This window comes from Sminthopsis crassicaudata, chromosome 4 (genome assembly GCF_048593235.1).
Source record: "Sminthopsis crassicaudata isolate SCR6 chromosome 4, ASM4859323v1, whole genome shotgun sequence".
In the NCBI taxonomy this organism is placed as follows: domain Eukaryota; kingdom Metazoa; phylum Chordata; class Mammalia; order Dasyuromorphia; family Dasyuridae; genus Sminthopsis; species Sminthopsis crassicaudata.
In genome coordinates this window covers 290,318,320-290,461,288 of record NC_133620.1, presented here as the reverse complement: position 1 = coordinate 290,461,288, position 142,969 = coordinate 290,318,320, and the positions used below count along the sequence as shown (strand labels likewise).

Genomic DNA, 142,969 nt, shown 5'->3' with positions numbered 1-142,969 from the left:
TTCTTCTTCTCATCAATGGCCTCCTTGGGCTATAAGCCTAGAAATGGAATCTTTGGGTCAAAAATTGTGAAAATTTTAGTCACTTAATTTGCATAATTCCAAATTACTTTCCAAATCGGTTGTACTAAGTCACAGTACATGTCCTAGTGGGCCTTTCTTCTCATAATCCTCCAGTATTAACTAATTCCATCTTTTGGTATCTTTCAAGCCATTCATTTTATAAGTGAGGAAACAGAATCAAAGGGATTAAGTAATTTGCTCAAAGTAACCCAGGCTCAGAATCAGATGAGACCAGATGTATCTTAGAGGACACCCAAACCAGAGGGTATCATCCAGCATCCTGGAATCCTTTCTCAGAATTTAATGCCTATTGACATTTTATTATTCTGAGAATCAAGATGCTAGCACAGACAGAGAGAGCAGATAAACAGATCAGATTGTGTTCTAAAACATCCAGATGGGTGAAATGGAATGTCCACCATCAGGTCATGGTTGTGGCTGAAAACTACTCTCTTTCCCAGAGACTCTGGGAAAAAAACCCAGAGGGCCAGCCTCTCCAGACGAAGAACCCAGATCTTAAACCACCCCAAGGCCCAAGGCAGAGACCCAAAGGTCTTTAATCTCTAATCCTGCTCTTGTTTTCTAATATCTCGGTGGGACCTCCAAAATGTAATGTTGGAGAAACTGAGGTAAGATAGATATTAGAGAGTTTTTAATATTTCACTTGAAAGGGAGAGATTTACTGGGACCAAATGGATCTATGGTTTGATCTCAGGACTGAATGAGACTACCATCTCCAATAATCCAGCAATGAATGTTGGATACAAAGACAGGGTAATAAGAATGATGACATAATGGGGAAGGCACCTGGGATGGGGATGACCTAATGGGGCACCGGAGACGGAAATATACCTGATATTTTAATTAATTGGGATAGGGAGGGGCACCTGATATTCTAATGTTTGTCTAAGGTATCAAACATTCTGATGACTAAGAGGAAAAGGTAGTGTTGCAGGATTACAATTTAGAACTGAGGCAGAGCAATTTAGGGAAACTGGGTGAGAAAAATTAGGGAAATTAAATCAGTACAATAAAAGGGAACTGTGGCACAACATTATGAAATGCAAAAAGGATAACTTTGACTATATTAAATTAAAAAGTGTCTACACAAACAAAACCAAAACAGCCAAAATTAGAAGGGAAGCAGAAATTGGGAAACAGTTTTTATAGTTAGTACTTCTGATAAAGGCCTCATTTCTAAAATGTATAGACAACTGAGTCAAATTTATTAGAATACAATTTATTCCCCAAGTGTTATGGTCAAAGGACATGAACAATTTTCAGATGAAGAAATGAAAGCTATCAATAGTCATGCAAAAATTCAAATTAATTTAAATTAGAGAAATTCAAATTAAAACAACCCTGAGATACCACCTCACATATATCAGATTGGCTTTAAAAAAAAAAAGAAAAGAAAAGAAAATGGCCCAGGGTCGAGGCTCCTGATTGTCCAAAGGCAAGGTACAGAAGAAAGGAATCCCTAAAATAGAGCCAATGAGATGCAAGTGAGGACTCCCTGGCATTTGTTGTTGCCCACTGCTTTCCCAGTTGTAAGCTAGTCCAGGAGTAGTGGATGCTCTTTTAGAGTGATCAAAGAATCCTTTCTTCTACAATTCTTGTGTGAAGCAATTATGGTCATGAGTGTGATATACACTAAATACAGAATGGAGAACAAGCTTTATTTTTTTAGTTTGGTTTCTTATCTCTTTAAGGTTCAGATTGGTCAGATTTACAATCAGTTAACTATAACTGGTCAAATTTATCATCTGAATTATAATTGGTTAGATTTGAAACCGGATTCTCCTTATTAACCATGTCAGAAAATGATGGCTATCTTCTCCCATGGGGTATGTCAGTTAATATGTATGAGGTACTTGCAAAAAGATTGTGCTCTGTTATTGACCCTAGCTGGTTTGGGCCAGTTTAGAAGCCTGGGACCCTTTATCAGGATCCTTGTTTGTTAGGGTCAAAGAAAGGTCAGGCAAGCAAAATTAGGATATAACATAGGCCTAAGTGGCCTGGAGATCCCCAGACATGATTGGCTACTAGTAAACAGGGACCACCTTTGTGGGCAGTAACTCCTGGCACTTCAGGAATCTTGAACACTCTGAAGTGGAGCCAGGAATGGGAAGTGTCTCTGATTAGCTGTGCCTGTGACCTCATGGACCCAATATAAGATCAGTGGGGGAGGGACTCTACCCTTTTCACCTGGAGCTCTGCCAAAGACAAGGAACTAAGGGACTGTAGGAGGTCTTAGAGTAGGATGTAACCCACATGAATAAAGTTCCTGAGTTTGCCTGCAAATACTCTCAGGTGCTCTGTTGTATTTTAATTGTGTCCCTATGAGGCAGCAGACAGAGAATCCTCTGATGACCTCAGAAAGAGGTAAGCTTGATATTAATATTTACCAGAGATTTCTCTGAAGCCCTGGGAATTAGGAGAGACTGGCAATAGCAAATGCAGTGATAGCATGTTGCACTTGTTCTTTCAACAATTTCTTGTCTCACAAGGTGATTGGCAATATCTTAAGTTATTTCACTTTCCTTCTTTCTGTTTTGATAATATGTGGAAAAGTAATTTTTCATACTCCTCACATTTGCCACTATAAAAGAATGTATGCAATTGTATAACTCTTTAGGATAATTGCCAATTGTTCTCCAAAATGTTGGCTCAGGGGCAGCTAGTTGGGACAGAGCACCAGCCTTGAAGTCAGGAGGACATGAGTTCAAATCTGGCCTCAGACACTTAACACTTCCTGGCTGTGTGACCCTGGGCAAGTCACTTAACCCTAATTGCCCCAGCACCCCCCCAAAAAAAATTGGTTGGATCAGTTCACAATTCTACCAACAATGTATCCCAATTTTTCCATATCTCATCCAAACTTTATCATGTTCCCTTCTATCATTCCCATTCTATCTGACAGGTAAGATGATATTTCTTTTTTCTTTTTCTTTTTTATTAAAGGTTTTTATTTTCAAAATGTATGCATGGATAATTTTTCAACATTGACCCTTGCAAAACTTTGTGTTCCTAATTTTCCCTTCCTTCCCTCCACCTCCTTTCCTAGATGGCAAGTAATCCAATATATGTTAAACGTTGAAATATATGTTAAATTCAATATATGTGTACATACTTATACAATTATCTTGCTGAACAAGAAAAATCAGATGAAAAAGGAAAAAAGTGAGAAAAAAACAAAATGCAATCAAACAACAACAAAAAGAGTGAAAATGCTATGTTGTAATCCACACTCATTTCCACAGTCCTCTCTCTGGGTGCAGATGGCTCTCTTTATCACAAGATCATTGGAACTGGCCTCAATTGTCAGTGAGATGATATTTTAAAGTTATTTTAAGTTGTATTTTTTTAATCACTAAGGACTTAGGAGAATTTTTTTTATATGAATATATATGTGGTTTTGATTTCTTCATAGAAAAACTGCCTATTCAAATTCTTTGGCCAGTTATGAATTGGGGAATGACTCATTCTTATAAGTTTGATATAGTTCTCTATACATTTGAGATATGACTTTTATCTGAGAAACTGTTTATAAAAGTTTCCCCCAATTTTCTGCTTTCCTTCTAATCTTGTTTATATTGGTTTTATTTGTATAAAATCTACTCCCACTCCCTTAGTTTTGGAGACAATAGGGTTAAGTGACTTGGCCACGGTCATATAGCTATTGTGTATCTTGAGTATCTGAGGATAGATTTGAATTCAGGTCCTCCTAACTCAAAGACTGTTGCATCCACTGCATGTATCATCACCTAGCTGCCCCTGTATAAAACTGTTTAAATTTAACATAATCAAAATTATGCATTTTGCTGTCTCTCTCTTGTTTATTCATAAATTATTCTATCCATGAGTCTGACAAGTAATCTATTCTGTGTTCTTCCAATATTCTTATGACATCTTTCTTTATATCTATGCCTTGTATCTATTTTGATCATATTTTGTTAAATGGTGTAAAATATTGGTTTGTATCTAATTTATGCCTGACTGCTTGCCAACTTTCCCAACAATTTTTACCAAATAGTATATTTTTATCCCCCAAACTTAAATTTTTAAATCTGTCAAATACAAAGTCATTATAATAATTTATTACTATGTATTATGTCTACTCTATTCCACTGATCCACCTTTCTTTTTTTTTTAATTAGTACCTGAAAGTTCTTATAATTACTGTTCTACAGTACTTTTCCCCCCATTAACTCCTTTGATAATTTTGGACGTTTGTTCTTCCAAATGAATTTTGTTATTTTTTTCTAGATCAATAAAATAATTTTGAGGTAATTTAATTGGTATGACATTGATTTAAGTAGATTAGATAGAACTGTCATTTTTATTATATTGGTCTGCCAATTCGTGAACAATGAACATTTCTCCAATTATTTAAATTTGACTTTATTTATTTAAAAAAAGTGTCATAATTATTTTCATATTGCTCCTGGGTTCCTGTTTTGGCAGCTTTATTCCCATTTATTTTTATTGTCTGCAGTTATTTTAAATAAGGTATCTCTTATTATTCCTTCTTGCAGGGTTTTGTTGGTGATAGAGAGAAATGCTGATTTATTTGGATTTATTTTATACACTGCTATTCTGCTAAAATTATTTCAACTTATTTTTTACTTGGATTTTCCAAGTATATCATCATATCCTTTGCAAAAAAGTTTTATTACCTCATGCCTGTGAGAATTGAACAGTGGTTTAGTTTCCACAGTTATGAAAATTGAATTAGAGAAATATAGAAAGATGAAATTTAAATTAGAAAAATAAAATTAAACAAGAAAATAAAAGAATAAAAAGAATGTAATCTAGGGTGGAATATAGAAAAAGAACAGAAGTAGAGATTTAGAATAAGAAACTGTTGTGAGATGTAATTACAGGTGCAGAACCACTTGCACTTGGCAGGGTGGAAGGCAAATGTAATGATGTGATCCGAGGAGTAGAGTTAGATTTAGACTCAAGTGGAACAGTTATATTCTTTAGATAGGCTAGTACTCAGCCAATAGAGAATCAGGGGAAGGATTGAACTATGTCCAAATAAGGTGCTTGCCAAGGGAGGAGTAGTGATGTAATCAAGGCTGGAGATTCACACTCATGTGAGGGGATTACCACTCCTGATAGTTTGTCAATGGAGCATTAGGGGAGGGACTTGAATTTCAGGTATACAAAAAGACAAGTATTGATTTCAAGGATTTCTATTTGACAGGATGCCCATCTCTGCAGTCGTGTAATTAAAGATTTTTAACTTCATTCCTCCCAAATCTAATAGAATTATTTCTTACAAGCCCATTCTCATCCTTTCAATTTCTTTTATTTTTTTTAATCTTCTTGCATTTCTTATACAATATGAATAATATTGCTCTTAATGGACATCCTTGTTTCACTTCTGACATTATTGCTTATTGTTGTTCGTTTTAGGGAGGCACTGTGGATTAATTTGTCGGAGGTCATATTTAAATATTTATAACTGTGCTTTTATGCATTTTTAATAATAATGAGTTGGCTTTTTCATAAGTTTTTTTGTAACTTGATATAGTCTTATGTTTTTGTTACTTTTGCTATTGATATAATCAATTATGTTACTAGTTTTCCTTAAACCATCCCTACATTACTGCTATAAATCCTACTTGCTCACCGTGTATAATCTATTAATACTCCTGGTTAGTATTTTATTTAGGACTTTTTCATCCATTTTCATGATTGAAATTGGTCTAATAATTTTCTTTTTCTGTTTTTACTTTCCTGGTTTAATTATCAACACCATATTTGTTTTATAAAATGATTTTGGTAGGATTTCTTTGCCTATTATTCCAAATGATTTATTTAATATTGGAATTATTAATTATTCAATTATTAATAATTGGAATTAGTTGATCTTTAAATGTTTGGTAGAATTCACTTATAAATCCATGTAGTCCTAATGCATTTTTCTTAGAATATTCATTTGTGGCCTTTTCAATTTCTTTAAAAAAAAAAAAAATAGGCTTATCGGGGAACAGTGGATAGAGCACCAGTCATGAAATCAGGAGGATCTGAGTTTAAATCTGGCCTCAGACATTTAACTCTTCAAAGCTGTGTGATCCTGGGCAAGTCACTTAACCCCAATTACCTCACCCAAAAAAAAAATCCAAAAATAGGTTTATTTAGATGTTCTATTTCCTCTTCTATTAATCTAAGCAGTTTATATTTTTATAAATATTCTTCCTTTTCATTTCAATTGTTGTAGAGGGCTGAAATTCTGTTTGATTGAACAAGGTGCTAACTCAGTAGAATTGATAAGACAATGGTTATCTAGTTTAACATGGTGATTAATAGTTCTCTAGTTCAGTACATGTACTTAGTACAGTACAGTACAAGATTTACACCTAGGATGATGTAGTTATAATAGAGTATATAAGCTGGGACAAACTCAGCCAGAGACATTCATTCCATCTCCCATCACTGTGGGGGATCAGAACAGACAGGGAAGACAGAGGACTGGAGGCTGGAGCATAAGCTCTCAGACTGAGACAGACTTCAAGATGGAGACTGTCATGGTGGTTGGTCCTCCTGCCTCACCCATACAATCTGCCAAGACACATTTTGAAGGACCTCCAGAAAGCTAGTCAAGCCCCAGGTAAGGAAATAGACTATGAAGGAGACAATAAAGAATAATTGACTTTATCTCTGGCTATTCTTGTGGTGATTACTCTGCTAAAACAAAGGCTAGTCTAGAGACTTCCAGAAAACCAACCTGAACACTACAAATTGGTTACTATATTGTCATTTAATTAGGCAAAAATAATTCTTACGAATTTCTTTAATCTCATCTTTATTAGTGACATAGTCACCCTTTTCATTTTTGAAACTAGTAATTTGGTTTTCTTCCCTCTTTTTGGAAACCTCTTACTCAATAGTTTATTTATTTTATTGTTTTTTCTCCCAATAAAACCAACTTCTAACTTTATTTATTAATTCAATGGTTTTCTTACACTCAGTTTTATAATTGTCATCTTTTATTTTACATTTTTCAATTTGGCATTTAATTGGGATTTTTTTGTTTGTGCTTGTTTTTTTGCTACGGCAATTGGGGTGAATGAAATAATTTGCCTAGGGCCACACAGCTAGAAAGTGTTAAGTATCTGAGGTCACTTTTGAATTCAAGTCTTCCTGATTTCAGGGCTGATACTCTATCCTTTGTGACATCTAGCTGCCCCCAATTGGGATTTTTAAATAATCACATACCCAATTTACTGGTCTGCTCATTTTCTATATTGTTGATGTGAGCATATAGACATATAAGTTTTCCTTTGATTATTGCTTTTGCTGCATCTCATAGATTTCGGTTTGTTGTCACATTCTTATCATATTTAAAATAAAATTATATATTGTTCTATGATTTTTTAAAAACCCATCATTTTAAAAACCCATTCAAGATGGGAGTTGAGTAGAGATTTGGAAGAGAATCTGAACTCAAAAGGTTTTTTTAAGGTAAAAATGTATTAAATGTAATTGGGGAAAATATTAAAGAATTAAAGAAATAAAAAAAGATTTTAAAGGTTAGGTTTTTTCACATAATTTTATTTATTGCATTATGATCTGAAAAGGATTCAGTTAATATTTCTGCTTATATTCCCATTCAATTCTCTCCAGATAGTAAGCCAGATATCTAAGATTCATTTCCATTTGTAATTCATTTAGTTTTAACCTTTAAAATTTTAGATGCTATATTGGGTGCATATGAATTTAATATTGATATTATCTTATCTCTGGTGTCTTTTATCATAATGTATAATATACAATATAATAATAATAATAATAATAATCCCTATATGCATTTCTCTTGTAATTAAATTGATTTTAGCTTTACCTTTGTCTGAAAGCATGATTGCTACCCCCTGCTTTTTTTTTTTTGTCATCAGCTGAAACATAATAAATTCTACTCTAACTCTTTCTTTTTACTCTTATGTGTATCTCTATTTTAAAATTGTTGTAAACAACACATTATTAGATTCTGATTTTTAATTAATTCTGTTATCCATAGCCTTTTTATGGGTGAGTTCATCTCTTTCACATTCAAAGGTATAATTACTGGTTGTGTATTTCTCTGCATTCTATTTTCCTCACTGTCTATTCTTTCTTTATTTTTTTTTACCCTATTCCTCTTCAAATTTCTAATTTATTTCTAACTAACTTTCATCCTAATCCTCATTCTTTATGGTTATTCCACTCCCTTTTCCTGTTCCCATTGCCCTCCTATTTCTTTGTAAATTAAAAAGACTCCTTGTCTCTGTCTCTGTGTCTCTTTATATAAATAAATATATCTCTGTCTCTCTCAATATATATAAATATATGTTTATATATATAAAGAAAGACAGAAACGTAGATATATAGAGACAGAGATAGAGAGCCTCTGTGTGTGTGTGTGTGAGATTTTCTCTAGAACCCAGTTCTGATAAGAATAAAGTTTTAGTGTTACCAGTTCTTCATCCTTCTTTGCCTACACTATAATTATATAAAATAACACCTTATTTTTATGAAATAATTGCTCTATTTTATCTTTCACTACTCAATTTTACTTTTTAGGATCATCCATCATATTCAATTCAACCCTAAGCCTTCTACCTATGTTTACTCTTTCAAATATTCAAGTAATTATACCATTCTTAAGAGTTATAGTAACTTTTTTCCATAAGAAGTAAACATTTTCCTTATTGAACCCCTTATAATTGATCTTTAATGTTTACTGTCTTTATCTTTCTCCTTTGTCTTGTAAGTCAAATTTTCAGTTTGGTTCTGGGTTTTTTTCATAAACACCTGAAATTTACTACCTTTAACTTATTAAATATCTACTTTTTTTCAATGCAAGATTATTCTTAGCTTTGCTGGATAAGTTATTTTTGGTTGCAAACTCAATTTATTTGCTCTTCAGAATATTATGTTTCATGCCCTTCACTCTTGTAATGTAGAAGATATTGAATCTTGTGTTATCTTGACTATAGCTCCTTCAGCATTTGAATTTTTTCCTTAGGTTTTTGCACTATTTTCTCTTTAATCTGAGAGCTTAAAAACCAATCAACATCACCCAAAGAGATCTAGAACTGATAAGTTGATTTTTTTTTTCAATTTCTATTTTGCTCTCTAGTTTCTAAAACTTCAGGGCAATTTTCCTTAATTTCTCCAATATCACCACCCACCATTGGATTTGAAGACTTTTGATCTTTAGAAGTTAAAGCGAAGGTACTAGGAACTTCCAAATTTAATCAGATAAAGGTTAGAAACAAATTTTGTCTTTGGTGAGTCAAGAAGAAGAAAAAAAACCAAAACAGATTAAATACATGTGAGCTTTACTTAATGGTTAAGATGCTCTTACTTCTAAAGTGTATCAAGGCCTATAGAGATAGAAATTAAGGGTAGGAAATATATGTATATATGTATGTTAATTATATGGGAAAAATTTTAGTGGTATTTTATTTTTCGAAATAAATGCAGAAATATTCTTCCACATTCATTTTTGCAAAATTTTGTGTTCCAATTTTTTCTCCCTCTCTTCTGTCCTTATCTCTCCCCAGATAGCAAGCAATCTGATACAGTGATACAAGTTAAACTGTACAATTCCATATTTATCATGCTGTGTAAAAAAAAATCAGATCAAAAGCAAAAACAAAACAAACAAAAAATCCAAGCCAAAAACAACAACAAAAGGTGAAAATACTATGTTTTGATCACAGGAAAAAACCTTTTGTTTTTTAAAAACATTGAGTTCTTGAGTGTGGATGACAGCATAGCATTTTCACTTTTGTTTGCTTGAATATTATTTTCTTTCTCATTTTTTTCCTTTTTGACCTTTATTTATTTATTTTACTATAGTTAACATGTATTGGATTACTTGCCTTAAATTAAGGGGAAAGGGTGGCAGGGAGGGGGCAGAAATTGGAACACAAGGTTTTGCAAGGATCAATGGTAAAAAATTATTCTTGCATATTTTTTGAAAATAAAAAGCTTCAATAAAAAGACAAAAACAAACATTGAGTTCTAAATTTTCTCCTTCCCTCTTTCCTCTCCCCTCCTTGAAAAGGCAAGTGATTTGACATATGTGTAGTCAGTGCAAAAATTTTCATGTTAGTCATGTTGGAAAAAAAAATGCAGACAAAGAAGGAAGTAAGGCATAGTTCTTTCTCTGGATGTGGCTGGAATTTTCCATCACAGGGCTTTTGGAATTATCTTGGATCACTGTATTGCTAATTGTGATTGTCTATCACAATTGATCATTATATAATGTTGTTACTGTGTACAATGTTCTCCTGGTTCTAATGTGGACTTTGTTCCCTTATCAGGCAGAAGCCTATCTGGCTATTATCAAGACTATCCCATTTGTGTAGAATACTGGAAGGATGGAACCCTTTGTCAGACTCTAGTACCTATCCCTCCAACTTCTAACCATCTTTAAACAACCTTTGAGATATTGATTAGCATATCTTTATCTTTAGAAGGGTCTGGGACTGGTCAGTCAGGTGGATTCCATCTGGCTCTTCCTTAATCTCTCCTTTTGAACTATCAAATTCTTCCCTGGTACTTCCCCTAAGAAACCCCCAAGATAATATTTCTCCTATAAAAGATGTGCTCATGATGAAGATCTTTGTTAAGTTCTTTGTGAGAAATGTCACTGCCCCTCTCCCCCAATTCAATTAACCAATCAGAGACTTGTCTTAGAAGAGGCAAAAAGGAATTTATTGCTTCCTCATGAGAAAGAACACTCACCCCAACTATTGACCAAAATGGGATCAGAAAGGGCGAACCGTTCTTAGCAGGTTTTTCAATGGTGCTCAAACTTTTTAAATAGGGGGCCAGTTCATTGTCCCTCAGACTGCCGGACTATACAGAACAAACATCCTATGTTGAGCTATAACTTAACTTCTTATTGAAAGTCTGATTCCACAGAAAATAGTCTACTTCTCAGACCTGTGGAGGAGGAAGGAATTTATGACCACAAAATTTATGATTTAGGATCACAAAATAGAAGATTTTGATTACATCAAACTAAAAAGTTTCTGTACAAACAATACTAATGCAAACAAGATTAGAAGGGAAGTAACAAATTGGGAAAATATTTTTAAAGTTAAAGGTTCTGATAAAGGTCTCATTTCGAAAATATATAGAGAACTGACCCTAATTTATAAGAAATCAAACCATTCTCCAATTGTTAAATGGTCAAAGGATATGAACAGACAATTCTCAGATGATGAAATTGAAACTATATCCACTCATATGAGTGTTCCAAATCACTACTGATCAGAGAAATGCAAATTAAGACAACTCTGAGATACCATTACACACCTGTCAGATTGGCTAAGGTGAGAGGAACAAATAATGATGAATGTTGGAGGGGATGTGGGAAAACTGGGACACTGATACATTGCTGGTGGAGTTGTGAAAGAATCCAGCCATTCTGGAGAGCAATTTGGAACTATGCTCAAAAAGTTATCAAACTGTGCATACCCTTTGATCCAGCATTGCTGCTATTGGGCTTATATCCCAAAGAAATACTGAGGAGGGGAAAGGGACCTGTATGTGCCAAAATGTTTGTGGCAGCCCTTTTTGTAGTGGCCAGAAACTGGAAGATGAATGCATGTCCATCAATTGGAGAATGGTTGGGTAAATTATGGTATATGAAGGTTATGGAATATTATTGCTCTGTTAGAAATGACCAGCAGGAGGAATACAGAGAGGCTTGGAGAGACTTACATGAACTGATGCTGAGTGAAATGAACAGAATCAGAACATCGCTGTACACTTCAATGCTGTATGAAGAGGTATTCTTATGGAAGTGGATATCTTCAACATAAAGAAGATCCAACTCACTTCCAGTTGATCAATGATGGACAGAAATAACTACACCCAGAGAAGGAACACTGGGAAGTGAATGTAAATTGTTAGCACTACTGTCTATCTACCCAGGTTACTTATACCTTCGGAATCTAATACTTAATGTGCAACAAGAAAATGGTATTTACACACATATATTGTATCTGGGTTATATTGTAACATATGTAAAATGTATGGGATTGCCTGTCATCTAGGGGAGGGAATAGAGGTAGGGAGGGGATAATTTGGAAAAATGAATACAAGGGATAATATTATTAAAAAATTACTCATGCATATATACTGTCAAAAAAATTATAAATAAATAAAATTTAAAAAAAAAGTCTGATTCCATGGAATTGTGAATACATCCAGCCATTCTGGAAAGCAATTTGGAACTATGCTCAAAAAGTTATCAAACTGTACATCCCCTTTGACCCAGCAGTGTTACAAAGAAATCTTAAAGAAGGAAAAGGACCTGTATGTGCAAGAATGTTTGTGGCAGCTCTCTTTGTAGTGGCCAGAAACTGGAAACTGAGTGGATGCCCATCAATTGGAGAATGGCTGAATAAATTGTGGTATATGAATGTTATGGAATATTAGTGTTCTGTAAGAAATCCAGCAGGATGATTTCAGAAAGGCCTGGAGAGACGTATATCAACTGATGCTGAGTGAAATGAGCAGGACCAGGAGATTGTTTTATATTTCAACAACAATACTATATAATGATCAATTCTGATGGATGTGGCCATTTTCAACAATGAGATGAACCAAATCAGTTCCAATAGAGCAGTAATGAACTGAACCAGCTACACCCAGGGAAAGAACTCAGGGAGTTGACTATGAACCACTACATAGAATTCCCAATCCATCTATTTTTGTCCACCTACATTTTTTATTTCTTTCACAGGTTGATTATGTGCTATTTCAAAGTCCGATTCTTTTTGTACATCAAAATAACTGTTGGACATGTATACCTATCTTGTATTTAACTTATACTTTAACATATTTGACATGTATTGGTCCTGCCATCTTGGGTAAGGGGTGGGGAGAAGAAGGGGAAAAGTTGGAACAAAAGGTTTTGCAATTGTCAATACTGAAAAATTACCTATACATATATCTTTTTTAAAAATTTCATAATTTTAACTTTTTTTAAATAGTACACATGCATGGGTCATTTTTTAACAACATTATCCCTTGCACTCACTTCTGTTGCGATTTTTCCCTTCCTTCCTTCCACCCCTTCCCCTAAATGGCAGATCTTATAGTATATCCTAAATACAGTATATGTGTGCAGAACAGAATTTTTTGTTGGACAGAAAAAATTGGATTCAGAAGGTAAAAATAACCTGGGAAGAAAAACAAAAATGCAAATAATTTACACTCATTTCCATGAGTTCCTTCTCTGGGTATAGCTAATTCTATCTACCATTGATCAACTGGAACTGAATTAGATCTTCTCTTTGTTGAAGATAGCCACTTCCATCAGAATACATCCTTATACGGTATTGTTATTGAAGTGTATAATGATCTCCTGGTTTTGCTTATTTCACTCAGCATCAGTTCATGTAAATCTCTCCAATACTCTCTGTGTTCATCCTGCTGGTCATTTCTTACAGAGCAATAATATTCCATAACCTTCACATACCATAATTTACCCAACCATTCTCCAATTGATGGGTATCCATTCATTTTCCAGTTTCTTCACATACAGGTTCCTTTCCCTTCTTTAGTATTTCTTTGGGATATAAGCCCAGTAGTAGCACTGCTGGATCAAAGGGTATGCACAGTTTGATAACTTTTTGAGCATAATTGCAGATTGCTTTCCAGAATGGTCAGATTCTTTCACAACTCCACCAACAATGCATCAGTGTCCCAGTTTTCCCACATCCCCTCCAACATTCATCATTATTTTTTCCTGTCATCTTAGTCAATCTGACAGGTGTGTAGTGGTATCTCAGAGTTGTCTTAATTTGCATTTCCCTGATCAGTAGTGATTTGGAACATTCTTTCATATGAGTGGAAATAATTTCAATTTCATCATCTGAAAATTGTTCATATCCTTTGACCATTTATCAATTGGAGAATCACTTGAGTTCTTATAAATTAGAGTCATTGCCTCATTTTGGATGAGGCCTTTATCAGAACCTTTAACTGTAAAAATGTTTTTCCAGTTTTTTTGCTTCCATTCTAATCTTGTTTGCATTAGTTTTGTTTGTACAAAGGCTTTTTAATTTGATATAATCAAAATTTTCTATTTTTTGATCAATAATGATCTCTAGTTCTTTTTTGGTCAGAAATTCCTTCTTCCTCTACAAGTCTGAGAGGTAAACTATGTTCCTCCAATTTATTTATGATCTCATTCTTTATGCCTAAATCATAGACCCATTTGATCTTATCTTGGTATATGGTATTAAGTGTGGGTCCATGCCTAATTTCTGCCATACTAATGTCCAGTTTTCCCAGCAGTTTTTGTCAAATAACCCATGCATATATCTTGTAAATAAAAAGCTATAATTAAAAAAAAAAAAGTCTGACTCCACTTAAAGCTATCATCAAAAACCAAAGAACCTGTTTCCACCAGCTGCCTCCAGAACAGAACTAAAGAGGTATTAAATGGTGAGGACCATGGAATGGGGCATAAGCCAATGTTCTAATATTTTTGGCAAATACCTTCAGTATCTATCCATTATCATCAATTTTCACACAGCAAATGGATAGATTTAATTTCCCACCAACTCCACCTTCTTCAGCCAAGTAGTCCATTAGCATTAATCCATGCTGTATTCGTTAGCCTTAGTGGCCTGGTCTGCTAACAAATCCAATGCTTTTGTCATCTGCTTGGTAATTATTTCCACCATGGCTTGGTGTCTATTCAGCATATAAATTGGGGTTCTGTAACCCCTGCTCCTATATGGAGCCATCTATCACCCAAATACTTGTGTCCCCAGTAATTAGAGTAATTTTTTTTAGAGTAAATCTTTCCTTTTCACAAGGAAAGATGCCTATCAGGAAAGTCAGCAACAACAGAAATTCTAAAATAAACAGATAGACTTATGCATTTAGTAACAGATAAATGAGCAGTCCAAAGACTCATTTACCTACTTATTTAGATTATTTATAAATAAAAGATATTTAGGATATCTTTTCAGATAGGAACCTGCAAGATCTTACATACTTGAATTGTGCTCATATTTTTTTTTTTTTTTTTTTTTTTTTTTGCTGAGGCAATTGGGATTAAGTGACTTGTCCAGGGTCACATAGCTAGAAAGTATTGTGTCTGAGACAAGATTTGAACTCAGGTCCTCTTGACTCCAGGACTGGTGCTCTATCCATTGGGCTACCTAGCTGTCCCCTGCACTACCTAGCTGCCCCCTCATATTTTCTACTGTCCATTTGTACTAATTGTAGAAATTTGATATAAGAAGAAAAAGCAGGGACATGATTACAATCATAACTGGTCCTTCAACCTGAATGCAAATACATGACAGGATAAAGCAATCTTATTTCAATTTGATTTTAGGTAATTGCATGCAATAACAATTCCACTTTATAGCCAGACTCAGGAATAATCAAGTGGATTCCTATTCGAAGGAACACCACTAGGAAACTGAGTCAGAAGAATCCCACTTTAAGTGGAGGCCAAGGTTGTTGTCTTAACTCTTGTCCAGATATAAATCTCCACCTGTAACAGTTCAGGATCACATTCCTCTGAGTAGCTTGTGGCATATTCTTTTCAGATGGTGGATTACTGACTTGAGACAATCATACCTGAATTTAAAATTCCAAATAATATCAGCTACAGTCCCAAGAAATTTTATCTCAAATAGCAAGTCTCATTAATCAAAGCTTCAAGTGAATTTAGGCTCTCAAGGATCATGTATCCTAAATAAGTATTGACTATAGTCCTATACTGATAACAGTAAGAGATTCATCCTAGAAAGTTCACAGCTTATCTTCATGTAGTAGATATCAACATTACACAAATTATTTTACAATAGATTAACTCAAGATAGCTACTAGACAGTGCCAAGCAACTTAATGACTAGTCTCAAAATCCCCAGAATCTGCTAACAGGTTTTAGCGGTTCTATAATTTTATCTATTTCTGCAGACTCTAATTGGCCAGTTCTAGGTTCAAGAAATATATCAGTTTTTTTTCTTTTTGATGTAGCAGTTAAAAACTTTCCCTATCTCAAAACTATTCCTTCCTCTTTCTAGCTAAAAGCTATTTTCAGAAATCCAATTATATGCAAAATAATCGATTTTAAATCCCAAATAGCCAGATCTTTTCCTTTATAATTCACCTGAGAGAAATGTAAAAGACAAAAACACAGTGCAAACACACACACACACACAAACACAAATTGCTTTTCTAAATCAATCAAGCTCCTATTCTGGACCTCTCCTTAGGGTGGAGCAAGGAGGGGAGTTCTGGAGCTGAAGCCACAGGAGCCTGGTAGGTTGCATATTAAAGGCTCCTTTTAATTTATACCCAGCTCTCAGGGGATAGACAGTTCCTCTGAGTGGGGCAGCTGTCCCCTGTCCCCCCCCCAAAAAAAAAAAACAACAAAAAAAAACACTTCAGTATTTAATCCCTATATATTTTGGTACTTCATCCCAATCCTAACTAATGGGCTATCTTTCTGAGACACTAGATAGGTTTTTAGAGCCAGCTATGTTAGATTGCTCCTTTCCCATGGTTCACAGTATCTTGTCCTCTTTGGTGAAAGACTAACCCAATTTTCCTAAAGGGAAATGGGAACATCCTTAAGGATTAAAGTTGGTTAGAGTTTCCCAATGTCACAGGGAAATTGGAGCCTTTTAAGGATTCTAACCACTTAAAGTTTTTCAATCCCAATCACAGTCGTCCAGGTGTCTCAACAGGCTTTGTCAAAGGGAAAGTATTCGTATGGACTCTGACTGCTTAAAGCCTCTCTCGTCCCTTCTCCCTCCAATTGCTTACCTACCTGGGCTGAACACAACTTATCTAACTGATGTCAAACTTTTCTCAGCTGGTTTATCTCCTGAGTCAAATTCTCTATCCTCCCTAGCCCACTTCTGTTTTTGCTTTCTCCAAGTGTCTGTCTTCAGGAATTTACTCAATTGGATAGGGACTTCCCGTGCAGAGTCAAGGGACTGGAGAACTCTCTGGAGGGTGCCTGCCAAGGATTCAGTATGGGAGAACAGGAAATATCCCAGAACGAACCTCTAAAAGTGGGTGGGACTGTGACTGCCCATGATGTCATTCACTACTCTTGGGAATACCCTTGTTAATGCCCACTCTGCATCCACTACTGCCAGTGTCTCCTAATTCCCAGATCACTGTCTTTTGTGGTGCTTAAACCAGTTTTACCAAGCTCACTTCTGTCTGAGGTCTTCAGAGATCTCTGGCCATCACTTCATAGAATGATGGTTTTAAAAGTATGGTAGAGCGCTTGAGAACAGCCATGTGCAAGCTCAAGATCTTTTATTCATGTGTTCCCATCCTGCCCTCAGCTCCTAGGGAACTCCTGATGAAAGAGAGCTATTTCCTCATAGCTTAAATAGGGTCTATGAGATAATAGCACAGCCAATCAGAGAAGGAGCCGCCTCCCGTTAACAATGCGATCTCAATGCGACCAGAGTTCCCACCCATGAGGTGGTCCCCGTTTATTCACAGAAATCCACCTCCAGGAATCTCAGGCTATATTGCCTGTTTACTTCTTTATTGCGGAGTGCCTGACTCCTCGACCCTTACATGGGACAGTGACCATTACCCAAAATAAAATCAGAGACTCTCAAGGCAAAAAAAAAAAAAAAAAAAAAAGGATTTTTTTCGATCCCTTGTGAAAAAGCAATTCCCAACAGACAAGGTGTCAATAGAGGAATACAAAATACAAGATCATATAAACCTTAAAGTATAAGCCTGAGTAAGGGTCAAGAGAGGAACTTCACACAGTGTAAGAGGAAGTAAAGAGGCTTTAATGTCTGAGGCACCCGGATGTGATCTCTGGAGCCAGCACTGACCGCCTCGTGGGAAGAAGCTCTGGTTGCATTGTCTCCTTCCCTTCTGGGCGGTGTGTGTGAGCTCACAGGCCCTAGATAAGCAGTGGGGCCGGGAAGTAGGTGGAGTTTAATGGGAGTTCAATAGGCATCAGTAAGGGTGCAGGATGTGATCGTGTTAAATAAAGACCTGAGCTCGCCAGCCACTGTGTCTGGGCGCTCTGTTGGACATGAGGACCACTGCTCAGAGAGGTGGTGGCCAGAAATCTCTGTGATTGGGTAAGATTTCTGAAGGCCTGGGACTAGGCAAGACTGGCAATCAATAACTGGCTTAGGGGTTACAAGACTGCACCCCACCTTCTTAACTTTTTCTCTCATTGGCTGGGGAGTTCTAATTTACCCAGAGCCCAGAAACAAAGAATACTAGTCAGTAACACACTCTTTATCATATTAGGTACTTAAATGCTAATGAGAAGGTATGAGGGAGAGGGAGACAGGAGGGGAATGCAGGTTTATCTAAGATAATCAAACACCTGCAGCTTTTAGTTATATCTCTACTTGTTATTGCAAAGTCTCAAGTCACAATTAGGGCATAGGTGGAGGTCACATTCTCATGAGAGATCATTTTAACCCATTGAGTCTCATCATTTGGTGCCAAAATCTGTTGTCGTCTTTTTTTTTTTTTTTTTTTTTGGTCAAAATGTAAGAGGTTCCCACATTTTTAGTCCGATCTCTCCTTTTAGTGAGAGCCCTTAATGAAAACCCAGGTTTTTGTTTTTTTTTAATTTGGTTTTTGTTGATCATCTAGCATAACTGGATACTATCTGTTTGAACTTATTCAGGAGCCACCTTGATTAAGTTGCTTTGCTATTTCTGGTGTCCCACTTTAATGGGACACTAGATCTGTGGGAGTTGGCTATGAGGATTGGGACAGGGATCTTAATGTCTCTCTCTCACTACATTTTTTTTGTCTTGTCCCCTTTCTTCCAAATAGCTGACTTGATTTGCCTTATTGTGTTTTTTTAAATAGGCCTATTAGTATAATTAAAAGAAGCCTACAATTGTCAAAACCTGAGGCAGAAAAGCCTTATCAGATTTTGAGAAATCTCTTCAAAAACATCTGGATATATTTTGGGGTATCACCTCTCTGTGGGATTTGTCATGCTTCTCTCCCTTTAATTGGCTTGTGGAATCAGACATGACCAAATCAATGTCCTTAGACTTAGTCTGATGTGGTCTGATGGGCATCCTATATTTCTGGTGCACTAGTGATATCTCAGCTTCATATGCAAGCCTCCTAAAAGGGGTCCCTATCTTACAATCATCCTCTCTGGATCTCTGATGGCATAAAATGTATAAGAATTAAGAAGCCCCTTGGCAATTGGTCCAATAACTTCCTGGCAAATAGGAAGAAGAAATGAAAACAGTGTCAGATTTTATACTCTTGGGATGATGCCATAAAATAAAAAAAATGCTTGCTCCTTGGAAGAAAAGCTATGGCAAATCTGAACAGCATACTAAAAAGTACAGACAATACCTTGCTGATATAGCTGTGTATAGTTAAAGTTATGGCTTCTCCAAAACAATGTATGGCTGTGAGGGTTGGATTCTAAGGAAAGCTGAATTCCACAAAAATCAAGGTTTTTGAATTGAGATGCTAGAGAAGCCTTCTGAGAGTCTCTTGGACAGCCAGGAAGTCAGATCACTTAACACTTAAAGACATTTATTCACTGGAAATCCTAAAGCTGAAGTTAGGTTGGGAAAGACTGAAGGCAAAAGGAGAAGGGACAGGAGAATATGAAATGATAGTGTAATGGAAATAATGAAGATAAACTTTGGAAGAAAGAACTGTCTGCCATGCTAAAGTTCTGCTATCATGAAGAGTCTGACAACTGAATGAATCAACTACAAGAGATGAGCCCCATAGGTGGGCCCTTTATGGTGAAAAACTTGCAGAATTTGTTTTATAATACTGTCCTCCTCTGAATGTCTAAAACTTTAGGAAGAGCAGGAAAGGTAGAAAGGCAAGGCAAGATTCTACTGGTTTATATATATATATGGAACCTGAATTCCAGAAAGGAGAAGTAGATAATATCATCTAGAACTCAGGTCTTTGACTCCCAAATTTGAAGTAATATAAAATGACAAATATCTGTTATAGTAGCACAACTGCCTAATTAAAGTTCATAAGTTCATAGGGTCCTAGATATAGAAGCAGAATGGACTTCAGAATCCATCCAGCCCAAACCTTTCATTTTATGGTTGAGGAAACTAAGACTTGAGGAACTTAGATGACTTGCCAAAGATCACCTAGTAACTTATGCTAATAACTTAATATCTTCCAGGGGCATATGCTTCTTATACAAGGAAGATAAGATCTTAAGAGGTAGACAGCACTTATCCCACTGTCAGTGACTGGTAGAGAAAAAAAATTCAAGATCATGTCATAGGTCTCAGTGTTATAAAGACTTTAAGAAGACATGCAATCCAACTCTGAATCTTGAACAAATATTCATCTTATTTCTTGTGAAAACCTCCAATGATGGGAATTTTATTACCTACAAAAGCTTCCCTTTTTGTTTTTGTTAAAAAATGGGATTGGGGCAACTGCCAGGCAGCTGGTCAGAAAGAGATTAAAGATGACTCTGTTAGCACTGAGTACAGATGGTTTGGATTGGAAACTTTATTGTTCATAGGAAGTTAGGTTTCCAGAACAGAGAGTAGCATTTATTATAAATCAAAAGGCATTAGAGGTCCTGGTCACAATTCCAAGATAAAGACATGTACTAGCATTTGTGGCTGCAGAGGAGCATAGGCCCTTTCTGGTTAAAGATCAGAATGAAGACCAACAGAACAGTGACCACAGTTCACGCCACCTTGGAAGCCCTCAAAACTTGTAATGACATGTTTTAAATTACTCTGAAAATAACTCAAAAAAGACTGAAGCCTGAGGCAGTGCCTCCTCACTCCTAAGTAAGCCTGGCCCAACTTTAACAGAAAGTTCAAAATCAAAAATAGACTGGGAAAATGAGCAAACAACAGAAAAAGTAATGTGACTATAAAAAGTTACTATGATGGCAAGAAAGAGTAAAATAAAAACTCAGGTAAGATAAGATAATTTTTTTTTTTTTTGCTGAGGCAATTGGGGTTAAGTGACTTACTCATGGTCAATTAGTTAGGAAGTGTTAAGTATCTGAGACCAGATTTGAACTCAGGTCCTTCTGACTTCAGGGCTGGTACTCTATCCACTGTGCCACCTAGCTGCCCCAAGATAATAAATTCTTAAAATGAAAACTAGGCCAAATGGAAAAGAGGTACAAAAATGTATGAACAAAAAGAATTCCCTAAAAATGAGAGACAAATGGAAGCTTCATGAGACACCCCAAAAAACCCATAAAACAAAATCAAAAGAATGAAAAAGAAGAAAATGTGAAGTAAACTATCACATTGAAAAAATAACTGATGTAGAAAATCAAGGAGAAATAATTTAAGAATTATGGGACTATTTGAAAGCCATGATCTAGCATAATCTTTTAAGAAATTATGAAGGAAAACTTCCCCAGTATTCAGATGACAAAATAAAAATTGAACAGATCTACCAATAACTTTCCAAAAGAGATCCAAAAACAAATATTCCTAGGAATATTATAGCCAAATCCTAGAGCTTCCAGGTCAAGGAGAAAATATTGCAGTCAGCCAGAAAGAAACAGTTCAAATATCAGGAAAGCACAGTCAGGATCAGACAAAGTTTAGCAGCTATTACATTAAAGGAGCTTAGGGGCTCTGAAAATGTCTGAAAACACCAGTTACAAAAAAAAATCTGAAATTGGGAAACTATGCTCTCTACCCTGGAAGCATAGCCCAAATTTTAGCATAGAGTTAAAAGTAAAGAAATAGACTAGAATGTCTAGGGGAGGTGGGAGGGAGAAGGAAGGGAGAAAAATTTGGAACACAAGGTTTTGCAAGGATGAACATTCAAAACTGTCTTTTCATGTATTTTGAAAAATAAAAAGCTATCATTATAAAAAGAAAAAGAAAAAAACACTAGAAAACAGAAAAACAACAGAAAAAGATCCTGATCATAGGAAGTTACTAGGATGACAAAGATAAAAACACAAACTCAGAAGAGAACAAAATCAAAATTCCTACATCCAAAGCCTCAAATAAGAAAAAAATACAAATTGGCTTCAAGCCAGAGAAGAACTCAAAAAGGATTTTTTAAATCAAGTAAAGGAGGTAGAAAAATTGAAAAGGGAAATGAGAGTCATGCAAGAAAATCATGAAAAAAGAATCAATACCTTGGTAAAGGAGGCACCAAAAAATACTGAAGAAAATAATAGGTTAAAAAAAACAAACAGAATAGGTTAAATGATAAATGAGTCCAACAATCCAATGAAGAAAAGAATGCCTTGAAAAGTAGAATTGACTAAATGGAAAAAAATATATACAAAAATTTGCTGAAGAGAACTCTTTAAAAATAGTATTGGTGAAGTGGGAAAAGGAGGATAAATGCTTGCTAAAGAAAATAATTGCTCAAAAGATAGAATTAGACAAGTGGGAGCTAATGACTATGAGAAATCAAGAAACAATAAAACAAAAAGGATAAAATTAAAATAGAGGAAAATGTGAAATATCACATTGAAAAAACAAATTAGACTTCTTTTCTTAATTGGTTAACTTTCTTTTCATAATGTTTTTCTTAGATGGTAACTTTTTTTTTTTTTTTTTTTCCCTCAATTAAGGATGTATTCTGATGGAAGTGGATATCTTCAACACAGAGAAGAGCTAATCCAATTCCAATTGATCAATGATGGACAGAATCAGCTACACCCAGAGAAGGAACACTGGGAAATGAGTGTAAACTGTTTGCATTTTTTGTTTTTCTTCCCAGGTTATTTTTACCTTCAGAATTCAATTCTTCCTTTGCAATAACAACAACAACAAAATTCAGTTCTGCACATATAGATTGTATCTAGGTTATACTATAAGATATTTAATATGTATGGGAAAGCCTGCTATCCAGGGGAGGGGGTGGAGGGAAGGAGGGGAAAATTCGGAACAGAAGGGAGTACAAGGGATAATGTTGTAAAAAGTTACCTATGCATATGTACTGTCAAAAAAAATGTTATAATTATAAAAATTAATTTAAAAATTATATACTTTTTCCCCAATTACTCTCATTTGATTTTTGAAGTCTTTTTTGACTTCTATAAATTCTTTCCCAGCAGATAGCCATTTAAAGTTACTCTTTAAAGAAGCCTTTTTTTTTTTTTTTTTTTTTTTTTTTTTTTTTAACTTCACTCTCCTCCTCTGAAGATGAACCCTGGTCTTCCCTTTTCCCACAGAAAAATTTCTATGTTTGGATTCTTTCTTTCTTTGTCTGTTCATTTTTTAAACAATGAGAACTATTAGGGTAAGTACCTCTAATCCTAGGGTAAGGCTGTGAGGAGTTTCACTTCAGCTTTCCCTTCTGACCTGCAACCCCAAACCAAAAGTTCTACCATTCTGCAAGTGCTAGCAGCCAGCAGCGTTTCTGCCTCACTGCTTCTGCACTCAAGAGATGTGAGAATGGGTCCTCCTTAGTACAGGTTGGGTGTTGCACCTCTGAACTAGTGTTCCTAATCAGCCGAGGTTCCTTAAGATTTCCCAGATTCAGAACCCAGACTATCCAAGTCCTGGAAGCAAAAGTTCCTGTGGTTTGGGCTGAGGCTCCTTGAACCCAGTTAGTTCACAGGGTTTTTCTGCTTTCTGTTTCCAAGGACCTAGACTGGAGGTGTTTATACATTACACCAGATAATCTTGGTGCTGGTGGTGATTTTCTTCCCCTTTCCAACTGGTATTCCAGGAGGACCTCTGTTCTGCCTCAAGTCTTACCTGTTCTTCACCAAGTCTTACTTGATCTTCACCAGCCTGATGTGAATTTTGTTTTGTTTTTTGAGGAAATATGGAGAGCTTGGAATTGTCTAATAATCTTTTTAGAATCTTCCTTGTCCAATAATTCTTAAATTCTTTCTTCTGGACGTATTTTCTAAGTCATTTGTTTTTCCAATGAGATATTTCACATTTTCCTCTATTTTATTTTTATTCTTTTGATTGTATTTTATTGTTTCTTGATTTCCCATTGTCATCAGCTTCCACTTGTCTAACTCTATCTTTTGAACAATTATTTTCTCTCTTTGTCAATTATATTTGTACATTGTATTTTTTATCTATTTCTTTATGATTCATGTTGGGAGAGAAAAATCAGAACAAAAGGGAAAAACCACAAGAGGGAAAAAAAAATGGAAGAGAAAAAAGTGAACAAAGCATGTGTTGATTTAGAACATAAGGGGAAAGTAGAAATAGACCTCAAAAAGATCCTACAAGGAAAATACATAGTAATATTATTTCTAAATTTTGAAACCTTCAGATCAAAGAGAAAAGAAACAAACAATATAAAACATCCCTAACAGATTCAAATATGCTAGTACTACAATTAGAATTGTACAGGATTTATCAACAGCCACAATAAAGGATCAGGTCTTGAGAGAGAGAGAGAATTAAAAGAATTAAGCCTGTGGCCAAAAATATTATATCCAGCAAAACTAAGGATATTGAATAATTTGAATTTTTAAAAGGACATTTAACCTAGTCATATTGGGAATGGGTTAAATATATACATATATATACACACACACACATACACACACATAAATTAGGAAGGGTATAGCACCTTCCAAAACCTACAAAGAAAATGGGGAAGGAATAGGATAAAGTGGGGTATAGAAGGGGATGTAGAATTATGGCAGTGGGAAAAGATGGGTTAATAAATGAAAAAGAGATAAAGAGGGAGGGAAAGATTGCCATAAAACAAGATTGGGCACAAAAAGTTGTTTAGATTAATATTTATATTTAGAGAGTAGAGTAAGGTCCGTAAATTAATGGGACTAGCATAAAGAGGGAGGAAAAAGATGGGGAAAGAAGATAAGGAAAGGATCCATGGGTGGGGGAAGGTGAAGGCAAGGTTAGCAAGGCAAATTAAGGAGTAAAATTAAAGTAGAAGTTAGCAATGATAGGAAATAAGAAATATATACCAATAGTATAACAAGGATCAGAAATAGAATTCATTAGGAAAAACAAGTAGGAATAGTAATCATTGATCTCAAAGTCAAACTTAAAGATTCAGTCAAGAGGCAGCTAGGTGGCGCAGTGGATAGAGCACCAGCCTTGAATTCAGGAGGACCCGAGGTCAAATATGGTCTCAGACACTTAACACTTCCTAGCTGTGTGACCCTGGGCAAAGTCACTTAACCCGAGCCTCAGGGGAAAAAAAAAGATTCAGTCAAGAGAGAAATCTACATTATATATAAGCTATATCAATATTACTTCAAATGCATGTCTACATATGTGTAAAAGCACATGTATGTATACATGTGTGTGTTTGTACACTTGTGGCTAAATGTAGCCTGCTTCGGGGTCAGGAGGAGGAGATGAAAGGGGAAAATATATATAAAAATAAAACAGAATTATTGCTCAATCTGAAAGCCATGATCAAAAAAAGTCTAGATATCATCTTTCAAGAATTTGTCAAAGAAAATCTGCCCTGACATTCTAGAAACAGAGGGTAAAATAGAAAAAATAGAGGGTAAAATAGAAAGCAGAGATTACCTTCTGAATGAGATCATTAAATGAAAAATTCCCAGAAATAGTATACCCAAATTCCTGAGCTCCCAGGTCAAAAGAAAACATTGCAAGCAGCCTGAAAGAAGCAACTCAAATATTGTGGAGTCATAGTCAGGATAACACAGAAAATAGTAATTTCTAATTTATTAGATCAGAAAGTCTTAAGAATATGACATTTGGGGGAGGGGAGGGAACTAGAGGGGGGGAAGAATTTAAGATTCAATCAAGATTATCTATGCAGCATAATAAAATTTAATCCTTCAAAGGAAAAAAAAATGTATATTCTGTGAAATTGAGGACTTAAGCATTTCTGATGAAAATACCCAGGCTGAATAGACAAATACAAGACTCAAAAGAAGCATAAAAAGACAAACTGGAAAGAGAAGTCATAAGGGATTCAATAGGATGAAAGTGTTTACATTCTTACATGGGAAAATAATACTTCTAACTTCTAAAAATTTTCTAATTTTAGGGCAGTTAGAAGGAATATACATAAACAAAGGGCACAGGTGTGAGTTGAATATAATGGGATGATGATCTAAAAATAAATAAGGGTAAGAAAGAAGACTCTTGGAGGAGAAAGGGAGATGTAGAACAGGCTAAATTATCTAATATAAAAGATTGCCAAAGACATTTGATAGTGAAGAGGAAGATGGGGGAAGGAGAGAAGGGGAAGCAGATGAAGCTGTCATTAGAATAAGTTCAAAAGGGAATAACACTCAGTTGAGTGTAGAAATCTATCTTACCATATATAGAAAAGTAGGAAGACAAGGCAAGAAAATTGGGGTAGGGGCTGATAGAAGGGAGGACAGGTTGGGGGAGGTTAAACTCAGAAGCAAAATAGTTGAGAATGAACAGGGTGAAAGGAGAGAATAAAATAAATGGGGGAAATTGGATTGCGGGAAATACATTATAATCATTACTGGGAAAAGTCATTTTTATAGCAAGTTTCTCTGATAAAGATCTCATTTCTCAAATTTATAGAAAACTGAGTTAAATTTATAGAAATAAGAACCATTGCTCAACTGATCGTCAAAGGATATGAACAGGCAGTTTTCAGACAAGGTAATCAAAACTATCTATAATTATTTGAAAAAAATTCTCTAAATCAGTATTGATTAAAAAATGCTACAATCACATTGGCTAATATGATTGTAAAGAAAAATGATAAATGTTAGTGGAGATTTAGGAAAATTAAAACACTAATACAGTCTTGGTGAAGTTGTATACTGATTTAATCATTCTGGTGAGATAATTATGTTGAGATGATCCAAAAATAATGAAGAAGTAAGAAAAAGGGATGCACTGGGAGAAGGGTAAAGAGAGAAGTAGAATAGAGACATTTTTTCTCATATAAAAAAGACAAGGAAGAGTTTTTATAGTGAGTAAGACAATGGTAGGGGTGAGTGGCCACCAGTTCTTGAATTTTGCTCCATTATAAATTGTTCAAAGAGGGAAGAATTTTTACACTATTTATACTCAGTTGTATAGAAATCTATCTGACCCAATAGGGAAATAGGAGGGAAAGTAGTTAAGAGATATATGGTGGGGGAATAATGAAAATCTGGAAGTTGGATTAAAGGAAGCAGTGATAAGAAGCAAAACATTCTTTTGAGGGACAAGATTATTCAGATCTGATAGGGACCCCCAAAATTCTGGGGTTCCAGACCAGCATTGTAAGATCTCTCAAAAGAATTTGCAGTCTAGGGGCAGCTAGGTGGTGCAGTGGATAGAGCACTAGCCTTGAATTCATGAGGATCTGAGTTCAAATCTGGTCTCAGACACTTAACACTTCCTAGCTGTGTGACCCTGGGCAAGTCACTTAACCCCAGCCTCAAAAAAAAAAAAAAAAAAAAGAATTTGCAGTCTCAGACGCATCTCCAAGTAAAGGGGCAAAGTTTATTTTAATTGTAACATAAATTAAAGCAGGCTAAGTTCCAAAAGAAGTTAGCAAAAATCCAGGAGCAAGAAGACACATTTGTAGGAAAAAGTTTTAGAAACCAAGTGCTTCATGTCATTGATATGCTAATTTTATGGCTTAGAGGTGGAGTTCAGGAGTGATCTTTTTCTGACTTTGACCACAGATGCAATACCCATAATTTTCTGGGCAGATCTCAAGTAAGGAATCTTCTAAAGGTATGTTTTTAGGATTGAGAAATCATTAGATCAAGTTATAGACACCTAATTTTATTCTGCACCTATGTCAGTTTTAAGCACCCCATTATTATTGTTCATTAGTCTCAGAAACTCTGTTATCACTAACAGGCTGTTTTCTGTCATCCAGTAATAATACTTGTAGTCCTAGCATCCTGGTCATATAAAATATACCTGGGGAAAAATATCATTTCCAACTACATCACTCCTAAGCCAGGAGTACAACAGATCAAGATAAAAAGACAAAGAAGGATTAACTGAAAAAAGGGTAGTGGGAAACACATAGTAACAATAACTGGAATGGGGTGTGCTCAATTACACAATAAAATTGGATATAGATTGGAATAGATTGGCAACCAGAATCTAATAATATATTATGTATATTGAAACAGAAAGAGAAACACAGTAAAAATAAAGTGCTGAAGCTAATTCTATTATGCTTCAGTTAAAGTAATAAAGGCAAATGTAGAAATCATGATCTTTGATATAACAAAAGCAAAAATAGACCTAATTATAAAACATAAAAGGAAAACTACAATTTGCTAAAATGTACCATAGACAATGTAGTAATATAAAATTTAAAATTTTCACAGCAAGTTTCTCTGAAAAAGGCCTAATTTCTCAGATATATAAGACAAATGAACAAAATGTGTAAAAAATAAGTCATTTCCCAAGTAATACATAGTCAAAATATATGAAGTTTTCAGAAGAAATCAAACTATCAACCATAATATGAAAGAAATGCTCTAAACCACCACTATTCGGAACAATGTAAATTAAAACATTTCTGAGATACATCACACAAATTAGAAATGACAAATGGGGGCAGCTAGGTGGCGAAGTGGATAGAGCAGCAGCTTTGAATTCAGGAGGACCCAAGTTCAAATTTGGTCTCAGACATCTAACACTTCCTAGCTGTGTGACCCTGGGCAAGTCACTTAACCCCAGCCTCAGAAAAAAAAAAAAAAAAGAAATGACAAATGATGGAGATGAGGGGAAATCACTAAATAAGTGAATCATTCTGGAGAACAGTTTGGAAATATACCCCAAGGACTATAAAACTGTGCATTCCCTTTAATCCAGAAATGCCATGACTAAATCTATACCCCAAAGAGATTAAAGGAAAAAGAAAAGTTACTTTACAAATATTACATATTTGTAGTAACTCTTTTTGTGTTGGGCAAGAACTGGCATTTGAGGAGATGGTCCTCAATTGGGAAATGGCTGAGCAAATTTTGTCCTATGACTGTGATGAAGTACTTACATAAGTACTTAAATGAAAAGGAGATAGTTTCAGATAAAAATGTGGCAAGACCTATATGAAATTAGTAAGAAGTGAAGTGAGAAGAGCTAGCATATCATTGTAGTAAGAGCAATGTTGTAATAATCATCAACTCAGATTTGGCTACTCTGATCAATACAAGACAATTCCAAAGGAATAATGATGAAAAAAATATTCTGTCTACCTCAAGAGAAAGAATTTATAGACTCTGAGTGCAAATTGAAGTATCATTTTCTCACTATTTTTCTTGCTTAAAAAAACATAAATCATGGCTAATACGGAAATATGTTTTACATGATTTCACAAGTATGATTGATATTATGCTTGCCTTCTCAGTGGGTGGAAAAGTGGTGGGAGGGAAGAAGAGAATTTGAAACTCAATTTTAAAATAAAAACTGTTTAAAATTTTTAAAAATCTTTCTTTTTCCCCTCAAAAAAATAAATTGAAGGTCATTAATTTCATAAGGTATATGTATGGTAGTTTGTGTGGCAAACAGACAGGATCCTGGAGAGAGATGGCTATCAAATTGTCCAACAGTCAACCCATATTATTTACTCTATCTCAGATCCTTTTAACACCAAAGTATAAATCATTCAATTAACAGTTTATCCCACCATCTAACTTACAACTTTCCTTGTTATTGTTCTTCAGTGTGTCTGACTGTGACCCCATTTGGGTTTTTCATGGCAAAGATACTGGAGTGTTTTGTTTTCTTCTCTAGCTCGTTTTATAGATGAAGAAACCAAGCCAATAGGGTTAAATGATCTGCTAGTATGTGTCTGAGGTCACATTAGAACTCAGGTCTTGCTGATTCCAGGTCTGGCTCTCTATCTGCTGCACCACCCTCCTGTCCCCTGCTTTCATTCCTTTCCAACTTATTATATCAATCAAAACCACTTTGCAAAGATCTTATTATCAGTAAGCAGTTTAACAAGGAATGAAGGTGTAGTAAAATGTAAGTAACACAGATACATCACAAAAGCTAAAAGCATCATAACTTCCATGACTTGCTAGTTCTCTGAACATTTTACTCATCAGAGTAACTGCATACAACCTTGCTCTCCCTATTTTGAACACCATACATTGATGCTTCCATCTCCCCTAAGCTCATTGACATTCCCCTTGAAAGGCTGAGGACCAAATGAATATCTTTTCATCCCCCTAAATAGATTTCTGGGAAGTCAGTTTCAGTACTTATATACTCTATCCCAAGTTCATCTGGGATAAATAATCCTTGAAGAAAAGTATGCAGACAGGTCTATGGCAATTTGGTGAAGATGGGAAGTTATATTTCACTAAATTTATAGTAAAAAGTAAGATTAAATAGGCAGGTATCAATGATTACTAATAAATTCCACCTTTCCAGTCCTTATGAATGTGATGGGGGGAGGGGAGGGAAGGGGCATGTGAACCCTGAAACTGTCCAAACTCTTCTCTGAAAGATGCCCACCCTTCAGGGCAGTTAACTCTCATTCAGTTATGGTTGTACCCTCTATTGAGATGTCCAGAACAACTCCCAGTAGCTCAAACTCCTAAGATAAAATGATCTCTTTTCAATTAAGAGATCTAAGCCCCAGTCATTGACAACGTTGAAGGAATCTCATTCAATTTTGCATTGAAGCCCCAGTCTCAGATGGCTAATAAAAGACAATTCTGGCTCCTGAATCTTTGTATAAGTCTGAAACAGGATTATGCTTGCCAAGGAAACTGGGTTGGCAAGCTGCCCTGCCAGGACTTTTGCCCACTGGTGAAGATTTCTCTTCTCAGTGCCAATAAATCCCTTTTGCCACACAGATTTCGGGTTTGTGAATTTTTTTGAATAGGATCTGCAGCTCCTACTAGAGGGGACTTCCCACCCCAATTCTCACATAATCACAACTACCACTGACCTCATCAAATGCATTGTGTGTGTTTTATTATAGTTGTAACTCTTCTTAAGTCCCGATACTTTTTCATTTTACAATATTTCATATAGATCTTTCAAAATATTTAATATTACTTGCACTTGTCACTCTAAAGGTAATCTGGTCATGCAGTAGAAAGAGTTTAAGTCACTTAACTTCTGTTTACTTCATTTTTTTCATTTGCAAAATGAGGTTAGTGATAGCATCTTCCTCCTAGGGTAGTTGTGAGGATAAAATATATAATATGTAATATATAAAATAATATTTAAAACTTGTATTGCAAACCTTAAGTCACTTTATAAATGTTATGCTATTTTTATTTATTTATTTATTTGTGTTTGTTTGTTTATTTATTTATTTATTTGTTGCTATTTTTATAACCATAGAGTACTCCATTATATTGACATAGCACAATCACTTTAACCAATTTTTATTGTTATATTGGGCACTTTAACTATTTCTAGTGTTTGTTTTTACTGTCTAAATAGCAACAACAGAAACACTTTGTACTGCCTGTATTTTCATCTTTTATATTAATTCCTGAATATATATTTTCCCCAGTTGGGAGATTGAGGTCAAAGGATATGACCAGTTTTATGACCTCCATTGGATATTGCCAGATAGTTTTTTGGGAAAATTGCACTTTAAATTTCAGTAACCACTAGCAGTATTTGACTCTGCCTCCTAAAATCTCCAGCCATTTACCATTTCTATTTATTTTTGTCAATTGATGAGTAGGCAGTATGGGGCCACTTTAATGTGTACTTCTTTATTAGTAAGGCTGAACCATTCACTGCTTTGTCTTTTATTCACTTTTTCTTCATATCTTTTTATTTGTCTATAGGGACTAGGTAGTAATAGATTTGTAGATTTGTAACAGCTCCTTAAAGTTCTGGCAATCATGTTTTCTTCTGATGAAATGACAGAAACTTCTATCATTTTTCTCATTTCCCTTTTCATCATTTAAATAATTTTCTTACTAAAAAGATTGAGAAAAACACTGGCAAGGACTAGTTTCTCTGCTCTCTTAGTGTAGTACACTATCTAAGCAAAAACTAAATCTCCAAACTTTTCTGCATTATGTTAGAGTTAGATCTATTTGGAATTAAAGTTTCATTGCATATATAAGGCAGTTTGCAGGAGAGTAGTCTCCAAAATTGGATATAGTAACACCATGTAGTCAGAGATTGTTCTGAGGGACATGAATTGGTAGTTTTTATATATTCTTCAGTGTATTCTAGGCAGATATTTCTCCTTTATCATTTATGTAAAATATTACAGATTAGGATAAAACTATTTCAAGAAAGCATTTTCTTCCCCACTGAAATAATTTATTGAAAAGAGGAAAACAAAGCTTCCAGAATAAATGGATGTATATTGACTTGGGATTAAAAAGGAGATATAGTTAATAGCAGATTATATAATATGAGACTTGTGTTATTTTGAAAAATATACTTTGAAAGATATAAACCAAACAATTATATATAAAGTATAACAAATATGCTATATGCTTATGGTATTCTAAACTAGATTCAGAATAATAGTAATTTATATACTACATTACCTGAAGCATAAAGAATATTAGAAAATAATATGACAGAAATTAGGCATGGACCCACACTTAACACCACATACCAAGGATAAGATCAAAATGGGTCCATGATTTAGGCATAAAAAACGAGATCATAAATAAATTAGAGGAACATAGGATACTTTATCTCTCAGACTTGTGGAGAAGGAAGGAATTTGTGACCAAAAGAGAACTAGAGATCATTATTGATCACAAAATAGAAAATTTTGATTACATCAAATGAAAACGCTTTTGTACAAATGAAACTAATGTAAACAAGAAGGGAAGTAACAACTGGGAAAACATTTTTACAGTTAAAGGTTCTGATAAAGGCCTCATCTCCAAAATATATAGAGAACTGACTCTAATTTATAAGAAATCAAGCCATTCTTCAATTGATAAATGGTCAAGGGATATAAACAGACAATTCTCAGATGATGAAATTGAAACTATTTCCACTCATAAGAGTGTTCCAAGTCAGTATTGATCAGAGAAATGCAAATTAAGACAACTCTGAGATACCACTACTATCTGTCAGATTGCTAAGATGACAGGAAAAAATAATGATGAATGTTGGAGGGGATGTGGGAAAAGTGGGACACTGATACATTGTTGGTGAGTTGTGAAAGAATCCGGCCATTCTGGAGAGCAATCTGGAATTATGCCCAAAAAGTTATCAAACTATGCATACCCTTTGATCCAGCAGTGTTTCTACTGGGCTTATATCCCAAAGAGATTTTAAACAAGAGAAAGGGACCTGTATGTGCCAAAATGTTTGTGGCAGCCCTTTTTGTAGTAGCTAGAAAATGGAAAATGAATGGATGCCCATCAATTGGAGAATGGTGGGTAAATTATGGTATATGAATGTTATGAAATGTTATTGTTCTGTAAGAAATGACCAGCAGGATGAATCAACTGATGCTGAGTGAAATTATTCTGATGGAAGTGGATATTTTCAACAAAGAGAAGATCTAATTTAGAACTAGTTGATCAATAATGCACAGAATCAGCTACACCCAGAGAAGGAACACTGGTAAATGAGTGTAAACTGTTTGCATTTTTGTTTTTCTTCCCAGGTTATTTTTACCTTCTGAATCCAATTCTTCCTGTGCAACAAAAAAATTCGATTCTATGCACATATATTCTATCTAGGATATACTATAACATTTAACATGGATGGGAATGCCTGCCATCTGGGGGAGGGGGTGGAGGGAAGGAGGGGAAAATTTGGAACAGAAGGGAGTGCAAGGGATAATGTAAAAAATTACCCATGCAAATGTACTGTCAAAAAAAAATGTTATAATTATAAAATTAATTTAAAAATAAATAAAAAAAAGAATATTAGAAACTTATATGTAACGTGATCTGTAGCATTCTAAACAGCAACTTATAAATCACATGCAGAATAATAGGAACTTGTATATAATACCCTTTCTAAAATGTTCCTATTTCTTCCATAATATTTTCCTGTGTATTTCCACAAGTACATAATTGTTAATCCTTTTTCAGGATTGTCTCAGATATGTTAAAGTCTTCACATTTAAATCTCTTATTATATTAATTGTGGTAAGGGTGTAATGCTGGAGAAACTGAGCAAGATAGAGATTAGAGAGTCTTCAATACAGAATTTATTAAATGGAGAGATTTACTGGGACCAATGGATCCATGATTGATCCCAGGGATGAAGAAGACTATAGTCTCAAAGGATCCAGCCCTGAATATTGGATACAGCATTCTTTTATGGGGTAACAAGAACAATGACATAATGGGCAGTACTGCAGAGGCTCCTGATATTCTAATGATGTCTAAAATGGATAAAGACCTTTATTCCATCAAATATTAAGAGGGAATGACTATAGCCTAAGGTCTAAGATTTAAGATCTTTAATATAGCATTAAGAGGGAAAGGTTATAACCTGAGGCAGAGTAACTGAATAGGACAATTAGGGAAACTGCATAAGGACATTAAAAGAGATCTGTGGTACAACATTCCACACTCTCTCTTCTCACTATTCAAATCTTTGAATTACCTTCCTCTAGAAGGTAACATAATTTTGACCAACCCTATGTGAAGTAAATAAACCAAATAAAACCCAAAATGAAGCTAGAACAATGCAAGGACTTATGTTAAGGACAAGTCTCTCCCTGATAACCCAAGAGTTAATCCACTATACACAAAGCTCCTCATTACAATCATTTCAGGTCCTCTGCAGTTGGGGAACATATGGATAGTTCATTGTGAGTTAGATCTATGATCTTTTATGACTCAGCCTCTGCTTACAGAGCAGCAGGGCTCAAGATAATTGTGCTGCCCATTCAGAGGGGCAACCCTCTCCAGGGGAGAAGGGTGAGGCTTGGAGTAGCTCCACCTGTCCCTGCCCAGAGGAACAGACAGGGCTGCAGAAAGGATCAGATTTCTGAGCAGATTATGCAGTTAGACCAAGGCAGGCAAACCCCAAACTTTTAGAGGCCTAACACCAAAACTGCAAGGTCCTTTTAAGAATGCTGAAATACTAATTAAGGACCTGGGGTAACAGGAGTGGAGAAACAGATCAGAGAGACTGCTAGTCCTTGGACAGGTGTCTGATTTCTGGTTGTTTCTAAAAAATAATCCCAAAAACTGAGTCTGCCAGGCCAATTCCAACAGAATAAGAAATTTCAAAGTTGAAGCATAACCAGAAAATCAGGCAGTAAATTTAAGCAAGGACTTCCAATTAAATCTGATTAATTAAATCTAAAATAGGGGCTGGAGCAGAAGTGCCTAAAAAAATACACCAGTTTCCCCAATTTCCTATGTCTTCCTCCCCTTTTTTTTTTTTTTTTTTACAGAAAGTTATTATCAAATAACCATTCCACATATAAATCCCAAGAGTGAATCAAAATTCCTGTCCATATACATAATAGACATACCTCAAACATAACAGCAGTAGTTACACAAGTTTAACAATTTGCATCCCAAGTCTGTATTACTATACAGTTAAAATTTTAACAATTCAACCACTTTCCCCATTCTCCCATGTCAGTCCAAATTACATCAGGAACAGGGGCGATGGTTTTCTCAAAACTACTTTCTGCTGAAGATGGGCGGAGATGCTCAGTCCAGGGAGAGCTGGATGAGTGTAATGTGCTAACAATTTAGGTCCCAGAATAAAGTCAGTATCTGTAATTTGACCAAATCTAGAAACTAAAATAAATCTAACAAAGAAAAGTCAGAACAGAGATAAAAAGACTGGTCCACAAGGACTACTACAAGATGTGGCCTCTCATTGGTTATAAATCTTAAACTTGAATATCTAGACATAATATCTAGTAACTGATAGATGAACAGACTAAATACTTATTTGCAAGTATTGATTACAGATAACCAGGTATCACATATAACAGATTGGAAATAGCAAGGTATGACATAATTGAATTGCATTAACAGTTTCTTATTGACCATTGCTCTGATTATAGAACTCAGTTACAGGAGGAAAAAAATGCAGTGACATATTAACTACAAACCCAAGAAATTTAACCTCTAATAACAAGTTACAATAACTTCCAATAACCAAAGTTTCAGATAAATCCTAAACAGATATTTACCATAATCTTATATTTATATGAATCAGTTTGCTCCTTTTAACCAAGAACCAGGTGGCTACAACTTGACAGAAAACAGTTGGAACACAGTTTAGAGGAAGGGGGAAAGGAAAGGATTCCACATGGCTGCCCTTCCCCCCATTCCACCTCCAAAGAGGTGGGGAGGGAAGTCAAACTAAACTGCAGCCCAGGCTAAGTAGATGCTCCAAACCTGAAGTATCAGAGGGCAGTGGGGGGCGAGTTTAAATCTTCACCTTTGAAGACAAAAGATCCCTATCCCACCCAACCTTTAAAGTAGCAGAAATTGGGGGGAGGGGGGAAGGGGGAAGATTCCATAAAACCTGTATGTCCAGCAGAGCTGGATTTAAAGCATAACTTAACAATGTTGTAATATAGATGACTAACTCTGAACTGAACGAAATACAGCTTTAAATTCCCAATAATATAAAACTGCTTTTCCTATCATATTTCAAATAATGAAACAGCATAGTTTTTCATTCTCTTCCTCTGGCCTCACGTGGCCATTATTAACAGTGGGCTTCTCCTAAGCTCCAACTTGGCCAGAGTTGAAGCCTTCAGAAGTCAGATCCTTTTTGCTACATACTTTACCTAATTAAAGGCACATGACCCCTTTCAGACAAGTTAACAGAACTTCTTTAACAAGCTATTGTTCTTTTAAGATCTTATATTTAAAGATAACTAAATCTAGCCAGCACAGGCAACTGTATAAAAAAAAATAATTTTTTTTTTTTCACAATTTAAAATCACACTAAAATTCCTAATCAAATGTTTTCTCCAGCTGGAGTTCAGTATTGAAATAACCAATCCCCAAATTTGATCATTGTTCTTAAACTTAACAGAGCTCTTAAAATTAACAAAACAGATAAATCACACAGAACACAGAACACACATAGACTGCGCAGCAATCAAAGACATTTAACACAGATCAGGGGCTTATCTGAAAAGAATAGCCCTGAGGGAGCTTGTCAGCTCCAGTCTGCCCTCCCATAATCCAAATGGAGCCTGCTGTTTTTTTTTTTTTTTGTTTTTTTTTTTGGTATTTTTTTTTTTAAGCCAGATGGTGTGTTAAAAAAAGACACCCAGATTTATACTCTGGAATACCCAGAGTTGTGCCAACTGGCACACAGAAACAGAGTGTCTTAGAAGACACCCATGTAGGGTCCCCTGCCTCCAGAAGACCCTACTCCCAGAATTTATGCCCAGCAGCATTTCGTAATTCTGGGAATCCAGATACTAGCATACAGAACAGAATAGGTATAAGACCTTTTATGGGTCTTATATAAACAGAACAAGTGATACCCCAAAAGGTACCCAGACAAACTTACTCTTCTGTGGCTGAAATGGGGATGTCTACCATCAGGCTGTTGTAGCTGGAAACTGTTCTCTTTTCTGGATGCTCTGGAAAAAAAAATCCAGGGGAGCCCGGCTTTTCAAGGCCAAGAATTCAGATCCCCAGTCACTCAGGCCCAAGGCAGAGACAAGAAAGTCTCTTATCTCTAATCCTGCTCATTTTCTAACATCTTGCTGGGGCCTCCAAAATGTAATGCTGGAGAAACTGAGCAAGACAGAGATTAGAGCGCATTCAATACAAAATTTATTAAATGGAGTGATTTACTGGGACCAATGGATACATGGTTGGTCCCAGGGTTGAACAAGATACTATCTCAAAAAATCCAGCACCAATGTCAGATATACAAGGTTCTTTATAGGGTACAAGAACAATGACATATAATGGAGGAGCTACCTGGATGGGGATGACATAATGGAGACAGGCATAATGGAGGGAGGTACTAGAGAGGCTCCTGATATTCTAGTGATGTCTAAAATGGAAAAAGATATTTTGGATCAAACATTAAGAGGGAATAAGTATAGCCTAAGGTCTAAGATATAGGACCTTTATCCTTTTTTTTTGGGGGGGGGCTCTTTTTTTTTTCTTTCCTTTATTTATTTATTTTTACATTTTTTAAATTAATTTTATAATTATAACATTTTTTGACAGTACATATGCATAGGTAATTTTTTACAACGTTAACCCTTGCACTTACTTCTGTTCTGAATTTTCCCCTCCTTCCCTCCACCCCCTCCCCTAGATGGCAGGAATTCCCATACATATTAAATATCTTATAGTATATGCTTGGTACAATATATATGTGCAGAACCGAATTTTGTTGTTGTTGTTGTTGCAAAGGAAGAATTGGATTCAAAAGGTAAAAATAATGTGGGAAGAAAAACAAAAAATGCAAACAGTTTACACTCATTTCCCAGTGTTCCTTCTGTGAGTGTAGCTGATTCTTTCCATCATTGAATATTGGAATTGGATTAGCTCTTCTCTATGTTGAAGATATCCACTTCCATCAGAATACATCCTCATACAGTATTGTTGTTGAAGTGTACAGTGATCTTCTGGTTCTGCTCATTTCACTCAGCATCAGTTGATGTAAGTCTCTCCAAGCCTCTCTGTATTCGTCCTGCTGGTCATTTCTTACAGAGCAATAATATTCCATAACCTTCATATACCACAATTTACCCAACCATTCTCCAATTGATGGACATCCATTCATCTTCCAGTTTCTAGCCACTACAAAAAGAGCTGCCACAAACATTTTGGCACATACAGGTCCCTTTCCCCTCTTTAGTATTTCCTTGGGATATAAGCCCAGTAGTAGCACTGCTGGATCAAAGGGTATGCACAGTTTGACAACTTTTTGGGCATAGTTCCAAATTGCTCTCCAGAATGGCTGGATTCTTTCACAACTCCACCAACAATGTATCAGTGTCCAAGTTTTCCCACGTCCCCTCCAACATTCATCGTTATTAGTTCCTATCATCTTAGCCAATCTGACAGGTGTGTAGTGGTATGTCAGAGTTATCTTAATTTGCATTTCTCTGATCAGTAGTGATCTGGAACATTCTTTCATATGAGTGGAAATAGTTTCAATTTCATCATCTGAGAATTGTCTGTTCATATCCTTTGACCATTTATCATTTGGAGAATGGTAAGACCTTTATCCTAACATTAAAAGGGAATGGTTATAACCAGAGGCAGAGTAACTGAATAGGACAATTAGGGAAATTGAGTCAGGACATTAAATGAGGACTGTGGTACAACAAGGGTAGAGTTCACATACATGTGTAAAAAGTCCTCTAAGATTTCTTTTTTATTTCAGTTTTAATTTTCTACTTAATAGTGTTATATTTTTTCAATTATGTGTAAAGAAGAGAAAAGCATTTTCTTTTTAAAAATATATCAGTTTTCAACATTTAATTTTATAATATCTTCATTTGCATTTTTCTCTCTTCCTCCTCTTGTTCTTCCCCTATATGGCAATCAATCTGATATAAGTTATTTACATACAATTATATTAAACATATTTCTGTACTAGAGATGTTGTGAAAGAAGAATCAGAACAAAAGAGAAAAAACAGAAAAAATGGGAAAAAACACAAAAAGTGAAAATAGTATGCTTTGAACTGCATATTGACTCCATAATTCTTTTTCTGCATATGGGTGGCATTTTCCAGTATACGTTTTTTGGAATTTTTTTAGATCATTGTATTGCTGAGAAGAACAAATTCTCTGAAAGATGATCCACACATTGTTGCTGTTACTGTGTACAATGTTTTTTTGGTTCTTCTCACTTCATTCAGCAGCAGTTCATATAAGTCTTTCCAGGTTTTTCTGAAATCTGCTTTCTCATCATTTCTTATAGAATAGTAGTGATATGGTTAGTGGCAGTGCAGAGAGTTGTGGGAATCCCCTCTTTGGTTTAAGTTGCAGGTCTAACATGAAAGAATTCATGAACCCAAAAAATCTGACTGGCAAAAGGGAAGTTTATTGTTGGCTGAAAAGCGAGCTTTGTTAGGAAGAAGAGGTCCTGGTAGAGAAATAATGAGATCTTATCAGAGAAGAGGGCATCTTCATAGCAGGCAAGAGTCTGAAAAGATGAGTTTAAAATTGTCTTTTTATAAGAAACCTGAGACTGGGATTCTATTGAATGAGATTCCTTCAATGTTGTCACTGCCCCCCCAGGCCTAGATTTCCAATTGAATGAGAACACTTAAGTTATATAGTCCATATCTCCAGCTGAATGAGATCACTAGTAGTAGGGAATGGTCCAGGGCTAATCTTAATGAAACCACTTAACTGCCCTGAAGGGTGGGTCTCTGTCAGAGGAGAGTTTCAGAGTTCACCCCAGAAGTCAAGGACAGTTTCAGGGTTTACCCCCCTCAGTATTATTCCATTACATTCATGTACCACAATTTGTTCATCCATTCCTCAATTGATAGGCATCTCCTCAATTTCAAATTCTTTGCCTCAACAGAGAGCCACTATAAACATTTTTGGCTGGGGAGTTACCTCTTTTGATGTAATAGAACTGATCTTTGTGGAGGGTGGGCCACTTGGCTTGGGGAAATTCCTAAAAATGATCCCCACTTTCCTACCTGATTCCCAGGGAAAACTCCCACCTCCAATTAATCTGGGAATCACTTTGGTCTGAGAAACAATCACTACCCTTTATTGATTCGAAATTAGCCCCTAATCACTCTCTAGCCCTAACCCATAGAAGGTTAAATAAAAACCAAAATTCTGTAGCCAAATGTAGCTATCTTCCTAATCAGGAAGCAGCCCACTAAAGGACTTCTCAGTGAATAGACCCAATTTTTGCCAAAAACCTCACTTGGAGATTGGAACTGAGAATTCTTTCATAAAAACCTTTAACACTGACCTGGGGGCCCCATTGCTGTTAGAGTATCTGTCACTCCTCAACACTTTGATCCTGGGCAAGTCACTTAATCCCAATTGTAAAAAAAAAAAAAAAAAAAAAAAAAATCCCATTGTTCAGGAGTTCTTTCCTCCAATCTTAAAATGATTTATTGATAATCTCTTTAAGGATTAATCTCAAAACCTTTAGAATTTGAGCTCAGAGCACAAACATAATATTCTGTAAATACAGACAAAATGAGAAGACAAATACAATTAACATAATTTATGATTAGAATACCAATTTAAAAGGAAAATAACATAATTAATAATTAAAATGCTAATTCAAAAAGAAAAATATTAGAGATCTATTAATGGGTCATTTTTCTTGATAATCCAGAGTAGACTGAGGCCAGACAGTATTACAAAAGAAAATGAGCCTCTTCTTTTTGAGATATTTTAAATCAAATTTGTCTCTATTATTTAAGAATGAATTAGATTGAATAGATTGAATTGGGGATTGAATAGACCCAACCCCATCTTAGCTCCAAGTCCTAAAGAGTTTCTATTCCTATAGTGACCCATCTCCTTTGGTGTCCCAGTGAGGTTGAAGAGTCAAGTGCTACCAAAATAGGAGAATCTACTCAAGAGGGAAGTATGCCTAGTATGGAGTTCACAAACAAACCAACAAATGCTCGAAGGATGACAAAGAAAATGGGGTACTTACCTGGAAGTGAAGGCATTAAAACCAGACTTTCCAGTATGGGCCACAAAATGTTGGGGTTTTGGAGTAGCCCCAAAATATTTGGGTTCCAGACTGGTGTTGCAGGTGTCTCAACAGAATTTTTAGGCTTAGGTCATCTTCAAATCAAGAGGCAAAACTATTATTATGATAAAGCTGTTGACAGAGCCTAAGTTCTAAAATGGAAAAAAAATGGAAAAGCAGAGGAAAAACAGGTATTTTCATAGGAAAATTTTTTTAGGAGTCAGGGAGTAATTAGATTAGGTATTTCACAATTAGTACTCATTAGCTTCTGGATGTTGTTATGCTAATTTTATGGCTTAGAGGAAGAATTCAAGAGTGGTTATTTTAGGCATCTCACTCCAGATACTCTATTATAGTTGGCCACAAAATATAAACTCTGAAAAGTCAGGGGTAATTAGCATTCTTTTGGAGCCAGTGTCCTGGACATAAAATATATAAACTAGGACCAAATCATTTAAAGGCAGAGATACAGCATTTCTAACACAAGACAACTTGGAACCTGTATCTTATTGATACGGTAAGTGGCAGTGTGGAGAGTCGTGGGAAACCCTTTTTGGTAGGCTCAGGTAAAATGTCAAAGAATTCAGGACCTGACTGGCAAAAGGAAGTTGGCACTGCAGAAGTCAGCTTTTGCTAGGAACACTGATTTCCGAGTGTCAAAGTTCTGGCAGAGAGATAAACAGAGGTGTTAACACTGAGAAGAGAAAGTGTCCAGCGGGCAGGGGTCCTGATAGGCAGCTATGCTAAAAGAAAGAGGTTTTTTGACAAGGCATAATCATGCTTCAGATATTCTGCAAAGAAGTGAGCCCAAAATTGCCCTTTAAAATAGGAAATCAGAGACTGAAGTTTCAAAGAATGAAATTCTTTCAATGTTGTCACTACCCCCAGGCCAAGCTATATAGGAGTGGTCTTGAACTAATTTTCAGTTCAATAGAGGATGCAGGGAACTACTCAATAAAACTATCAGGTCCAGATCTCCAGCTAAATGAGACCACTTAAATTCAAGCTAAGTAGTGGGCCAATCTTAATGAAACCACTTAACTGCCCCAAGGGTGGGTCCCTGTCCGGGAGAGTTCCAGGGCTCATCTCCAAAGTCAAGGACAGTTTCAGGGTTCCCCCATCAAGATAACTACACTACATAACCTGTATCAGATTGCTTGCTGTCTTGGGAAGGGAGAGAGGAAGCAAGAAAACTCTGGAATTCAAAATCTTATTTAAAAAATTAATTTTGGGAGGAAAATAAAATGAAAAGTTTGAGATTAGATGATTATTGAAAATGGCTCTACCAGCCATTACTGAACCTAATTTAAGACAGTGCCTAGCTTCCCTGTCTCAGGGTTCCTAATATACTAAATACTTGATCCTAATATACTAGAGTTCAATTTTTGCCTTTTCTGGCCCAATGACCTTGAGCACATCTATTGTGTACCTGTAGGTGGTCTCTGAAGACAGGTAAAAGTTAGTGTGGTCTTCCCAGTGCTAGGGAAATACTGATCTGCTCATCTGTGATTATATTTATCACTCCCCACCCTGGGGAGGTTGTGATGGGTGTGCATCTTTATATGGCCAACCCATTACTTTCACCATTGAGCAGCCTGCATGCACTTGACGATGGGAGGGTTAAAGGGTCGGGGATGGGGGGAGAAGGTGGGGCTGTGAGAGGGAGAGTGATGAGAGGAGGATCCTAATAGAAAATAAAGAGACCCCTGGAAAAGCCTGGACCAACAAGATCCTGAGAGTAGTTCAGAGGCGGGATCTGTGACTGGTCACAAGCTGCTTAAAACTTAACACAACTGCTAAAGATCCTTAATCTAAGGATCTCAGATTGTGTATCGTAGGGCGGTAGGAGGGGGAATCCTCTCCACCCCGCGACGATCCTGCTGGGCGCCCGGTCTTCCCTATGGTGCCTTCCGTTCAGCGCTTGGGACTAGACGAACCTGAGTCTGAGCAGCCGGTGAGTGAATGGGGCTGCGATGCGCGACTGCTGGTCTCGGGACGGTGGGACAAGCGGGGTCCACCTGGGCTCATAGAAGCCTAGCCACGGGCCTGCCAGGGGCTAATCAGCCCTTCCTTTCCCAAATCGATATCCCTTTCTTTTCCCTTTCTCTCCTCCCCAACCTGCCAAGACATTCTGTGGATGTCCGCAGGGGATCCCATCTGGCCCGAGTGTGAGTGTGAAGGAGGGAGTTTGGCCTCAGGTGTTGCATCCCTCAGGACTTGTGCTTGCTCGGTGTCCTCAGTAGAAAGGGAAGGTCTAGTTTTTTCTTTTTCTTTCTCTTTCCTTCTCTTTCTTTTTCTTTTCTTTCTTTCTTTCTTTTTTTTTTTTTAATTAAAGCTTTTTATTTACAAAACATGCATGGGTAATTTTTCTTTTCTTTTTTTTATAGCTTTTTTATTTACAAGATATGTGCATGGGCAATTTTTCTTTTCTTTTAAAAATAATTTATTAATTTTATAATTACAATTTTTTTTGACAGTACATATGCATGGGTAATTTTTTTTTTTTTTTTTACATTATCCCTTGTATTCACTTTATCAAATTTTCCTCTCCCTCCCTTTACTCCCTCAACCTAGATGACAGGCAATCCCATACATATTAAATGTGTTACAGTATAACCTAGATACAATATATGTGTGTAAAACCAAATTTCTTATTGCACGGTAAGAATTGGATTCCTAAGGTATAAATAACCTGGGTAGAAAGACAATAGTGCAGAATGTTGGAGGGGATGTGGGAAAACTGGGACACTAATGCATTGTTGGTGGAGTTGTGAAAGAATCCAGCCATTCTGGAGAGCAATCTGGAACTATGCCCAAAAAGTTATCAAAATGTGCATACCCTTTGACCCAGCAGTGCTACTACTGGGCTTATATCCCAAAGAAATACTAAAGAGGGAAAGGGACCTGTATATGCCAAAATGTTTGTGGCAGCTCTTTTCGTAGTGGCTAGAAACTGGAAGTTGAATGGATGTCCATCAATTGGAGAATGGTTGGGTAAATTATGGTACATGAAGATTATGGAATATTATTTCTCTGTAAGAAACGACCAACAGGAGGAATACAGAGAGGCTTGGAGAGACTTACATGGACTGATGCTGAGGGAAATGAGCAGAACCAGGAGATCACTGTACACTTCAACAACGATACTGTATGAGGATGTATTCTGATGGAAGTGGATATCTTCAACAAAGAGAAAATCTAATTCAGATCCAGTTGATCAATGATGGACAGAATCAGCTACACCCAAAGAAATGAGTGTGAACTGTTTGCATTTTTTTTTCTTCCCAGGTTATTATTACCTTCTGAATCCAATTCTTCCTGTGCAACAAGAAATTCGGTTCTGCACACATATATTGTATCTAGGATATACTATAACATATCTAACATGTATAATACTGCCTGCCATCTAGGGGAGGGGGTGGAGGGAGGGAAGGAAAAAATTGGAATAGAAGTGAGTGCAAGGGATAATGTTGTAAAAAATTACCCATGTAATGTACTGTCAAAAAAATTATAATTATAAAATAAAATAAAATAAATTTAAAAAAATAATTGATCATCATATAGTATTGTTGTTGAAGTATATAATGATCTCCTGTTCCTGCTCATTTCACTCAGCATCAGTTCATGTAAGTCTCTACAGGCCTTTCTGAAATCTTCCTGCTGGTCGTTTCTTATAGAACAATAATATTCCATAACATTCCATATCACAATTTACCCAACCATTCTCCACTTGATGGGCATCCACTCAGTTTCCAGTTTCTGGCCACTACAAAGAGGGCTGCCACAAACATCTTTGCACATTCAGGTCCCTTTCCCTTTTTTAGTATTTCCTTGGGATATAAGCCTAGTAGTAGCACTGCTGGAACAAAGGGTATGCATAGTTTGATTACTTTTGAGCATAGTTCCAAATCACTCTCCAGAATGACTGGATGTATTCACAATTCCACCAACAATGCAACAGTGTCCCAGTTTTCCCACATCCCCTCCTACATTCTCATTATCTTTCCCTGTCATTCTAGCCAATCTGACAGAGTGTGTAGTGGTATCTCAGAGTTGTCTTAATTTGCATTTCTCTGATTAATAATGACTTGGAGCATCTTTTCATATGGCTAGAAATAGTTTTAATTTCTTTGACTGAGAATTGTCTGTTCATATCCTTTGACCATTTATCAATTGGAGAATGGCTTGATTTCTTATAAATTAGAGTTAATTTGCTATATATTTTGGAAATGAGGCCTTTATCAGAATCTTTGACTATAAAAATGTTTTCCCAGTTTATTGCTTCACATGGGTAATTTTTCAACAATAACTCTTGCAAAACTTTCTTTTCCAAATTTTCCCCTCCCTCCTCCCACCCCCTTCCCTAGATGGCAGGTAGTCTAATACATGTTAAATATGTTAAAATATATGTTAAATCCAGTATATGTGTACATATTTATACAGTTACCTTGCCGCACAAGAAAAATCTGATCTAGAAAGAAAAAAACTGAGAAGGAAAACAAAATGCAAGCAAACATCAATAGAAAGTTTAAAAACACTATGTTGTGATCCACACTCAGTTTCCACAGTCCTCTCTCTGGGTGTAGATGTCTCTTCATCACTGAACAATTGTAACTGATTTGGTTCATCTCATTGTTGGAGAGGGCCACGTCTATCAGAATTGATCATCATACAGTATTGTTCTTGAAGTATATAATGATCTCCTGGTTCTGCTCATTTCACTCAGCATCAGTTCATATAAATCTCTCCAGGCCTTTCTGAAATCATCCTGTTAGTTATTTCTTACAGAACAATAATATTCCATAACATTCACATATCATCATTTATTCAGCCATTCTCCAGTTCATGGGCATCTACGCAGTTTCCATTTTCTAGCCACTACAAAAAGGGCTGCCACAAACATTTTGGCATATGGGTCCCTTTCCCTTCTTTAGTATTTCTTTGGGATATAAGCCCAGTAGTAGCACTGCTGGATCAAAGGATATGCACATTTTGATAACTTTTGGGGCATAATTCCAAATTGCTCTCCAGAATGGTTGGATTCTTTCACAGCTCCACCAACAATGTATCAGTGTCCCAGTTTTACCACATCCCCTCCAACATTCATTAACTTTTCCTGAGATGTGTGTAGTGGTATCTCAGAATTGTCTTAATTTTCATTTCTCTGATCAATAATGATTTAGAACATCTTTTCGTATGACTAGAAATAGTTTCAAGTTTTTCATCTGAAAATCATCTGTTCATATCCTTTGACCATTTATCAATTGGAAAGTGGCTTGAATTCTTATAAATTTGGGCCTATTCTCTATATATTTTAGAAATGAGGCCTTTATCAGAACCTTTGAATATAAAAATGTTTTCCCAGTTTTTTGTTTCCCTTCTAATCTTGTCTGCATTAGTTTTGTGCAAAAAAAATTAATATAATCAAAATTATCTATTTTGTGATCAATAATGATCTCTAGTTCTTTTTTGGTCAAAGTTCCTTCTTTCTCCACAGATCTAAGAGGCACACTATCCTATGTTCTTCTAATTTGTTTATAACATCATTCTTTATGTCTAAATCATGAACCTATTTCGACCTAATCTTGGTATATGGTGTTAGGTGTGGGTTAATCCCTCGTTTCTGCCATACTAACTTACAATTTTCCCAGCAGTTTTGGTCAAATAGTGAGTTCTTATTCCCAGATCTGGGATCTTTGGGTTTGTCAAACATTAAATTACTGTAATCATTTATCATTTGGGAGCAGGGAACTGAAACTGAGAATGACTTTTAATTAGAAAAATGGGGGAAGGTCGCACTGGGATGACTTTCTTTGTATCTTTAGTGTTGGCACAGAGTAGATGCTTAATAAATGCTTGTTGATTTCATTTGTGAAATCTTGTTTTTCTACTAATAAAAATGTGGCTCCAGACAGGTACTTATTCTCTCTGGGCCTCCCTCCTCTCTACTGTTGAAGGAGGGAGATGGACCAGATGGCCTCCAGGATTCTTTCCATTCTAGATCAAAAGTCCTCCTTTGTGATCTTTAAGATGGCACTTCACAAACTGGATATAGCATTCGAAGAGACCTCAGAGTTGGTCTATATTCTCATTTGACAAATGAGAAAACAGTAGTTAAGTGACTTGCCTAAAGTCTTACAAGCATGCATCCTGATCAGTATATGAACCTAGGTGTTCTGGCTGCAAATCTAGAGTTCCCTTTCCTCTGACTTTGAATGGGGGAGAGGGGACTATTAACATATGAAGATATATATGATATTAGGACATAAGCTCTAGTACAAATTTCTTTACTAGAGCAAGACCAAGAAGTGTTAAAGACAAGTGATTCATTTCTGTTGTGGGGAAGATGAGTTACCTAGTACATCATGGAAACATAGGTGTCCAGCTTTCCAAGTTTTGGAGAAATCCCTAATAGTGTCCATGAATTTTTAAACTGTGACAGCACATTTCATTTGTTGGACAACTTTGATAAGCTGAAAGATGTTTCTCTAATTTTTACAGGGAATTTAATCAACTTTCATATATTTGAAAACATATATCTTCCCCCTATCTTCTCTTCTCCAGGTAAAACACCTCAAATTATTTCAGTTGGAACTTATATAATTCCTAGACTTCTTAAGATCTGGTTCCCCTCCTAGTTTTTATAATAGTCCTAGCAAGCAGCAAATAGGATATGTATTGTCTGGTAGAGGTTCTTTGAAATCTAAAGGAAAAGGGCTCCATGCAGAGTTTGGGCTGTGACAATTCTTTTGTATAGTCTGAATCAGATATTATATTTACATCTCCTGGATAATAAGTAAATAATAATAAGTAAAAGCTAGCATGATTGCATACAATTCATTCTGCTGAGTGGACTGAAAGGAAGTTCTGATTACTCTCTTTATAGTTAAGACATGAGAGTATACAGCACAAATGTTAGGTTTGGATGCATCTGTAAAGATAGTTGGTCCTTTAAGAGGAACCTTAGAAACCTTTTCTTCAAAAACCCATGGTCAATTATGTAATAGTTGGGTTATCTTTAATGGAGACCTGTGTATAAAATTTGGAGCCATGGCTACTAAAATTTGCCACTCTGGGATAGTTTCACAGCACACAGTAACTTGTGCATTGGTATAAAAGTATATATCTTGTCAGGTCTTATCCCAGATAATTGTACTGCTCACTTAATGGTCTTTAATAAAATTCTAGCCACAAGCACTGGGTAAGGAATAAGGCTTTGTTCTGGTTGTGCTGGGAGGTTCACCCACTCGATCACACTGTCTCCCTGATGAAGGACTGCTGTGGGTGCTTCTTATGTAGCAAAAACTGATATTTCCAAGGGTTTTTGAGTGACTCTTTCAACCACATTAGATAAAGCCAGTTCAACCTCTCTCAAAGCCTCTTAAGCTTCTTTTGTAAGCTGTCATGGTCAGTCTAAAGCACTGTCTCCTCTTAAAATGTCATACAATGATTATAATTGATAGGTAGTTAAGTCTAATACTGGATGCATCCATTGGATATCTCCTATCAATTTTTAAAAGTCATTTAAGGTGTTCAATTTCTCTGTTCCTAAAGAAAGTTTTTGTACTGTAAGCACCTTCATATTCTAAATATGAAAAGGAGCATGCCTGTGAATTTTTTCTGGGGCTATATATAATTGATATTTCCTTAATGTTTCTATGGTCTTTCGTAGACATGCTTCTAACATTTGCTCCTCAGGTGCACATCCCAAGATATCACCCATGTAATGTAATAACATAAGAGCAGCAGCCATACATTTGACACATAGTAGGGCTATTCTTCATTCCCTGTGGCAAAACTGTCCATTCATATCTTTTCTAAGGCTCAGCTAAATTAACTCTGGGCACTGAAAAGGCAAATCTTTTCATATCTTCTTTATCCAGAGGGATAGAATAGAAACAATCCTTAATGTCTATAAGACAAAGAGGCCATTCCCTAGGCAACTGAGTAGGAGATGGAAGTCCAGGCTGAAGAGTTCCCATAGTTTCCATCTGTTCATTTACTTTTCTTAAATCAGTTAACATCCTCCATTTTCCAGATTTCTTTCTTACAAGAAATACAGGGGAATTCCAAAGACTTAGAGAAGGTTGTAAGTGTCCTTGGTCAAGTTGCTCCTGTACTATATCTAATAAGGCCTGAATTTTTTCACTTGTTAAGGGACACTGTTCCACCCACACTGGTGTATTAGTTTTCCATTGAATGGGAACAGGTGAGTTGTTGGCAGGCCTTTGACAGCAGCCCTGCCTAAAAAGCTATCAATTATAATTCTAACTTGTAAGATGTCTCTTCCCCACAGATTGATGGGTGTAAGGGTCCAGAGAGGAACCTGGCACAGTGCAATGAGGAAGTAGAAAGGCTTTGCCTGAGACACTCGGATGTGATCTCTGCAGCTAGTAGGGACCTCCTCTTGAGCAAGAACTTTAGTTGCATTGAGAACGCATCATCAAACGGGGGAGAACTCATCATCAAACGGGGGAGAACTCATAGATTCAATATAAGTAGTGGGGACAAGGAAGTAGGAGGAATGCAGAGGAGTGTAGAAATATGTGAGTAGTACAGGATGTGATAGAATGGAATAAATACTTGACCTTGCAAGCCACTGTGTTCTGGCGCTCTATTGAACCGTGCTCAGTGAGGCAGTGGTCAAGAGCCCTCTAAAGGCCTGGGATTAGGCAAGAATAGTAATCAGTAACCTCTGAGGGGGAGGTTACAGATGGGGATTTTTTTTAACTACAAAAGGAGTAAAAACTCCCGTTTTATCTTCAAATTTCCTTCTCAAAGGGGTAGCGCTAAGTTCAACTGCTATTGGAATCTTCCTATGCTAGACATATGGGAGTCTGCCATAATCTTTGGCCAATGACTGGGCTAGCTGGCACTTTTAATGACTATATGATCTGCATCTGTGTCTTCCAACCCTTTCAGTGGTATACCATTTGCATAGATAGTGAGCATAGAATAGTCATCTATAATAGCTACAATCCAGAATATTCCTGGATTCTGTTGTTGGAAGTCAAAATATCACCAAATTGCATATCAGGAGTGTGTATCAGAAGGCCTGATGCTACTACTTCTCCTGGGTGATAGATCACACATTTTCTACCTGTGTAAGTGACTGGGACATTAGCTACACATCTCCCAGTTTCCCAAATCAGTGTATGGATGGACACTCTTTTGTAAGCACTCTCAGGAGGCGAAATGGTCACGCCTACTGTGCCTGGAGGCAAGTATCTATAGATAGGTCAGGGACTGGTTTCAGCTCTCCAGGGGATATCTCAGTAGTGCCAGTGGCATGCAGCTCTATTTTCCCTGATTGCAATCTCCTTCTCCCCTCAATTGCTTCTTGGCTGACTGATCATGTTGGAGTATTTTAAAGAGTTTTACAGACTGGGTGTAACAGCAGCTGCCATCATACCCCAAGTGTTTTTTTGCCTAGGGGCCTGGAGCTGAGCCCAGCTTCCCATTTTCCTGAGTCACTCTGCATTCTGAAGCCTAGTGGAAGCCCTTGTTGCATTTTGGATATGAGGTTTTGGGTCTTGTTCTCCCACTTTCACTTTATCTTTTTGCCAACATTGAGCTTTCAGATGCCCTGCTTTAACCACATTGAAAGCACTGACTAGTCTCTTTGGAAGTCCCTTCCCAGAAGGGACCTTGTTTTCCCATGTTCAGATTTTGAAAAGCCTGCATCATAGTTTGGGCATAAAAGGTATTTGTGCCCACTATGGCACAGCATTTTATGATCTCATCTAAATGAGCATCCTTTTTTAGTTCTAATATAATTCTTCTATAATCCTTTTTAGCATTTTCTCCAGCAAGTTGTCTTATAATTTCTGTTGCTACATTTTCACCATTAGTTTATATGACACCTCTCTGTAGATGTCCCACAAAATCAGCAAAGGGGTCATTTGGACCTTGCTCTATTTTTGTGAAGGCTTCCCCTCTATCTGGAGGGTGCCCCATGCTTTGGTAGCATTAAAAGCAATTTGCTCAGATGCTGCCAAAGGGTAATTAATCTGTGCTAAAGTTTCTGCATAAGAACCTACACCTGCTAGTTGATCAAAGGTGACTGGTACATTAACTCCAGGTTGCCTATTTCATTGAGCTTGTATTCTACAGATTTCACTATACTCTGAAAGCCACAACAAGTTTTATCCAGGTTCTAAACATGTCTTTGCTATAGATTTCCAATCATTAGAGGTTAAAATTTCATAAGCCAAATTATCTAATACCATTTTAAGATAATGTAGACTCATAAAGAGTGCAAACCTTTTTCAAATCTTTGATAATTTCTAGATTAAAAGGAGTGTATGTTCTCCTGACTTGACCTGAAGAATCAAGCTCTTCAATCACAGGGTATGCTTCTATTCTCAAACCAGATGTATCCTGTCCTTTCTCTTCAGTTTTAACTAATGCCTCTTGTTTGTTTGTTTGTTTTTTTCCCTGAGGCTGGGGTTAAGTGACTTGCCCAGGGTCACACAGCTAGGAAGTGTTAAGTGTCTGAGACCAGATTTGAACTCGGGTCCTCCTGAATTCAAGGCTGGTGCTCTATCCACTACGCCACCTAGTTGCCCCTTACTAATGCCTCTTGTAATGGTGACATGGGGGGTGGGCAAAACTGCTTCATGGGTGATGCTGATGGTGTCACTGCCCCTCCCACTCCTCCTCCTCCTCCTCCCTCCCTCAAAGGTGGGGTTGAGGGAGGAGGGTCAAGAGTTGGGGAAGACCCTAAGGGTGAATATTTGGGTGTAGATGAAAGTGAAACTGAACTGTGAAAATGAGAAGCACCATACCCCTTAACCACTGTCCTTAAGGTACTTAGCTCTTTTCCTGTGCAACTCTCCTTGCCTTCCAGTTGTGTTGTCAGTACCCTCCCCTTCCTGCTTTTTCTCACACTTCCTTGTCATTAAAATCTTTCCTTGTTTTAAAACTTGCGGGATTCTTTAAAGCCAATTGTATTATATTGTACATAAGGAATGTTTCCTCAGGAATTGAATCAGGACTCATAGCTTTGTAATATCTAATTAGTTGCTCTCCCACTATTTTCCACATCTCTGGTGCTAATTTTTCTTCCTTAGAGAGCCAAGGAGATGGTGGCACTCTAATATATTTAAGAGCTCAGTGATCTGCTTCTGAGTTAAAAACAAACCTTGCTTCTCTATTAACCTAACTACACATGCATCATACTTCCCTTTTCTTAGTATTTGCCCCATTTTGGCTAAAAAATGAAAGTAACTAGTTTAGTCCTTACCGAATCTTCCTACTTGTCTATTTTTGTACTTACCCAATTTCAGGTCATGGGGACTTCTCCACTGAACTCACCAATCATGTCAGTTGAGCTGCTGAGTGTACCGCCTCACATCTAGAGCCACACATTGGGCACCAAAATGTAGTGTCCTTCTGGATGTCCCTGTTCAGGCGCCATATGTTGTGATAGGGGAGCCACCTGCCAGTGGCTGCTGGAGGTCTAACTCAGACCTGTAGAATGGATCCCTTCATGTGAGAGGATGGTAATAATACAAGGAGACTAAGAGGCAGTTGCGTTATCTGACCTCTCTCCTCTTCCCTCTTGCCTCCAATTTATTTCATTCCCAATCCTCAAGGAACATCTGCCTTCAAAGGTTGCTTTGCCATTCCTTCAAGTGTTATGATTCACATCTGTGGAGGCTTTGGGAGAATTGACCTGCCCCTTCAGTTGGGCATGGTTCTTAATAATAATGTAAGAAATAACAGTTGAATCTAATTTATTTTTTAAAACTTCATGAATGACCTCTGTTAGGAATTTCTGAAAATGAATGTATGAACAAGCATTTATTGAACTTTTACTATTTGCCAGTCTTTGTGTTAATTGCCAAGGATACAAATAAAAGCTAGCAAAACAGATCCTGTTCTTAAGAAGTTTAGATTCTAATGAGAAATGGTCACACATAAAGGAGAGCAAGAAGGGAGAGGGAAGGCACAGCAGTGTGTCTGGAAAAAGTAATGCTAATTCCAGGTTCTAGGAAAAATAATGTAAATTTTCAATGATCAAAGCCAAGTTTCTTAATGGCAGGGTGCAGAGATTGAGAAAGAAGGCCAAAATGCAGGCAGAATGGTTTGGAAATGGCTAGAAAAGAGTTCAACCCCTCTCATTTTTTCATGCTTCACTTTTATTTGTTTGTATAGATCAGGCTGTCTCCTTGAAACATGAGAAAGTTGTTACATAGATTAAAATTTAGTCAAGAGATTTTGATTCCCTGAGAATGCAATACCTGCCCTCAGCTTGACTAAGTAAAACTATGGAGCTTTCAGCAAGCTGCAGTACTTTTAATGGCCACAAGAGGGTAATAAAAGGTTATTTTTCTTCCACTGTTGACTCACTACCCCTGGTTTTTTTCCTTTGAAAGTGGCTCTCTCAAAACTGATGAACTCTGGATAGATTTAAGCTTTTTTTTTTTTTTTTTTTCTTTAAAATTTTTTCTTTTTCTTTTCTTTCTTTCTTTCTTTTTTTTTTTTTGCAATAGGTTAATATAGATATATTTTGCATGATTTTACATGTATAATATAGATCTGTTTATGTTATTAATGAGAAAATTTGGAACAAAATTAAAAAGTGATAATCTTTTTCATATTTTCCCCCTTTTTGATTTGTTTCTTCTTTTACAACTCTAACTAATATGGAAATGTTTTATATGATAGCATATGTATAAAGTATATCAAACTCAAGAAGGTATATGGAAGGGAGGGAAAACGGGAGAAAATTTTGAAACCCAAAATCTTGTGAAATTGAATGTTAACATTTTTCTTGACATGTTGAAATGTTATTTAATAAATTAAATGGGAGCAAAAATTAAAATTTGAACATCAAATTTTTCTTTTGTTAAATGGCTTAAAAATTATACCAAGTTTTCAAATAAAGTGATAGCTGACAATAGAAGAGGGAGGCAAATTTGAAGAAAAAATTTGTTCCTGAAGAAAGAGATTAAAAAATCTGTCCTCTATATGAGGACTAAATAATTAAAATTCTAAAATTATATAAATGCATAAAATTCTTTGTTATTAGAGATGGCTCTCAGTGGGGAAAAGAAAGGGTTAAAATATAGCAGTGAAAAAACAAAACAGCAATAAAATGTATTTAAAACTTTAAAATATATTCAAAAGCAAATTGCAGTTATTTTGGCTCTGCTCCCACTTCCTTGGAATAATTTGCTTTCTTAAATGAAGTGAAAGTAAGATATATTCTCTTAGGCCATACCACCAAAGGTGGTCATTTGGAGGTCATTTGGACCAAAATAGATATCCTTATCTTATTCTTTCTCTTCTTTCTTATCACCTCTTCTATTCTGGAAAATTCCTTGAAAGCTTCTGCAACACAAAAATCTGGAGAATTTCTAGATTTTTTTCCGGTTATTTTTTTGTTAAATTTTAAATTCCAAACTATCTCTTTCCTTCTCTCTTTCCACCTGCTACTAGAGAAAGCCACCATTTTATCTAAATTTACAAATGTTCTTTCTCTGGAGGTGGATAGCATCATCCTTCATAGATTCATACTTGAATTTGGTATTATTAATAAGGCTCAAAATAATGTAATTATTCACAATTATTCTTCAAACATTATTGCTATTACTGTATACAACATTCTCTTGATTCTGCTCATTTAATTTTTCATTATTTCATGCAAGTTTTTCCATGTTTTTCTAAAACAAACCAGCTCATCATGTCTTACAGCAGAGTAGTGTTCCATCACAATCTTAAACCATAACTTGTTTAGCCTTTCCCTAATTAATGGGCATTCCTCAGAGTCACCACAAAGAACACAGTTATCAATACATTAGAATATATAGATTCTTTTCCTTTATCCCAGAACACCTTGGGAAACAGATCTAATAGTGGTATTGTTAAGTCAAAGAATAACAGTTTTATAACTCTTTGGGCATAATTCCAGATTGTTCTCCAAAATAGTTGGATCAGTTCACAGTTATATCAACAGGGTCTTAAATGTCCCAATTTTTCTACAGCTTTGCCAACATTTTTCATGCTCCTTTTCCACCATTTTAGCCAATCTGATAAGTATGAGTTTTTAATTTGTTTTAATTTGCATTCCTCTCATTGATTTAGAGCATTTTTTCATATGATTGTATATAGTTTTGATTTCTTCACAGAAAAACTTCCAATTCCAATCCTTTGACAACTGACCAATTGGGGATTGACTCATTCTTATAAATTTGACAAAGTTCTCTGTATATTTGAAATATGAGACTTTTATCTGAGAAACTGTCTACAAAACTCCCTCCAATCACCACTACTAATTTTGTGCTTTTCCTCCTTGATTACATAACACAGAAGGACTTTTGAAGCATTCCTCAAGGAAAAAGAAAGGCAGATAATAAAAATGGTTTTGGTGTTCATTGGTTCAGTCATAGACCCTAGCAAGTGGACCCTAGCATGCCAGGGTCTTCTCTTCCACTATCTCATGAAGTCTGTACAAGTTAATATTTATTGTTTCCAAGATTTTCATTGTCCCCATTGTTTCCAAGCTCTTAACATTAATTACCTATAGATCATATTATTACTGATCTAGAGCCAAACATCCTGAAAAATGAAATCATTTGAAGGCTTTAGGAAGCACTGCTAACAAAAAGGCTAATGGAAATCATGAGGTTTCAGACATTTAAAATCCTAAAAGATGATGTTGAAGTGCTGTACTATAACAGTAAATTTGGATAACATAGCAAGTAGCTAAATGATTGGAAAAAATCAATTTATGTCCCAATCCAAACAATCAAGAAATGTTCAAATTAGAGAAGAATTATACTCATTTCACATATCAGCAATGTTATACTTAAGATTCTGTGCGCCAGACTTCAGCAAAATGCATATTGAAAAATACCGAAGAGCAGGCTGATTTTTGAAAAAGCAGAGGAAATAAATCCAACATTCATTGTATTTTGGAAAAAGCAAGAAGTTCCAGGTAAACACCAACTTTTGTTTCATTGTCTATATTAAACCTTCTGACTACATGGAGCACAAGAAAATATGCTCAGAGATGGGAATACCAGATAATCTCACTTGTCTCCTGAGCAATTTTTATGTGGGCCAAGAAGGAACAGGTAGAATTGAACACTGAACAAATGATTGTTTTAAGGAATATGACAGAACTATGTATTGTCACTTTATTTATGCAGAGTACATCAGTACATTGCCAGGACAATTTCAGACATGCCAACTATATCATTCTGATAGTAGAAAGTGAAGAGGAATTAAAAAGCCTTTTGATAAGAGGTAAAAGAGGAGAATGTAAACCCACCTTGAAGCTTGGCATTAAAAAGAAGAGAAAAAAAGAAAAAAAGATTTTGACAATTGGTCTTACCAGCCTGGAAAATAGAGGGAGAAGACATTGAAGCAGTGTTATATTTTATACACACACACACTTCCTGTGGGGCACTGCAGATGGTGACTGAGGCCATGAAATTAAAGAATGCTTGCTCCTTGGAAGAGAAGTATGGAAAAACTGGTCAGCATACTAAAAAGCAGAGACATGACCTTGCTGACAAAAGTATGTATAGTCAAAGCTATGGTTTTTCAGTAACAATGTATGACTGTGAAATCTGGACTCTAAGGAAGGCTGAACCCCACAAAATCAAGGCTTTTGAATTAAGCTTAAGATATTTTTGAGTGTTCCTTGGACAGTCAGGAGGTCAAATCACTCAATACTTGAAATCATTAATTCACCAGAAGGTGAAATACTGAAGTCGAAGTTTAAATATTTTGGTCACATAATGAAAAGATGGAATTAACTGGAAAAAGACCTTGATGTTGGGAAAAATTGAAGACAAAAGGGGAAGGAGAAGGGAACAGAAAAATATGAGATGGATAGATAGTATCATGGGAAGCAGTGAATATGAAGCTGTACAGACTTCAAAAGTTAGTGGAAGAGAAAAGTGTCTGTCATGCTAAGGTCCTGGGTCATGAAGAATCAGACATTTGAATGAATCAACAACTTCAAAAAATGAGTCCAAGAATGGGCCTTTTATGGTAAAAAAAAAAAAAAAAAGTTCCAGAATTTGTCTATAATATTGTCTCCCTCTGAATGGCTAGAACTTTAGGAAGCTCAAGAAAGGCATACAAATAAAGCAAGATTTTATTGGGTAATATAAAGATGAGGAAACAAGTCCAGAGAGAAGTGGATAAGCTACTTCTAGAATCCAGATCTTCTGACTCTCAGCCTTAAAGTAATATAAAAATGCAAATGTATATTATTTTGCCACAAACTGTCTAATTAACAGAGTTCATAAGCTCATAGGGTCTCAGATAAAGAGGCAGAAGAGACTTCAGAGTCCATCTAAACCCAAACTTTTCATTTTATGGGTGGGGAAATTGAGGCCTGAGGAATTTAGGTGACTAACCAAAGATTGCCTAGAAAGTTTTATATGTTATATTTGAACCCAAATTCTCTCACTCTAGAGCAATAGCTCTTTCCATTCTACATATTACTCTTCCCTTTTTAATAAAAATGAAATGGGTAGCTTTTATAGGTAATGAAATTTCCACCACTGGAGATCTTCCTAAGAAAGGCAATTAATTCATATTTCAATTAATGTTGGATTACATGACTTTACATGACTTTGGATTATTAAGCTCTATGACATGATTAATTTTTTTTCCTACTAGTCACTGGCAATGGGAAAAGTACTCTCTACCTTTTGACTTATAAGATCTTTATGTTCCTTCTATGAAAAGTGTATGCCCATGGAAGATATCTACTAACTAGCACGAGTTTCTAAACATGGTTTGAATGCAAAATTGAAAGATATGACTGAAGTCTGGCTTCTCTCTTAGAGAGACTGTGCCTTCCCACTCACTTAGGGTTTCTTTGTCTTTCCTATACCCTCCCTGAGACCATTCCTATACCCCCCAACTGGTGCTCTATACCTTTTCACTATACAGTATAGTTAATAATTGACCAAGGAAGATAAGCAGTACAGTGATGGAATGGAATGTTAGAACTGAAACCTGGAAACTTTCTATATATTCCAGCTGCAACACTTACTAGCTATATTGCCATGACCTCATTACTTAAAGTCTCTAGGTCATAATTTCTCATCTTCAAATTAAAAATGGTAATATCTGTACTACCTCTTTCTCAGGCATTTACTAAATTTTAGACTACTACAGAACTATTTCACATTCACACACACAACTTAATATATATATATGTGTGTACTAGGCATATCTTATATTTACCATATAGTTATAAAATATATAGACATACAAATAAACATACATATAATATGTATAGATGATAAAATGGAGATTGGATTTAGGGAAGCAGTGGTAAGAAACAAAACAGACTTCTGACAAGGACAGGATAAAAAGTTAGAGAAGGATAAACAGAAAAAAGATAGTGGAAAACATAATCATAACTGGAAATGAGATGTAGCCATTCATACAATGGAAGTGGATATCAGAATAGATTAGAAACCAGAAACCAACAATATGTTGTGTATATATATATATCTATATATATATCTATAGATATATATATAGATAGATATATAGATATATATATATGTGTTTGTGTGTATATATATATATATATATGTTGTCTCTTATAAGACATTTTGAAGCAGAAAGAGAAACACAGTTAAAATCCTGGATCTACTGTGTTCCAGCTTAAAATCATGATCTTTGACATAACAAAAGCAAAAATAGTCCTAATTATTATTATTATTTTTTTCTTTTTTTCCTGAGGCTGGGGCTAAGTGACTTGCCCAGGGTCACACAGATAGGAAGTGTTAAGTGTCTGAGACCAGATTTGAACACCGGTCCTCCTGAATTCAGGGCTGGTGCTTTATCCACTGCGCCACCTAGCTGTCCCCAAAATAGTCCTAATTAAAAGAGATCATTAAGAAAACTACATTTTGCTAAGAGGTATCAAAGATAATGAAGTAATATAAAAAAAAAAATTGTACTAAGTTTCTCTGCTAAAGGCCTAATTTCTCAAATATATGAGAACTGAATCAAATATATAAAAAGCTATTTCCCAATTGAAGTTTTCAAAAGAAGAAATCAAAGCTATCAACTGTCATATTAAAAAAATGCTCTAAATCACTATTGATTGGAGCAATGTAAATGAAAACAGCTTTGAGATATCATATAACACTTATCAGAAATTTAAAAATGCTAGGAAAGATGAGATAAAATTGGTAGACATAAATTATTTATGCAGTCATGAACTATTGCAACCATTCTGGAGAACAATTTGGAAAAGGGCTATAAAACTGTATATGCCCTTTGCCCCAGAAATGCCATTATTAGAGAGCTGTATCCCAAAGATAACTAAAGAAAAAGAAAAGGACCCATTCATGCAAACATTTATAACAACTCTTTTTGTGATGGTCAAGAACAAGCAATTAACAAGATGATTATCAATTGGGGAATGGATGAACAAATTGTGTTCTGTGAATGTGATGAGGTATAAGTGCTAATAAGAAATGAAGAGGAACATAGTTTCAGGTAAAACTGGGGAAATCCCTATATTAACTGATGCAAAGTGAAGTAAAGAACTGGGAGATCATGTAACAGCATGTTGTAATAATCTGCAAATGAAAGACTTGTCCATTCTGATCAATACAGTGAACCAAGACAATTCCAAAGGACTCATGAGAGAGAACTGATGGACTCTGAGTGTAAATTGAAGTATCATTTTCTCACTTTATTTTTCTTGCTTAAAGAAACATAAATTATGTCTAATACAGAAATATGTTTTACATGATTTTACAAATATGATTGATATTTTGCTTGCCTCCTCAGTGGATGGAAAAGTGGTGGAAGGAAGAGAATTTGAAACTCAATTTTAAAATAAAAACTGTTTAAAATTTTTTTAAAACTTCTTTTTCCTCCAAAAAAGAATAAATTAACAAGGAATGAAGGTGTAGTAAAATGTAAAGTAACACAGATACATCACAGAAGCTTTAAGCATCACAACTTCCCTGACATCCCTTATGTTGGATTTTCACTGGAGCAGTTTCATATTTCCAGTGAAAAAGAAAAGTATTGTGTAAAGCAAATCTCCTGACATCCATAGATGCTAGGGACATTTTGTCACTTATTCATGATAGTCTGTACCAGCTAATAAACTTGTTCTCCTGCTTTAATTTACTGAATTTTTTTTGCTGGTTCTCTGAACATTTTACTCATCAGAGTAACTGCATACAACCTAGCTTGAGTCAACTGAATGGTCGCACCATTGTTCCAGAAATAGGATACAGTTACAGGGATGGTTAGAAATATTTATGCTTGTGGTTTTTTTCACAGCTGAAATATTATAGTTATGTATCATGTTTATTAAGATACTCTTTGTAGGATATGCCATTTGAAACAAGAGTTAAAGTTGGGTGGAGTTTTTTTGTATTTATGTTTTTACTGATTATGTTGCTAATGAATTTAGTAGTAACTCTAATACTGAGTTAATCCTAGGAGATTAGGAATTCACAAAAAATTTTGCAATATATCTATGTATATACATGTACAAATATAACATACAAACACACACATGTGTGTGTGGAGTGTGCATAAGGGTAACTAGATGGAACAATGGATAGAGCCCTAGGATTGGATTCAGGAAGACTCATCTTCTTAAATTCAAATTTAGCCTCTAACACTATGTTACTCTTGTTTGCTTCAGTTTCTTCATCTACAAAATGAGTTGGAGAAGGAAATGGCAAACATACCATGACATCTTTACCAAGAAAATCTCAAATGGGATCACAAAGAATCAGATGGGACTGAAATAGTTGAACAACAAAAATATATATGCATATGCACACATTAATTGGTTGGTTGGTTGATGTCCTTTGTTCTCAAACAGGACCAAAATGAGAGCACCATGTGGCAGGCAAGGTAGTGTGCCTGGCTGTGGCTGATTGAACCAATATGAATTTGGAATGCTCTGCCACAGGTCAGGCAGAAATAGTCCCTATGAACATTTTGGGTGGATACTCTAATTTTGTGCATCTCATGTTTCTTCTGAGCTAATTCAATTCTGCTTTGCTCATAAAGCATAGCACCTTCTCTAATGAGGACATACCATGCTGGGTGCTCTTATGCCAGTGTCTTCTAAGTCATCAATCAATTCTAAAAATCTTAAGAGAGATCTTGAGGGTATCCTTGTATCACTGTTTCTGACCACCTTGTGGTCACCTTGTGAACACTTGTGCTGTATGAATTTTTCATAATATAGTCTTTTTGGAAAGCATACATTTGGCATTTGAATAATGTGGCTAGCCCAATGGAGTTGTGCTGTCTATGGCAATTTAGTTTGGGAAAGGACCTCAGTGTTTGATATCTTCTCCTGCCACGTGATTTTCAGACTCTTACTAAGACAATTCACATGGAAGCACTTCAATTTTTTGGCCTGGAGATGGTGTACTGTCCAGGTTTCATAGGCATACAACAAGGAGGTTAGCACAACAGCAATGTAGATCTTCAGTTTGGCTGTCAGTCTAATACTTCTCTCCTCTCACACTTTCCTTCAGAGTCTCTCAAACACTGAGCTACTACTGGCAATGCATGTGTCAACCTTATTATCAATATATACATCCTTGGAAAGTATAATGCCAAGAGAATTGAACTTATCCACGGTATTCAAAACTTCTCCATTTTCTGCAACTGATGATTCCACCTAATGTGTGTGCTAGCTAATGGAATATCAGTGGTTTTTTGGTACTGTTAGTCCAAAATTAATACAAGCAGCAGAGAATCAATCCATACTTTGTTGCATCTTAACTTCAGAGGCTGCATTGAGTAGACAATCATTTGAAAACAAAAAATCATGTACCAACACTTCCTTCACTTTCAGCAATAAAGTGAAACAAGGCTCAATGCTTGCTTCCATGCTTTTTAGCATGATGATTCCATCCATGCTGTTAGACACCTTCAATGAGGACAAACATGGAATCAAAGTCAGCAGGTGCACTGCTGGTAAAGTTTGAGAGCATCAGCCATTGTCCAGAACCCTGGCAAGCAGGTCATCACAAAATTAACGTAATATAAACTTCTTCGGACAACTAAATTTTGAGATGTTCTATAATTCCTCATGACTAATAGTATCCAAGGCCTTGATCAGATCTATAAATGTTGTATACAGACCTCTATTCTGATCCTGGCATTTCTCCTAGGGATGTCAGCAGCCAACACCACATCAACTGTTCCTTGGCCCCTTCTGAAGTCACACTGGCTCTCTAGAAGATTATCTTCTTCCAGATTAGGATCAACCTATTAAGAAAAACGTTGGCAAAAATCTTGCCAGCAGTAACAGAGATCTATGTCACTCTGCCTTCCTTTAACCTCCCCCTGAACCAGAATTCTCACAGGACAATCCATTTCCTTTACTTTAACAGAGATTGACAGTGGAGGTATTCTTGTACTCTTAGGCATAATCTTTTCTTGCCTTAAAATCTAAAAAATTTCAGTCAACTTTTGTATGAACAATGGACATCCCCCCCTTACTTTGTAAATCTCAGCTGTAATAGAAGCAACACCAGGTGCTTTGCCATATAAAAGTATACTATAGCATTCAAAACCTTTTTTTCAGTTGAAATTTCAGCTATGGAGTTATTAATTTCAAGCTGAGATCAATGATTTCATCATTGATTGATGATAGTCTGTTGAACACTATGAAGTTTTTAGCCCATCTTTTCTAGGATCATGTGCTTATCTTTAATTAAAGGGGCTCCATCAGCATCGCATAGTTGAGTTGCACCATAGGTCTTTTGGCCCTAAATAGTCTTCAGTGCCTCATAAAAGCACTTTGGATGGTTACTATCAGTTTGGAACTGATTTTCATTTCCCTTCTGGGCCAAGAATTCTGCATCTCTCTAAATTTTGGTTGTACTTTTTACTTTTAGTGGAATTGAATGCTACCTTTTTAGAAATGGATGAACTATCTTGCTGATATACTCTATGGAGTATATTCTCATTTTTTATTTAGTAGCTTCTGAATTTCCCCATCATTTTAGTCAAATCAATCTTGATTTTTCAAGTTTTTTGACTCATGAGCAAATGCTGTGCAGTACGCCAAATCTCTGAAAGTTTTCCACTCCTTTTCTGCTCCACTGTTGCCAACTGTGTGTTGAGTCAACTTACCCTCCAAATTAGTTCCTTTTCAGAAATGCTCTAATCTCTAATCTGTTGACATTAATTCTTCTAGTAGTCTTTTTTCACTGGGGCTTTTGTTGAATGCAAATATTCATCTTGGAAAGGATATTTATGATTGTCCAACACTCTACACCTCACATTACTTTCATCAGTCTTATATCCTGTATTTCTCTTCTCCTTAAATGCCAGTGTTTGCTGCAAGGGAGCAACCATGAAGTTTTGTTGCATTTAGATAAAAAGGAATACAATATTGGTGATAAGAAGGTCATGAGATACATAAGTCTTCAGAGGTAAATGACCATTGCTGCTGCTGTTTCCAACTCCATTCCTCCCCAGGATTCCCTTATATATTTGGCATTAAAGTTACCCAGAATTATAAGCTTGTCCCATCTCCAGGTCTTCACAAAATTTTTCTTTGATTGTAGCTTTATAGTGGGAGCTTAGGTGCTGAGGATGGTAGCATGATGTTTTCTTGCAAGTGGCAATCACATTGTCATAAGCCTGTCATTCACTCCATTGGGAAGCTTGTTTACTAGATTAAGGGCCAGAACTCTGAAACCAGGATTCTTACAAGGTATTAACTCAGTGGAATTGATAAGACAATGGTGATCTACTATAGCATGGTGCTTAATAGTTCTCTAGTTCACTACATGTACTTAGTACTTAATATAGTTCCACAAGATTCAAATGTGTGTAATGTAATGATGTAATTATAATAGGGAATATAACAGCCAGCAGGGACTGAGAAAGAGATTCATCCCATCGTCCACCTTTGTGGTGATTGGAGGCTGAAGCACAAGCCCTGGGACTCAGAGCCAGATTCATTCACTCCATCTCACACTGAGACCAAGGCTGGTCTGAAAGGCTCTAAGAAAGCTGCCCAGCCCCAGGAAGGAGATAATAAAGAATCTGGACTTTATCCCTGTCTATTCTTTTTTTTTTTTAATTAATTTTACAATTATAACATTTTTTACATTATCCCTTGTACTCCCTTCTGTTCCGAATTTTCCCCTACTTCCCTCCACCCCCTTCCCTAGATGGCAGGCATTACCATACATATTAAATATGTTATAGTATATCCTAGGTACAATATATATGTGCAGAACCGAATTTTGTTGTTGTTGTTGTTGTTGTTGTTGTTGCAAAGAAAGAATATAAGGTAATATAAGGTAAAAATAATCTGAGGAGAAAAACAAAAAATATAACAGTTTACACTCATTTCCCAGTGTTCCTTTTCTGGGTGTAGTTGATTCTGTTCATCATTGATCAATTGGAATTGGATTAGCTCTTCTCTATGTTGAAGATATCCACTTCCATCAGAATATATCCTCATACAGTATTGTTGTTGAAGGTGTATAATGATCCCCTAGTTCTGCTCGTTACACTCAGCATCAGTTCATGTAAGTCTTTCCAAGCCTCTCTGTATTCCTCCTGTTGGTCATTTCTTACAGAACAATAATATTCCATAGCATTCCTATACCATAATTTACTCAACCATTCTCCAATTGATAGGCATCCATTCATCTTCCAGTTTCTAGCCACTACAAAAAGGGCTACCACAAACATTTTGGCACATACAGGTCCCTTTCCTTTCTTTAGTGTTTCCTTGGGATATAAGCCCAGTAGTAGCACTGCTGGCTCAAAGGGTATGCACATTTTGATAACTTTTTGGACATGATTCCAGATTGCTCTCCAGAATGGCCGGATTCTTTCACAATTCCACCAACAATGCATCAGTGTCCCAGTTTTCCCACATCCCCTCCAACATTTGTCATTATTTGTTCCTGTCATCTTAGCCAATCTGACAGGTATCTCAGAGTTGTCTTAATTTGCATTTCTCTGATCAATAATGATTTGGAACACTCTTTCATATGAGTGGAAATAGTTTCAATTTCATCATCTGAAAATTGTCTGTTCATATCCTTTGATCATTTATCAATTGGAGAATGGCGTGATTTCTTATAAATTAAAGTCATTTCTCTGTATATTTTGGAGATGAGGCCTTTATCAGAACCTTTAACTGTAAAAATGTTTTTCCAATTTGTTACATCCCTTCTAATCTTGTTTGCATTAGTTTTGTTTGTGCAAAAACTTTTTAATTTGATGTAATCAAAATTTTCTATTTTGGGATCAATAGTGATCTCTAGTTCTCCTTTGGTCACAAATTCCTTCCTCCTCCACAAGTCTGAGAGATAAACTATCCTATGTTCCTCTAATTTATTTATGATCTCATTCTTTATGCCTAAATCATGGACTCATTTTGATTTTATCTTAGTATGTGGTGTTAAATGTGGGTCCATACCTAGTTTCTGCCATACTAATTTCCAATTTTCTCAGCAGTTTTTGTCAAATAATGAATTCTTATCCCAGAAGTTGTATCCCTGGCTATTCTCATGGTGATTACTCTATTGAAACTAAGGCTGGTCCAGAGACCTCCAGAAAACCATCCAGAATATTACAGATTAGTTTTAATTGCAAAACCTACACAGCATTCCTCTTCACTACAGCTACTTCAGAAAAGAGTTTATCTGACTTTAATTTCAGTAAGCTGGCCTTCATTTACCAACCTTGCTTCATTTAGGGCTGCTCTTTGGATGCAATACCTGTTGAGTTCTCTTGCAACAAGAGTTGTTCCTCTTTCAGGTCTACTGGATTTTGTGTTAAAGTATTGATGAGTAGACTTAATTTTGCAGGAATTTTTGCACATTTTTAGTGTTTTGACCACAGGTGGGATTCTTACCTACCATAGTAACCAGACCCAAATTGGATAAACAGACAATTTTAAAGGCACCTTTTCTAGCTCCTTTCTCACATATGGAAGTGAGCAGTGCAGTCCTTAAAAGTCTTCTCAGACACCCAAGGGGCTGCTGGATCCCACTGCTGTTTCTGGTGAAAAGAAGAAGTATGGCCTGGGCCACCTGTTTGCAGGATTGTGATTACAACTCCCCACTACTCCTCCACTTGCCTGTTGCCACAGGATTTTCAGATGGGAAGAAATGGTAAAATAGCATGGTGGTGTCTTTTGATTTGAATACAAATGAGGCAGAGTTGCATGAAGTCATTGGCCTCACTCTCTCAGAATCATCACTGTCCAGTGGCAGGACAGAGTCAAGGTTTCTCCAGTTTATTGAATAATACCTAATACATTTGGTTGGTAGTTCTGAGCTAACTTGATTAACTAATTAACTAATGTTAGTGATTTTGTTAATTAGAAAATATTTTTTAAAACCTACAAAAAAGAGATTTGAAATAAATTATTGATGTTAGAAAAAAAAGAAATCAAGTTACCTAATATTACAGTTACCTTTTCATTAATTAGCCTTGTATGATTAATTATTTTTAATGTATTAAAGTCTATCTCCTCTGGTATTCAAGTTCTAGGCCTAAGATGAAAAGTTCTGGTAAGTGTTCCTTTGTTAGGAAATTGGCATATGTTGCTTAATAAATCAATATCAGAAAATTGGGGGGAAAATATCCAAACATACCCCTGGATTACCCTAGAATTCAGGATAATGAAAATGCCCATGGAAATATATCAAGTAGCAAGCTGAGAAGTAATAATTAAGTAGATTTGTGAGGTTTGTCAACTCATGTAATCCACATAAAATATATTATATGGATATACATGCACATGCAAATAGTATTATTTCAGAATAAGGACCTTTACTAGATAATATAAGAAGTTGTTCATTTCTTTTACTAAGTGTAAAAAAAACAAAGAAATAGGTATATCAAGTTTAATAAGATAATGTAAGGATGGGGCTCTGCTGAGTAAATCAATCAAATCATTCCCAATCACATCTAAACTTTGGAAAGTCTAGAAAAAACTGTGAAAGTACTTGGAACTAAAGTGTTCAGATCTAGGGGTCATATATGAAATATCAAGCTACTTGAAGAATTCTTCCAGGATGACATCAAGTGTGGCATGATTATAAAATCCCTATTGGAGAAATTATTTGGAATATATTTGGACTTGGGGCCTTGGCTTTGTTGTGTACCTTGATCTTGTTTTTCTTCCTCTCATTTTGGCTGGAAGAGTTTCAGAGTGTGAAGGATTTGGGAACTTCCCATCATGTTTCCTAGTGTCATCCTTAGATCAGTTGAAGCACTGTTTACATTGGGAGACAAAAACCCTTCATAGATTTGAAGCTCCACAAGGAGACCAGCAAACTACATGATAACTTATTTGAATACTCTGCAATGGAAAGAAAAGGACTTGTAGTCTCTGAGCTCAAAGCCAGTTTTTCCTTGGACTCTGTATGCATTGATGAAATGTGTCACTGACTTGTGATGGGAATTCTTTGTACCAGTTCTTATTCTTATTCATCTTCATAAATACTGTTTTCTAAAAGTTACTTCAGGCTGGCTGACTAAAATGATTCCTACCTTCCTTCTCTGGGACTCAGTTTCTTCACCTATAAAATAATGGGACTGGATTAGATAATATGCAAAGATTTAAACCCTAAATCTTTGAACATGTGCAAATGGATAAATGACTGGTAACCCTTCAAAATACAAGATAAAAATGCCTCATGCTTTGGGTAGATCTTCAAAGCAGGACCTAAAAGAACGTGTGAAGAAGAATTTTACAAGATGGAATGACATCGAAGAGTTAACGATCTGTCTGTATATATGCACATACTAATAAAATCACAGATTTTTCAAAGTTATCAAAGAACCTGTGTTATAAGCATTCTGAATTACATGTTTCTTTACTCTCTAACTCAGGTGTGTCACTGATCTCTTATTGTCATATGTTTAATCTTATAAATTCCAAAATCCAAGATGGAGTGCATTGACCATCAAATAGGAAAAGAAGCAATCCTTACTTTCAAGGAGCTCACAATCTAATTGGATGAAACTATGCATAAAATAGAGTTCAGTTGAAAGACAAAAAAAAAAAAAAAAAAAAAAAAAAAGCCTAAAAAACCTCCCATAAGATTTTAGTGGCAAAATGAATGGTAAGGCTCAGGGATCCTTTTGGTAGGCCAAAAGATTAGATGGCAATGCCAGGGAACAATGACAGAATAGAGAAGGGCCTCATTTTTTTTTAAACATATTTCCACAATGTAAAAGAATCAGAACAAAAGGGAAAAACCATGAGAAAGAAAAAAAAAAATAGTAAAAATGCTTCAACACAATGTTCTTGTTATTCTGTACAATGTTTCTCCATGGTGCTGCTCACTTCACTCAGAATCAGTTGACGTTTCCTGCCCCCCCCCTTTTTTAATTCTTCATTACAAAGGAATATACATTGAGAAATAAAAGCAATATAAAGACAAAATAACTCAATTGTTTAAAAGATCAGGTCATTCCAGATTAATCTCATTACCTCATTTGTTATTTTGACAAACTGGAGAGAATTTAGAGGACAGCAAACACAATGATGGAGGAACTAAATAATATTGGATACAAAAATTTGTTGAAGGAACTGGAGCCATTTAACCATTTAACATAGGGTAGGTAGAAGCTGGAGACTTGATCACTATCTTCAGCATAATAGTCTCATTTGCTAGAGAACAAATAGATCAAGGAATGGAAATAGTAGAGAGGAAAGAATATCAGCCCTTAAATCAGAAGGAGTTGAGTTCAAATCTGTCCTCGACAGAACAGAAGGTCTTTCCTTGGTCCCTGAGCCAAGATAGGGACCTGTGCATGAAGATGATAAACACTCATTCAAGGTTTTGACTGGGGGCTGAGGACTATACAATCCTTCTCTCTTAACATCTTCCTCTCCCCCAAGTTTCTCTCACCTGTCATAAGTTCAAGCTTTCAAAATCTAACCATTGCAGCCACACTCTTTCTTCTCCCGGATTCTCTTCCCCCACCCCCGCCCCCATTTCTTCCAATCACCAAACGGTTTTTTCCCAACTCCTTTTCACCCTTGCAAACAGTTCTTGTGTATGCCAAATAATCAATGATTATTTACCAACAGTTTTCAGAGGAAGAAATCCAGGCCAACAATAGCCATATAGGGGGAGGGGGGATGATTAAATCTCTTGTATTTAGAGAAGTGTAAATTAAAACCACCCAATGACTAGCATCCTTCAAATTGACAAAATAGATTTTTTTTTTTTTTAAATGGAAAATGACGTGCTGGTGTGATTGTGGGAAAATAGGTACATTAAAGCAGTTTGTTGAACTGTGTCCAGTCATTCTGCAGAGCAATTTATGCCCTTAACCTCTCTGACCCAGGGATATGACACTAAGCCTATAGCCCTAAGAATTCAAAGAAAGAAGAAAAAGACTCACATACAAAAAGGTTTATAGAAGTAGTATTGGAGATTGTGTTGGCAAAGAACTGGAAAACAAGAGGTTGGAACGCATCAATTGGGAAATGGATGAACAAGTTTTTGTATACTATTTATTGTATTATAAGAAATGATTAAGTGGACAATTTTTAAAAATCTAAGAAGATTCATATGAACTGATGCAGTGTGGGCAACAGAACCAGGAGAATATTTTATGTAATAACAAAAACATTTTACAACAAGTTTGAAAAACTCATCAATTCTGATCATCAGTATGATAGTAATCAATGATTGATAATCAGTCTAATTACAGAGACATCATAACATTTCATGGACATGCTATCTCCTAATAGAGAGTAAATAGTCTCATGTTAGGGACATTCCTCTCTCTCCAAGTGAAGCCTGCATGCCACATCAGCTGGTAGGGAGGGTCCTGGAGGAAAAAAGGGGTTGGCGGTAAGGAACTGCTAATAGGTCACTTGAGGTGGCCAGGGGTGTGTCCTCTTGCTAGATATCCATCTGGGATGCAATGTTAATTCCAGGTGTCTCCCTTTGGCTCCACCTACACAATACCAAGTGGGCTGGTCAGGGGGTAATCCTGAAAGAGAGGAAGCATAAATAGCCACCTTTGAACCAGACACATGCATGTGTATGCACACACATACAAACACACTTGTTCTTGTACTCCCTTGCTCTTGCTTCCTGCTAACCCCTGCTAAGATAAATTACTAAAGATAGGCTCTTTGCACCTCCTGATCAGCTCCTTTCCATGTGTATCCAGGTGGCTCCGAAGGCAGGTGAGTATGGCCCTGGCAGCCTAGGATAGTGCTCTGACAGTCCGGCAGTCTCAAATTTTTGGGGGGACAATGAGACAGTATGTTTACATATATATATAATTTGTAATGGGTTTTCTTATTTTTCTTTGGGGAGAGAGTAAATGGGAAGAAGATAAAGTAGATTTTCACTGAAAATAAATCAAATTTAATTTTTAAAAATCTTTCAGGGGGAGTTAGGTGGCACAGTAGATAGAACACCATCCCTGAAGTCAGGAGGACCAGAGTTCAAATTTGACCTAAGATACTTAACACTCCTAGCTGTGTGACCCTGGTTAAGTCACTTAACCCCAGCCTCAAGGAAAAAAAAAAATCTTTCAGATAGCCCAAGAAAGCCTGATCTACAATCTACAGCTTTTAGCTAAGGGAAGCCAAGAAATTGAGGGCTATGTAGGGAAAAGGATAGGGAAGTGGAGGTGGAAGAAGGAAGAGACAGTGTTAGGAAAGAGTTTAAAAGGATAATGGAAAGATGAATAAATACCTCACAACTCTGGTAATGTGATTATTATGATTCCCCTTTTACAGCTGACAAATTTGAGACTTAAAAAGGTGAAGTGATTTACTTAAGATCACATAGCAAGTAAATGACAAAAACTAGAATGTTAATCCAAGCTCCCAGCAAATGTTCCCAATACAGAATATTTCCAATACTTAACTTGTACAACTCTCTGAGCCTCAATTTTTATCAGCTACAAAATGGAAGAAAACATGCTTATTAAAAGCATGATACATATTATTATTTTTAATTTAAATTAACATCACCTTGATTTATCAGTTCATATGAGCTTCCTCAGGTTTCTTTGAAATTATTTGTATTATCCTTTCTTATAACCCAATAATATATTATAATTTGTTCAACCATTTCCCAATTGATAACCCCCCCAGTTTCTGACTTTTTTGCCACTACAAAAAGACCTGCTTATTGATAATAATTTAATGCTTATTAAATAGTATTAAATGCCTACTATGTGCCTGGCACCATGCTAAGTGCTTTACAAAAATTATCTCATTTGATCCCGACAATATGCCCAGGAAGTAGGTGCCATTATTATGCCTAGTTTACAATTAAGGAAACTGAGACAGGTAGAAGTTAAGTGACTTGCTTAGGGTACACAGTTAATACATTTCTAAGGCAGCATTTCATCATTCTGACTCCATGCCCATGTTCTATACTACCTAGTCACCTCGTTACCTCATTAGAACTAATACTTGTCCTTCCCTCCCACCCTTGCAATGTGCTATAAAAATTAAAGTCAAATTCCACAAGGGGGGAGGCTGTATCAAATACATTCCCCTTCTCACCCCATCTCCACCCCCAGGGCTACCAGTCAGCGTGAACATAAGTTCATAATTAAAAATATTTACCCAAAGCAGGGGTGGAAGGGAGGAAGTGACACGATTCCCCCAAACATGTAGGATCCTCTCATATAAAGAAGTGAGGGAAGGCGCAGAGATAAGAGAACCCGGCGGTCAGGGACAGAGCCCTGGAGGCACATTTCAGGGAGGTTGGATGAATTTGAAGATGTTGCAGATCTGTTTGATCAGCTCTGACTTTTGACGTTCTATGCTTTCTTTTATTGTCACAAGGCCTTTATATACATGATCTCATTTAATCCTCTTCCCAGTTCTCTGAAACAGCTCCGTTTTGTGTTACAATAAACAAACCATTTGACCCTAAGCGTGACCTTGCTCCCTCACTGTAGGACTCCGCCCCAGGTTTTCGGAGAAAGTTGTAAGGACTTACACCACAGGTGCTTCTTATTTCTATCATGCTGCAATCCAACACACGAATGACTGAAGGCAAAGATGGAAAGGAATTTAAAAAAAACAAATGGAGTCAGGGGAAAGACTGAAGGTAGGGACTATGCCTTTCTCTACTTGCTTATTTCTCCTTCACAATCCTTTGTATGTGTTAAATTACTTAACAATCTTAAATCTTAATTATTAAACAACCTTAAGATTCCACTATGTATAAATAGGAGACAGCGCGATGACTCAGTGGACAGAGTGCTGGACCTGGAGTCAAGCGCACAGGGTCGGGAAGCGAACAACACATGCAGATCCTAGACTGGATTGAGGGTAGAGTTCTGGAGAGAATATAAAGATTGAAAAAACAACAGCCTCCAGCTCTCCAGGGGCGATAGGAGAATACATCATAGCTGCATTTTGGAGGAAGGAATGGGACTTTAGTAAGAGGGAAAAGACGTAAAAATCTGCTGACAAGCACCTCACATTTTCAATAGCTGGTATGTGAATGTAGAGGTGAATAGTTTGAAAGGATGGCTAGAGTAGGTGTAAGGTTAAATAGATTCCTGGAGGTTGCCTAGTGACCTGTGTAATGGAGGTAAATCTATCCCATTTCCCCTCCATCGACAAGCCTTTAGGATAGCACCTAGCGACCCTATCTCAGGATTCGGACAGAATTCAATTTCTGCCCTCCGGACCTTTGACCTTGGGATGTCACTCTATTGCCGGCACGCGTAGGCAGTCTCTGACCACAAATAAGGGTCAATTCGGAATCTCCCCGAGCTAGGGAAATGCACTACAGTGATTACAGAACTAACCCTTTTCAGGGGCTTTGCTCAGTACCTGGGGCCATTCCCCGCCTCTGCAGGGGGCGGCGGGGAGGGGACGCCGCACCTTTCTAAGGCCGCCTTTGGCCCGCCCATCGAGTGCGCATGCACTACGTAGCGGGCGGTTGCGCTGGGGGAGGGGGAGCAGTATGCAGAGGTTGACGCGGAGGAGGCGGGAGCTACAGTGGCCGCAGGTGAGAGAGAGAGTGAGGAAGGATGGTTCCTAATAGAAAATAGTCCCCTAGAAAAGTGGAGAGAAATTATTTTACAGATCTAGAAAAAATAACAACAGAACTCATCTAGAAAAACAAAAGGCAAGAATTTCAAGGGAATTAATGAAAAAAAAAAGCGGTCATCAAAACCAGTTGGTATTGGCTAAGAAGTAGACTAGTTGATCAGTGGAATAGGTTAGGTTCACAGGGCAAAATAGTGAATAAAAATACAATTTAGTGTTTGACAAACGCAAAAATCACAACTTTTGGGATAAGAATTTCACAATTTGACAAAAACTGCTGGGAAAATTAGAAACTAGTATGGCATAAATTAGGGCTCGACCCACATCTAACACTGTATACCAAGATAAGATCTAAATGGATTCATGATTTAGACATAAAGAGTGATATAAGCAAATTAAAGGATCATAGGATAGTTTATCTCTCAGATCTGTTGAGAAGGAAGGAATTTGTGTCCAAAGAAGAATTGGAACTCATTATTGAATACCAGATAGATAATTTTGAATATATTAAGTTAAAAAGTTTTTGTACAAACAAAACTAATGCAGACAAGATGAGAAGGGGACTAATAAATTGGAAAATCTTTTTTTACATTTAAGGGTTCTGATAAAGGCCTCATTTCTAAAATATATAGAGAATTGACTCAGATTTATAATACTTCAAGCCATTCTCCAATTGATAAATAATCAAAGGATGTGAACAATTTTCAGATGAAGAAATTAACACTTTCTAATCATATGAGAAGATGCTCTAAATCACTATTGATCAGAGAAATGCAAATTAAGACAACTCTGAGACACTACTATATACACACTTCAGATTGGCTAAGATGACAGGAAAAGACTGGGAGGGACTGTGGGAAAACTGGGACACTGATACATTGTTGATGGAATTGTAAATGTATCCAGGCTTTCTGGAGAGTGATTTGAAACTATGCTCAAAAAGTTATCAAACTGTGCATATCCTTTGATCCAGCAGTGCTACTACTGGGCTTATATCCCAAGGAAATACTAAAAAAAGGGAAAGGGACCCGTATGTGTCAAAATGTTTGTGGCAGCCCTTTTTGTAGTGGCTAGAAACTGGAAAATGAATCAATGCCCATCAATTGGAAAATGGCTGAATAAATTGTAGTATATGAATGTTATGGAATATTATTGTTCTGTAAGAAATGACCAACAGGATGATTTCAGAAAGGCCTGGGGAGAATTACATGAACTGAGTGAAATGAGCAGAACTACAACGCCAATGTTATACGGTGATCAATTCTGATGAATGTAACTTCTCAACAATGACCTGATTGATGCCAGTTTCAATGGTCTTGTGAAGGGAGCCATCTACTCCCAGAGAAAGGACTGTGGGAACTGAGAGTGGATAACAAATAACATTATCCCTCTTTTTGTTATTCGTTTGCATTTTTGTTTTATTACTCATTTACTTTCTTTTTTTAATCTGAATTTTTTTGTGCAAGAGAATTGTATGAATATTTATACATATTGGATTTAACGTATATTTTAACATGTTAACATATATTGGACTGCTTGCCATCTAGGGGAGGGGGTGGGGATGGAGGAGAAAATCTGAAACACAAGGCTATGCAAGGGTTAATGTCAAATTATCCACGCATATATTTTGAAAGTAAAAAATTTAAAGGGAAAAAAAAAGAAAAAGAAAATCCGCCGGAGAGTTCGGTAGGAAATTCGAAAGGGCGAGCTCTCCTCCCCTTGGGGGAGGGGCGAATGGCCAGGGAGATACAGTGATTGGTAGAGAGGTAGAGGCGGGATCTGTGATTGGCCACAGGCTGTTGGTGGAGTTTAATTGGCTGGAGACTCGCAGATTTGAATTTAAAAGCGTCTGGAGGCTCTACCGGTGACTGGGAACTTGGTGTGTACCTTCTCTAACTTAGACTGTGTATCTGTGGTGGGGCAACCCTCACCGCTCAATCCTGCCTGGCTCCCCTGTTTCCCTCCGGCGCGTTCCCTTCTCCCGCGCTGGGACTTGATGGAACCGGAGCCTGAGCGGCAGGTGAGTAAATGGACCTCGGCGCGCGACTTCCGGCTTGGTGTCCACTGGGGCTCGCAGAATCCTGTCCGCGGGCCTGCCCTGAGCCAAGCAGCCTCTTCCGTTCCCAAGTCCCGATTCCTTTCTTCTCCCCCCACCCCCACGGGCTAAGACATTCCGAGATTATGCGAGAGACGCCACCGGGCCGAGTGTGGGTGTGGAGGAGGGAACTTGCTCCCTGGTGGTCTCAGAAACGGCAAGCTGTCCGATGGCATTCCCCAGGACGCGCGCGCGTGTACACGCACTCTTGTGTCCTTGTAGAAAGATCGTTTTCTCTCCCCTTACAACACACATGTTTTTTGGGGAAGACAACTGAAAGTGGAATCGGAGAAAGATTTATTTTTGAATTAAAAAAAAAGTGGGGAGGAGGGGAGTGCTGGGGTGACCTTGTGTCTTTAGTGTTGAGCTCAATGCTGGCATACAGTAGGTGCTTGATCCTTGCTTTCGCTTGGGAACGCAGGGCTTGCTTTTCTGGGATCAGCGTGTGGCTGCAGGAAAGACTCCCTGTCTCTAGGCCTCCCTCCTTGCAGTGGAGAGAGGGAGGTGGACGGGATAGCCTCCGGCATTTTTTCCTGTTCTTTATTCCAGGGCCTCTTTCGTGGTCTTTAAGACGTTACCTCATATATAAACCTCAGCTTGGCTAGACTCTCAATTGACATGAAAAAGTTAAGTGACTTGCAAACATTCAGGTCGGGAGATGAGAGGACTATTAACACATGAGGATATATATATGATATTAGGCCAGCACGAATTTCCTTCTTACTAGAGCAGGACCAAGGTGTCCAGAATACAGTACAAGCCAGGTTTCAATACATGCGGAGAAGATGAGATACTTGATACATGATGGAAACATAGTTGTCTAGCTTTCAGTGCCCGTAAAGTCTCAAGGCATTTCATTGTGGAGCAACTGAAATCAGCTTCTCTAAATTTTTGCAGGATATTTTTTCCTCTAATCAGCCTTTCATTTATTTATTTATTTTCCTTTCTTTCTGAGGCAGTTGGGGTTAAGCCCAGGGTCACACAACCAGAAATTGTTAAGTGTTAAGTGTCTGAGATCAGATTTGAACTGGGGTCCTCCTGACTTCAGGGCTGGTGCTCTATCCACTGCGCCACCTAGCTGCCCCAGCTTTTCATATAATTTTTTTTTTTAAAGTCTTAGCTTTTCATCATCTTTTCTACTCTAGATAAAATACCACAAATAACTTTCAGTTGAAACTCATATGATTTCTAGATTTTAGGATCTCGTTCCCCTCTTAGTTTCTAATAAAAGTCCTAGCAAACATGAAGAAATCTAAAGGAAAATGGCTTTATGCACGATTTCTTAAAGATCCTTTTCCAACTTAAGATAAAGGGAATGGAAAGTGGGAGAGAGGGATTGTATCCTGAATTTATAATAGGAAGAATAACTCTTTAGCTTCTTTAATAACAGTATTGTTTCTAATATAGATTTTTATCATTCTACAAGATACTTTACATGTACATGCAAAATAAACCTACTACTGTTCAGTTTAAATTTGGGCTGTATTGAACTCTTTATTGTGCACATACCTGCAGATTGATGGCAGAGTGTTTGGATCCAGAAGCAAGGTGGATGGTTTGGAGAAGCCAACTATATATGGATTACAAATTTGTTCCAGTTAACTTTGATCAAAAAATAAGAGATTGTCTTAATATTTTGGAGAAGATCGTTTATCTTTTTTTATTATGGGAAAATATCTTGCCCTAAATCTAGAAAAGAGGCTTTGGAGGAAGAGAGTCAATCACAATGTCTCTTCATTGATAGTGTTCTCTCTCCTCACAACACACATATTTTGGGGGAAAGACAACTGAAACTGGAATCGGAGAATGATTTATTTTTGAATTTTAAAAAAGGAGGGGAGTGCTGGGGTGTCTTAATAAATATTGAATTTAATATTCTTGCTTTCCTTCCCTTCTGTTTTCTTACTGTTAACTCTTAGGTCTGGCCCCTTTATTTTATACCTGAATTATGAGTTGGTTCCTAGCAGTCTTCTCTCCCTCTAATCCATGATACTATTAAGTTAGCCATATTAGGATATTCTTTGATAAATATTGGCCTTACACAAAAACCTTTAATAGATTGTTTTTATCTGGTAGATAAAAAACCAACTCTCCAGCCTCATATTCAATGCCTTGCAAATAATCTGGTTCTGCCTGCTTGGGAAGAGGTGGGGTGTTACAGCAGCCTGCCAGTTCGATGGCATTTACTGTGTATTATTGCAAGAGAAAAAAGACTTAATGTGGATGTAGACTGCATCAGTAGATGTGTAACATTAAGAACAATTCATTCAAGTGTAAGGAATCTCAGAGAAGATACTGTACTAACCATACCTAAACAAAAATTACTATCAAGCCTATGGTGCTCCAGGAACTTTAATAAAAGGAAATCTACCACCCAAGGCAGCCCATTAATTAGATTTGTTAGGAAGTTTTGTCTTATATCAAGCATGAATGTACTTCTGCACTTTAAGCCATTGCTTCCACATAGTACTCTGTCCTAATTAGTCTGTATTTGGAGTTTGGTGTCAAATTAAGGATGCCATATTTGGGGACTTAAGACAAATTCAAGTTTACCCAGAGAAAGGCAACAAGAATGGTGAAAATATGGTAGGCCATTACATGTAATGATTAGTTGAAACAGGAATGTTTAACCAGGAGAGGAAAAGATTTGGAAGTGAACATTTAACAACCATTTAATGAATTGTGAAAGATTGTCACACAGGAGAGAGAGATTAAGCTTTTTGTTTTGTTTTCCTTAATTCTAGAGAACAAAAATAAGAATGATAGTTAAATATTACAAAATAAAACTATTTTTGAAAAGCTTTTTTAGCCCTTAGAATAGGCTGCCCAGAGGTACTTTCTTTTCATACAACCCATTACTTGAAATGGGTGATCCAAGGACCACTTGGTAGGGAGGTTGTAGAGGGAATTTCTATTCATTTATTAGGTTAGCCTACATGATCTTAAATTTATTCCAACTCTGGAGATTCATACATCAACTATCTTATTTAAAGCTACTACACTCCAAACTGTTTTACCCATTTCTGTTTTATGGAGTTTATTTTTATCTCCTACATTTGTACCTTACCTGAAATGCCCTCCAACGCCCAACTCGTCTTATTTTCTTTAGGCCTTCCTTAAGTGTTCTCAAGCTTGATGATACTTTCTTCTGAATTTTTATAGAACTTATCTATACTATTTGCTTACTAAAGGATATTAAGGTGTGTGTTATGATATCTGCAGAGAACAGAGTATCTGAATTAAAGAGAATACATTTATAAAAAGGAAAATACCAGAATATATTTCAATATATCTGCCCTACTTCCCTAAGTAGATCATAAGCTCTTAGAAGACAGAGTCTCTCATTTTATTTCCCAGTACATTGTTTTTCTTGTAGTAAGCTTTTAGTAGACATTTGCTGCCAATAACAAAAGGATTGCAGGGAGGTAGTTAAGAAAAATGTGAGACAGTCAGGAAATAAAAATGTGGGAATGGTAGGCACCCAAGGAGGTCTGAGTGGCTTCTTTTTATTATAGAAGCTATCATTGATGGAAAAGGGAAGCTTGGAATTGAAGATGCCTTCAGACAAAGCCTCATCTTCTCGACTGCCTGTCCTAGGCCTTGGTAGAAAGAGAAGGCTAGATAAAGAGAATGCCCCGGAGCCTGAGAAGGTGAGAGTACACTATAGATAACATGGGAGTCTGGGCAAAGAGAATAGAGGTCTGGGTTAGTTGGGAAAAATGGAGAGGCTGAAGAAGTTCTTTTCTAAAATTATTCTCTTAATAAAATAAAATATATTTTATTGCCTCCCAAATTAAATATAATTCTTAATATTCATTTTGAAAAAAATTTTGAGTTCCAAATTTTCTTTCCCTTCCCTAATTCCCCCTTTCTTGAGATAATACATTAAGTAAGTTATACATGAAAACTATTCTCTTTTCTCAGAAGCGGATTCGAGGTACTGGAACAACTATACCTATGTCTTGTCTTAAGGTCCCCACTGTGGCCACTATGCCCAGGGCAAAAAAACAGGTAACAGGTAAATAAACACCTATAGTTTGACAAATGAGAAAAGAATCTAAAGTTTCATCTTCTCTATGTCCTATCCTTATTGGCCAGAGGGAATCTGTCTTAGGTTTTATGTAGAGAACGAGATGAACAAATCTGAGAGGAATTGAGTACATTTTCTCTTCAGAACATGGTCATCCCTCAGCCAGCTCCCTTATTCTCTTCCAACTGCATAGAAACTGGCCTGAGGATCCTCCCTATTATCTTCTTATCTCCTCACAGCCCAGAATGCTCCCCTGAAATCTAGAGCCTGGCATACTACAGCTGCCACCACAGGTGAGTAGGCATCACCAGATAGAGCTCAGGGACAGGAGCATAAGTTGGAAAGGGAAGAATGATGGAAGTATTTGGCTCCCTGTGAATTTGGGCTTGATACCATCTCTGCAGTTTATGCCTTAGGCAAGGTACTTAAAACTTCTAAATTTTAGTTTTCCTTGTAATATAAGGGAGTCGGTCATTACCAAGTTCAGATTCATTGTTATTACTGAATATTATTTTCTCTCTTATCTTTGTACAGATGTGAAGAGCAGGAAGCCAATATCTACCAACTCTGCACCCAAACCTGGTAAGTGACTAAGATTAAAGAATATACCACATTTAGAGGGAAGAGGAGATTTACTGAGTATTCTACTCAAACTCTTAACTCATTTCTGTCTCTCCTGAAAAGGGATAAGCAAGAGGGAATAGGAGGCAATGGTGTTTGTTAATCAGAAAGGACAAGAGAATGGAGCTAGAGTTTTCACTCATCTTGTTCCTTTTTCCCATTCCTAATTTCAGCAGTATCACCTGCAAAAGCAAGGAAGGGAGCTAACAAACGACCAGCCTGGGATGTGAAGGGACAGCTGTGTGACTTACGTAAGGAGTTCAGTGCCTGCCAGGTACAGGCTGAGGTTTTAACTAGGGAGAATCAGGAACTAAGGAGCCAGCTTGGACCAGCTGAACAACAAGCCAGGATTCTGGAGGCTGAGAACAAATCACTGATTAGGGAGCTGACTGAGGCTCGGGCCCAAACTAAGGAAGATCAGCTGGAGCTGGTGAAGCTGCATGCCCGGGTTCAGGAACTGGAGGAATTTCTTCATACTCAAGAAAGCCTAATTCAATCAATGCAAGAAAAGCAGTTACAATTGCAAGAGGATCGAAGGGACCTTGCCAGTAGGCTAGAGACACAGGAGGTGAGTGACCCCGGAGTGGACAAAGCTTCATCTTGTATGCATTTGTATATAGTTCTTCCTCTTTTCCTGGGGATGTTTGACTTCTTCCCTCTTCCTGGTAGCTTGGATATGTGCCTGCCTCCCTCACATTTTTCCCATAGCCCTCATCAGAGCTAAGGGCCCCTCTCCTTAGTTTTGACCCTGCATCTTTCAAGGAATTTCTGTGCATAATTATCCTTGCCTCATGCAGTTTCTTTCAACTTGATTTCAATTTCATTTTCTCCTCTCTTGCCATCATTCCCTTTCTTCCATTCTATGTACATCTCCTTTCCATTCCTCCTTCTGCATCTCTTCCTCATTCTAATTTCCATTTTGGTTCCCTTTCCGCCAATAACTATTCCCTGTCACCTTGACCAGCCTCAACTCTTCCCTCCACATTTCTCTTTTGTCTCTTTTTCTCATGCCAGAAACAACTCCAAGAATCAGTGGCAGCCCTGGCCAAGAGTCAGGCAGAGATCACAGCCCAGGCAGCCTTGTTGGCTGAGAGGACAGAGCATCTGTACTGTCTTGAGATGGAGAGGCGGCATCTGCTTAACCAGCTGCAAGAGCTCAAGGGTAACATCCGGGTCTTTTGCCGAGTCCGCCCTGTCCTACCTGGAGAGCCTGCACCACCTCCTGATCTCATCTTGTTTCCTCCTGGGCCTCATGGAGCCTCTGAGCCTTCCACTCAACTCAGCCTTACTCGCCCATCTGATGACCGGTGTAGCATCATAGGAAAGCTCCCAAGTTCTCCTGTCCGATATGACTTCTCCTTTGACCAAGTGTTCCTTCCAGGCAGTAAACAGAATGAGGTGTTTGAAGAAGTCTCCCTGCTTGTGCAGTCAGCCCTGGATGGTTACCCTGTGTGCATCTTTGCTTATGGCCAGACAGGCAGTGGCAAGACATTCACAATGGAAGGAGGGCCAGGGGGAGACCCTCAGGTTGAGGGACTGATCCCACGAGCTGTAAGGCATCTTTTTTCAATAGCCAAGAAGCTGGAGGCCCAAGGCTGGAGCTATACCTTTGTGGCTAGCTATGTGGAGATCTATAATGAAACCATCAGGGACCTGTTGGTCCGTGTGGGTGGGGCTCAAAAGTGCCAGGGGGGTGAATGTGAGATTCGACTGGCTGGTCCTGGAAGTAAAGATCTCATTGTCACCAATGCCCAATATGTCCCAGTTTCCTGTGAAGAGGAGGTAAGAATTTGAAGTTGATAGATGGGAGATAAGATTGAGAGATAAGAGACTGGGAAGTGGGAAAATGAAGTTGTGGGTGGGTGGAGGCAAGAAAGGCTGGTTATAGGAAAAATTTGAGGCTGTGGGAAATTGTTGGATTAGGTGCAAGAGACTGGGAGCAGAGGATTATTCTACAGAAACCAAGAGTTGGGGAAAGAGTATATATGCGTATCCATTGAACAGATGTTGGCAATGACAATCTTGCTGTCCCAAATCAGGTGGAGTCCCTGCTTCATCTGGCTCGGCAGAATCGGGCAGTGGCTCGAACAACACAAAATGAACATTCATCACGAAGCCATAGTGTATTCCAGCTGCAGATTTCAGGGAAGCACGTGGGGCAGAACTTACACTGTACAGCTCCTCTCAATCTAGTGGACTTGGCTGGGAGTGAAAGACTGGACCCTCGTTTGTCCACTGGCCCTGCAGATAGAGAAAGACTAAAGGAGACCCAGGCCATCAACAGCAGCCTCTCTACTCTGGGCCTTGTCATCATGGCTCTGAGCAATAAGGTAGGGACCACGGAGATTATAGCTGAGCCATTTGTTCTGAAATTTGAAAATCCTGACCTGTCCCTTTTAATGCCACCTTCCCCACAATTTAGGAGGCACATGTGCCCTACCGGAACAGCAAGCTCACCTACCTGCTGCAGAATTCTCTGAGGGGCAATGCTAAAATGTGAGTAGGTTTGGCACTAGTGGGAATAGCAGCTGATACACTCTGTTGTTAAGGGGCCTTGGGGGCTGGTTATGAGTAACACTAACAGGTGTGGCTTAGGAATTTTGTCTTTGTGCCTACTGACCCCTAACTCCTCACCTAGGTTGATGTTTGTGAATATCTCCCCATTGGAAGAGAACTTCTCAGAATCCCTTAACTCACTGCGATTTGCCTCCAAGGTATGTCCCCTTCCCACTTTTGTCCTATGGGTCCTTGGCTCTTTGAAAGGCTGGGCCCCGGTTTTTGCCCAGGTTGCCCATCAGGACTCCCCATAGCTCCCTTCTCTCCCAGGGCTTGACCCAAGCTAGAGCATCTACTTCCAGATTTCCTTTGAAGGAGCTGTAGAACGGTTGTCTCCATGCCAAAGGAGTTGTTCTGAGCCTGACACAGGCGTCTTTCTCTCCTTTTCCCCTTCCAGGTAAACCAGTGTGTTATTGGCACTGCCCGAGCGAACAAGAAATAAGAGGGCCAGTCTTTATGTCTTGTGTCTCTGGTTTTTATGTCTGTACAAAAGGTGGTATTTTAACGCATAACCATAAATCGCAAAATAAATCTTCTCACATGCTGTCACAGTACTCCCATGTGTGGGTTACTTTTGTTAAATTGCCCTTCTCCCCCATCCATCTCCCCCTTGTTTTTCAGGAAGTGATGGCCCAATAGGGGATATTTAGAAATGAAGGCGATGGTCCTTTTAGAAACTGCTGTCTTTCACAGCTTTCTCGGGAAATTTGGGGTGAGGGTCCCATCGTCTAGACAGGGATTCTTTTTGCTGAGGGCCTCGAAGTGTCCTGTCCTGGAAAGCTGCCTGGAGAAACCATCCCGTCCTTCGGCTAGGGTGGGATTTGTCAGTAAATCTGGAGCGGCGGTGGCTCCACGGCGTGGGCTGGCTTGGGCAGTTCGGCCGGAGCCGGTGCGGATGGGCTGTTAGGACTCCCAAAGCCGTCCCGGACGACCACCGCCCGCTCCAGAGCTCCCCGTTGGAGCACCTCATTCAAACGATCCGGGCCCCGCCCCGCTTCCTTTTCATTGGCTTTCTCTGCGTTAACGCCCCCGACCTTGGCAATTGTCCAACTGCTCCTCTTCGACCCTCGGCCCTCCTCCTTCCTCTTTGCCCCGCGCCTTCCGCCCTTCCGGGGCCTAGGGAAGACGAATAAGGGAACACTGCGCCGACCCTCAACGGCCGGGACCCGGCAGGGAGAAGGGGGCGCTCTAGTTCCGCGGATACCGCGCAAGGGTTCGGAGCGGAGAGGTGGATCTGCGCATGCGCCTCAGTCGAAGAGTCTGGATGGCAAAACTGGAGGGGGAAGGGGGCGGACCTCGGGGCAATTAGAGAAGGGTGGGGCACGGGCAGTGGTGAGGCGGCCCTAAGGTGCGGGAATGGCCTGCTGGGGACCGTGCCAGGACAGTTTCGGATTGTGGCGCGAGGTTCCGAGGTCTCGGCGGGGGCGGTGCCGGGGCGGGAGCAGAGCAGGGATTCCCTGCTGCCGGGGGCGGGCCGGGGCCACTCGGAGGGATTCCCCGTCGGCCTCGGCTGTCAGGTCCTGAGAGATGGGCGGGCACCCAGCTCCACCCCACCCCGCTTGGGCTTCCCGAGCCGCGTAGAGGGCAGGGTGAGATTTCCGCCTCCCACCCCCCCCCAGCTCCTCCCTCCTTCTTAGGCCTCCCCTCACTAGTCGGTCCCTCCCCTGTTTTCCTCCCTCCTTCCCTCCCTTCCTCTGCCCCTCCCTCCTCCCCCTCTTGCTGCTGCTGCTGCCGCGCCGCCGCCGCCGCCGCCACTGCTTTGACTGCTGCGTCATACGCCCCATAACAGCCGGGCTGAGGGGCAGGGCCTGGGGACCCCTCCAGCCTCTGTCTGCCCCCTCCTTCGGGCGCCTGGACACCTCGGCTCCCTTCCTGGCCCCCCCAGTGCTTCTCCCTCCCCAGCTCCCGGGCGGCTGCAGCTGTCACCGGTAAGGAGAAGGGCGCGGGGCAGGGAGGCAGAGAGGGGAGAGGGAGTCCGGTCCGAGGTGCCCCCCCAGGGGAGAGGCGTTGGTCCTAGGTGGGGATGAGAGGCTCCCCTTGGCTCCCATCCCACCCCACCCCCTTATCTTCCCCACCCAGCCTCTCCTATCACCTGCACACTGAGACCCCCTTGCTGATGGAGGCTGCCTCCTATTACCTCCAGGTTTGCCCTATCTCGGGGAGTAGAGATTGGGACCGGGACACACCCCCCTCCCTAGGTACTCGGGGAAGTTATTTACCCTGCCCTACCTCCCCCTGCATTAGAGAACCTCATATTTTAGGGGGAACTTAGGAATAGGAAGATTCTTTAGAATGGATTGGAGGGAATTTCATTAGAGAACCCCCCCCCCCAAACCTGGAAAAGCAGGTTGTCGGAACTCTGACATCTCAAGACAGAGAATTTCCGAGATTAAGCCTTGTAGGATATAGGGATGGGACAAGGACCTGGGGAGAGGCCTCTCTTTCTCCAATTCATCCTCCTCTTAAAACCCTTGCACCCAAGTGAGAAACTGCCTGGGAGAACCAATCCCTGTGGGAATCACGGGGATGGAAGACTAGAAAATCAGGTGTCTGTATTCTCTCTCTAGAGTCTTAAATCTTGGTCACTGGGTGGAAGGAACTGAAAGAGAAGAATATGTAGTTATGTGATGTCCAACTGGGGGACAATAGTAAGAAGTCTGGAATCTTAATTACTTGCATTTTTTTTGAAGCGGTCAAGCAGGGAAGGGTGGTTAGAGGTGGGAGGAGGTAACTCTTCCCCAATTGTCCTGCCAGGCTCCCCAGGATGCAATGGCGCAGCCCTCCCGGCTGAGCCGATCTGCTGCCCCACAACCCTGGGAAACCACTCCCCCAGCCCCTTCCCCAGGTACCAGACCACGGCTTTGGGAGGGGCAAGATGTTCTGGCCAGATGGACTGATGGACTGCTATACCTGGGAACTATCAAGAAGGTGAAATCTAAACTTATGACCTCAACCTCAATTCCACTTTTCTCCTGCAATATTAACTCCTTTCCATTTCTTGATTTAGTTCAAACCTATCCCTTTCTCAGCATTCATTCTTTTTCTCCTCTCTCAGGTGGATAGTGCACGAGAGGTGTGTCTAGTCCAGTTTGAAGATGATTCCCAGTTTCTGGTTCTATGGAAAGACATTAGTCCTGGTGAGATGCAAGGGAGTTTGGTCCCTAAAAGCTAGCAGGGACTAGGGACCAGAAGCCTTAATTTTAAGCATAATGAATGAGGCCAGAGTCAGAAAGCCTTTATTTGTTTTTTCATCTATAGCTGCCCTCCCTGGAGAAGAACTCCTGTGCTGTGTCTGTCGATCTGAGTCTGTTGTCCCTGGGAATCGATTGGTCAGCTGTGAGAAATGTAGACATGGTAAGGAATGACCTTTGATCTCTGAATCTGTTTGGGGGTAACACATCTCCACAGCATATTTCTATGATTTCCTTTCCATAATTCCCTTTTTCCTCCATTTCTTATGCCTATAATCCTAAATTTTTTTCCCCTAGTCATTTTTCTCAATACTTTAACCTCAGCCCTCCATGATTTTCTTGCTCCTCAGCATATCACCAGGATTGCCACATTCCAAGAGCCCCAGCCCCAGGAGAAGGAGATGGCCCATCCCCTTGGGTCTGCAGACAGTGTGTCTTTGCAATCGCCACCAAGGTACAGGGACCACTCCTTTCTGTGGTAGATTACACTGACCTCTCATCTCATCCCCAAGCTGTGACTAATACTTTTTTTAGTGCCATCAAATTATCTCGATATATCTGTCTTTGCAGAGGGGAGGTGCCCTGAAGAAGGGTCCTTATGCACGGGCAATGCTGGGCATGAAGTTGTCTCTACCATATGGGCTGAAAGGGCTGGACTGGGATGCAGGACATCTGAGCAACCGGCAGCAGAGCTACTGTTACTGCGGGGGTCCTGGGGAGTGAGTCAGAAAAAGAAAGGAATGGGGAGGTTTGGGGAGGTGCTGTAATGGCAGTGAGTCAAGGTGGGTGCTAGGGAGAGATTTTGGGGAAGGGGACCTAGCTGTAATTATGGAAGCAATATAGCAGTTGATCTGGCCATGGAGGTAGAATAACTTCAGGCCTCCCTTTGTGTTTTCTTTCAGGTGGAATCTAAAGATGCTACAATGTCGGAGTTGTCTCCAGTGGTTTCATGAGGCCTGTACTCAATGTCTAAGCAAACCTCTCTTATATGGGGACAGGTAAGCTGCAGGGCACAGATGGAGATTGGGCACACGTGGGCTAAAAGGCACTGGGTGCAGCACGACAGGTGGGCTTCAGGTTACTAGGGAGACAGGGAGCACATGAGTGTTTCAGGGCAAGTTATAAAGCAATAGAGGGACAAAAAAGGGCTAATTCTTTAATGTTTATCATAGATCCAGGCTACATCTTCTCTTTTACTTCCAACTACCTTATCTCCCTTGACTTCTCCTTTCCATATTTCTATTAACTCCTCCACTTCTTTATTTACAACTCATTTCCAGGTTTTACGAGTTTGAGTGTTGTGTCTGCCGAGGGGGACCTGAAAGTGTCAAGAGACTTCAGCTTCGATGGTGAGCTAGACCTGGGGGATAATCTTTGAGGTTTCCTTGTCTTTTACCAACCTTCATGTCAACAAATTCATCAAGTAACTTCTCTGGGCCTGCAGGCTCTGCCCTCAAGGAGCTTATGGTCTACTGGGGAAGGCAATATGCAAACAACCAAGGATGAATCTGATAAAGTCTGGATAAACTGGAGATAATGTCTGGGGAGATAATAGCATTAAAAGCACCTGTTGCGAAATTTATTCCTCACACCCACTTGAACTGTGGTCCTATATTTTTCTGTAGGGTGGATGTTGCACATCTTGTCCTCTATCATCTTAGTGTTTGCTGTAAAAAGAAATATTTTGACTTTGACCGTGAGATCCTGCCATTCACTTCAGAGAACTGGGACAGCTTACTCCTGGGGGAGGTAAAGTGGGAGGGGGGTGCTATTTGAGTGGGACAAGGGGGGAGGAAAAGCTAGAAGAGAATTTATTACAGCTATTAACTTGCTCCCTTCTCCTCCAGCTCTCAGATACCCCTAAGGGAGAGCGTTCCTCCCAACTTCTCTCTGCTTTAAACAGCCACAAAGACAGGTAAGTGATAGCAGTGTGGGGTGGGGTACTACATCTGGAGTCCACAGAAGAATGAGATGAAGGTTTGGGACTGAGAAGATAGCTGCAAATGGAGAGAAGTTTTGTCTCTGGAAGGGACAGGCTAATGTATATCTTTTCTTTTCTGGTCTGCTATTTTTCCTATATAGATTTATCTCTGGGAAAGAGATAAAAAAACGAAAATGTCTGTTTGGGCTTCACGCTCGGGCTCCTCCCCCTGTGGAATCCCCTACTGGAGATGGAGCACATACCAGGTCACTGGCCCAGGGAGGGAGGGGGGACATTCTCTGGGATTTATTTGGGGAAAATATATCTCTGGCGGTGTTCAGGCGGGAGCTGGGGGGGTAAGGAGGCCTCTTACAGCTTCCCTTCAGGGCAGGGCCCGGGGGTGGGTGTCTCATGCCCCCTGGGGAAGCGTCAGCGACTGGAGCCTCGGAAGAAGAAATCACCAAAGGGGAAGGAAGAAGAATTGGGGGAACCCCAGGAGAGCCGGGATCGGCCAGAGCCCAGGGAGCAGAGGGAGCGGGCTCGTCTTCGGAGGGCGCTGCAGGTAAAAAGGATGTGGGACACTAGAATGGAATTAGGAAAGAGGTAGCATACTTGTTTAATACTAGATTTGGGTCAGGGTTTTGATTTGGCTTCTGACTTTCTAAGTATGTGACCATGGGCTTAATACCTTTATGACCTTCAGTGTCCTTTTCAATAAAATACTAGTTCTAGCATATTCACAGTAGGGTTACTGTAAGGCTCAAATGAAATCAATGAAAATTATTTTGAAAACATAATGTCAAAATTATTAATGGGTTGAGAATCTCTCCCTAAAATACTAGTTCTAGCATATTCACAGTAGGGTTACTGTAAGGCTCAAATGAAATCAATGAAAATTATTTTGAAAACATAATGTCAAAATTATTAATGGGTTGAGAATCTCTCCCTATCCTCACCCTCCAACTCCTTTGCAGGCTTCAGTGTCTCCACCTCCTCCCAGCCCTAACCAGAGCTACCAGGGCAGCAGTGGCTACAATTTCCGGCCCACGGATGCCCGCTGCCTGCCCAGGTGAGTTGTTCCTTTTCCTCAATTACAACTCCCTGGAACCTTACCCAAGCACATACCACTCCCATCATTCCCATAGATAGTAGTCCAGGGAGACTTTCAGCAGCTTCCTCACCTACCCATATTGATTGGGAGGAGGGCAATGTTTGGGCTTTAGTTTTCCCTTTGAATCTTTATTTTGCTATGGGGAGGTTGAGCCCATCCTACCCAAGTGACCCTACCCCACACAACTTCAGCAGCCCCATCCGGATGTTCGCCTCCTTCCATCCCTCGGCCAGCACTGCAGGAACCCCTGGGGATGGAGAGCCCCCAGACAGGTGAGGACCCCCCCCCATCCTATGTGCTTGTGATTCCCCCTTCCTTCAAATTCTCGGGTATCTTCCCATTTCTTTTCCTATATACTTGAATCCCTGAATATGTATCTACCCATGATTTCATTGTTTTTTTTCTCTGTAAGAAAAACCATATTCTCTGTTTGAAGTAGGATAAATCTGCTTTTACCCTTTCCCCATAGGTCACCCCTGGACCTTCAAGTTGCTGGTTTTCCTTCAGATTCCCCAAGGAGTGTTCCCCACTCAACATCATCTTCGTCCCCAGACCCCTCCCCTGTTCCCTCCCGAAGATCAGTTCCCCAGGGTCCTTCCCCTCTTTGTCGTGGCTTATCTCCTGGAGCTAGTGTGGGCACTCGAGTAGGGGCTGGGTACCTGTCTCGGGGAGACCCTGTCCGTGTGCTTGCCCGGAGGGTTCGACCAGATGGCTCAGTGCAGTACCTTGTAGAGTGGGGTGGGGGAGGTATCTTCTGAAAGGAGGAGCTGTTTGTTCCTCCTCTCCCTAACCCTTAATTCACATACATACAACAGGCACTTTCACATCCTGACTTCTGACCTCACCTGCAGCTGGGATGTACCTGGGGGGGGTGGTCGGGAGTAGGAATCCTTCCTTACTAGCTAGACTGGAGTCAGGTGGGGAGGGGCCCCTTTCTTCCTCAACCACCCTTCCATATTCCTGACCTTACAGCCTTTTCCCCATTTCTCATATTTTGTTACAGCTTTTTTTATATTTTTAAAAGTTATTTAACCCCGAAGGGGAGGGGGAACAGAATAGGGAATCCTAGGCTCTGTATGGTTGGAAATAAAGATAAATATACCCCTTCAGAAACTTGAATTATATTGATAAAGATGGAAGGAATGGGTTGGGGCTTATTATTATACCCTCACTTTATACTAATAGCAAATAAGGAAAAGGTCAAGAGGCATCTAGGGATAGGGTTTATTTAAAGAAAATCAAAATGTAGGAGTTATCAGGTATCAGTAGGCTCAGAAGTCCATCAAAATAGTCATCATTGCTGAGTGGTGCTATCTTTTACCCAGTGAAGGTATGGGAGATTGCCCTGTTGCACAGGCAATGTAATGACTTCAACCACTTCATATGGGTGTACAGTACTAGAGGAAGAGAAAAGGTCAAGAGTTGAGCAGTATTTTCTCATCCACCTGGAAATACACCCAGGATTCATGTCTAACTCCCACAAAAAAACTAAACCCCATATACTCACCGAATAAATTCTGTCAAGGATGGTGCCAAGGCAGTTTGAGTCTTCATCATCTAGAATATAGAGAGAGAACTAGATCAGGAAACTAGATGAGAACAGGGGCTAAAATATTAGGAAAAGAACTGGAAGATGAAAGATCTTACCATCATCACCTCACTGTCTTCTTCAATCTTCCCTTTCCATTCATAGCTGAAAGGCAACAGGATGAATTATTGGGGGGGGGGATAAGAAGAGGGGGAACTATGCACTCTTTCTAGGAAATCTCTCCACACCTTCCCATGACTTACACAGATGTAATCTGAGGTACCAGATTGACACAGGCAGCCAGTCGCTTTTCCACCACAGACCTGGAAATTAAGTCCAGTTTATATCGGATCCCTTGTCTCCAACTTTCCTCCTTTCCCCCTAAATGTCTGACCCTTTACCTCCTGCCCGCTCCGAGTCCCTCCCCCCCACCTGGCAATATTCTTGGCGATCTTGTCATTGGGGCAGGTGACAAAGACGACAGAGACGGAGCCAGCGATGTAGTCTGAGCCAGTGGGGACCGAGGCTTCGGACGACCCTGTTGCCATCGAGAGAGCTCGGGGGAGCAGGCGTAGGTAGGGGTGCGTGGAGAGCAGGGAGTGCATCCACAGAAAGGCCAGGAACAAAGCTGCCTGTAAGTGGTGGGGGGCGCTGAAAGGAACCCCATCTCCGGGTGCCCAGCTCTGGCCTGAGAACGCCGGAACTGATAAGCGCCCCATCCCTCCGCAACCCGGGTTATTTCCTAGGCTGGTAAACAAGCTATTCTTGCCCAAAAGGGGATTTTTGAGGCTGGATGGGCAAGTGCAGTGATCTTCGGAAAGGGGTGGGGGTCATCACTCACCACTCCGCCGAGCCAGACAAGGGGTCCTTGCCCCACCAACATGCAGCCTAGGCCGACCTAAGATGGACGGGGTTAAAGGTCACGTCACGGAAAGGGAGTAAAATATCCCAGAACCTGGCCCAGAAAAAAAAAAAAAAACCGTTCCTATAAGGCGGCCACGTGACAGGAAAGCCCGAATCTTCACCACACCATGTGACGAAGGGGGCGTCTAGTTCACTGCTCTACCCCAATCCCAGAAGTCCCTTTTTCTCGATTTTCCTCCGCTCTCAAGAGGAGGAAAACCATGAGAGGAAAGAGAATTAGCCAATCAGGAGCTGAATCCACTGACACGTGCCATCCCCTCCTCCGCCTCTGAATGACCGTTAAAAATCATTTGCCCGAGAACTAGACTCTTTGCGGGCTCCTCGTCACGTGATATAGGAGGCCGGAGGGTGACGAAAACTGTCCTAGGGGAGGGAAGGGGAGGGACTGATAGTTATTTCCAGCCAAAGTAGGGCTTGTGCGTGAGATGGGAGCCAGCTAATCCTAAACCGGTTCCTCATGCCACGTGACGTGCGCTGGGCGGAGGAATAGGAGGAGCAGGAAACTCCTCCCAGTCATGCGTCAGTACGGGGCGGGCCTTCGGGACCTCCAGGATGCATCAGAGCTGGCAGGGACTAACTTTTCCCACTAACAATTAACTGTCCGGAGTGATAAGATCTGAAAGAGCGAGGAGAAACCGAGTAGTAGCGAGGGAGGAGTCACACCTCTGTGAAGCGAGGCTTGTGGCACTCTATGCAGTTCAGGGCCTCGGCTTATGGGCTAGAGGCAGTGAGGCTCTGGCCTCATTTTCCTAATCTGCAAACTGAAAGAGTCAAGTTCTGAATACTCGTAGGGGGGACCCGGGAGAAACTCATGGCTCCCTGCCAGGGAGAAAATGTTAGGCTGAAGTCCTGAGCGCATTTTGGGGATCGGGGAGTGTGAAAAGAGAGGAGAGGGCTTTGCGTGCATTGGGAGCTCAGAGACCACGGACTTAGGCGGGAGACGGGGTTTGTGCCTCCCTTCCCCCACAGTCAGAATTTCAGAATTCTTTGAAGACTAACATATGTTGGAAGGAACGAGACTCGGACCCAAAAGGGTTGAGTTCTGAATGTTGCCTGTCATTAATTGTAACCTTTAACAAGTCAACCTCTTGGAGCCCTACTTTCCTTAGCTATAAAAAGCTAACATTTATATCACTTACCTCACAGGGTTACTGTGGAACAAACCCATTAACTCCTAAATTTAAGCCGAAGATGCAGTGGGCAGTATCTTGAGGACAGTTCAAATTCTACCTGTCATTTACTTCATGAGCATGGACAAATCACTTAACTTCTTTCAGCCTCAGTAGCCTTATCTATAAGATGGAAGAGGTAGTGGTAATATTGAGGTACTGAAAATCTTCAATAACTATGGTGACAAGAGTGAAATGTGAACCTGAGTTCCAATATAACTAATGACACTAGCTGTGTGATGCTGGCTGGGCCAGTCACTTGCCCTGAGGGTCATAAAACTTTCTAAAACTTATCCCCAGAGGCAGCTAGATGGTGAAGTGGATAGAGCTGTAGCCCTAGAGTTAGGCCTGCCTTAGTTAAAATGCAGTCTCAGACACTTAACACTTTCTAGCTGTGTGACTCTAGACAAGTCACTTATCCCTAATTGCCTACAAAAAAAATTTTTTTTAATTAAAATTAAATGAAACTTATCCCCTGAGAGAATTTCTCCCTAAGGTTTCTTGGCATGCTGTAAACACTGGTAGCACCTTTGTGGTAAAAGTACTGCTAGGCACAGAGAAAATAAAAGATAATCTTCACATTTCCTGATTTTAAGGAGCTTACGGTCCTAATAAGAGATAGGTGTGCCATAAATACAATTTAGGTGAAATTAAATTCAACAATATTAAAGATCAACTGTGATGTTGCAATTGGATACTATGGACAGAAAGATGGAAGAATCACACTCATTGCATTCAAGTTTAAATCTAGTAGAGGGGAATAAGATCGACAAAAAAAAATTGATATAAGGTCATATGACAAAGTCAAGAGGAAGAATTAAGACAATTTAAGAAAACAGATGAATGGAGCATTGGGCCTGTGACACTAAGAGAGCCAGGAAGAGTTGAGTTCAAATCCAGCCTCAGATACTTCCTACAGAGGTGACCCATGGCAAATCAGTTAACCCTTAACTGTTGCAAGAATTATTGCCTTATCTTGGTGATAGTCCTAGTTCACAAAAGATTATCTGCAGGAGAAAGAAATGAAGGCAAGCAACTCCAATATCTTTGCCAAGAAAATCCTCATGGACTGTCATGGGGTCATAAATCATTGGACATAACTGAACAAGTCACTGTGCCTCGTTTTCTTCACCTGAAATTTCAAGCTCTGATATTTTGTGAACTCTGTGGTCCATAGTGGGTTGGGAAAGCATAGAGGTGGTGGCATTTGAGCTAGACTACAACTTTGTGAAGATTGATGGAAAAGGAAAGGGAAAATATTGGGGAGATCACACATGGAGACTTGGGTGATAATGGTGCATCAGCACAGCCTTCATCCCCATCTTTACTGAACTCTACCTATTCCAGCTTACCCTCTTCTTCCCTCACTTAGGGTCTTCAACCTACCATATTCCACCTGGATCCAGGGATTGCCCTACATTCTTTCCTTGGGACTCAGGCACATCTCATGACCCCAAAATAGAGGGGGAATCAAGTTAGATGAGAGGTAGAGGCAGGAGAGAAGCTTCCTACCCCAAAATAACAGTCTAATATGTCATTGGTCTCTAGTCTTTATGTTTAAAAACTCTGGATCTGGGACCTCTCTTGGATTAAGCAGCTCTGTTAATGTCTTTTTGGTTGAGAAGGATCTGTGTCAGGGGAATCCAACTCATCCTAAATCTGGAATCTAGAATGTCTGAAATTTCTCTTTGCATCTGAGGGGCTTAGTTTCTTAGATCTTTCACAGATCTCCCCTTGGGTCTAGAGTTTCAGTTTTGGAGATCTGTCTTTGAAATTTCTGGGTCTGATGTCTCAGCTCTTTTTCCCTGGGTCTGAAATTTCTTCTAATCCCCCCTCTGAGTCTCTGTCATTAGTCTCTCCGATCTGGTTTCTTTTTCTCTTCAGATTTCTATCTTTTTCTGGGCCTGGGGTCTCTTTATTTGGCATTTCTTATTTCTGAGTCAGGGGTCCCTGTCTTTGATTCTCTCTGGGTAGGGGTGGGGGCTGCAGTGCATCTCCACCTCCTCCTGCTCTCTCCTCTCTGTTCCCCCGCCCCCCTCTCTCTCTGCTGCTGCCGCTGCTGTTGGCTCCTTTTCTCCTCCTCCTCCTCCTCTCTCCTCCTCTCTGCTCCTCTCTGCTCCTCTCTCCTCCTCTCCTCCTCCTCCTTCTCCCCCTCTTTCTTTCTCTCCCCCTCTCTCTTCTCTTTCTCCCCTGTTTCCCCCCACCCCCTCCCCCCAGGCCTGATGAGCAGGTCTCGAGCCTCCATCCATCGGGGGAGCATCCCTGCGATGTCCTATGCTCCCTTCAGAGGTACGAGGTGGGGGGAGGGGAAAGAATCAAAAGAGGGAGGGGGAGAGGGGGAGGGGCAGGGGGCGGAGGAGAGGAGAGGCCGGGGGTGAGGGGGAAAGGGGAGAGGGTGAAAGAAAAGAAGCCGGAGAGCCTGGCGTGGGGAGAAATAGGGAAAGGGGGTATAAATGGAGACTGGAGCAATAAGGCAATCAGGGGGATAAGAGAAGCAGGCCTTGGGAAGAAATATTGAGAATAAGATAAAGGGATGAAGAGGAGACAGAAGGGAAAGGTATAAAAGAGAACAGATATAGGATATGAGGGTATTAAGGGGAGGGACATGGAGAGGGAAGAGAGAAGAGAAATAGGAAGATAGGGGTGGAGGAAAAGGATAGTATGATGAAGGGGTAGAGGGATGAAAATGAAGAGGGGTAAGAGAACCAGGTAGATGGAGAAAGGGCTGGAGGATGGAGGAAGAGAAGAGGTGGCCAGATGGAGGAGGGGGAGGGGAGAAGGGGAATGATGGAGGGGCCAGATGGGAGGAAAGAGTGGGGAGGGAAGGTGGGCTGGGGGGAGGGGGAAGACCAGGGCAGAGGGAGGACCAGATGGGGGGAAGGGAGAAAGCTAGACTGGGAGGTGGGGAACTGGGCCTCCCCCTCCTCCCCAAGTTCCTAACCAATGAGATAGAACTAGAGTCCTACCTTCATTTTCATTTCACCATTCCTCCTCCCCTCACTTCCCTATATTCAATCCCCATCCCATCCTTACTGACCATCACCTTTGTTACACACACACACACACACACACACACACACACACACACACACAATATGGTGTACATCCCTTATATTAGTCCCCTTTTATGTCCATCCCCTATATCTGTCCCCTCTCCTGGTGTCCGTTCCTTATATCCCTCCTCCACCTGGTGTCTCCTTTATATCTGTCCCATCCTCTTAATCCCCTCTTCTCCCCCTCTTCTTTCCCTGGACCCTCCTCCCTTATCATGCTTATTTTTTTGGTCCATATCCAGTTATCTCAAGTTATTCTTTTCCCAATGGTACTTGTTAAGTCTGTCACCCTAAGTCTTTCTTATATCCCCCATTCCATAATATGTTATATTCTTTACCCCAGTCTATTCCAAGGCTTAGCTGTGCCTTACCTCCCCTCACCTCTAATGGCCTTTTCCTTATCTCATTTCCTTCCTGACTCCTTAGGTTATTTTGTAAATTTGGGGTTGGTGGTGAGATTAAGGGCCTTTTTCATGTCTGTAAAGTATCAAGGTATTAGTATTAGTAGATGAGAGTGGCCAGTATTAGGATATTCCATGTGAGCAGTCAGAGAGATTACACCACTGTAGGCCCTTCCCCTTATCCTTCCATCCCCACAAACATACACATTTGCTTCAACTAGTCTTGTCCTGTCCATCTATTTTCAAGCCTAGACACATGGCCAGGGACTATGGGGGAGAGGAAGGGAAGATGGGAGAGATAAGAATCCTAATTAGGCAGATGAGTATACATGTCTTCCCTCACTTCTGCCAAAAGGAAGTATTTCTTGAGATTTAATTTTCATCCTTTTTGCTGCAATCAGCCCCTCCCTAAGTGGCATGATAGGTATTAGGATGTGTACTATATATATATATATATATATATATATATACTAATATAAATATATAATATATAAAAACATTAATATGTTTTTGATGAGTGATATTTTCATGTCTGGAAAGTATTATGGTATTAGTAGATGAGATTATTAGATTATTTAGACACAACAGAGTGTCTTTAGTTGAGGAGGGTTTATCTTTAACCCTGACTCATCTTTTTTTTTCTTATCCATGCCAGCAAACCAGAGAAGCCAGCCTAGAAGATGGGAGGAAAGGGGAACATTTTTTGAGTGTGTGAATTTAGAGGCCATGAAGGAAATTAGGTTTTGGAAAGATCACCCAACCAAGTGCCCTATATCACATGGAGTCTAAAATTGTTTTTCACTCCACTATACCTATAGTTTTATTTCCCTATGGAGGCTCCAAAATTTTCTTTTCTTCCTCTAACACCCTCAGAACTTCATTTTTAATTTTTTTTTCCACTCAGGTGCCCCAATCTGATTTTAGGCTAACCACATGGTAGCCTCATTTCTTTCACTAAAACATGCAGACTGATTTCCCACACTGATATATCTCCATAGTCTCATTAACCTGTGTTAACTTCAACTTCAGCTGGAGACAATACCTGCACTGTAAATTTCAGTGTTGTTTCAAGGTTCAGATGAGATAATCTAAAGTGTTTTATAGCCCTTATAGTAATATGTAAACCATAGCTACTATTTAGTACTACTATTAGTACTAAAGATAACTTCCTTACCATGATTTGTTGGGGTTGGCTTGCACTTAAGAGGCAATGAAGCTAGGAGAATGGGATAAAGGGGTATCTCCGGGCATCAAGTATAGATTCTGAGATTTTCATAATTTCCCCAGATATCCTAACCCCAGACCTACAGAATTCCCCATTTCTTTCATGAGATATGGTGTCCCTGTTACCTTTCTTTCCCTTTTCCATTCCTTCACACTGTGTCCTGGGTAATATTCTGTACTAGAGGCTTGTTTCTCCAACCTTTTGGGAGGGGAGAAACCACAGAAATATACAAGGGCAGTTCCCTGGGTTCATGTTATGATTTTTTGAGGGGTAGTGTTAAGAGGCCAATTTGATCTTTCCTCCTTCCCTAAACAAGGACTTGAACTTCTGGGCCAGTTGCAGATAAGAGCTTTCCCCTCCTCCCTTCCACTCCCCGAGGAAACAAAACTGTCCCTAGGGACCTGGGAAGGCTAAGGAGGCCATGGAAGGATTGGCTTCCATCTTTTCTGAGACTTACAGGTATCTCGCTCCTTCCTTTTCCAGAAATTTGGTTTTCACAACACAGTTGTTTGGGACACCTTCACTCTTCCCAAATGTGCACTCTTTCCCCACCTCATGTCACTGTACTTCCCAGATGTTTCGCCATTTTCACTCTCCCTTGAATATATTTGTTAATTCTATATATTGTTTCCAAAAGCACAATCCCTTTTTTCATTAGTTATCCCCATCCTCAAAGCCCATTGCTTTGTACATAGTAAGCATTGTTTTTTCATTCATTCAAATTGACCTTTGTTTCCCTCAATCCTTCCCTCTGCCCCCTCCAGACCACCTTCTGTTTCCCCCACTCAGATTACCCTTTTGAAATACTGGCATTTTGTATATCCTTCCCTGACTAAATTCTTATATCCTATATTCACCTACATGTGTAGCTCTCTTTCACCCTGTTTTCCCAGATGATCAGGTCCACCTTGTGTTTCTCCAGATTTTTCAGATATCTCATCATCTGTATCCCTCAAAATGTCAAAATCCTTACCAATCATGTCCCTCTCCATCTATCTACAAGGCTATTATCCTTTAAATATTTAAACTTCCCCTTATTCCATATTTGTCTCCCAAATGTGTGGGGCCCCTTGACCCTTCTCTTTATCTATTTCTCAGATGTACGGGGACCCCCTATGCACCGAACCCAGTACGTTCATTCTCCATATGAACGTCCTGGCTGGAACCCCCGATTCTGCATCATCTCGGGGAATCAACTACTGATGCTGGACGAAGAAGAGGTGAGAGAGAGGAAGGGAGATTGCACAGAGGACCTTTCTTTATATGGGAAGGAAACAGAGTTGGGAAAGAGAATATATGTATTAAGAGGAGAAAGAAAATAAGGTGTAGAAAAAGAAAGGAGACAAATGAAGATGGAGAAAGAAGGAATGAAGCATGAAACAGGAGAGTCAAGAGATGCACATTCAATCTGAACAATTCCCTTGTTTTGCTCATCATTGGAAGAGATTCCAATTTAAAAATGAATCTTCACATCTCATCTCTTCATCATCATAGTGCAGATAAGCAAAATATAATGGAGAAGGTGTGTTAGGTAAAATGGGGAAGGACTAGTGGAATAGGGTGAGAAATTAAGTTGTCTAAGGGGATGGAGGATAATCTAGAAATCCAAACACCTTTATTTGTACTTCTTAATGTAATCTGAGTATTTAGGCTGAGTATTTAGCATTGAAATTAACAGAAAAGGGAAGTTGAAAGGACAATGGTAGGTTAAATCAGGGTGAAAGCAAAGAACTTTGTGTTTAGGGCATTAGGGAGAATCAGGAGAGAGAGAGAATAAAGTAGAATAGTAGATTGCAAGAGCTAGATAAATCAGGGATCTGATGGGTGGCTGTGAAACAGAGTAAAGAAGGTAGCGACCTAATAATTTGGAGGACTGGGAATAAGGAATATAGTAGAGATTAAATCGTGAGGCCAGGGAAGTAAAAGTGCAGATGGGAGCAAGAGGTGGAAACCAGGGAGACATGGGAGTGACCAGATGTTTAGAGAATTTGGAAACCCAAAGAGTCGGGGGGGGGGTGATTTGGGAGCCAGAGGGGTGAATGAATAATTTGGGGGAGTAAAATATGACTGTGGGACAAATGTAAAGAATAGTAAGAGAGTGGTGTACTGATAATTCAAATGAATGGAGGGAAGCAGTAGAAGGGTATGAGACCAGATAAATTAAGAGAATGCCAGAGTACATTAGGTAGCCAGAAAAGTCAGAAGTGGTTGGGAAAGTCACTAATCGAAAGAGTAGATAAAACAAAACAAAACCCTGTGAGAGAGATAAAAGGATAAAGTAGTTGCTAGGGGAATAGAGGAAAACTTAGGGGCCAGGAATTTGAATTGAGAAGAAATGAAGGGTAAGGGGAGCTGAAGGGTTAAAGAGTGGATCATGTGGAGTTACTGGCAGTTATCAGGGGTTAGAGCTACATTGAAAGAACTGGAGGCATTAGCAGTGAAGGGAGAGCAGTGACCAGATGTTTTTGTAAAGTGATGGTAGTATAGTATTAAAGATAATGGGAGGATAAATAGAGGAGGAATGTGAGTAGATATTTCAAAGGATATCCAGGATGCTCCGAGGCTGCTTAAAATGACTCTTCAAGAGGTTGATAAGGGAATTTGAAAACTTTGGGTGAGGGTTAGTGGATTGAGGAACTGTGTGCTGTGACCAGGGGGAGCCTATGGGAGATTGGAAGATAGCTGGAAAGTGACACTGGCCTCTAGTGGTGGAGAGAAGAGATGATTAGGGAAGGGGGTTTGTGGAAGAATATAATGGAGATAAGGGCTCCAAAGCCTGAGGTTGTCAGAAGGAATGGAAAATGTTAGGGAGAAGAGTGAGAGAGGTTTTGGAGGGTATTAGGGAGAGATCTGGGAATAATAACAAGACATAATGGAGGCTGGGGGAAGAGGTTAGAAGGGGAATCAGGTGGCTAGTAGAGGGGAACTGGGGAGAGGTGACTGGGGCCTTTGGGGAAAGGGAGGGTTGGGTCCCAGTCTGGCCGAGTGCCTGGCTGTGGGAGGGAAACAAGCTGTGATCCTGATTATAAATGCAGCTTCTGCTGTCCCGGTGACAGGCAGTAAAGGGGCTGGGGGAGGGAACACTAGAAAATGAGGGAAACTGAAGGTCAAGGGGAAACTGGACAAGGTGAACATAAAATCCTAGATAAATTGGAAGAGAAACAATCCTTTAAGATGTGTGGAAGAAGGTGGAGAGCAGTGACAGGGTAGATGTGGGGAATAAAAAATAGGAAAGCAATATACCCATCCACAGATAAACACAGGATAAACTAGGAGGAAGGGGTATGAGAGGGAAACAAAGTTATGATTTTGAACATCTTTATGAAATGTTAGTTTTCCTAGTGGGGGGAAGGGATGGAGAGTGTGGGCCTCTAAGATTTGACCATATTCCCTATCCCATAGATACACCCCCTTCTGATCCGAGACCGGAGGAGTGAGTCCAGTCGAAACAAACTACTGAGACGAACAGTCTCTGTGCCTGTGGAGGGTCGGCCCCATGGCGAACATGGTACGGGGCTTTGGAAGAGAAAGCTCTTATGCCCCTGGGAGAGGGAACTGTGTGAGAGAAGGCTAAAGGGTGGATCTGGGTGTGTGGATCAGTGGGAGGATGGCCTGAGGAAGAGGGTTCTCAGAATGGGGGAGAGGGTCATGGGAAAGAAGATTCTTACACTTCAAAGGGCTTCAAAGAAGGTAACTATTCTTGATTTGGGCTAGGGTAGAGGATAAAAGGCCTATATCTTGGCTCCACCTTCCCTTTTCCATCCCAACTGTGAGGTTTGCCTGGTTTCCGGGTGTTTATAAAAATAGTCTTCCCAGATCTTATGCTTCCTGTCCTGAAAATCCTTTTCTTCCCCCACCTCCCTTTGGTTCTGATCATCAATGCTCCCCTACTGACACTGACCTAGTTCCTTCATTACTCCTTTTATCAACATTCTTTTTTCCCTCCCACCCCTTTGACCCTGTCCTACCTTCCCGCCCCCTCCTCCAAACTGGCCACTGGGGTGTCTATTGGTTTGTGAATTAATCTTTCTTTTTATTCTTTTTTCTCTCACTTTCCTTCACACTTTTAATATCCTCTTCCTGATTCTTCTTCCATATATCTTCCCCTCCCTTCTCCCACCCCATTTGTCCCTTTCCTTATTTCATCTTTCAACTTGCCCTCCCATCAAATCTCAATTCAATCACCCTTCTGTCTCTGTAATGCCTGTCACTCTATACCTCTGCCTCTATCTCGGTTTCTCCAACTCTCTCCTTTCCATCTGTCTCTTTCCCTCCCTCTCCCCTCTCTCTTTCCCCCTCCACCCCCCTCTTTAGTTATTTAAAAAAAGATTTTTGTCTTCCTGAGAAGTTCGCTTAAAAGGTTTCCATGGGAACAGTGAGGGGAGATGAAGGCATAGAACATAGATCCTGCCGCCAAGGTGCAGAGAGACGCCCTCAGCCCTCAGAAACCACCCCCCACCTCCATAACTGCCCCCACCTCCACCTCCATCACTACCCCCTCTCTTTCCATTTCTAGGGCCTAGGCATTTAATATCCAGATCTTTGGCCATTCTTTTTTCCCCACTCACAGTCCCCACTCCCTCCAGCATCCATGCATGCTAGACCCTTTCATTTTTAAAAACCCCACAGGTTCAAACTCTTAGCCCTTCAGCTTATCCCTTCCCCTCCTTCCATGGACTGGGCCCTTTATATACTAATCATGTTGATTTGGATCTATCTACATGCCTTCAAAGTCTCTGCCCATGAAGGGATCTAGGGTGTGTGGGTAGCAATCTGTGTATGGCACATCCCTGGCATGTATATCTCAAAAGTGTGTGATGTTTGTCATGGATAAGTGTGGTATGTCTATGTGAATTTTGCCTTACGTGCATAGTGTGTCCAAGATGTCCACACAAGAAGCATGCTCTTCATGTATGTGGGTGGGAACAGTACATTCATCATCTACCCTTACCCTTCCTTGTCCACCTGCTTTTCACTTACTCTACCCCTCCTCAATCATCCTTGCCCCCAGATTCTCTCCTTACCCTGTCCTCGGCCCCTGGGGGTCTCTGGTCTCCGTCTTTCTGAGAGGTGTTTGGAATTGGGAGCACATCCATAAAGGTGTCTGTATGTGTACTGTGAGATCTGTGGGGGAAGGGCTGTGTTGGAGGCTGTTTTTATATATGGGTCTTTGGGAGCGGGTATAGCCATATTAGGGGAAAGTCTTTCTATGAGACAAGGCAGGGGAAAGGTTGAAGCCATGAATTGGGGGGGGTTTGCTTTTCTACAAAGGGAAGGTCCATGTGGGGGATCCACCCAAAGGTGTGTATGTATGGGGAGGGGGTCCTGTGGACTAGTGATGTCTATTCAAGCACATAGGAATATACGTTGGGAAAGGTGTCTTGAGTGAGGGGGAAGCTGTGGGAGCTAGTGCCTGTGGAGGAGTGTCCACCCACGAGCGTGATGTGAAGGGAGGCCATAGGGGGAGAAATTCCTTGGACCTTTGAGGGCGTGGAGGTTAATGTTTGGGGACTCCACCTCCTTGGGGCGGAGCTGTGGCCCCACGTTTCTCTCTGTGGTTGGGGGGTCCTTACGGTAGGGGGAACTGTGTGGGGGTCCCTAGTTCGTTTTGGGGGTCCCCCTCCCCCTAACTACTCTCGCGCCGTCTCCGGGCGACGGGGCTCGTGACAGAGGCGGCCACGGCAGCAGCGGTCGCCTAGCAACGGCGGCGGGGCCCGGGCAACGGCGGCAGCGGCGGGAGCGGCGGCGGTTAGTACCGTTACCCGCGGCTGTCCCCGTAGCGGCCGTTCGCCCCAGCGGCCCTTCCCGGCGCCCCCGCCCCCATCCTGGGCCGAGGGAGCCGAACCGAGCCGAGCCTGGCCAGACAGCCCCTTTGCCTTCCGTGCCCCCCACCCCCGCCCCATCTCGGGGCGGGGGGACCCCTACCCCCCTCCGAGAACCCCCATTCCTTCTTCCTTTTCCTCCTCCCCTACTGACCCCCCCACGGGGGGGGGGCCGGTACGAGGTAAGGGCGGGCCTGGGGCGTGCGGGCGGGGCGGGGGCGCGTGGCGTTTGGGAAAAGCGGCGTGCGGGGGGGAGGGCCCCGCGGGGGCGCGCTTGTGCGTGGGCGCGCGCGGGGGAGGGGGGAGAAGAGGGGTAGGCCGTAAGGCCGCGCGGCGGCGGCGGTAGCGGCGGCGGCGGCGGCGGCAGCGGCGGCGGCGAGAGCTGCTCCCTCCGCATGTTCTCGCTGCATCTTCCGAGTGGGGGGAGTTATGGTAACGGGGGTGGGGGGGTGAGTGCTGGGCTTTTTTTTTTTTTTTTTTTTTTGCGGGGGGGCGGGAGTCGGGGTCGGGTTACTTGGTACTTGTGGGGGGCAGAGTCAGATGTAGTAGGAGACTGGTTGGAGGTCCTGACAGCAGAGGATGGAGAGAGTGTGTTCGTTGTCTGGATGTGTTTTTTCCCACCCGTGTGTTCGAGCCTATGTGTACTCGTATCTCCTTTATGCACATAGCCTTGTGTGTGCAAGCATGTTCCCTGTGCAAGGGTGCTGCCATCTCCTCCCGAGGCTTCCGTGGGGAGCACAGCACAGGAAGCGGAGCGCAGTGACCCTGCTCATCTCCCACCCCGTGTGCCCGTGCATCTCTGCTGTGTGTGTGTGTGTGTGTGTGTGTGTGTGTGTGTGTGTGTGTGCTCCGCGTGCGCCCCACGTACGCCTGGCACAGGTGCACGGGCCGCTGCTGGTGGCCGGGCTCTGGGCAGCGCCGTCCCAGCTGTCCAGGGTGTGCCTGCGCGCAGGCAAGTGTGTGGAGAGGCTGTAGGGGAATGGGCTAAGTGTGCAAGCATGTTGTCTAATTAAGTACTTAATTATATACAAAGCTTATATATAGGCAAAATCTTGGGAAATGGAAAAGCAAGTTGAGAGCAGAAAAAAATCTGGACAGAAAGGAGGAAGAGAGAAAAAGCGTGGGGCAAAAATCTAGGAAAAGAGAGAGAAAGCTGGGAGAAAAAGAGTCAAGAGAATAGAGCTGGAAAGGAAGAAGATAGCCAGAGAAAAGTGGAAGATGGGAGAGGGGAGGAAGAAAAGAGTCAAAGGAGGGGGCAGCTAGGGGGCGCAGTGGACAGAGCCCCAGCCCTGAATTCAGGAGGACCCGAGTTCAAATCTGGTCTCAGACACTTAACACTTCCTAGCTGTGTGACCCTGGGCAAGTCACTTAACCTCAGCCTCAGGAGGGGGGAATAATAATAAAAGAAAAATAAAAAAAGAAAACAGTCAAAGGAGAGGCATGGTGCTGGGGGAGGAGGGGTAGAGCTAGAAGAAGGAAAGAAAAAACCTGAAGTATGAAGTTAAATTTTGGGGAGAAGGGATGAAGGGACTAAAAGAGGAAAGGTAAAGAGGACCAAGAAGAAAGGAAAGGGAAGCAGAAAAGAGCAGGGATCTCTCAGGTCTTAGGGAAAATAGATATTTGAAGGAGGTGAGGAAGAAAGATGGCAATTTGTCTACTCTTGGACCAATGGGGAGCAATGGGGAGTACTAGATTATTGTAGGCCTTCCAGGAATGGGATCTGTCATAACAGAGACTGTCAGTATAGGGCTGTCAGCTCCTCCCTTTCCTGTCCCCAGCACAGATGTTGTTCCCAGTAACCCTATTTCTCCTCTGTCCCCAAATCCCACTACTTCTGGCAGGCTAATATGAACAGTATATCGTTCATCCTTTTCTGGTGCCTTTTCCATCTCTTCCATCAGCAAGTAACTTAGTGGCAAAGAGATGTGTAGGAGAAGGGAAGACAGAAGGTTAAGGGCTTTGGAATTGGAGATCTGAACAGGGGAAAGAACTTTTGAGATAATGATGAGATGAAGAAGGCTGGTGGTTGGCGGGGTGGTAACTCAGGTGCTTGCTCTGTGCGTGCACTTGTGTGTGCATGATCCTTATACATGTGTGGGTGTCTGTGTAGTTGGTGTGTGTGTGTAATTGTGTATAGGGATGATGTGTGGAGATAGGAAATTATGTATGCCGATAAACAAATTTGTTCTGCATGTATACATTTATAAATATACATGTATGCACCGAATTTTTTCACGTGGCTTCGTTCTTAAATCTGTGTTTTTGTCCCATCTTCCCCATGCCTTGGGTGTCTTTTTGGGTATCTTATTTATTACTACATGTATCTTCTCTGCAGACCTGTGACCTATGTTTGAGTTCACAAATACATGTTTCTGATGATTCCTATATGGATATGATACATTCTGATGCCTTGTGAATTATTAGCAAATTGATTAATTCTTCTGATTATCTTTAATTTCCAAAAACCTTACATTCATCTGTTTGAAGTTTTATGTTTTGATTAGAAAGGTTTCAGACAAAAGTATTGACTGAGTTGGTTTTAGAATACTAATGATTTAGTCTAACATGTATAGAATGACTTTTGGTCTTTTTAGTAATGTTTTTTGACTTTTAATATACTTAGCACTTGTTAAGGTTTTTTTTTTTAAGTTTAACTGAGTATAAACAGAAGAATAATGAATTTGCTAATTGTTCTTGACCCTTCTAAAACTATGAAAATATCAGCAGTGTATACGGAAGATGTGTACATTCTGTTTGTGGGAACATGTGTTAGAGGTTACAGTGTCTTTGCATACCAGATAATACTGCATTTGCATGGGGTTAAATACGTCTTACCATGTCATTATGCTCACCTTTGTAGCTAAAGAGCTAAGTATGTATTCCCCACATTATTCACACAATTAAGCACACATTCCCACATTAGCACTTCTTATGTGTCTGAGTTTAAGCATGTATTCCCATACTGTGTATGGTCATCTAATGTTTCTGGGTCTAAGCATGTATTCCAGTGTTCAAGGCTGTCTGTAGGTTTGATATACATACATAATATATTCTCATATATTTTCTGTGTTCTCCCTACACATGTGCCTGTATAGCTGTGTCCCCATGCTATACACATCTGTTCCCAAAGACCAACTGTATGTCCCTTGTCATGGTGTTAAAATGTTAGTGCCAGGCCTCTTACACTGGTATTTTAGAGGTGCATGGAAGCTATATATCCCAGTCTGGACCAGTTTTCAACCACAAAGGCAGATCTTTGTAAAAAGATAGAGATGGCCTTCTCTACTCCCCCTCTCCCTGTTTTGGAATACATAGAGTTAACCAACGGTTGTTCCTGCTCTTTCCCCCACCCCTCCAGCCTGTAGCTTCTTGTTGCTGTGGTGATGTTAGCCCCACCCCTGATGCAGCACCTGCCCCATCATTGGCTGCAGTGGTGACTGTGGGCCTGGGTGGGGGGAGCCTGGGCCTGGGCAGCCATTCTGGAGCTGGAGCCGGAGCTTTAGCATCCCCCCTTAAATCCCTCAGCATTTCCTCAATCCCCACCTCAGCCCCCTCCAAATTCTTTGGGATTAATTAGCTTCAACATCCATTCCCCCAAACCATCCTTCAGTAACCCCTAGAGATCAGAACCTTATCGGCATTTATCCTACCTCCTTTGCCCTTCCCCCTACTTGGGAGCCCCAATATCCAATCATCCTCAGTTTCTTCTCCCCTTCCCCTTCTTTGTCCATCTTTTTTCTCCACCCCCCCTCCAGAATCCCAGCTACTGCAATAGAGGTGGAATCAGTCTCTTACCCACTACCCATCCCACTTCCAATCATTTTTTCCTTTTCTTAGCATTCTTCCATCTCTATACTTCATCTACCCCATCTACCCCCACCAACCTAGTGACAGCACCCCCCACCCCTTCCCAGGCCAAGGAGGGGGAAATGGGGAGCTGCCTTGGCATTCTGAGCAAGCAAGGCACCCAGGAAGGAGGAGCAGGTTGATGTCCCTAGCTGTAGAGGTTCAAGCTACTTAAGGGGACTGACATTTGACCTATCTCCTCTCCAGCTATGTCCCCTGAAGGAGTAGGAGAAAAGATATTTGAGAGAAAGCCTGCCTATTCAGCAGATAGATTTCAGTACCTACAGTTTCTCTGACCCTACTAGTATGTCCCTCTACTGACTGCAGACCAAAATGATGGGAATAGGACCTCCTACCCCTTCCTTATCTGGGGGCTCTGGCTCTAGCTCCTTACCCCCACCTTCTCGCTGCCATCACTGCTGCTGTTTCTGCTGCTTTCCGGGGGGTAGGTGAGGCTGGGGTGGAAGGAGAGGGAAAGGGAGAATTTAGGGGCAAGGGTACAGACCTGGGGTGATATCTCTTCCCTTCTTATCTCCTTTCCCTTCCCCTTACTCCTACCTCCCCTTCAGAATACCACCTGGGCCGCTCCAGGAGGAAGAGCGTTCCTGGAGGGAAGCAATACAGCATGGAGGCCGCCCCCGCAGCCCCTTTCCGGCCCTCGGTGAGTGACTGCACCCCTGCCAGATGTGGTCCCAACTAGTCTCTCCTTCCCCCTCAGTCTTAGCTGGTATCTCTGGTTTCTGGAAAAGGGGGCAGGGAGAAGTGTGTGTGTGTCTGTCTTGTCTTGTGTCCCCACCTCTTCCACATCCCTTCTTTTCTGTCCTGTGCTGCTTTGACCAGCCTTGCCATTTTCTCTTGGCTATTATATGTGAATAGGAACTGTGAGCAGGCATGATGTTCTTTTCCTTTTAAGGTTCTGATTCATTCCTAAAATTTCTCTCCCTAGTTGTTGAAATGGGCGGGCTCTGCTGACCTTGCCTTTCTCTCCCCTCCCCTTTCAATCCCAATCTCTGCATCCCCCCCACCCCACCCCCAGCAAGGCTTCCTGAGTCGAAGGCTGAAAAGCTCCATTAAACGCACAAAATCGCAGCCCAAACTTGACCGGACTAGCAGCTTCCGACAGATCCTGCCTCGATTCAGAAGCGCTGACCATGACCGGTACAGTGGCTAGGATTCATGATATTATGGGAGGGGGCAGATTGTGGCAGATGTTTGAGATTCTAGGGAAAATCAAGTTAACAGTTATAGGGGAAGATTACTCTGGGTCAAAGGGAATGGAGAAAATACTAAAGGTATACATAGTGAAAGTGGGGTGTTTAGTTACATAGGTAGATAGTGATCCGGGAGATAACGGTGGTAATATATATTGGCAGATGGGAAGATGATGCTAACTCTACTTTGTCTACATAGGTTTCAGAACAGAGGTGAGGCTAAACAGAATATACAGGTTACAGAAGGAAGGTATGAAATAGGAGAGTGGATGAGATGGTTTGGGGTGTTGTACAGATGGTTAAAAGGGGAGGGGGAGACTGAATTTGTGAGGAATCTACATGGGGACAGAAGGAATGAAGATGAGATAGAAAATTCACAGAAGGGGCTGGACACGGTGAGGCCAGTAGATATTTTTGGGGGGGTTGTTTAGATTGAAGAGATAAGGCTGAGAAAATATAGGTTAACAGGGAAGGGACTGAATTTAGGGATAAATATATAGATGAACAGGACTACTTTTGATAAAGTTGGGAGAGGGGATGATCTACCAGTGTATGTCTCCATTCCTTGTAATCTCTCTTCCTACCTTGTTTCCTTCCCTACAACCCCTCCTACCCCCTAAAAGAGAGCCCTATCCTACCATTCCCCCATGTCTAGCCACCCCCAGGGTTGGTCAGATAGAGAGATTTGGATAAAGTGAGTCATATTCTCCCCTCCCCCTTAGGCTGAAAAGGCTGGATTTAGGGCCAATGGGGGGTGAGGGCATGGTATTCCTGGCCGCGGGGGCGGGGGGGGGGGGGCCGGGGGAGCTTGATGCTGACGGCAGCCAGACCTGAGATGACGGGGCTGCTATAAATAGTCTCAAGGAGGCTCCCACACCCGAGTTCCCCCCTCCCTCTTCTCTGACTCTCCACTCTTTCCCTTTCCTTCCACAGCCCTCATGCTCTAGTATCTGGAGTCTTTTTATTATTTGCCCTTCTCAGGGGGAACATGGAACAGAAATTTGTTCTATCTCCCCATTTCGTTCTTCTCTTCTCCCATCATCTTTCTCTTCTCCATTCCATTATTCTTCTATGCCTCCATTTCTCTTTTCTTTTTTAAAATATTTAAAAAAAATTATTATAGCTTTTTATTTACAAGTTATAATATGCATGGGTAATTTTACAGCATTGACAATTGTCAAACCTTTTGTTCTAATTTTCCCCCTCCATCCCCCCCCAGATGGCAGATTGACCAATACATGTTAAATATGTTAAAATATAAGTTAAATACAATATATGTATACATGTCCAAGCAGTTATTTTGCTTTTAAAAAGAATCGGATTTTTAAATAGTGTACAATTAACCTGTGAAGGAAATCAAGACTGCAAGCGGACAAAGGTAGAGGGATTGGGAATTCTATGTAATGGTTCATAGTCTCCATTTCTCTTTTCAAATTAATCTCTTCTATATCCTTTGTTTTTTTCCTTCTTTCTTTCCATTCATTTTGGTTACCTGTCTGTCTTACTATTCTTTTTATTCTCTTCCTTTTTTTATCTGCCTATTTTTCCTCTTTCATCTTTTCTTCCCATCCCTCTTTTTTCTCTCCTATTTTTTTTCTCCTTAATTTTCATCCAAGAAAAGAACTTCTGAATTCTTCATTGCCGAGATGCCAGCTCTTTTTATGTTGGCTTGTCAGTCTCCTTCCTCTTTTTTCCTATATCTTTTTAGCACTCCTTTCCTTAATTTCTCTAACTCTTAACTTTTCCGAAATTGAAAATTTGTTTCTAAAATCACAATACTTTTTTTCCATTCTCATCCCCAATTCTTTCCTAAACAAATTTTATCTTGTTCTCTTTTCTACCAGTGTCCAGCTGTGTATTTAAGGCATTGTATATATAATGGTATGTTTTGAGGACCCCCCACCCCTTTAGATCTCAAAGATTCTCATGATGTAGGGATCTTTATAACATCTCAAGAGTTTCACCCTTCCACCTTCCTTCCCATCTCCATTTCCCAAAGACTGGATGAAACTGAGACTAATCTCTTATCTATGTTCCTGAGTATCTATATCTCTTAGTAAGGAATAGGGATAGCATATACAAGTAGAGAGTTAGTTTTAAAAAAAAAAAAAAAAAAAAAAAAAGATTATTGTGTGTTTCAATTCTATATCACTTCCCACTGCTTATCCAGGGCCCGGTTGATGCAAAGCTTTAAAGAATCGCACTCCCATGAGTCCTTGCTGAGTCCTAGCAGTGCAGCTGAAGCCTTGGAACTCAACCTAGATGAAGACTCTATCATCAAGCCTGTGCACAGCTCTATCCTGGGCCAAGAGTTTTGCTTTGAGGTAGTAGCCAAAAAATGGGCTGTGGAAGGGAATCAAAAGAGAAGATATAGGATTATATTAGAGAATCAGAGAAAAAACAGTAGAAAGCTGCTGTGGCCTCTCTTCCATTTGAAATCTTACCTGTCTATACTGTGTGCTCTTCCAGGTAACAACATCATCAGGAACTAAGTGTTTTGCCTGTCGATCTGCAGCAGAGAGAGACAAATGGATAGAAAATCTACAGAGGGCAGTGAAACCCAACAAGGTATTGAGAAGAAAATTAGAGTACTAGTAGGGAGAAAAATAAATATAGGAGAAGAAGAGAAATCAGGGATGATGGAAAAGAATATCATTTTTCTCTGGATCCTCTATTACTCTCTTTTCCCTGTCCTTGTCCCCAGTCAATACTCCCCCCACTTTGTTTAACTATGGTCTTTTAAACCTCATAGTTCTTGTAGTTTAACTTTCCTCCTAATGCAGAAATTGGTCCTACAACAAAAGTAGGATACATAGATATAAAGCTGAAAAATTATCTTATAATCTATTTAGCCCAAACCCTTTATTTTACCGATGAAGAAACTGACATCCAAAGAGGTTAAATTATTTGTCACAGGATCACACAGGTGTAAATAACAGATAGTAATCCTTGACTTTAAAGCTATTGGCCTTTTCATTGTATCACATCAAGTAAATCAATCATCTAGCTTCTGCTCGAATACTTTTTAGTTGTGGGTGGTTCATCACTTTTGATGCTAATACATTTATAAGGCATATTATTTTTTAAAATCTTTATATATTTTATGTCAAACAAAAAAATAAAATCTATGTCCTTGTAATTTTGGTCCTTGTTCTGCCATTTGGAACAACAGATAGAATGACAGAATCATTTTACTCCTTTTTTTGAATGAGTCTTTCAAATTTTTGAAGATACCATGCTGCACAATATAATAAAAAGAACACTGGCCTGCAATGTAGAAAATCTGGAGCCCAAGCCTATGGCTACCAAGAACTTTGACTTTGGATGAGACAATTCAGTTCTTTGGGCCTCACAGTTTGTTCATCTGTAAAATGAGAGGGTTGGACTTACTGAGCCTTAGGGTTCCTTCCAGATCAAAAATTTAATATTTGTGTCTTTTTTTTATCCAACTTAAATATCTTTAATTCTCCAACTGTTTTATCATGTAATACACTATTTCTCAATTCCAGATTACCCTTCTTTGGAAGTTGGAAGTCAGTGATATCAACCAGACTGAACAGGAATATTCTAGGAATATTCTGATCAATGCTTCCTTTAATCTGAATACCTGGCTACCATCATAATAGTTTCTTACTAAATACTTATGTCATAAATATGACTTACTGAAATAAGACAACTAAAATTCCAGGTTTTTGCTTGTCTGTTTTTTTAATATGAATTGCTGTCAAATCAGGTATCTCCTATCATGTATTTATATAACTGATTTTTTTTTTCCTGAAGCAATTGGGGTTAAGTGACTTGCCCAGGGTCACACAGCTAGGAAATGTTAAGTGTCTGAGATCAGATTTGAACTCAAGTCCTCCTGACTTCAGGGCTCATGCTCTATCCACTGCACTATCTAGCTGCCCCTATATAACTGATTCTTAAAAATCTAAATGTAGGATTTTACGTTTCCCCACACTAAATTCTCTTTGGTTAGAGCCATAGGTTCTGCTTATTCTACTTTTTCTAAATCCTGATTTTGTCATCAAGCAATATTAACTTCTCCTCCTAGCTTTGTGATCTGTCTTACTATCTTTATCTTTCTCCTGGAACCTCTTTCTCTTTTGGTGTTTCTGCCTCTTAATCCCATTTTTTTTGTCTCATATTTCTCTATCATTATGCCAGGACAATAGCCGGCGTGTAGACAATGTGTTGAAACTATGGATCATAGAGGCCCGGGAACTGCCCCCCAAGAAGCGTTATTATTGTGAACTGTGCCTGGATGATATGCTGTATGCTCGAACCACCTCCAAGCCTCGGGCAGCTGCTGGTGATACAGTCTTCTGGGGTGAACACTTTGAGTTCAACAACCTGCCAGCTGTGCGCTCACTTCGGCTGCACCTCTACCGTGACTCAGACAAAAAACGCAAGAAAGACAAAGCAGGCTATGTGGGCCTGGTGTCCGTGCCTGTGGCCAGCTTGGCTGGCCGACATTTCACTGAGCAGTGGTTTCCTGTCAGCCAGCCAGCAGGCAGTGGTGGCTCTGGAGGGGCTGGAGGTGGTTCTGGAGGGGGAGGAGGTTCAGGAGGTGGCTCAGGGGGCAAAGGCAAAGGAGGTTGTCCTGCTGTTCGACTGAAAGCACGTTATCAGACAATGAGCATCCTACCCATGGAGCTGTATAAAGAATTTGCTGAGTATGTCACTAATCACTATCGAATGCTGTGTGCTGTACTAGAGCCTGCACTGGGTGTTAAGGGCAAAGAAGAGGTGGCCTGTGCCCTGGTGCACATTCTGCAGAGTACAGGCAAGGCTAAGGTAAGGATTGGGCCAAAATGGAAAGGGGAAGTGAGCAGTTCTTAGAACATCTGGGAATAAAGAGAGTAGAAAGGAAAGGCTGGTATTAAGGGAAAAAAAGGCTTTTGCCTTCACAAATGTCAATTTGCAGAGCTAGGTTAAGGGATTAGAGATTGCATCGTTTTTTCAGACTGACCTTTTACTTCTTTGGTACTCAGGATTTCCTTTCTGACATGGCCATGACAGAGGTGGACCGGTTCTTGGAACGAGAGCACCTCATATTCCGAGAGAACACACTTGCTACTAAAGCCATAGAAGAGTATCTGAGACTGATTGGACAGAAATACCTCAAGGATGCCATTGGTATGGTGCTTAGCTCCAAAACTCAGCCCACAACATCTCTATTTAATTCCAGATCCTAAACCTTCTCTCTCACAATCCCAATCTCCCAACTATAATTATTATAAGCTTTTGCTAGCTCAGATCCTCCAGGACCCCAGCCTCTAACCCATTTGACTTTTTGACCTATTTAGCCTTGATACTTTGCTCTATTCTCATCTTGGATATTGTGATCTTTCCTACATGATGTGTCTCATAGGAGAGTTCATCCGAGCTCTGTATGAGTCTGAGGAGAACTGTGAGGTCGACCCCATTAAATGCACGGCATCTAGTCTGGCTGAGCATCAGGCCAACCTTCGTATGTGCTGTGAGTTGGCCCTCTGCAAGGTGGTCAACTCCCACTGGTGAGAGTTGGGGTACTGGTATGGGGGTGGGGAAGGGAGAAAATTTCATTTGACAAGTGTTGAGCAAATGAAGGAAACAAAGTTATATGAGAAATGATATCTGCCCCTCAAGAATTTAAATAAAGGAAAATCCAAGTTCACATAATATCTTATAAAACAGAGCAACAACAGTGCTTTTATGTATGGCACAAAGAAAATACTCTAGAAGTTGAGAGCTCACTTCTTGGATAGAGTGATAAGGAAAATTTTCATGAAGGAAGTAGAATTTAACCTGGGTTTTTAAGAATGGATAATTTCCATAGATTGAGGTTGATGAATGAGATGGTCAGTCCAAGCAGAGAGCATGGCATTAGCAAAGGCTAAGAGTTCTGTCTGGGGAGCAGTAAGTAAACTTGTTGGGCTGGAGTATTAGAGAACACATCTGGAAGATGAGATAGGAAAGCTATTGCTGGAGCAGTGTGGAATGCCTTGACTTCCTGAAGAGAAGTTTGAACTTCACTCAGTAGGTAAAGGGAAGATAATAATGAATTTTGAGCAGGGTAAGGATATGACCAAAGCACTGAATTATTAGTAAGATTAATGTCTTTGGTGCATAGATTCAGGTGGAATGGGGAGACATGAGGTAGTAAGAGCCAACTAAGAGACTATTGTAAAATCCACATGACAATAAGGGTCTGAATTAAAAGAGGTATCATTGTGAATGGAAAAGAAGGAACAGAAGGGAGATAGGTGATGAAGGAACTGAGATTTGGTGGCTGCTTGTAGGAAATAGGTGGGAATTAAAGATTTTTGGGTTTAAAACTTGAATGATTGGGAGAATGATTGTGCCGTTAACAGAAATTGGGACATCAAGAAAAGAAGCTGCTGATTTGGATTTAAAAAAAAAAATGATTAATCTGGCTTTAGAAATGTTGATTTTGAAGTGTTCATGGAATGGGACAGGGTGGAGGAAGGAATAAGCCTTGGTTTGTTTTAGAGCTTTGTAGATTAAACTTTGAGACTACTTATCCTTATTTCCTTATAATCCAAAAGAGTTGGCTATCTAAGCACTTTGTATTTTATTAAATGACTCCCCTCTCTATTCCATTCTTGTCTCCATCTTGTGTTCTGTTTCTGCCCTCCCCATTTTCTCCCTTTGCTTTATCTCACATACTTTTCTTCCTCTCTTTTTCCTACTCACCTGTCTATACCTATCTTTTTCTCATTTCCATTTTTTCTTCTTCCTTCTTTGTCTCGCCCTATCCCTTTTTCTTCTGCACCCTATGCCTCTTTCTCCCTTCCCTCCCTGTCTCTCCCTTCTGTCTTTCCCCTTAATTGTCTTCCCCCCCCTCAGCATGTTCTTTGGGACCTGAGGGGTCTCTGGGACTCAGTCCCGGTCTCTCTCTCTCTTTCTTTCTGTCTCCTCTCCCCTTCCCCAGTGTGTTCCCGAGGGAACTGAAAGAAGTCTTTGCATCATGGCGACTTCGATGTGCGGAACGGGGCCGAGAAGATATTGCTGACAGGCTGATCAGCGCTTCACTTTTTCTACGCTTCCTGTGCCCAGCTGTCATGTCCCCCAGCCTCTTTGGCCTTATGCAGGAGTATCCTGATGAGCAGACATCACGTACCCTTACCCTCATCGCCAAGGTCATACAAAACCTGGCTAACTTTACCAAGTGAGAGACACTTCACAAGGGAGGGAAAAGAAACTATGGCCCCATCAGGGAACCATTGGGGAAATCCAGATTCTGACAGATTCTGTACCTACAAAATCCCTGAGACAGATTATAGATTATAGGAGTATGTGAGTATGTGTGTATAAATCCCCAACTCTTGACTTTTTGGCCAGGTTTGGCTCAAAGGAGGAGTATCTGGCATTTATGAATGAATTCCTGGAGCTAGAATGGGGATCCATGCAACAGTTCCTATATGAGATTTCCAATCTGGATACACTTACCAATAGCAGCAGCTTTGAGGGATACATTGACCTGGGTCGTGAGCTTTCCACACTGCATGCCTTGCTCTGGGAAGTGTTGCCACAGCTGAGTAAGGTAAGAGACTTTCCTCTGAAGGTTCCTTTCAAAGATATTTGCTATCTCTAATACACCTTTAACTCCAAAGACTACCTAATCCTTAGGCACAGATTTCTTCTAAATCTCACTCCTATGCCCTGTCCTCAATACCTATGTCTTAGATCTTTTAAATATAAGCCAAAAAATAAGCCAAAGCTTATATGGTTATTCCCAATCTAGAGGACACTCTTAAAACATGTTAACTTCTTCCCATTATCCTTTTAGGAGGCACTCCTGAAGTTGGGCCCACTGCCACGCCTTTTGAATGATATAAGCTTAGCACTGAGGAATCCTCATATCCAAAGGCAGCCCAGTCGTCAAGGGGAGCGATTACAGGCTAAGCCTATGGTACTTCGTGGACCATCCGCTGAACTACAGGGCTACATGATGAGGGACCTCAATAGGTGAGAAACTTAATCCAATGTTGCTTACCTCCTATCCTTTAGGGATCCTTTTTGAAGTACTGCCTAAATGTACAACTAGGAGAGAGAGAACCCCTTCCCTATATCCCAGATTCCTGTGCTTGTTAGAGCTACTTTGTGTGGTAGAGAAAAATATAAAGACTGAGTTACTCATTGATACAAAGAGCTTTCAGTGGTAGAAATCCTAAGTGACAAAAACTTAGAATGTGAGACACTATGAGACTTACTACCAATTTCTGGGGTATGGGTGGGAATCAACCCTAACTGGAGGGAGCAGTAAGCAGTCTATTTCTGATTTATCTCTCCCTCTGTCCATCCATACTTGTCCTTCTACCCATCACTTTCCTTCTGTCCATACATGCCCATCCCTTCATCCCTTCTCCCACTATGCATCTGTGCTCATTCCTCTCTCCCTTTCTCCATCTGTGTCTTCCTCTATCCATCTCTCTCCAGCTCCATCGACCTTCAGTCCTTCATGGTTCGAGGCCTCAACAGGTGAGGGGCTCTCTCCTCTCTCCCCCTGTCCCTGTTCTCCTTTCCTCTTTCCTTCCTTCTGAAACCCCCTCATCTCCTCCATATCTACCCCTTGGCTCCTTTTCCTCTCCCTCAGTTCTGCCCTTTCCTCCTTTTTCCCCCATTGTTCCTCTCCCAGGTTCTCTCCTTCTATTGTCTTTTCCTTTAGTTCCTCATCCCCCTCTTCCCCATGTCCCTTTCCCTAACTCTGCTTCTTTCCCCTAGACTTCCCCTTTTCTCCCCATAAGTATCCTTGCTTGGGTCATTTTGGGATGTCTCCTTCTGGTACCTTGGACTCACTATCTGCCTTGATCTTTCCCTGTCCCTTTCCCTATCTTTTTACAGCTCCATGGACATGGCCCGTCTCCCTTCCCCAACCAAGGAGAAACCCCCTCCACCAGCCCCTGGAGGGGGTAAGGACTTGTTTTTTGTGAGCCGTCCACCTTTGGCTCGATCATCTCCAGCCTACTGCACAAGTAGCTCAGACATCACTGAGCCAGAACAGAAGATGCTAAGTGTCAACAAAAGTGTATCAATGCTGGATCTACAGGGTGATGGACCAGGTGGTCGTCTCAATAGCAGCAGTGTTTCCAACTTGGCTGCTGTTGGAGACCTTCTGCATTCTAGTCAGGCTTCCCTCACTGCTGCCCTTGGGCTTCGGCCTGCACCTGCTGGGCGCCTTTCCCAAGGCAGTGGCTCCTCTATTACAGCTGCTGGCCTTCGACTGAGCCAGATGGGTGTCACCACTGATGGTGTCCCTGCTCAGCAGTTGCGCATCCCACTGTCCTTCCAGAACCCACTCTTCCACATGGCAGCTGATGGTCCTGGCCCTCCAGGGAGCCATGGAGGAGGGAGTGGCCATGGTCCAGCCTCTTCTCATCACCACCACCATCATCATCACCAGCACCACCACCGAGGTGGGGAGCCCCCTGGGGACACCTTTGCTCCTTTCCATGGCTACAGCAAGAGTGAGGATCTCTCTTCTGGGGCTCCCAAGCCACCTGCTGCCTCCATCCTGCATAGCCACAGCTACAGTGATGAGTTTGGTCCTTCAGGCACTGATTTCACTCGACGGCAGCTCTCACTCCAGGACAACCTCCAGCATATGTTGTCCCCACCCCAGATCACCATAGGTCCTCAGAGGCCAGCCCCTCCAGGTCCCGGAGGAGGGGGCTCTGGAGGAGGAGGAGGAGGAGGGGGACAGCAACCCCCACTGCAGAGGGGCAAATCCCAACAGTTGACAGTCAGCGCTGCCCAGAAGCCCCGACCATCTAGTGGAAATTTATTGCAGTCACCAGAACCTAGTTATGGTCCTGCCCGTTCGAGACAACAGAGCCTCAGCAAGGAGGGAGGAGGAGGAGGGGGCAGTGGGGGCAGCAGCGGAGGGGGAGGGGGGCTTAAGCCCTCCATCACTAAACAGGTAAGGGCACAAAAGGGTAATTGGGTGAGTCAAATGTGGGGCAAGGAGAAAGAGGGAAGGAAATAACTAAGACCAGGAATTTGGAGCTGAGAGTATAGGTCTGAAAAAGGGGAGATTATTTGGAGAATCTGGGGTTGTACTTGAAATTACATATCTATTTCACCTCTAATTAGCTGTGCTGCTTTTGCTATGTATTATTGTTTTTTCCTCATTTTTTTTTGTTTCTTCCATATTTTTCCCCTTATGTTGTTCTCATTACACTCCAGCACTCTCAGACACCATCCACACTGAACCCCACGATGCCAGCCTCAGAACGGACAGTTGCTTGGGTCTCCAACATGCCTCACCTGTCAGCTGATATTGAGAGTGCACACATTGAGCGAGAAGAGTACAAGCTGAAGGAGTACTCCAAGTCTATGGATGAAAGCCGACTGGATAGGGTACGCCTCCTCCCCCATCTCAGATCTCTCTATTTTTGTGGACCTTTCTTTCAACTTCCCACTAGAATTTCTTGTTATCTACTCTCTTAGCTGCTGCTGTCTTCCTGAACCCCATTATGCACATGAGAAACTTAGCATTTTTTAGGCAGGACAAGGTTATATGTAACCTAAGGAGAGTTTTGGACTGAGTGTTTTAGGAGTTAAGTAAAGAAAAAATCTTTTGTTTTCAAGACATTCCCAACTTAAAGAGACAACAGTTCTAATACTTGGGAAGTTTCTTTTTTGATGATAAAACATGATGCCTACACATAGAAAGTTCCCAATATAGTAAGGGACCTATCTCCTACCTTTGAGGAGTACTAAAGAATGGAAGGGGTGACATGTGGAAGGATATGTAGGCAAAGTAATGTGGTAGAGGAAGCACTGAACATAGGTTGACCTGGGTTCATTCAGATCCTACTTCTGACATTTATTTATTATCTGTGTAACAACAAAGTTTTTTATTTAGCCTCAGTTTCTTCATCTGTAAAATTAGAAAGTTAGACTCCTTATCCTTTGGAGTCTCAGCTTTAGACTGGTGATCTGTGTAAACAACTGAAAATACACAATCAAGTTTTGAGTTTTTAATCTTGAAAATTATTTATTTTGTGGATTATCCTAGGTTTAATTTAAAATTTTAAATCCTAAGTTTAAAACCTCAGTAAATTTGTGCTCAGGGAAGGAAATTTCTCCCACCTCTCAATTTTTTTAAGCATTCAAAATATACAATATATTTGAATTACCTTGTTCTATATTATATTGCTGCTTCATACGGACAATGGAGTGGATGTACCATAAATGACAGAAATGTTTTTTATTTTAAAGGGCTGAGGGAGTGTCAAGGATTATATTGAAGATTAGATAGCACTAATCAGGGAGGCTTTTGTAGGAAAAAAGCTCAGGAGAGTGAGGCTTGGGGGATTGGGAAGCTGAGGGCTAGGAGGACTTCATAAGAAAGCATTAACTAGAAGGAAGATTGTGGAGTGAGGCAGAATGGAGAACAAGAGCAGAACAGGAATTAATCAGGAATGTTTCCCTGAAACAATCTTGGCAGTCTCCAAGGGAGGGCAATTTGCAATTCTAACTCCTTCCAGTAAAGACAGGTCAAATTGGTAGAAGTATAACCCAAAATATTTTCAGATGTTAAGGAGAACTGAGTTGAGGGGCAGTGAAAAAAGGCCTCCTTGAGAAACAATATTTAATTTTTTAAAATTAATTAATTTTTTCAAAGATTTTCAATATTGAGAAAAATTGAGCTATGTGAAAGCTTCATTTCCTAGCCTTAGACCAGATTTGAATGGAGAAATAATGGACTCCTAATTCCTGATATCTCTGGGGAAGGAGACAGCCCAGATAAGAGAGTCTATGTTTGACTTTTATCTTTTCCTATCTTATAAATATTCTGGGCCTAGGGCAGTGAGGCATGTTAGAAAAAAGTGGAGATAGTCTTTGACTTCCTAGAAAAGGGGTTTAGATTAGATGGAAAGATTCTAAAATTTCAAATAAATTTAAAGGTACATTTTTGTTTTTCCAAGTATGTATGTATACATATGTGTCTGAATGTATACATGTTTATGTTCCTGTATGTACATCTATGAGATCATTGTTGGGTTTCTATTTTCATTTACTAGATATGTGACATCAGGGTGGGTCAGGACCTTCCCCTAATAGGAGAAAGAACGGGCATGTGTGTACTTAGCAGATTAAGAAATAAGATCCTTGTTTCTGGATAATCAGTTTCTGGACTGAAAACAGTGGGTTTGGACTTTCTTCTAAATGTAGTGTAGCAGTGTTTAAGTGATTTAGTGGGAGGGGAAAGGAATCCATGGTTGGGTCAGGGTCAGAGCTGTCCCTCACAGTGCGGGGTGGTGTGCCCGGCGGGCAGGTGAAGGAGTACGAGGAGGAGATCCATTCACTGAAGGAGCGACTGCACATGTCCAACCGAAAGCTGGAAGAATATGAACGGAGGTTGCTGTCCCAAGAGGAACAGACTAGCAAGATTCTGCTGCAGTATCAGGCAAGGCTGGAGCAGAGTGAGAAGAGATTGAGGCAGCAGCAAGTGGAGAAAGACTCACAGATTAAGAGCATCATTGGCAGGTGAGGGGCGGCCTGGGAAGGGAGGGGTCACAGGGAGCGTGATTTAAAAAAAGAATCAAATTTAGCCCTTTGAGAGGACAAAAAGTCATGTTCACACCAGAAGACAGAGATGTCCCAAACACAGTTATCTCTCACACTTGGAAAAGAGTTACCTCTCTTTTATAAGGGATAACTACCAAAAATAAATGAAGAATTCTTCCTAGGGTTGAACATTCTCCCAGGAAAAAGATGTTTCCTAACTTCTAACCCCTATAGTATTATGGAATGTATCTTTGTACTTTTTAGACAGTTGCCTAGTGTTGCCTAATCCTTAGCAAGAATTCTCAAGCCTCAGAAATCCCACCTTTCCTTGTTTCTGGGGAGTAGAAGACAGTCCACACTCAGAAAGGTTCTTCCAAACCTCAAACAATGATTTCTTATCCTTAACAAGTATCCTCAGGCCATAGGCAAAGAACCTTGCTGCAGTAGATGCTCTTAAGAGAACCCTATGAACCTCAGACCTATCTTTGGGAGCCTTTACCAGACTAGAAGAGTAGTAGAACGAGCTGAGGTAGAAGAAATTGGAGAGAATATTCTTGGGGCAGGGTATTATGATAATGGAGATGTGGGAAAAAATGCTTCTGGGCAGGGGATAGGGAAGCTGACTTTCACTATAAAGGGTCTTTTAGAGGAGATTGGTAGTTCCATTTCAGAGGAAATCCTAGGTGAGTATAGTCACTCTAAAGCTAGAGGGAAGATAATGGAGTGAATTGTAGTGAGTCAATAGTATTAGTGATTACCAGAAAGGACATGCAAGGGATCATAGTTTCATAGCATAACAAAGGACCTAAGAAGTCATTTTCTCTGCCTGATATGAGTATTATGACATCCTAGATGAATAGTTATTTAGTCTTTGATTGTTTATAGTTAATAGGAAACTACTAGGAGATGATTGTGAAATGTTTACAAATAATTATAGTTCTTAGGGAGGAATAGTAAAAGTTGCTTAAATAGTTTCTGAATGTTATTGAGGACAGTAGATATTTCTAAGGGAGTGGGAGGGAATAAATATTTCTGAGGGAGGGATTTAGGTGGGATATGAGCACCCTGCCCCCCATTAACCCCACTGAAGCCCGTCCCTTCAGGCTGATGCTGGTGGAGGAGGAGCTGCGCCGGGACCACCCCGCCATGGTTGAACCACTGCCTGAGCCCAAGAAGAGGCTGCTCGACGCTCAGGTGGAAATTACAATGTCATTTATCTTCTCCGTGTCCCATCCCCATCCATCCCACTGTCCTCTGTGCTCCCAGTGCCACCTGTGAACTCATCCTAGTCATCCCACTTTCATCTGTGCCCAGTGCTCTTAATGAATTTTCCACTTGACCCCATTCTCATCCCATTGTCTGTGCCCTAGTCACTTCCAGTAACATCTATCCACTATCAGTACTCTGACCCTTCCTGTCTTTCCTACTCCTTTTTTATATCCAAGACCCCTCTTTCATGTCCCTAATATTACTGTCCCCACCAGAGATGGAAAATTCTGCCTTCTCAGAGCTATTCTATGAAAAAGGGTTATAGAAATTGTAATTTTCTGTAATAGGAGAGAATGTAGCAAATGACTCTTTGGAGTTAGAAGTTCTCTGTGGAATTAATAATCCCTTTCATAACTTGTTTGCCTTGGCTACCTGATGTCTCTCAATGTCTACATTCTCTTTCAGCTGCCCTGAAAGTAGCATTTAAATATAATCATACTCCTTTCCCAGAGTCTCTGAGAGTATAATGATGCCCTGGGACCTTTCATCCTTTTGGCCCTAATTTATTACTGATGGACTCTGCTATCTTTGCATTTGTTGTCTTAGCTATCTGCTACTCATTGACCTTTCCAGCCTCTCCCCAGGCCTTTTTAAACTATTCAGGTTTTTCCCAGTTACCCTCTGATCTTTATTTCATCTTGACATTTTTACCTCCTCCCATATCTACCTTATTCTCCCTGATTTTACATCTTTCTATCCACTTGACTTCTGTCTGATTCCTGATACCTCTGCCCCCCCAGGCCCAACAGTTCAGGTTCCTAATCCCTGACCCCATGACCCCACTCTCTCCCCCTGCAGCTCCTCATCAGGTAATTCTCCTGGTTCCCCTTTGGCTACTGGCGGAGGACACAGGGGGAGGTGACTCCGGACCACAGCAGGTTGGTCATGAAGCCCACTTCTTTCCACTCCCACAGAGACCCCTCTCACTCACATAGCATACCTGCCCTCCATATAGAGGGCCTTCTCTCTAGATTTGTTCACATCCATAGAATTTTTTCCTCATGATATTTAACCCTCCTGAGATACTACAAAGAATGCCCTTCACAGTCTTCATTGATAAATCCAGATATCCAGTCGAAAAAAATTCCAAAATGCTTTCCCAGAGATAAATCTCTCGTAGCATTCACAGAAATAAAACATCCATAAATACTTGATTGACATATTCAGTAATCTTCCCCCTCTTCCCCCTACACAACCCTAGAGAGAATCCCCTTTCCCCACGCAAAAGGTAGCCCTTCCCTTGCCACCTCATTTCTGAACCTAATTCCCTTTCCTTGCCTACCTCCCCCATTGACATCTGTCACCCCCCATTTCACCAGTGCAGATACTGAGGGGAGAATGTTATAGGGACTAGTACTGGAGGGTTAGAAGGTTCTTCATCATAGGGACCATGTCGATTGCAGCAGGTAGGTGAATGGGGGGGGGAATATTTTCTCTCTTTACCTTTTCTATATGTATCTTCCCAAACCCTTCTCTCTCTCACTTCTTCCTTCCCTCTCCTTCCTCTGTGTTCTTCCTTCCTTCCTTAAATGTGAGGGTTGGAAAGCATCTGAGATTTACAACTCAATTTCTCAGTGTAAGTGGAGCATTAGAAGTTGAGAGTTAAATCAGGGAGTGTTCAAGCAATACAAGAGCAAAATAGAATGTTGCTAGAAATTCTTTTGAAAGGGTGGTACAATACAAATGTCTAGATAGGAAATCATTTACAGATGCTAGGATGCTGAGATAGGCTTTGTAGGTATTTGTAGACACAAAGAAGGTCCCCTAGGAGATCTAAAAATCTTATTTATTTCTTGGTAGAAATACCTGGTAGAGAAAACCATCTAAAAACCCAACCTCCCTTTTGCCTAGTGCATCCTGCCTTTTCTAGTTGGTAGCTCTACTACCATTCTCTATATTTTGTATAAGAGACAAATGGGTTTCCCACCTGAAAAGCCAGTGAAAAGAGTGATAGATCTGGTGTCAGAGGACCTGGGTTCAAATCCCAGCTCTGCTGCTTAACTTTCTGTGTGATGGCATCAGTCACGTCTCTCTAAGTTCAGGTTCCTCATCTATAAAATAGAGTTGAGCTAAAAGGAACTACTAAGTTCTCTTCTGAGATCTCTTTTCAACTTTAAAACAATGATTCTATGCAAATAAAAGGGAGCCTGTTCTGTTAATTTTTGGCCTCATAATAAGATATTTTAATTTTTTATCTATAATAGGTAGTGAGATTCTTATTTATTTTAACTTTTATCTGCCAGGACACCTTTTCTCTCAGGTAGTTACTAAATGATACACACATTCAACAATGTGAAATAGGACCTCACTACTTAAAGAAAACTTGTGGTAATTTATCAAGTGAATAATCAAATCACCACCTTTTTTTATCTACTTTCCAAATTTGTATGTATGGGAGTTTAGAGGGGGCATGCTTCTAGGATGTTTCCTGCTGAATCTCCAGAGGAAAGATAGGGTTTAAAATTATTCTTCCTCCCCGCCCCACTCCCCAAATACCCAGAATTCCCTAAAATACTTTCTTCTTTTCTTTTGACAACTTCTTCAAGAAAATGCATGCTAGACACATAGCAGGTTGAAAGAGAGAACAACTCAGTTTGGAATGAAAGATTGTACCTTGTAAGAAGTGGGCTATTTGTTCCTAAGGTACAAAAAGGAAAATTGATCTCTGGGTAGGAGTGGTAAATATATACCTTCACTTCAGTTTATGATTTCTCAGGGAATAGTCAGATAAACTTCACATTCCAAATCTTACTCACCAAAGACAATCAGAAATAATTTGAGATTTAGCTTGGACCACAGGGTTTGGATCATCTGTGGTGGTTTTTCCTGTCATTAACGTGAGTCATTTTGTACTTCAGTTAGAAAAAAAAAAGGAAGAATCAGAGAGGAAGAATTTGAGGCAGCTCTTTCATTCCTTTAAAAAAAAAAAAAAAAAAAAAAAAAGAAGCAGCAGCAGCAGGAGGATAAAAGCAAGACTGGGAATTAGATGCCCCTCTTTGACTGAGAGTGTAGTTAGAGAGCAGGCATTGAAGCCAGGAAGACTTAGTGTTCAAGTCCTACCTGACATCCAACTGAGTGTCTGACCCTGGGCAAGTCACTTGATGCATTAGTGAGGTAAGGACAGGCTCTTCATTCAGAACCTGTCTAATGTCTATCCCTTTTTAATTTTAAGATTAAGCAGAGTGACTGAAGGAAAGATGGGCTTGAAAAGTATAAGGTCTATTCAGGTTCTGAAACTACAGAGTTTGTAGGGGAAGAAGTTATTGCCCAGGGCCCAAGTCATTTCTGATGTAAGGATGAGGAGGAAATAGCCCCTCTTTCTTATTTTAATACCATTTCTTTCAGATACAACTGTACTCCAAACCCTCTCTTCACATAGTCTACTCTCCCTAATTTGGAATATATGAGAGATAAAGTATTTAAAAGAAATGGAGTTATTATTTTAAAACCAAAACAATTAATTAAGGCTCTTGGGAAACCTGATTTAATGAATACACAGGAAAGAAAAGTTTGTTCTTTATAGATTAAATATATGTAGTCACATTTCTACCATTAATTTGGTAGGACACCCTTTCTTCATGAAAAAAAAAAAAAAAGTAAACTTCAGGATTTCTTCATATCACAAATTCTAAATCAGTGGGAGTTCAGATTGAGATATTTTTTGGGGGTAACACCCTCTCTCCCAATACTTCCCCTTTTCACTAGTCACAAAATTGCTAGAATAGTTTAGGGTGTAATCAGGCAAAGATATGAGAAATAGTCAAGTGAAGATGAGGAGGTTAGGTTAGTTGTTAAGGAGGTAGGATTAGAAAATAGCTAGCTTTATATAGTACTTTAAGGCTTTACAAATATTTAATTCTCACAACTATCTTGGGAGGTAGGTGCTATTATCATTGCTATTTTACAAATTGAGGAAATTGAGGCAGGCCTAGAGAGTAAATGACTTGCCCAGACTCTCACAGCTAGTATCTGAGATAGTATTTAAATTGTTTTGTTTGGTCTCTAGATCTAGTATTCTATAAGTTACTCTGTGCTTCCTAGCTCTCTACATTGGATGGGAGTCCTTGATTAGTCCTTTATTCCTCTGAGCTAGTTTCTTTGCTTGGCTCCTTGGTTTAAGTGCCCTCAACTTGCACAGGGGAATGTGGGTCTGAAGGAAAGGGAAAGGAAACCTTCCTATCCCCTTTCTACCCCCCAGAGGATGCAACTTCTTTGATAAAGGTGAGAAATGAGATACATGGGGAGGGCTGAGGGAGGAACAAAGGGTGAGTCCTGGGGTTGGGATGGAAGCCATAGTTGTTGGGGAAGGTTGGTTGGTGGGGACAAAAATGAGAATCCCTTGAAGCGTCTCAATAAGTCCGCGCTCTCCCTCTTTGTTGTCTTGCAGGAGAGGCAGCTTCCCACCCTGGGTCCAGCAAACCCGCGTGTGACGCTGGCTCCCCCCTGGAATGGCCTGGCTCCCCCACCCCCACCACCCCCACCCCGGCTGCAGATCACAGAGAACGGCGAGTTCCGAAACACCACGGACCACTAGTCTACCCAGCCTCATTGACATCTCTCAACCCCACCGCTATCATCCTCAACCCTGGACCACAGAGACCAGATGTCGCTGAGGGACCAAGGGACTGACTTCTCTGTGGGAATGATTTCCACTCTTACCTATCATTCTTCTGGAGAGGGAGCTGGGGACCCTCAAACTCTTCTTCCCTTTCTGCTGGGGCAATGCCTCTTGTATGTCTCCCCAAGGCCCTCCTTTGAGGGTGCTCACTGCTCATTTCCCACTTTGGGGTGCTATCCCCATCTTCTGCCTCATTCCCATTCCCCTGAGCACTGGGGGACAGTTCCCACTCCCATCTTGGGGGATGTGACACCTCCAAACTCTCAACTTCAGGGTGATTTTTTAGCTGTACCAGAGCCGACAATCTAACTCCCCCATCCCCCCATTTTGGCCTCCCCTGCCCCCCTTGTTTTGGGGAAAGGTCCCCAGATGGGGGCCCTACTCCCCTTTGATTTCTCAGGAGCGCCTGGGGGGGGCTCAGCACGCACAAACTCCCTTTCCTTCCACCACTCTTCTTAAACTTACTCCCTCTTGCCTTGACCCTAGATGGGGAGGAGGGGGCCTCTAGGGGCAGGGAAGGAGGGGTTGGGCAGGGGGGATGGGAGTCTTCTCCCCTTCCTCCTACACCTGATCTGCTCTTGGCTGGTCCCAGAGCGGGGTGAGGGGTCTTATGCCCCAGCCTCCCCTGGTGTGTGGGTGGGTGGGTGGGAGAATTGAGGCAACAGGGAGAATCTGGGGATTCTGAGGGTGGTGTGTGTTTATGGGGACACCAATTTATCTGCCTCCCCTAAAATCTCTCCTCCTTCCTTCCTGCTGTCTCCCTCCCCTTGGTCTCTACTCTCAGGGGGAGGGGGGAAATTTAATCTAGGAAAAGCCATGTCTCTCTCCCCCAAGGGTGGGGTGGCATAGGGGGGCCCCTTCCAAGTCTCTGTCCCCTTGGGAGGTGGGACAGGGCTCGGCATCCTTCTTCCCCTCCCCATTCCCCCTTCTCTTATCACTAGCTCCACAATTTTTCGGTGTTTCTCTCTGTACATATCTCTTTGGTGGGATGGGAAAGGTAGGATGGATGAGGTTTGGGGGAGGTGGACCATGGGGGAGGAGAGGAATCCCCTTTTTGGTATCCCCTTCCCCTGACTGCCATCCCCCCTCCCTGCCTTGCTCTTTTCTTCTTTTGTTTGGTATTGGGGCCCTTGCTCTACTGCCCTGCCCCATCTACCCATATTATTCTTTTGTATGGACAGTTCTCCCACAATTCCACTCTCCTCACATAACAAGCCGGGGCCGAATTTATAGTATATAGAAGTTGTAAATATGTGAAATTTTATCCCTGTGCCCTTATCTCCTTTGCTCTCCCCTACTTTAGGCCCCATTTCAGTGCCCCTTTTCCTGTCCCCTCTTTGGCTGTTGTAATTATCTAGGGTTTGTACTGTATATATATATCCAGGGTGTGTGTATGTGTGTGTGTGTGTGTATGTATGTATGTATGTGTGTGTGTGTGTGTGTGTGTGTGTATGTGTGTGTGCTGGGGGGGGGTGATTCCTCTGTACAAAATTTCCTGTGCTCCTCATTCACCCTTCTAAGGGTGGGAGACTTGCCCTACCTCCAGTTATTTTTTTTCTCATTCTATGCCCCAAATCCATCCACAGCCATCTCACCACCTCCCCTCCACACACACCCCCACCCCTCTCCCTGCCTTTAGCCTATTTTTTCCACTCCCAGCCCCATTTCCTTTTTTTTTTCTGGAGTGTGTGGTGAAGCAGAAAATCATGTTTAATAAAAGGAGATTGTTCTTTTATTGCTGTGCTCCTGACTTTCTCCCTGCCCAACCCATGCAGGATCCCCATAGTAGTAGTGAGATCTCCTCAGTGAAAGCAAGACTGGGAGCCATTGGCTACATTATTTCACCTCTATAATGTCACAAGTTCTCTGACTTGACTACTCTTGATTAATTTTAATGTTATTAAGGGCTGGCATTCTGGGGGAAGGATCCTCCCTTTTCATCCAGAAGGGTCTCTTTTTAGGCTGTCTCCCTGCCCTAAATTTGAAACTTGCCTTACCTCTCATGGAACTTCTTGTCTTTGCCCTATATATATATATCAGGGCAAATGCCAAGGATGGCCAGACTGACCAAGAGGTAGGGGTCTAGGAATGACTGATATTTGGATAAAGGGCTGCAATAAATTTATTTTTCAAAAACTTATTACCCCCACGTTTTTTTTTTTGTTTGTTTGTTTTTTGTTTTTTGTTTTTTTCTCTATTGGGGCAGGGCAGCTAGGTGGGGAAGTGTATAGGGTGCCTGATCTGGAGACAGGAAGACTCTTCTTCCTGAGTTCAAATGTGACCTAGACATGTACTATCACTAAGACTGGACAAATCACTTTACCCTGTTTACCTGTCTCCTCCTCTGTCAAAATGAACTGGAGAAGAAAATACTAATCCAATATCTTTGCAAAAAAAAAAAAAAAAAAAACCAACCAAATGGGGTCATGAAGTCAAACATGACTAATATCAAGTAGTTGGTTAAAGCAGTTTTTTCTCGGGTTCTTGCATTTTGTGTCTTGGTGTTGGTAGTTGTGAAGACAATCCTCAAGGTTCCCAAAAGATGGGTTCCCTATACTTTTAATGGCAGAATAATGTAATTCATAATGGTAATTTTTATTACCGTTTCAAGATTGATAAAGCCTAGGCTTAGAATCAGAATTTGACTATCTTTGGAACAGGTTGAGTTTGTCTGCTGAAGATAATAGAGGACATCTCCCTTCTCATTTCTTCTCCCCCCAGTTCATCTCCCCTACAATGGTTAAGTCTTACTGTCCCTTCTCTTAAATGGGTACTAAGAGCCAATGCACTTTCCCCCTAATACTTGGTGAGCCCTGATAAAAGTGGCCTTTTTAAAAATTTTTTAAAAATTTTATTCCCTTAACAGTATTTTTTCCAATTACAATGTAAAGATAGTTTTCAACATTCGTTTTTATGAGATTTGGAATTCCAAATTTTTCTTCCTAAGAAAGCATTTTCACTTTAGTCAAAATTGTAGAAGAATCAGAAAAGAGAAAAAAAGCAAGTGAAAATAGTTTGATTTATATTCAGACCCTATAGTTTTGGGTTTGTGTTTTTTTTTTTTTTTTTTTTTTTTTTTTCTGGATGTGAATAGCATTTCCCATACTGAGGCTTTTGGAACTGTTTTGGATCAATTTATTGCTGAGAGAAGAGCTAAGTATCATCGATCTTCGCACAATGTTGCTGTTGATGTTACTGTGTACAGGGTTCCTGGTTCTCGCTTAACATCAGCCTAGATACATCTTTAAAAGGATTATTTTTCTGAAATGATTTCTTAAAGCACAATACATTCAAATAGTAAATTGTTCAGTCATTCCCCAATTGATGGGCGTCACCTCAATTTCCAATTCTTTGCCAGAAGGTGGCCAATCCTAAAGAGGCTTGTATACTCTCTGCAAGAACTGATTAATGATTGGTCGCCGCGCTAGGCCCCGCCTATTCGTGCTCGGGCTGGTTTCCTGGCTGGAGCTGCTAGTGCGTTTCCTGCTAGCGGAGAGCGCCAGCGCTTTCCCGGAGGTAGAGTGGTGGCGGGAGGAGGGGTTGGGAGGCTCAGGTAGCGGGAGGCTGGGGAAGAGGCGGGCAGAGAGCCCCGCGGAGGCCCGAGAGCGACCTCGGCTTGACGCGGGTGGGGTTCCCGTTTCCGGAATCGGAGGGCGGCGACTTTGGGACAGCGGAGGTATTGCAGGCCTTGGCCGGGTCCGAGGCGAGGACGCTGTGCCGGGAGTGGAGCCTGAGAGCAGAGCCACCCCAGGAAGCCGGCGGGCGGCCGCAGAGGGCAGGGGAGGATCCGGGGGAGCTCCAGGGAAAGCCGTGGGGACGCGGTTTTCCCGGCCGGGGCATCTCTGACTCCCTGTCTTTCCTCCGCAGCTCCGTGTGGGCGCCTTCCTCCTCGGCTCCCGTAGCGGCCCCTCCTGAGGACAGCATGGAGCCCCCCGCCTCCCCGGCCCCAATGCCCCCTCCCCCAGTGGGGGCCCCGGCGCCCTCCGCAGGCCCCAGGACGGTTCAGATCGAGTTTCCTCAGCATAGCTCTTCTCTCCTGGAGGCCTTAAACCGCCACCGCCTGGAAGGGAAGTTCTGCGATGTGTCCCTGCAAGTGCAGGGCCGCGAGCTCCGGGCGCACAAGGCCGTGCTGGCTGCCGCCTCTCCCTATTTCCACGACAAGTTACTTCTGGGAGACGCCCCGAGGCTCACTCTGCCCAATGTCATAGAAGCCGACGCCTTCGAGGGGCTGCTGCAGCTCATCTACTCTGGGCGCCTGCGCCTGCCGCTGGAGGCGCTGCCTTCGCACCTGCTGGTGGCCAGCGGACTGCAGATGTGGCAGGTGGTGGACCAGTGCTCCGAGATCCTCCGGGAGCTCGGCGGGGGGGCTTCCAACCACTCCCCTCTTCCTCGCCTCCTCGTCTCCCCGGGCATGGTGTGCCCGGCCAGCGCCTCCCCCGCCTCCCGCACCACCCCCGGCACCGAGCCAGAGCCCCGGGGCAGGCCTGGGCTCGGAGCTGGGAGAAGTGCTGCAGATTCAGGTGGAGGAGGAAGAGGAGGAGGAGGAGGAGGAGGAGGAAGATGAAGAAGAACAAAAAACCTTACCAATTGTCCCTCAAGCCCCACAAAGAGTGGCAGGGGGGACCCCTCGTCCTCGTGCCCACAATTCACTTCCTGTACCCAACACTGTTCGAAGGTTACCGGATGGTGAAGGAGCTTCAGCTGAACCTCCCACCCTTTCTACACCTCTGCCTCCCAAAATTTTTTACATTAAGCAAGAGAAGCTTGACCCTGAGGAAGAAGTGGTTGGGGATGGGGGTCAACCCGAGAGAGCATTGGAGGAGTCCAGAGAAGGATTTTCCGGTGGGGGCCCTGGGGCAGGAGGAGGGGATCTTGGATTTCTGCTGCCTCCCGGTGCAGGGGGAGCTTCGGGTGGAGGTGGCCCATCGTGGAAACCAGTAGATCTGCATGGGAATGAAATCTTATCAGGGGGGGGTGGGCCGGGGGGGACAGGACAAGCTGTGCATGGGCCAGTAAAGCTGGGGGGAGCACCTCCCGCTGACGGCAAGCGATTCGGCTGCCTGTGTGGGAAGCGGTTTGCGGTGAAGCCGAAACGAGACCGGCACATAATGCTGACTTTTAGTCTCAGGCCCTTTGGCTGTGGTGTCTGCAACAAACGATTCAAACTCAAACACCATCTGACTGAGCACATGAAGACACACGCTGTAGCCCTGCACGCCTGTCCCCACTGCGGTCGAAGATTCCGGGTCCATGCCTGTTTCCTTCGACACCGGGAGCTCTGCAAAGGCCAAGGTTGGGCCACTGCTCATTGGACATACAAGTGATAGCTAAGGTTAGGCACTGACTCCCCTTTAAGTAAGTGGGCACCTTTATGGTGATCTTCCTTGTGGAGGCTGAGTCAAGCGTTAGGAGCATGGCTTGCCCTGGTTGGTTACTTATATGCTTTATTCCAAGATATGGTCCCTCAACTTTGCAAGTCTTTAAAACAATCCACTTTAATTAGATTGCCTGGGAGATGATCTAAGTCAGGCCAAGGGATATTGATTCTTGCAAATAAGAATATCTATTTAATCGAATTTATTCTTTCTTAGAAGGATGCCCACTCAGGAAGCTAAATTTCAGTTGAGAAAATTTGTACAACTAAGGAATGGTCTTAAAGATCTGTTTAACTTGTTCTGTGTTGGATGTTAGAAGATTCCTACTCCCTGGATAAATCTGTTGAAGGAATTAAATTCAGGCACTCAGAAACTAAAAGGCCAGTTTGGTGACTGTTGTACAGAAAAACCAAGGTTTGCCTTCTTACTCTTTATTTTATAGCAGATTTGCATGTTTACATGATTTTTTGATACTGTGACCCACTTTTTAAATTAGACATTTTTGTATCTGAGATGGACTGGTTCCTATTCATGTCACCTATGATCTTGTTCTTAGTCTAAGAATATCTCTAGGATCCACTTGTTAAAGGCTTATTTTCTATAACACTTGTGTGTTCCAATAGTCTGGAGAATGTAGTTATAGTAACAAGTGATCACGCTTATTGTAATGTGCCAACCATTGACCCAGGACACGAACCTTTACCTCATTTTTTTCCTGTCCTGAATCACTGCATACAGAACTTAAAAAGGTGACCGTGTTTAGAAAGATTCTAAGGCTGGGGTCATATGACTGACCCCGAAGAGAGACTTGACAGAAGTGCCCAGGTTCATTATACAACACAGTGACACTATCCCCATCTTCATACAACTTTTACTACTTCAAACAAATACAATTCTGAAAATATGATTTGATCATATATCTAGATATAAGAGTAGACCTGGGATGACTAGCTGGTGTGTGAGATTTAAGAACGTTAAATAGTTTAGAGGTAGAGATACTATGTGTGTTTGTGTCTGCTTGCTTTCCATGCCTTACATAGGGATTATATGCACTAACACTCTTAAGTGTTTCAACCGCACCTATATTATCTGAATGCTGAGGGAAATGTCCTGTATATAAATGAGCACATGTTTATTTCTCAGTAAAATGAAGGGATTGGACTAGATCAGATTCGCAAAAATGGTCCCATAACTTAAAAAAAAATTTTTTTTTTACCAGTATATAAACTTTTGCTAATGGGTTCTTAAAATTTGTAAGTTTAAAAAACTGAGTTCTCCCTTCTTGTTGTTCTTATCTATTCCTCCAAGTCCTTGACTCTGAACCATGGAAATCATTATGCTGAATCTGTTAGAAAATTCTGTCACTGAATTTGGGTTGGGACACACTGAATTACCAGAACTCTAAGGTCCCTTGTTCTAATATTGAGTCCCAGAATCATTGCCTGAAGAGTTAAAGAAAATAAGGTGAGAATTCCTACCACTCACTTCAGCTGTCTCAAGATAAATTTAATAAGTGAAAAGATGACTATATTAACATCTTTACCAGAAGGTGAGCAAAGGCCAGAAGAGTGTGCACTCATTTTTTTTTTTTTACAAACACATTTAATTACAAACTCTTAAAATTGATATAATTTAAACAAGTGTCATTGACCTTGAAATTATTGTATACTTTTCTTCCAGTTCAACTTGATTTTTTTTTCTCTTTTTTAAAATTAATTTTATAATTATAACTTTTTTTTTGACAGTACATATGCATAGGTAATTTTTTTTTTACAACATTATCCCTTGCACTCACTTCTGTTCCGAATTTTCCCCTCCTTCCCTCCACCCCCTTCCCTAGATGGCAGGCAGTCTCATACATATTAAATATGTTATTGTATAACTAGAGACAATATATGTGTGCAAAACCAAACAGTTCTCTTATTGCACAGGAAGAATTGGATTCAGAAGGTAAAAATAACCTGGGAAGAAAAACAAAAATGCAAACAGTTTACACTCATTTCCCAATGTTCCTTTTCTGGTGTAGCTGATTCTGTTCATCATTGATCAATTGGATCTGAGTTAGATCTTCTCTATGTTGAAGATAACCACTTCAGTCAGAATATATATCTTCATAACAATATCCTTGTTGAAGTATATAATGTTCTTCTCATTTCACTCAGCATCAGTTCATGTAAGTCTCTCCAAGCCTCTCCGTATTCATCCTGCTGGTCATTTCTTACAGAACAATAACATTCTATAACATTCATATGCCATAATTTATTCAGCCATTCTCCAATTGATGGGCATCCACTCAGTTTCCAGTTTCTAACCACTACAAAAAGGTCTGACACAAACATTTTGGCACATGTCCCTTTCCCTTCTTTAGATAGATGCACTCAATTTTGTCAGTAATGACCCCTAATGTCCCCTAATGAGGGGAAGCAGAATAAAATAAAATAATTTGGATGGTTATTAACAGATTTGATTCATCTTTTACTCTTCCGTTTTAATTCAAAATCTTTTGTAAAGGTATGCTTTATAAAATTATTTTTGGAGCTTGTAGAGATTCATGCCTTACTCAAGTTTGGGTACCCCACTGATACATATTGTAGGCCTTCCATAACTTGTTCATTGTTAATTTTTACCATCATTAACCAAAAATGCTCCACAGATGATCTATGTTAAACTACTACTAGAAGAAATTGAAATTTACAAAACATTAAATAAACCTTTACCTCAACTTCCTACCAGTGCTTTTATGTCCTGATTTAAGTTACATCTGGATGACCAGTATGCAGGACACCCTGGGAGTAAGCAGTGGTCCTCAGACTTTTTAAATAGGGAGCCAGTTCACTGTCCTTCAGACAGTGTTGGAGCGCCTCACACTCTCTCCACTGCCTCAGCCCAGTGCCTGAAGTGTGTGTTGTTAATCGAGTTTAGGTCAAACATCACTTCGGATCTGACTTTGCCATATACGGGCTGCATAAACGTCCTCAGCAGGCTGTAGTTTAAGGATCTCTGGCCTAGGTAGTGACGAATCCGCTACTCATAGTACCCTTCAGCAATTAGGGAAAATATAACCTGAAAGCCAAACACCTGCCCAGGTATGGCTGTATAAATGAAACCTATACAAAATCAATTTATAGCCTCTACACACCCAATGAGGCCTCATCTAAAACTTGATTACAGCTCTAAAACAATTCATCTGACACCTAAAAATCTTGATATCTGAAGGTAATACAGGTATGGACCTATAAGAAGTATAACATTTTATCAAGCTCAAACAATTTTGAGTTATTTCTGTTTTTCTAATTCTGAATTAAAAAGAGCTGTCCAAAACAGCAATGAGCTATATCAGGAGATAGGAATATCTTGGATGTGAAGCAAAGTCTTTAATAACAGCCTGGAACACCATTTATCAGGGATGCTACAAAGCAAATTCTTGTGCAAATATAGGTTGGATCAACCAGATAGCCTTGAACATCTCTTCCAACGCAGAATTTATGATTTTCAACATTAAACAAAGCAGTTAATAGGAAGCTCCATTATAGCAGTCTCCCAAGAGTATCCCAAAGCAAATGGATGTGTATATGAACTAAGTAATACCAACTAAGGCAAAACCTGGGTACTAGCAACTTCCCAAGTTGCAAATCTGTAAAAGTATGGTCCCAGCATGAACATTCAGTGCTTGAGAGGAGATGGAGAAAATTGTATAGTGGCCTTAAAATCAGTGCTTCTCTTTTTCCAACAAAATTGTATAAAACAAGCATAGATTTAATTAATAGAGGGTGTTTTCTTTTCTGAATGAAGTTCTTGAAAAATTAGGTTATTTTAGCCAGGTCGGAATGAAAAACGTAAACCATTAGGTTATATAGCTAATTCAGTCTTCAACTTCCTTTTAGCTACTAGAGGCATAGGACCAGGGAGCAGCCATGAACCTTCATCATCCCGTAAGTCAAGGGAGATTGTAAGGGTGGTCCGAACTTAGAAGCTGGTCTGGGTTCTGTTCCTTCCTTTTTCCTTTCTACAACTTGTTTTCCTATCCAGAGTCCTCTTCCTCCTTTTGCTTCCAAATCTCAAGGAATCTCATTTAGAGCATTTCTTAGAAGGCTTTAGTCTTCTCTGTATTGCCATCATATATCTTTTTTCCCCTTCCATCTTTCTTTAGAAAGCTGACCTGCTTGGCAGGGGGAAAATGTCAGCTAATAGTCTTGAATTCTACTTTGGAACTATCCTGTAGACCGAAAGTACTGTAAAGGCAATATGATATAGTGTGGTAAACACTGGATTTGGAGTCAGAAGACCATGATTAAATTCTTGCTTTTGCTTCTTACTACCTATGTGACCCCCTCAGTTTTCACATCTATAAAATGAGATAGTTGAAATGGTTTCTAATAATATCCAATATTAACTTAGCACTTTTAAGGTCTGCAAAGCACTTTATAAATATTGTCTCCTTTGATCTTCCCAACAACCCTAGGATTTATGTAAGTGCTTTTATTATCAGCATTTTACAGATGAAACTGAAGTAGAGATGAAGTGATTTGTCTGGGTCACATAACTGTCTGAGACTGGATTTGAACTTGGGTCTTCCTTACTCCAGATCTAGCATAGCATTCTATCCATTGTGCCACCTAAATTTATCTTTATAAATCTATTTAGCCTCTCAGTTTGTTAAATTTAATGGAGATGTATCAGCCCTTCCCCACAAGCACTTATTATTTTTAGGATCTATTATGGTGCAAAAGATTTAATAAACACTTTGACTCATTCTACCAATTGGAGATCAGTCAATAAAAATAACTTTGATCTCATATTGTAATACAAGCAGTTTGATTAGGTTTTGGAGAAGGAATGTTAAGATCACTGCCAAAAATTACTTTCCAAGCCAAGATTTTATCATAACTCCCCACAGGAATACTGAGATAACTAGAGATAACTAGAAATTTAAGAGTACTCAAGTCCAGCTACTATTTCAGAAAGACTTGATCTAGTGGAAATCCTTAAGTTGAGGGAGGTAGGCCTTGTCACAATGATCACCAAAACAGTATCTTACAAATTGGGTCTTCAGAATTCCTTGGCACTGAAATACTGGGTGGACTGGGTGACTTTGCAGAGAAGGGTGAGGTGTAAGAGGCTCAGTCAACCAGATTTGAAGTTTCATTCAGCTGAAATGTGGCAGATACAAGAGAGATTATTGTGTATGTTTAGGGGTCCCCTCTTTTCTCTCTCTTTTTGTCTTTAGCTACTACCTCAATTCTCAGCTAAGTTGAACTATTAGATTTATACATACCTCCCACCCAGATCAAAGTAACCCAGAAAGAAGAGGCAAATAATCTGTATTGAAACACCAGGGTTTTGGTAAGGTACCAAAAGATGCTTTTTTTTTTTTTTTTAATAAGATAAACCAGAAAAGAAACATGCTTTCTTGTCTTTTCAAATCTCAAATGATTTCTTAATGTAGAATGAAGTAATTTAAAGAAAAATATCACTAGGCCCACATCAGAAAATAATGTAGTTTTTTTTTATATTAATAAAAACCTTGCAACAAAAGATGTTCATTGAAAAATATGGTACATGAGAGTGATGAATGATTGAATGAAAATTTTAAGTGATTACTCTACCAACCACTATTCTAAGTCTAGGAGCTATAAAAATAAAAATAATCGCTGCCCTTGAAGAGCTTAAGTTGTAATAGGAAAAGACATATTGGAGAATAGTGAATTGATCGATATTTTGTTGCATCTCTGCTTCAGAGGCTGCATTGAGTGCACAATGATCTGCAAACAAAAGATCATGTATCTTCACTTTAGTTTTGGCTTGTAGGCTGAAAGCAATCACACAGTTTTGTTTCACTCCATTAGTGACTGGGAAAGCTTACGAGCACTGCCCATTGTTCAGAACTCAGACAACCATGAATTGAATGAAATTGATATACTTTATTAACTTTTTTTGGCAACTGAATTTTGACACAATTTTCCATAAACCTGCATGACTGACAGTATCAAAGGCCAGTATCAATTCTCTGCTGCTTTTGGCATAACAATTAACATCAAGAAAACATGGGTCTTCCATCATCCAGAATGTTACCATATGTGAAACCATTAAAGTTACAGTGAAATTTTGAATACTTTGGATAAATTCACTTACTTTGGCAGTATACTTTCCAGGGATATCCACATTAATAATAAGATCGACACATCCATTGCCAGAGCTAGCTTAGGGTTTGGGAGGCACTGAAGAATAATGTGGGAGAAGAGAGGTATTTGACTACCACATTGAAGGTCTACAGAGGCATTGTGCTGACTTCATATGTTGTATGCCAGTGAAACCTGAACAGTATATCAGTGCCATGCCAAAAAAAACCTGAAGCACTTTCATTTAAATTGTCTTAGCAGGATAAGAGGAACATATAAGACTTGGAAATTTATAGATGGTGAGTGTAGCTATAGAGAAGAGTTGAATTGATGAGATTTTCAGAACTGAAAGAGAGAGAAACAAGATTTTCACTCAAATAGCATGGATAGAGCATAGGATGGAAAGGAAATGGCTTGAAAGTGAAATGAAGAAGACAGGAATAAATAGAGTGGATAAGTCAACATCAAACATTATAGTAAGACAAGGCATTCAGACATAAAAGTGTAAATTTTTCCAGGAATTGGTTTTTGGATCGAGTATCCTGGTGACTGGCAGCAACATGGTGAGGGAGTGAAATAAATGGAGTATTTCTGTATCTTAAGAAAAAATATTGGGGACAGCTAAATGGCACAGTGGATAGAGACACAACCCTAAAGTGAGGAGAACCTGAATTCAAATTTGGTCTCAGACACTTAACACTTCCTAACTCTGTGATCCTGGGCAAGTCACTTAACCCCAGCCTCAGGGGGAAAAAAAAAAAAAAAAGAAGAAATATGTAGAATTTTAAGAAGTATGAGAAGACTTAAATGACCTGCTGCAGAGTCAAGTAAGCAGAACCACAAAAATGCATATAACATGACTGCACAATTTAAATTGTTGAACAAAAAACCCTAAGCAATTATATAAATTATATAAAGCCTTTGTAATTATAATGATCAAGTTTGGCCCTGAAGAAAAGATGAGAAAACAGACTTCCTTTCCTCCTTTCTAAAGATAGACTATATGGATGTGACCTTTCATATACTATCAGGCCTAGATGATATGTTGGTTAGATTTGCTGAACTGCCTTTCTCATTTTCATGTTTTATTATAAGAGATGGGTTGGTAGGGAGGGCAGAATCTATTCTATAGGTACATTCTAAAGTGAAAGTGTATTATGTAAAAAATAAAAAATTGAAAAAACTAAGTTGCATTCAATTTAGATGCCAATCTATTTATTAAAAGCCTACTATGTATAAGGCACCATGAGATATAAAGTTTGGATAAGAAATTATTCCTGCTTTCAGGGAGGTAGCAATAATGACATGAAGCACATAAACAATTCACACAACAAAGTAAATCAGAAAAGAGCTTTTTGAGATATGAGATGGAAAATCATTACCAAAAGGGGATCAAGGAAAGCTTCATTTAAGAAGTGGCATTTAAGGTGGATTTTAAAGGAAGTTGTAAAGGGAAAAAGAAAAGGATGGCCATTCCAGGTTTAAAAGCACAGCATGAACAAAGACTTAGAAGTAATCTCAACTTTATCCAAGAAGCACCATCTAGCTTACTATATTTTATAGATTCTGTTTTCTTCCCTTTGGGACAACAAAATTGCCCTTCTCCAGTCCTACAAGTTATCTTCCATTTTCCATTATCTTTCAATAGTGGCTCTATAATTCTATTTGCCATTTATTTTAGTACCAAAGATGGAGTTCATCTGGGTTAGGTGACTTGAATTTATCAAAAGCAAGTAGGTATACTCATCATCTCCTTGCTCATCTTGGTATCGTATTAGATAACTTTTTTTTCTGTCCTTTCCAATGCTAATTAGGGTCATTCTCCTTAGCAAAGAAAACCCAAGTACAACCTTGATTTCAAGGATGATGTCCCTGAAATACATAAGAACCAAAGGCCATACCTTACATCAAAAAGCTATAGATCTTTCTAGTTCCCTAGGATTTTGAAAGAGTTGTCATTCAATCAGTTATGTCCAGCCCTTTGTGAACTCATGTAGGATGTTCTTATCAAAGATATTGGAATGGTTTATCATTTCCTTTTCCAACTCTTTTTACAGCTGAGGAAACTGAGGCAAAGAGAAAAACTGATTTGCCCATGGTCACTTAGCTAGTGTCTTGACATCAAGGGTAGTGCTCTAGCTACTGTACCATCTGGAAAGACATTTCCATGGAAAAACTACTTATCAAGGGAGGAGGAGGAGACAACATTGCCTTGGGACTGCATCTGACAGACCAAGAAAGGAACAGAAATAACCTGAAGCTATTGCTCACCTGACAATCACAAGGAGAGGGCAATAGGGAGAAAACTGATTGGTTCCAGATGCTAATTGGGTAGAACTAGAGAAATAGAAAACAAAGCAGGTGGAAACATTATTTGCATAATCAGTGAGATGCTCAGAAACATCTACAACCTATGGAAGCCTCTACCTGTGCAAACAACGAGAATAGGAGTGCATATGTGTGTGTGTGTGTGTGTGTGTGTGTGTGTATTCATATATACATATGCACATATATATAATACATATATGTGTGTGTTTGTATATACGCATGCACACATATATAATTACGTCCCTTTAGCTATAGTCAATTGCAGCCTAAATTTAAAAACTTATTCCTCTGCTTATTTGGATTTCTATGTTCTTGGGAGTCACCATAAAAATATAGGATTGGGGTGGGGGCCTGAGCCAGAAGAGAGACCTGGAGAAATACAGAGAGATATCCAGAGAGATACAGATAGATAGACAGAGACAGAGAAAGTTTCTAAAAATTTATTGACCTTCAGATCATATCTTTGCTTGAGTTTCTGTTAACTTTTTTTAAAAAGAGACTTAGCAAGCCAATGATCTAGAAAACTGAGCAGTGAAGCAGTTTGATATTTGTGTAGTATTTGACAATTCCTGGTATCTTGTGAAGACGTCCAACTTACAGAAGCAAGATAAGAATTGAGCAGCTCTTCCTTCTATTGTCACACATTGTCTGATCTCCAAGTATTCCTCCTTGTCAACTTTTTGATCATCTTTTCTCCAGTATAGCTTAAATAAAAAAGAAGAAACCAAGCCTACTTTTGGTTGCCCTTTTTGTCATGCTTAGTTTCCTTCACCAACCACAGCTTATTCTTCACTTTACTGCTCATGACACTTTTTTCTTTTTTCATAATCATACTTAATTTTAACATTCATTTTTTTAAATTCCAAATTCTTTTCCTTCTTTGATCCTTCTCTCACTGATTGTGAAGGCAAGCAATGTTATCACAACAATAATTATATATGTAAAATCATGCAAAATATATTTCCATTTTAGTCATGTTGGGGAAGAAAGTCTTTCACAGTTGATCATACAACAAGAATTGTATAAACAGGAATTATCTGAAAAGACCGATATGAATATGCAATAGATTCAGATTTTTTAAAAACAAAATAAATAAAATATATTTAATTAAATTTTATTAGGTGAAAGCCTTGTAACTAAATATTTAAACCCTCTGCAATTATTAGTTTATTAGTATCATTCAGGATTCAGATGTTCAGTATTCCTCCTGAAATTATACATAAACAAATGCAAAACTGGAATTAGAATCTGAAAGTCAAAATTGTATAACAAAACAATACTCCATCACAAAAGCATGTAAAATTACAAGAATGCTATTTTTAAAACATTGGCACTTGGGAACGATAATTTCAAAACAACTAAATTGCCAAATTGTCCCCCAGAATGGTAAGTAAACATATATAAATGGTCAGTTTTAGTGAATATACTGTTAGCTTTGGTTTTGTAAAAGAAAGAAAATTGATCAAATTAAGACATTTGGTCTACATCTTACCATGAGAAAAACAATGCTAATTTTTTAAAAATCGTATTTACTTAGAAGCAGAGTGTCAACAAAGAGCTGTAATTTTTTTTTTTTTTTTTTTTTTTTTACAATTACAGAGTAGTTTTCAATTAACAGGACAATTATTTCATATGCTGCATCAAAGACAACTGAAGATGAAAATGAACTACATCTCCATATAACTAGTTTGTGCTATGCACCAACAAGAACCTGCTTTAAATTTCCATGCCAATTTACAATACCCATATTGTACTAGGCAAGATTAGTAGCTATTGAAAATACCACTAAAGGACAGAGTTATCTAAAGACACATTTAGTAGCATATTTATTATGCAAAAATCAAAACAAAACAAAACAAAACAAAACCCAGACACTGTATAGCTTAAAAACACATCTTACACAGCCTTACATTTCAATTTTTTTCCTTTAAAAGGAGTTGTGTACAATGTTCTATAGACAAGAAAAAAATTGCTCTATAACCAACTTCATTATCATCATCTTCCTCCTCTTCTTCATCTTCTTCCTCTTCTTCCTCCTCCTTTTTCTTGATCTTCTCATCCCTGACACTCCTACCTTTTTTCCCACATCAGGTTCTCCTTTAGCCCGGGATGCAGCAGTAATCTTTTCATATTTTTTCTTCAGTTTAGCTGCTTTCTTTTCATAAAGTTGTTTATGCAGTATTATTCCACATTTCTCCCAATTTTTTAGCCACATCTCCAATAGAAAGACCAGGATGCTCCCCTTTGATTTTTGAATAATACTCATTAGAACAGAATAAGAAAAATGCCGAAGGAGGCCTTTTCAGTGCATTGGGATTCTTAAACTTCTTTTTTGTTTTTCCTTTAGGTGGTAAGTCAGTTTTCATTTCTCTTTCATAACAAAACTTATCAGCTTTTGCCATGTTCTAAAATTTTCCTTTCTCTTTAGCAGACATTGTCTTTCACTTTTATGAGCAGTTTTTAAATTTTTATTTATTT

General features: G+C 39.9%; 5 protein-coding genes, 1 long non-coding RNA gene and 1 pseudogene across 41 annotated transcripts; 4 read left to right on the top strand and 3 right to left on the bottom strand.

The window, feature by feature from the left end:
* Positions 1-70,064: 70,064 nt before the first annotated feature.
* LOC141566575 (uncharacterized) lies at positions 70,065-73,424 on the bottom strand. The gene is made up of 3 exons (XR_012489358.1): positions 73,338-73,424; positions 72,114-72,542; positions 70,065-70,513 (listed from the first exon to the last, which is right to left on the bottom strand). It is a non-coding gene; the product is annotated as an uncharacterized LOC141566575 (long non-coding RNA).
* Positions 73,197-83,412, top strand: KIFC1 (kinesin family member C1). Of its 7 annotated transcripts, none has more exons than XM_074311275.1 (11): positions 73,197-73,515; positions 79,167-79,301; positions 79,576-79,669; positions 79,921-79,974; positions 80,216-80,263; positions 80,476-80,870; positions 81,317-82,084; positions 82,342-82,632; positions 82,725-82,798; positions 82,941-83,016; positions 83,256-83,412. In XM_074311275.1, the coding sequence occupies exons 1-11, from the start codon at positions 73,471-73,473 to the stop codon at positions 83,298-83,300; spliced, it is 2,025 nt and encodes a 674-aa protein (XP_074167376.1). In that variant the 5' UTR covers positions 73,197-73,470; the 3' UTR covers positions 83,301-83,412. The 7 variants fall into 7 exon arrangements, with proteins under 7 accessions (XP_074167376.1, XP_074167377.1, XP_074167382.1 ...); XM_074311276.1 differs by having other exon boundaries at positions 73,436-73,515; positions 80,479-80,870; XM_074311279.1 differs by lacking the exon at positions 73,197-73,515 and adding an exon at positions 75,402-75,576 and having other exon boundaries at positions 80,479-80,870.
* Positions 83,413-83,699: 287 nt separating this feature from the next.
* On the top strand, positions 83,700-90,194 carry PHF1 (PHD finger protein 1). 11 transcript variants are annotated; one of them, XM_074311287.1, is made up of 17 exons: positions 83,700-84,086; positions 84,648-84,786; positions 84,938-85,001; positions 85,613-85,786; positions 85,914-85,995; positions 86,117-86,212; positions 86,400-86,503; positions 86,620-86,768; positions 86,952-87,047; positions 87,330-87,398; positions 87,675-87,798; positions 87,897-87,964; positions 88,132-88,236; positions 88,346-88,532; positions 88,945-89,039; positions 89,273-89,353; positions 89,551-90,194. In XM_074311287.1, exons 3-17 carry the CDS (start codon positions 84,975-84,977, stop codon positions 89,837-89,839), a joined length of 1,746 nt encoding a protein of 581 aa, XP_074167388.1. In that variant the 5' UTR covers positions 83,700-84,086; positions 84,648-84,786; positions 84,938-84,974; the 3' UTR covers positions 89,840-90,194. The 11 variants fall into 11 exon arrangements, 8 of the variants coding, with proteins under 8 accessions (XP_074167388.1, XP_074167389.1, XP_074167391.1 ...); XM_074311288.1 differs by lacking the exon at positions 84,938-85,001 and having other exon boundaries at positions 83,951-84,086; XR_012489355.1 differs by lacking the exons at positions 83,700-84,086; positions 84,938-85,001 and adding an exon at positions 84,170-84,270 and having other exon boundaries at positions 88,357-88,532.
* Positions 90,195-90,291: 97 nt separating this feature from the next.
* On the bottom strand, positions 90,292-103,050 carry CUTA (cutA divalent cation tolerance homolog). Of its 7 annotated transcripts, none has more exons than XM_074311292.1 (9): positions 102,955-103,039; positions 102,406-102,505; positions 92,673-92,825; positions 91,451-91,564; positions 91,042-91,241; positions 90,873-90,932; positions 90,729-90,774; positions 90,589-90,638; positions 90,292-90,478 (listed from the first exon to the last, which is right to left on the bottom strand). In XM_074311292.1, the coding sequence occupies exons 4-9, from the start codon at positions 91,490-91,492 to the stop codon at positions 90,376-90,378; spliced, it is 501 nt and encodes a 166-aa protein (XP_074167393.1). In that variant the 5' UTR covers positions 91,493-91,564; positions 92,673-92,825; positions 102,406-102,505; positions 102,955-103,039; the 3' UTR covers positions 90,292-90,375. The 7 variants fall into 7 exon arrangements, with proteins under 7 accessions (XP_074167393.1, XP_074167400.1, XP_074167394.1 ...); XM_074311299.1 differs by having other exon boundaries at positions 91,451-91,507; XM_074311293.1 differs by having other exon boundaries at positions 102,862-103,014.
* On the top strand, positions 94,780-127,188 carry SYNGAP1 (synaptic Ras GTPase activating protein 1). Of its 14 annotated transcripts, none has more exons than XR_012489354.1 (20): positions 94,780-94,991; positions 98,480-98,601; positions 100,784-100,889; positions 107,619-107,710; positions 108,086-108,207; positions 110,431-110,584; positions 110,730-110,828; positions 112,428-113,057; positions 113,255-113,399; positions 113,635-113,779; positions 115,198-115,434; positions 115,608-115,809; positions 116,056-116,234; positions 116,706-116,747; positions 117,111-118,185; positions 118,452-118,625; positions 120,550-120,761; positions 121,873-121,976; positions 122,850-122,929; positions 126,439-126,495. XR_012489354.1 is itself a non-coding variant. In XM_074311263.1 (19 exons), the coding sequence occupies exons 1-19, from the start codon at positions 94,925-94,927 to the stop codon at positions 126,583-126,585; spliced, it is 4,035 nt and encodes a 1,344-aa protein (XP_074167364.1). In that variant the 5' UTR covers positions 94,780-94,924; the 3' UTR covers positions 126,586-127,188. The 14 variants fall into 14 exon arrangements, 12 of the variants coding, with proteins under 12 accessions (XP_074167364.1, XP_074167363.1, XP_074167369.1 ...); XR_012489353.1 differs by having other exon boundaries at positions 94,781-94,991; positions 121,886-121,976; positions 126,439-126,575; XM_074311263.1 differs by lacking the exon at positions 122,850-122,929 and having other exon boundaries at positions 120,556-120,761; positions 121,886-121,976; positions 126,439-127,188.
* Positions 127,189-130,200: 3,012 nt separating this feature from the next.
* On the top strand, positions 130,201-134,502 carry ZBTB9 (zinc finger and BTB domain containing 9). Its single transcript, XM_074311261.1, is given in 3 exon segments — positions 130,201-130,345; positions 130,537-131,049; positions 131,051-134,502. Coding segments are annotated over 2 exon segments (1,401 nt in total). The 5' UTR covers positions 130,201-130,345; positions 130,537-130,591; the 3' UTR covers positions 131,994-134,502.
* Positions 134,503-134,906: 404 nt separating this feature from the next.
* Positions 134,907-142,969, bottom strand: part of LOC141540740 (high mobility group protein B1-like) — a 9,557-nt pseudogene continuing 1,494 nt past the window's right edge.

Excerpts from the sequence above, each read along its gene's own strand:
- KIFC1 (XM_074311275.1), top strand. The coding sequence starts at position 73,471 with ATGCAGAGGTTGACGCGGAGGAGGCGGGAGCTACAGTGGCCGCAG. Across the intron at positions 79,302-79,575 it reads ATGCCCCGGAGCCTGAGAAG|AAGCGGATTCGAGGTACTGG; the intron begins GTGAGAGTACAC and ends CTCTTTTCTCAG. Across the intron at positions 82,085-82,341 it reads CAGTTTCCTGTGAAGAGGAG|GTGGAGTCCCTGCTTCATCT; the intron begins GTAAGAATTTGA and ends GTCCCAAATCAG.
- PHF1 (XM_074311283.1), top strand. The coding sequence starts at position 84,215 with ATGGCCTGCTGGGGACCGTGCCAGGACAGTTTCGGATTGTGGCGCGAG. Across the intron at positions 88,533-88,944 it reads GTCTTCGGAGGGCGCTGCAG|GCTTCAGTGTCTCCACCTCC; the intron begins GTAAAAAGGATG and ends ACTCCTTTGCAG. Across the intron at positions 89,040-89,272 it reads GATGCCCGCTGCCTGCCCAG|CAGCCCCATCCGGATGTTCG; the intron begins GTGAGTTGTTCC and ends ACACAACTTCAG.
- CUTA (XM_074311296.1), bottom strand. The coding sequence starts at position 91,492 with ATGTTGGTGGGGCAAGGACCCCTTGTCTGGCTCGGCGGAGTG. Across the intron at positions 91,242-91,450 it reads TTGTCTGGCTCGGCGGAGTG|GCAGCTTTGTTCCTGGCCTT; the intron begins GTGAGTGATGAC and ends CACCACTTACAG. Across the intron at positions 90,639-90,728 it reads AAGACAGTGAGGTGATGATG|ATGATGAAGACTCAAACTGC; the intron begins GTAAGATCTTTC and ends TCTATATTCTAG.
- SYNGAP1 (XM_074311262.1), top strand. The coding sequence starts at position 94,925 with ATGAGCAGGTCTCGAGCCTCCATCCATCGGGGGAGCATCCCTGCGATG. Across the intron at positions 108,208-110,430 it reads AGAAGCGCTGACCATGACCG|GGCCCGGTTGATGCAAAGCT; the intron begins GTACAGTGGCTA and ends CTGCTTATCCAG. Across the intron at positions 110,585-110,729 it reads GCCAAGAGTTTTGCTTTGAG|GTAACAACATCATCAGGAAC; the intron begins GTAGTAGCCAAA and ends GTGCTCTTCCAG.